Source organism: Oryx dammah, unplaced genomic scaffold (assembly GCF_014754425.2).
Source record: "Oryx dammah isolate SB20612 unplaced genomic scaffold, SCBI_Odam_1.1 HiC_scaffold_21, whole genome shotgun sequence".
Classification (NCBI taxonomy): Eukaryota; Metazoa; Chordata; class Mammalia; order Artiodactyla; family Bovidae; genus Oryx; species Oryx dammah.
The window spans coordinates 17,313,461-17,457,639 of NW_024070205.1; the positions used below are offsets into that span (position 1 = coordinate 17,313,461).

Here is a 144,179-nt window from a genome sequence, read left to right on the forward strand (position 1 = left end):
TGGAAGTCAGAGCTCTCTCAGGCTCCTTTGCTGTTTCTTTCTGTCAGCCTTCAGTCTGAATGGGTTATATGAGCTTCCTTTAAAAAACAAAGTTCTGAAAGCATCAAGTACTACTGGAATATGAGAATGTTTCATAAGGAAATTTGGATATTTCTTCTTTATTGTGCTGGTCACAATTGTATTGATTACTAATTCGATTTTCCAGTCAATAGCACCGTCTACTCTAATGGGCTGTGAGGTCAGGGCAGCCATGAACTGCATATTCTGTTTTCTCCACTCCATTCTCAGTGCCCAGCACAGTTCGCTTACAAATGCTTTCAATGTGTATTGATGGGGCAACTATTACGTGCATTACTGTGCTAGGTGTTGGAGGTATGAAGAACAATAGGACATGGTCTCTGCCCTATAAAAGTATATAGTCTAGTAAGTGAGGCACAGACATGCATGTTAAGTTGCTTCAGTCATGTCTGACTCTTTGAGACCCATGGACTGTAGCCTGCTTGGCTCCTCTGTCCATGGGATTCTCCAGGCAAGGATTCTGGAGTGGGTTACCATCTCCTCCTCCAGGGGATCTTCCTGGCCCAGGGATTGAACCCATGTCTTTTACGTCTCCTGCATTTGCAGGTGGGTTCTTCACCATTAGCGCCTCCTGGGAAGCCCATACACAAACAGGTATCTCTGAAAAGTGGGGGGAAACTGTTGCAGAAACAGAAGGGTAAAATGAGAAAGGAGATAACCAGAAGATGTTGGCACTGTGATGTCTCTTATCACCCAGTGGAGAAGAAAGGGAAGGTCATTTTAGATAATCGTGTTGCTGGAGGTTGGAGTTCATGAGCAGGAGAGGCAAGAGATGAATGTGGAAACCTAGCCTGTCAATGGTCTTGTGTCTGCCACTAAGGAGCTGAGGCTTTTTCAACTGTGCAAAGAAAGCCTGACAGTCAGCAAGGAAATAAGACCTTAGTCTCCAATCACAGGGACTGGATTCTCCCAACAACCTGAACTAGCAAGGACACAGATCCATCCATAGAGCTTCTATAAAGGAATGCAGTCCTGCACATCTTGATATTAGCCCCATGAGTCCTAGGTCAGACTTGTGACCTTCATAACTGTAAGGTAATAATTTGATGTTGTTTTAAGCCACTAAGTTTCCAATCATTCATTATGGTAGCAACAAATACAAGGGATTTCCCTGATGGTCCAGTGGCTAAGACTCCACACTCCCCATGCAGGGGGTCCAGGCTCGATGCCTGGTCAGGGAACTAGACCCACAAGCAACAACTAAAGCCTGCATGCCGCAACTAAAGATCCTGCCTGAGGCAACTAAGACTCAGCCCAGTAAATTAATTAATTAAAAAAAGAAAAAGAATACAAGGGACAAGAGTAGACCAGCTTCCTTACCTGTCTCTTCTGCCTCAGCCCTTTCCTTAGAGGTCCGTGGCCCCTGTAGGTCTATTGTGGGGACATCTCTTTCTCCATTCTGATGACCCAGGACCCAAACATAATTTCACAGGGAAAGAAACAGCTCAAAGCAAAAACTGCAGCTCAATGGGCTGTGGACCAAGCTTGCCCACAGCCAGGTTTTGCTTAACCTGCATATTTAAAAAATTCTAGACATCTCATTCTTTTTTATTTTTCTTTTTTCCTTCCTTTCCCCTTTTCTCCCCCTCTTCCTTCTCTCTCTTTCACTTCCTCCTTCCTTTTCTTTTTTTCATTTTTTCCCAAGTAAAGAACTCTGACAGCACTGGAATGGCAGCTCGAGCTGATTGTCAATGTCCCCTTTGAGCTGTGTGATCCAGCTCATCACAGCCTCTACCACCTTGTTATCTCTTGGGGGTTACCTTACCCTCTTACATGACCCACCTGCATCCCTCAGGTGATTGCCTTTGGGACATTTACCTACTTCTGGTGTTATCTCTAACACCAGATCACTTCAGGGGTCTCTGAAGTGAGAGAATAAGAAACCATGGGAAGCAATCAGTGAGACTCAGTAAAAGAGTACAGTTTTTTTCCTACTCAGAGTGGTCCTCCTAAGTGTCATGAGGCCTTTTAAATAACATGTTTTCATGTTATGCTTGCATACCTGTGCATGAATACACCTATGAGTGAGCGTGCAGAGAGAGAAACAGAATTGAAAAACAAGCAAAGATCACAGTTTTGAATGAGCCCACTGAACGTTTCTTTTCCTTCAGTGGGACCCACTCACTGCCAGCCTATGGGTCCAGCCTTGCCTCAGCCCATGGCAAGGGTAGGCAGGCAATGGCCCTGAATCGGTATTTTATTAGATCCTCATCCGTCACCTTGTTGCTGGCCTGACATCTTCTCCGGTTCCATGTTCTGATTCCTGTTCTTTTGGACCAAGCTCATTCCTGGCACCTCAGTTCCAGTAACAGGGCTCTTCTCCATCCTTTTCCTGGCATCTTGCCTTAGTTTCTTGCCTGAGTTTTGGGAAATGGAATTCTGTCTCATGCCCTCTGCTGCTTCTGTTAACTGAAGCCCTTTTCTGGAGCCCTGGCCCTGTTGGGGGAGGAGGAGGCCTTACTCCCTTCCTCTGGGTCCCTTATGTTGAATGCTTGCTCTGCTGGACTTTGTCCCAGTGCCCAAGAGGCTCCCCACTCCTTGTCTATATCCAGACCCGCCCCAGTCATATTTGCCTACAGTATTCCTGGACCTATCATAGTCACAGCCCCACCCAGATGATTCCACAGTCCTGGGTGTGCATGAACCCTGCTGTCCTCACATCTCAACACCTATCATCTTGAGAAAAGTCTAGGGAATAAAGGTCATCAGCATAGCAGGACACTTTGTTTGGAAATTAGACCAGATTCTCCAATAAGCTTTCTAGTTTTTCCTTGTCCTGCAACCCATGGAATCAATGAGCCATGTGGAGGGCTTATTTAGGATATTCTGACTCATTTTGCTCCCAATTGTCTTCAAAGGACAGAAAATGGGCCTGGCCACTCTGATGACAGTAATTTGGCTTATAGGCTAGACATTTTCCTGAGTCTCTTTATCGATTAATTTGGCAAATGGACAGAATTCCAGGGAAGAACTCTTTCTTTGGTGTGGAAAGCTGTGCAGATGGTCACCATGCAATGAGAACTGGCCAGAGAATCGGAAGTGGTGTGTTCTGGTCCAGACTCTGCCACTTACTACTTAGTGATCTTGAGAAATTCATTTACCTTCTCTGTGTGCCAGTTCTTCATCTATTTAAAAATAAATGACCTCAGACATGGTCACTCACAGGGTTGTGAGGATCTGCTGAGACAACAGGGGTGTGAGTCATTGTCCAAACGGGAGGATCCTTGCAACAAAAGATCCGATCTGCTAAAAGAGTACCTTGCTTCCTAGAGTGTTTAATGCCATCTGCACATAGGTCTCCTGGGATTCTTCAACCACCTTGTGTCAAGGATTTGCTCAAGGCCGTGTGGCTGCAGAGCAACAGGTGTCCAGACCCTGAGGGTAAGTGTTCTGTTGCACACCCACCATGGAAAGACTGTCTCTGACTCCAGGATGGAATGGGGTGGGGGGCAGAGGTGCTTCTCTCCACTCCCATCTTAGCCACCGCAGTCTGGTCCCACCATGTCTGGGCTGCTCCCCCACTGATCTTTCCGGGGGCAGATGGTGTCAGGGCATTTCATTTCTGACCAGAAAAGGTTCTGTCAGTGGGAGGAGGCTTCTGAGAGATGATGTGCCTCTGTTGGGGGTCTGACTTGATTACTTCTTCTCCTTTTTGGTGCTGGGTAATTTTGGTCTGAAGGAAGAGAGAAGAGTGGCCAGTTATCACAGTGGCATTGAGGAAACTAGCACTGTACTGTCTGCTGGTTGGTTGCTGTCCTCCCCTTTAAGTGTGGTGATGGCCAAAATATAAACCCTTTTAACCCCAGCATTCTTATCCTCATCTTCCTCTTCAAGAACTTGTAACTCTGAAGCAACACATTGCCTTTCTGTGCAAAGAGCCCCCAAGTTTCTGGCTTGTCTTCCAGGCACCAGCACCAGCAAATGATACTTGGGCAGCTCCAAGCCCCTTTTGGACTTGCAGCACGTTTGAGAAGGTGGGATGGCTGGTGAGAAGCCAGGCCTGCCATTCATAGAGACTACTCTCTATAAACTTGACCTTCCTGTAGCTCTTTGGAACTGTTTCCATGATGCCCCTAGGGACTCTCCTATAGCCTTAACTTACCATCAGTCCCGCTCTGATGCTTGTACAGAAGTGAATTAGGCTAAATCAGATTTTGACAGCCTCAAATCCTTTCTATCCTTACTGCAATATCTGGCCATGCAGAAGAATAGCTCTTCTTTCCTGTCTTATATTCTGGAGGACTGGAGTATTAGTGTGTTATGTTGCTTCAGTCAAGTCCCACTCTTTGTGACCCCATGGACTGTAGCCCGCCAGGCTCCTCTGTCCATGGGATTTCTCCAGGCAAGACTACTGGAGTGGGATCTCCTCCTCCATGGGATCTTCCCAACCCAGGGATCGAACTCATGTCTCTTACATCTCCTGCATGGCAGGCGAGTGCTTTACCCACTAGCACCACCTGGTCTTAGGGCAGCCAGCAACAAAAGATCATCTGGGACACTTCCCTCAACAATAGCATTCTACTGGGAGGTGGGTCAGGGGCTCCAATTTCTTAAAAGTGTCCATTTTGATGGAGGTGGACAACAACCCATAGAGAAACCCTTCCCTCACTAGCCTGACTATAAGCCTCTTGAGAAGCTCAGCTTCTTGGTTCTGTATGCCAAGGGGTGTCGAGATGTAGAGCTAGGTTTCTCCCCCTTCTCCCATCGTATACTTGGACAAAGCAACTTCTTCTGGACCGAAGAAGAGGACTTCCAGCTCATGCCTACCCTGGAACAGGACACAGCTGCATGGCAGAGATCGCATGTCTTGACTGAGTAAAGATGCTAGATGAAGCTAAAGACAAAAACAGAGAAAAACACATCAGCACGAATGGCACAGGCACTCATCGGAAGGTCATTCCAGGACAGCCTCCAGGGAGGGAGTCGGGAAAGGGAGGGGGAAGCGGTGGTGCTCCAGGGACATTTAGAAGCCTCATTTCTGGGCTGCAATATATATATATATTTGTCTTAGGAGACATTTCATTTGGATGCAGAGGTCATGATGCCAACCTCATAGATCCGAGGAAGTAAAATAAGGAGATTAAGCTGCCAGAGGAGCACTAGAATCACAAGACTTGAGGGCTGTTTGGATTTTACAGATCATGGGAATGTTCTGTAGCTGCCTCCCTCATTAGGCAACAAGGGGACATAAACGAACAGGCAGGTAGGGCAAGCTGGCACCTCATGCATTCAGGAAGCAGAGAAGCAGTGTCTCCTGACCTGGAAACAAATGCTGACAACTGGGATAGAAAGGAAAGGCTGGCTGGGAGAGACCGTTGTAGACCACAGAGGCAGGTTTAGGGCTTGGGGGTGGAACTGGCTCGAGGCTGAAGATGGGGAAGAAAAAAGGATATAACAAGGACCCCAAAATGTGAAGCTAGAGCCAGAGAGTTTATTACAGGGATAAGAAGATCAGTAGCAGGAGCCTCTGGAAAGTAGATGGTGTGGGGTGGAGGTCCTGTTTCAGTCAGCAGGTACTCTCAGTGGGAGGAAAATGTTCCCATTGGGATGTTACTATTGTCCCTTAATAAAGATCACACACCACGCCTGGGAATGGTCGAAAGCCAGGAGAGAGACAGAGAAGCTTAAGGCATTCCCCTTGAAGGGTCTATACCAGAAGCCATTATCAGGAAGATATAATTATTCAAATGTGAGCTGTGCATGGAGCCCTGGTTCTCACCCCCATCCCTTGTGAGTGGCAGTCACTTCACATTTTGGGGGTCTTGGTTTCTTCCTGGTCAGTAAGGAGACTTGGCCTTCCTGTCACCCTCTAAATGAGCAGTGGACTTTTGATATCAGTGGACTTCCACCCCCAACTCACAGTTTTGGATTGGACTTCCTGGCGCATCCCGAGGTAGAGGCTGCAACCACTCAATACCTCTGCACAAGGTGAATCTTAGGATGGCTTGGTCTCCTGGGGAAGGAAGAAGGGGCACAGTACAGTGATGCCCAACAGAGTAAGTCTGTGTAAGTCAGCAAGAAAGCCCCTGTTTACCATTCTTCAGATTATAGGATGTGAGTGATAGAACACTACCTAAAACTCCACCACCTCTGCAACGGAGATCAGGGGCATGAAGCTGAGACAGGGAAGCAAGATGGCCCAGGACTCTCCAGGCTGAGAATCCAAGTGGCCTGACCCTTAGCTCAAGGTGCCCTGCTGCCCTCTTCAGACATCAGAAAAGATTTGGGCATTTGCTTCCTGGGAGCTCAGCAGGAGGAAGGTTGGAGGCTCTGGGGCGACTCCTAAGGGACACTTTCTGGCTCTTCTGAGTGAGCAGCATTTGCCCTTCCTGCCTGCCCCCTTCCCTCTCCTTGTCCTCTTACTGCTCCTCTCCTCCCCTACCCCCACCGGCATCACCAATAAGCCCTTGCACCCCCAGGGACATTCTGCCCCACATCCTAAATAGATTGCTGATTTCTGTCTGCTGATGTGACACTTCTGTCTGCTGAGACAAGGATGACGAGCAATATTCATAGACCCTTGGGGTGACTGCAGCGGGAGAGGTAGGTGATGTGTTTCGGACTGAGGTGAGGACACTCTCAGAGGGGCAGGACGCTCTACACCAGCCAGCCTTGCTTCCCTTACCATTTGAGGGGTCAGCTAGAGATGGACTGAGGTCTCAAGGACTCTTGTTTGCACTCCAGGAAGCAGGTGGGGTGCTTGTTTGTGGGGGATGGGGTAGGGGGAGGGGTGGGTTTCTGGGGAAGTGGACATGAGAAAGGGGCGGCTTTGAACTGAACCGACAGAACACTCAGCCCCTGTTGTCTCAGGACAGTTCACGGCCATTTTTAAGTTTCTTGTCCTATTTCTGTGTCTTGTCCTGATGCTGGTACAGTTCACAGATCTGTTATCTTTGCTCCCCAAAATTTCTACTGCAGAGACATCCAGCCTTACCGCTCACCAGGCACTTCCCTGTGAACCCTCCTCCCTCTCTTTAAAATTCCCTTCTTTGCTCAAATACTGATCTCACAGCAGGTATCTGGGAAGGGGTTGAGTTTAACTGCTCTGCATTAAGAAAACATACATATGTATATATTTATTGATTAATATATGTTAATAATAACTGTATAAGCCTCTCATAATCACACTACCCAGAGATAATTCTATTGATACTATATTTCTAAGTTCTTTCCTGTGTTTCATAAAAATTACATAAATACATATTTATATATATTTACCATGCTAAAATCATACTCTCCCTCCACTTCCTAATTTTCTTAATTAACACTATACCCCATGCCCAAGGTCAGGGGCAGCGGCCGAGTGGAACAACCCCACATCCAAGGAGTGATGGCTGTGTGGGAGCAGGAGGGCCTAGAGGATCTACTCCATGTTCAAGGTCAGGAGGGGTGGTGGTGAGGAGATACCCCTCGTCCAAGGTAAGGAGCAATGGCTGCGCTTTGCTGGAGCAGCCATGAAGAGATACCCCACGTCCAAGGTAAGAGAAACACAAGTAAGACAGTAGGTGTTGCTAGAGGGCATCAGAGGGCAGACACATTGAAACCATAATCACAGAAAACTAGCCAATCTAATCACACTAGGACCACAGCCTTGTCTAACTCAATGAAACTAAGCCATGCTGTGTGGGGACACCCAAGACGGGTGGGTCATGGTGGAGAGGTCTGACAGAATGTGCTCCACTGGAGAAGGGGATGGCAAACCACTTCAGTATTCTTGCCTTGAGAACCCCATGAACAGTATGAAAAGGCAAATGATAGGATACCAAAAGAGGAACTCCCCAGGTCAGTAGGTGCCCAATATGCTACTGGAGATCAGTGGAGAAATAACTCCAGAAAGATTGAAGGGATGGAGCCAAAGCAAAAACAATACCGACCTGTGGATGTGACTGGTGATAGAAGCAAGATCCGATGCTGTAAAGAGCAATATTGCATAGGAACCTGGAATGTCAGGTCCATGAATCAAGGCAAATTGGAAGTGGTCAAACAGGAGATGGCAAGAGTGAACGTCGACATTCTAGGAATCAGCAAATTAAAATGGACTGGAATGGGTGAATTTAACTCAGATGACCATTATATCTACTACAGCGGGCAGGAATCCCTTAGAAGAAATGGAGTAGACATCATGGTCAACAAAAGAGTCTGAAATACAGTACTTGGATGCAATCTCAAAAACGACAGAATGATCTCTGTTCATCTCCAAGGCAAACCATTTAATAGCACAGTAATCCAAGTCTATGCTCCAACCAGTAACGCTGAAGAAGCTGAAGTTGAAGAGTTCTATGAAGACCTACAAGACCTTTTAGAATTAACACCCCAGAAAGATGTCCTTTTCATTATAGGGGACTGGAATGCAAAAGTAGGAAGTCAAGAAACACCTGGAGTAACAGGCAGATTTGGCCTTGGAATATGGAATGAAGCAGAGCAAAGGCTAATAGAATTTTGCCAAGAGAACACACTGGTCATAGCAAACACCCTCTTCCAACAACACAAGAGAAGACTCTACACATGGACATCACCAGATGGTCAACACCGAAATCAGATTGATTATATTCTTTGCAGCCAAAGAAGGAAAAGGTCTATACAGTCAGCAAAAACAAGACTGGGAGCTGACTGTGGCTCAGATCATAAGCTCCTTATTACCAAATTCAGACTTAAATTGAAGAAAATAGGGAAAACCACTAGACCATTCAGGAATGACCTAAATCAAATCCCTTATGATTATACAGTAGAAGTGAGAAATAGATTTAAGGGACTAGATGTGATAGATAGAGTGTCTGATGAACTATGGACGGAGGTTCGATACACTGTACAGGAGACAGGGATCAAGACCATCCCCATGGAAAAGAAATGCAAAAAAGCAAAATGGCTGTCTGGGGAGGCCTTACAAATAGCTGTGAAAAGAAGAGAGGCGAAAGGCAAAGGAGAAAAGGAAAAGATATAAGCATCTGAATGCAGAGTTCCAAAGAATAGCAAGAAGAGATAAGAAAGCCTTTCTCAGCTATCAGTGCAAAGAAATAGAGGAAAACAACAGAATGGGAAAGACTAGAGATCTCTTTAATAAAATTAGAGATACGAAGGGAACATTTCATGCAAAGATGGGCTCAATAAAGGACAGAAATGGTATGGACTTAAGAGAAGCAGAAGATATTAAGAGGTGGCAAGAACACACAGAAGAACTGTACAAAAAAGATCTTCACGACCAAGATAATCACCATGGTGTGATCACTCACCTAGAGCCAGACATCCTGGAATGTGAAGTCAAGTGGCCTTAGAAAGCATCACTACGAACAAAGCTAGTGGAGGTGATGGAATTCCAGTTGAGCTGTTTCAAATCCTGAAAGATGGTGCTGTGAAAGTGCTGCACTCAATATGCCAGCAAATTTGGAAAACTCAGCAGTGGCCACAGGACTGGAAAAGGTCAGTTTTCATTCCAATTCCAAAGAAAGGCAATGCAAAAAATGCTCAAACTACCACACAATTGCACTCATCTCACACGCTAGTAAAGTAATGCTCAAAATTCTCTTAGCCAGGCTTCAGCAATACATGAACCATGAACTCCCTGATGTTCAAGCTGGTTTTAGAAAAGGCAGAGGAACCAGAGATCAAATTGCCAACATCCGCTGGATCATGGAAAAAGCAAGAGTTCCAGAAAAGCATCCATTTCTGCTTTATTGACTATGCCAAAGCCTTTGACTGTGTGGATCACAATAAACTGTGGAAAATTCTGAAAGAGATGGGAATACCAGACCACTTGACCAGCCTCTTGAGAAACCTATATGCAGGTCAGGAAGCCACTGTTAGAACTGGACATGGAACAACAGACTGTTTCCAAATAGGAAAAGGAGTATGTCGAGGCTGTACATTGCATACTTAACTTCTATGCAGAGTACATCATGAGAAACCCTGGGCTGGAAGAAGCACAAGCTGGAATCAAGATTGCCAGGAGAAATATTAATAACCTCAGATATGCAGATGACACCACCCTTATGGCACAAAGTGAAGAGGAGCTTAAAAGCCTCTTGATGAGAGAGAAAGAAGAGAGTGAAAAAGTTGGCTTAAAGCTCAACATTCAGAAAACGAAGATCATGGCATCTGGTCCCATCACTTCATGGGAAATAGATGGGGAAACAGTGGAAACAGTGGCTGACTTTATTTTTGGGGGCTCCAGAATCACTGCAGATGGTGATTGCAGCCATCAAATTAAAAGACGCTTATTCCTTGGAAGAGAAAAGTTATGACCAACCTAGATAGCATATTGAAAAGCAGAGACATTACTTTGTCAACAAAGGTCCGTCTAGTCAAGGCTACGGTTTTTCCTGTGGTCATGTATGGAAGTGAGAGTTGGACTGTGAAGAAAGCTGAGCGTCGAAGAATTGATGCTTTTGAACTATGGTGTTGGAGAAGACTCTTGACAGTCCCTTGGACTGCAAGGAGATTCAATCAGTCCATTCTAAAGGAGATCAGCCCTGGGTGTTCTTTGGAAGGAATGATGCTAAAGCTGAAACTCCAGTACCTTGGCCACCTCATGCAAAGCGTTGACTCATTGGAAAAGACTCTGATGCTGGGAGGGATTGGGGGCAGGAGGAAAAGGGGACGACAGAGGCTGAGATGGCTGGATGGCATCACTGACTCAATGGAGGTGAATCTGAGTGAACCCTGGGAGTTAGTGATGGACAGGGAGGTGTGGCGTGCTGCGATTCATGGGGTCGCAAAAAGTCGGACACGACTGAGTGACGGAACTGCCTGAACACTATAAAGTAGATGTGCCTCCTTGGTGGCCCGGACAGTAAAAGATCTGCCAGCAATGTGGGAGACCTGGTTTGATCCCTGAGTCAGGAAGATCCCCTAGGAACGCACGGCAGTCCCCTGGAGTATGCTTGCATAGAGAATTCCACGGACAGAGGAGCCAGGTGGGCTACAGTGCACAGGGTCACAAAGCATCGGACACAACTGAGTGTAAGACTTTTGCTCTTTCAAATGGTAAGGTTGGATGGAGATAGTTGGAGCAGGAACCTTCATCCATAGTAGTGAAGTAGCTTGCCACCTCTGTTACTGACCACGGAGTCTGAGACCTATGTCCCCACAGGCACTCTGGGAGGTACTGCTGGGGAGCAGTGTTTGGGTGGGGTACCCTTTGGCTAGCACTGAAAGCCACTGATAAAATAAGGTGTTAATGCTTCTCTGAGGGCCAAGTTAATAAGATGGCCACCCCCCAGCAAACGCCCTCTGTGAAGTATTACAGCTGGTCCTTCTGGGCTTTGTTCTCCCTTCATGAGTCTCGTCTGCTAGAGAATGGGGCTGTGTGTCACAGTGAAGCTTACCTCCATTCCAAGGAGGGTACTTGTGCACAGATTTGGGAGAAATTATTACGTCCTTGAACTTCTTTCCCATGTACTGGAAGTAAGACCGGATTGCCTTCCAGGCACAAAACCTGTAAGAAAAATGGCTTCAGGTCACAGAGAGAAAACCACCCACTGAAGGGGCTAGACCACTGAGCACAAAGGAAGCGGGTGGGGACCAGTCCTCACAGAGAGGGGGTGGTGTCCTATAGAGAGGAGGAGAGCCCTGGGCCTCAGAGTGCTGCCTGTCAGAGGCCCTCTGAGGCCACCTCTTTGTCCAGGCTCATCTCCAGTGAATGCCTGGCCTGGGTGGGATGTTAGGACTTCCTTCTGGAATCACCAGTGAATGGAGTCTGTAAAGAATATGCAGCACTGAGGTCTTGGTGGGGCTAACTGCTGGGATGCTGACTTCAGCCTTAGACTGGGGTGGGGGGTGGGGGGGTCACTATCTATGACCCTACCTGGAACAGTCAGAGTGACTGGACTCCTCCAGGGGCCTGATTCTTAGTTTCCAACCTGTCCCTTAACTGGGGGCTGTGATCCCCTCAGCTCATTCCCCAGAGCCCTTTCCCTGGAGTAGACCCTGGTTCCTCATGCAGACTCACTGCAACCTGGGAACTCTCACTCCCTAGAAATCCTGGAACACTCCCCACCCCTTCCTCCATGGCCTCTAACCCTTTGCTCTCCATCAGCCTGCCCTTGGATGGCGACCTCTTGGAGGTCAGTCTTGGTGTCTTGACCTCCACCCTTCTTCCTCCTCCCTGAAGGGTACTCTATTCATTCACAATTGGTTTTTCCCATTCCACTTACTGAACTGGGTGTCCCTTTCATCATGAACCACCCACTATGCCACAAATGCATTCTTTATGGTGCTTAAGAGACCAAGAGACCTGGCTTCTAGTCCTGGTTTTACTACTTACCAAGTGATCCTGGGTGAGTCCCTTAATCACTCTGAACCTCAGTTTCCTCATCTATAAAATAGTGACAATAAGACTTTGCCCCACCCACCTCACAGTGTTGATGAGAGGCTGTCTGGGGTAATGTGCATGAACACAGTTTGCACAACATGAAACTCTTTGTAAGTGCACAGGAAAGGAAGTAAAGAACCGGCTCCATGAGGATTAGGGATTCAAAGCCTGCCTGAAGCACGTCTATACTTCCTCAATAGGTCTGAGGAAGAGCTGAGCACTGACTCCAACCAGGAACAGCATGTATTTCTCAGGGGCTTCTAAATGTCTGGAAAGTTTCAGGATGAGTTTCCATTGAGTCCTGGTTTGGAGAACTAGAATCAAGTCTAAATTTAAGTGCTAGATAAAAATTGGTGTTCAAAAGGCTAACCTGGGAGCTTCCTTCTTGGTCTAATGGTTAAGACTCTGTGCTTTCACTGCAAGGGGTACAGGTTATATCCCTGGTTGGGGAACTAAGATTCTGCATGTCATGTGGCGTGGACACACACAAAATAATAATGAAGAATAAAAAATAAAAGGCTAAACTGATTATCTTGATCTTAGATTTTTGTATTTTTTAAATTCTACATTAAATATTTTATTATCTTGATGATTTTAAAGTAAAGGCTGATGATGGGTAAACAACCTGTGGTTTAGTCACTTGCCCAGAGCCAGCTTGAGGAACTCCGCCCGTGGCAAAGGTCATGAGGAAGGAGGCTCGGCATACACAAAGGTGGGATGGAGCCTCAGGAGACCCCCTGTTCCCAGCATTTACCCCCCAAACCAGAGTCTGCCTGCTTTACTGTGTAATGCTTTCCACCTACTCTTCCGACATTAACAGGGGGCTGTCCCCCCAACCACCTTTTTCTGGAAAAAGTTAATTTAGAGCTTTTAGATAATAAATCTCCTGGGCGTGGTCCAAAAAACTCCTCTGATGGCTCTCTAGCCTGCCTGACAGGATTATCTGGCCACATGCGATTGTTTACAGCCTCCCAACCCACACTGGAGGCCAGGGCCTGCGCTGGGAAGAACAACCTGAGGAGTGATGGCTACACAGGCCCAGGAGGGCCTAGAGGAGCTATCCCACATTGAAGGTCAGGAACAGTGGCGGTAAGGAGATACCCCTCATCCAAGGTAAGGAGCAGCGGCTGTGCTTTGCTGGAGCAGCCGTGAAGAGATACCCCACGCACAAGGTCAGAGAAACCCAAGTAAGATGGTAGGTGTTGCAAGAGGGCATCAGAGGGCAGACACACTGAAACCATACTCACAGAAAACTAGTCAGTCTAATCAAACTAGGACCACAGCCTTGTCTAACTCAATGAAATCAAGCCATGCCTGCAGGGCAACCCAAGATGGGCGGGTCATGGTGGAGAGGTCTGACAGAATATGGTCCACTGGAGAAGGGGATGGCAAACCACTTCAGTATTCTTGCCTTGAGAACACCATGAACAGTATGAAAAGGCAAATGATAGGATACCAAAAGAGGAATTCCCCAGGTCAGCAGGTGCCCAATATGCTACTGGAGATCAGTGGAGAAGTAACTCCAGAAAGATTGAAGGGATGGGGCCAAGCAAAAACAATACCGAGCTGTGGATGTGACTGGTGATAGAAGCAAGATCCGATGCTGTAAAGAGCAATATTGCATAGGAACCTGGAATGTCAGGTCCATGAATCAAGGCAAATTGGAAGTGGTCAAACAGGAGATGGCAAGAGTGAACGTCAACATTCTAGGAATCAGTGAACTAAAATGGACTGGAATGGGTGAATTTAACTCAGATGACCATTATATCTACTACCGCGTGCAGGAATCCCTTAGAAGAAATGGAGTAGCCATCATGGTCAACAAAAGAGTCTGAAATGCAGTACTTGGATGCAATCTCAAAAACGACAGAATGATCTCTGTTCATCTCCAAGGCAAACCATTCAATATCACAGTAATCCAAGCCTATGCCCCAACCAGTAATGCTGAAGAAGCTGAAGTTGAAGAGTTCTATGAAGACCTACAAGACCTTTTAGAACTAACACCCCAGAAAGATGTCCTTTTCATTATAGGGGACTGGAATGCAAAAGTAGGAAGTCAAGAAACACCTGGAGTAACAGGCAGATTTGGCCTCAGAATACGGAATGAAGCAGGGCAAAGTAATAGAGTTTTGCCAAGAAAATGCACTGGTCATAGCAAACACCCTCTTCCAACAACACAAGAGAAGACTCTACACATGGACATCACCAGATGGTCAACACCGAAATCAGATTGATTATATTCTTTGCAGCCAAAGATGGAGAAGCTCTATATAGTCAACAAAAACAAGACCAGGAGCTGACTGTGGCTCAGATCATGAACTCCTTATTACCAAATTCAGACTCAAGTTGAAGAAAGTAGGGAAAACTGCTAGACCATTCAGGTATGACCTAAATCAAATCCCTTATGATTATACAGTGGAAGTGAGAAATAGATTTAAGGGCCTAGATCTGATAGATAAAGTGCATGATGAACTATGGACTGAGGTTCGTGACATTGTACAGGAGACAGGGATCAAGACCATCCCCATGGAAAAGAAATGCAAAAAAGCAAAATGGCTGTCTGGGGAGGCCTTACAAATAGCTGTGAAAAGAAGACAGGTGAAAAGCAAAGGAGAAAAGGAAAGATACAAGCATCTGAATGCAGAATTCCAAAGAATAGCAAGAAGGGATAAAAAAGCCTTTTTCAGTGATCAATGCAAAGAAATAGAGGAAAAGAACAGAATGGGAAAGACTAGAGATCTCTTCAAGAAAATTAGAGATACCAAGGGAATATTTCATGCAAAGATGGGCTCGATAAAGGACAGAAATGGTCTGGACCTAAGAGAAGCAGAAGATATGAAGAAGAGGTGGCAAGAACACACGGAAGAACTGTACAAAAAAGATCTTCAGGACCCAGATAATCATGATGATGTGATCACTAATCTAGAGTCAGACATCCTGGAATGTGAAGTCAAGTGGGCCTTAGAAAGCATCACTATGAACAAAGCTAGTGGAGGTGATGGAATTCCAATTGAGCTGTTTCAAATCCTAAAAGATGATGCTGTGAAAGTGCTGCACTCAATATGCCAGCAAATTTGGAAAACTCAGCAGTGGCCACAGGACTGGAAAAGGTCAGTTTTCATTCCAATCCCAAAGAAAGGCAATGCCAAAGAATGCTCAAACTACTGCACAATTGCACTCATCTCACATGCTAGTAAAGTAATGCTCAAAATTCTCCAAGCCAGGCTTCAGCAATATGTGAACCGTGAACTTCCTGATGTTCAAGCTGGTTTTAGAAAAGGCAGAGGAACCAGAGATCAAATTGCCAACATCCGCTGGATCATCGAAAAAGCAAGAGAGTTCCAGAAAAACATCTATTTCTGCTTTATTGACTATGCCAAAGCCTTTGACTGTGTGGATCACAATAAACTGTGAAAAATTCTGAAAGAGATGGGAATACCAGACCACCTGACCTGCCTCTTGAGAAATCTGTATGCAGGTCAGGAAACAACAGTTAGAACTGGACATGGAACAACAGACTGGTTCCAAATAGGAAAAGGAGTACGTCAAGGCTGTATATTGTCACCCTGCTTATTTAACTTCTATGCAGAGTACATCATGAGAAACACTGGACTGGAAGAAACACAAGCTGGAATCAAGATTTCCAGGAGAAATATCAATAACCTCAGATATGCAGATGACACCACCCGTATGGCAGAAAGTGAAGAGGAACTAAAAATGCCTCTTGATGAAAGTGAAAGAGGAGAGTGAAAAAGTTGGCTTAAAGCTCAACATTCAGAAAACGAAGATCATGGCATCTGGTCCCATCACTTCATGGGAAATAGATGGGGAAACAGTGGAAACAGTGTCAGACTTTATTTTTTGGGGCTCCAAAATCACTGCAGTTGGTGACTGCAGCCATGAAATTAAAAGACGCTTACTCCTTGGAAGAAAAATAATGACCAACCTAGATAGTATATTGGAAAGCAGAAACATTACTTTGCCAGCTAAGGTCCGTCCAGTCAAGGCTATGGTTTTTCCAGTGGTAATGTATGGATGTGAGAGTTGGACTGTGAAAAAAGCTGAACGCCTAAGAATTGATGCTTTTGAATTGTGGTGTTGGAAAAGACTCTTGAGCGTCCCTTGGACTGCAAGGAGATCCAACCAGTCCATTCTAAAGGAGATCAGCCCTGGGATTTCTTTGGAAGGAATGATGCTAAAGCTGAAGCTCCAGTACTTTGGCCACCTCATGTGAAGAGTTGACTCGTTGGAAAAGACTCTGATGCTGGGAGGGATTGGGGGTAGGAGGAGAAGGGGATGACAGAGGATGAGATGGCTGGATGGTATCACGGACTCGATGGACGTGACTGAACTCCATCCGAGTGAACTCCGGGAGATGGTGATGGACAGGGAGGCCTGGCGTGCTGCGATTCATGGGGTCGCAAAGAGTCAGACACGACTGAGCGACTGAACTGAACTGAACCGTGAGAGGCACAAGATGCTTTAAAGTTTCTAAAAACAGATTCTTTTGAGAAGTTAGAAACTTATTAGTATAGTACTAGTGAGTTAGTTGGAAATCATGTTGGTGCAGGGTTTCATTGCTGAGTTGATTGCTGCCAGGCCTCCATTTCCTTAGGCACCTGGGAGTATGTTAATCAATGTAATTGAAATGTAGAAAAGGAAATATAGTAGTTTTGATGTTAGCAATACTAGACTTTTTGAGTTAATGAATTTTCTCTTTATAGGTCACTGTACTCCTCTTTCTTTGTTATAAATCTCTGTGTCCTTGCTATGTAAAAATGTAACTTTATCACTATCTTAAGACTAAATAGATCTTAGGGGGAACAAGTTTTCTGATCGATTAACCTTTATCAATAGAAAGTAAGGTGGGGCCATAAAAATGTTAGTCGGTCTCCAGACCAGAAGATATTGTAAAACAAATGTAAGACCCTCTTGTAAGAACAAAGATATGCTGAGAATACATTTATCTCTATGTATAACTAAAAGTATAAAAGTGGATTTGGAAAATAAAGAAATGGATCAGTTCCTGGAAAGACTGGTCTCCTCATGTCATTGTTTCTCTCACCTTCTGGCTGAATTCCCATCTGGAGCATGGAGGCTCACCAAGCCTGCTAATTTTGCCCTGGTTTCTAAGACCCATGTGAGAGGGAGCCCAAGGTGGGGCACCCTCTGCTATTCAAGTGGGCGCTGGTGGCCTACGTAGGTGGTGCAAACTCCTTGTCTCATTATTTTATTGGTTCTCCACGTAACCCAGGTTATTCAGCCTCTTTTTTCTACTTATTTCCCTACTACACTATTTTTTTCTAATCTCCCCCCATATCTTTAATTAAGCAATTAATTCCTAGGACGCTGACTCCATCCCCACTTCGAATTACCCTGGATCCGCCAGGGCTGGACCCTGGCAGTCACTGAGTCATGTTCGACTATTATGACCCCACGGACTATAGGCTGCCAGGCTCCTCTGTCCATGGGTTTCTCCAGGCAAGAATATCGAAGTGGTGCCATTCCCTTCTCTAGGCAAGAATATCGAAGTGGTGCCATTCCCTTCTCTAGGGGAATCTTCCTGATCCAGGGACTGAACCCAGGTCTCCTGCATTGCAGGCAGATTCTTTACTGACTGAGCTACAAGGGAAGTGTAAACAACCTTTACACTTCTATTTTAATGAACAACATTTTTTTTGGTAGGAGAGAGGAACTCTTAAGAGTCAGAATCACATAATAGTCTAAATGTCCAAATCAACTTGGTCTGGGAACATTTCAGCCAGCTGTCCTCTGGTCACTATCCCCTAGGGTACTGCCAGTCACTATGTTGATGGCATGAGCTGGAGCTGGAGTAGACCACAGGAGTTAATAACTGGCTGGGAAGACTGTGAGGATCTGGGCTAGTCTCTCAGCCCAAACCATGACAAGTAGGTTCTGAAACCAGTGGGCTTCATGTTGTATCTGTCATGCGGCCATTTGGTTGGTTTAATGTTTGTATTTTGACCTTCACGGATTCCTCACCATGTTTTCACTTTGAGTTAATGGCCACATTTGCTACTTTAATCTTCAGAGATATGGCATGCAAATCTGATTGTCCATCTCCTTTGAAAATGGAAATATCTAATAGTCGTGCCCCTAGTGATAATTATGGGATTTCAGCCTAACAGAGCAAAGGTTTTCTGGTTACTGCCTCCATGAGACTCCTTAAGCACAAATACAATTGTGTTAGTCTTGACAGAATTTCCCTCCAAGTAGTTGCAGTCCACTCTCATCCTTGGGGCTTTCCCAGGTGGGGATAATGGTAAAGAACCTACTTGCCAGTGTAGGAGATGTAAGAGACACAGGTTCGATCCCTGGGTCGGGAAGATCCCCTGGAGGAGGGAATGGCAACCCACTCCAGTATTCTCGCCTGGAGAATCCCATGGACAGAGGAGCCTGGTGGGCTGCAGTCCATGGGGTGGCAAAGACTCAGACACGACTAAAGCAACTGAGCACACACATACCCTCATCTTTAGGTAAGGAACCTAAACCTAAGAAAACCTAACACCTCTTCCAAGCAAGCCCAGAAGAGAGGGGGGATCCAGTTACCCACGCCTTGCATGGGCTTCCACCCTCTGATTCAGTGTTCAGTGTGAGGGATAGAGTGGGTGAGTAGGATAAGGATATATCACTGTAGTTCCCACCAAAGTAGAAGCTAAAGCAGAGGGCTAGAGGAAGACAGAAAGGTCTCAAAAGTCAAATGTGTTTTTCTGACCTCATGGTCCTCAGATGAAGGGAGACAGTTACCTTTTCCAGAAGTACATAATGATGGGGAAGACAGACATGATAGCCCCATGGAAGATGCTCCGATCCAGGTGGCCGTCTGAAATGGCAGTAAGGATCGCGTCCTTCTGGGCATCAGAGATGTTCACCTACCCACAGAGTGGGAGCCTGTCACTGGCAGAGGTTCCAGGGAAGGCAGAAAACCTCTTTTGAAGGTTTTGAAACCTCAGGACTTTTAAGACCATCCCCTCCCCAAAGGCAGAAGTTTTTAATGGGACTGCTATGTAAAGGTCAGCGGGTTGACCCAGACTTAGGAGGTGCCTTATGAAAACTTTCAGGATTCTTGTAGGGGCAAATGCTTCTTGGCAAAAGGCCAGAGAGGAGTGGGAGTCCTCCTTACTCTCAGCCTTGGAGGGACATCTGCATGCAGGTACAGCTTTAGGATGATACCAATTTTGGACTTCATTAGGATCACATCATTTTCATTGTATGCCCGGTTGACTTGTAGCACACAAGCTGAACTCACCAAATCATTAAATCTAAAAAGAAGTAGTAAAGAGGAAATCAGCAAGGACAAAATGCAAGATTAAACAGTGTTTCTGGCCCAGATCTATTTCTGTCCTAAACATAAGAGGTAGTCCTGAGCCAGGTCATTCATTCAATCATAATTCATCCATTGGCAAATGCTGAGCACCTACCACATGTCACAGGTTAGGCCCAGTGCTTCTTCAAGTATATTTCTTCCCTGTAAGCTCCCTTATTTATCCCATCCTCCCTTCTTTACCCATCCTGGACCTTTCATCAGTTTTGCCTGCAACTATTTCATGAGCTAAGTGTTATCTTGCTTTTATTCCCCTCCTATGCTGACCCTCTCACAATTACCACCACTCTCTGAAGCAACATATTCCTTTCCTTAAAATTTTTTTATTATAGTAAAATATGCAGGACATAAGATTTCCAGTTTAATCATTTTTAAGTGTAGAGGTCAGTGACATTAAATACATCCATATAAACTCTGAAGTCATCACCATCAACTGACTCCAGAACTGTTTTCATCTTCCCAAACTAAAACTCCATACACAATAAACACTAACTCCCATTTCACCTTTCCTCCAGCCCCTGGCAGCAACTACTTTTTGTCTTCTAGCAGTATATTCTTTTACTAACCGAAATATCTGTCAGTTATACTTTAAGTATGCAGCATAGTTCTCTCAGGCCATTTTAAATCTTAATCGTTTAAAATCTTCCTAAGAGTAGAGTACCATGGGCCTCCCATTATCAGCCTATTCTGCATGTCCATTCATATACTTGATCAGTGGGTAGTTATTAAGATTTTACTCTGCTGGTGCAGTTCCAGGCGCAGGGAACACAGTAAACAATATCCTGCTTTCCAGGAGCTCATAATCAGTGAGAGGAAGAAGACACATTTAAGAAAGCAGATGGATAATTCAATAGGCAGTAGAATGCTAAGGAGACAACAAAAGGGGATGAGTGATAGGAAAGGGGGTGGCCACTGAGACTTGTACAATGAAAAAGAAAAAGACAGTCATCTGTAGATCCGAGGGCAGGGGCTTCTTCTCGCCAAGAGGGCAGGAGTGCAAAGGCTCTGAGGCAGGCACCATCTTGGGAGGGCACTGGTAGGACAGAGCAGAGACCCTCCTCGCTAGAGCGTGGGGCGAGTGGCGGGTAGCGTGAGGTAAGCTCCCAGATAGAGACAGGCTCTGTTCATCAAGGCTCTTTAGGCAATGAGAGGATATCTGGACTTCCTTTCAGCGGGAATGGGAAGCTGCTGGCACGCTTTAAACAGGAGAGTGATATAATCGGTCTACACTGAGAAAAGGCTGCTCTGGTTGCTGTGTGGACAAGTTTGTAGACAGCAAGTGAGAAAGCAGAGAGGATGGTGGCAGGACTTGGAGCACCAGGGAGGGCTGTTCATGCTGGTATTATTTTCCTGCCCCTCACTTGCCTCCCCCTTGAACACTTAAAAAAAAAAAAAAAAAAAAAAACCTCACTAACCGCTACTCATCCTTCAAAGTTCAGCTTAGGTGACCTGTCTCCCAAGAAACCACTCCTAAGCACTCAGTTGTCTAAAGGTACTTCCTGGGCTTGATGTGACAACTATCATCCTACTTCTTAACTTCTATTTGTGTTTTTTGTCTGCCATCCCATTAGTTGGTGGGGTCTTGGAGAACAGAGAACATGCCTTAGCAGGTTTTTTGATATTTGCAATGCTAAATTCAGTGCTTAAGAAATAATAAACAATCAATAAATATATGTGGAACTGAGCCAAACCCTTCCTTGGGCTACCAGTGGGAGATCTCTTAACCAAACACCCCTAACTGGTGTGCTGAGTTACCAGGTAGGTGCCCTGCACGTCTAAAGAACACACTGCCTGATACTGATGGCACACCCACCATACACACTGCTGGGACATTTTCATGAACTCTCTCACTTTTCTGTAACTAACTGAGGCAAATAGTTACAGAGAGCTATTCATCTCTTCCCAAATATTTTTGCCTGTTACTTTAATTTGTAATTTATGAAAATTGAGAAACTATGAACATGAAAAGAAAAGGAATTTGTTGTTTTTGTGAAAACAAATTTGAATGCTTTGGGATGTTCCAATAAAGGCAAGTTTCCATTTAAAAAATTGCTATTGGGACTTCCCTGAGGCCCAATGGCTAAGACTACCCACTTCCAATGCAGTGGATGAGGGTTCAGTCCCTGGTGGGGGAACTAAGATCCCACATGATAACATAAATTTAAAAAACTGTATTAAAAAATGGCTAATGAGATCAGCTAGACTCCAATTTTTAAAAATTAAAAAATTAAAAACTACTACTGAGTTAAATAGTTGTGGAAGGCAACTTTAAATGTTGAAAAAACAAGTATAAAAATCCAGAAGGATTAAATTGCTTTGCAGTAACTATAGTTTCTCCCTCCACTACAGAAGAGAAAAATTAGAAATAGTAGATCATATTTTGGGTATGGTTTACACAAGAAAAATATGTAGACCTCCAATTAGTGGAATGGTTTTGGCTTTACTTCAAGTTTTACAGGTAAATTTACATGAATATGTTTTAACTTAGAAATTTATCTGCTTAATGTCTTACATTCACACACACGCATTTTATTGTTATACTTCCTTGCTTTAACGAAAGAACTATTGGTCCAGTTATGCAACATAAGTGGACATCTATCATATTAACAAATAATAGGAAAAAAGTGCTCCACTTTCTGGGTATAAATAAGTGCATTTCAACACTGGGAACTGCAGCATATGGAGGAGCTTTTAAGATTGAGAGGAAACAATGGTGGGCATGGATTCAGGGATCTTACACAGTGAGATTTTCAGGTGGAGACTGCTGCCTGGCAGAGCTGAAGTCCTTGTGTCACTTCCAGGCCACTGCAGCCTTTGCTGGGAGGAACTAAGTGTGGAAAGTCATGAGGGGAAGGAGAAATAGGAAACTTACTTTTCCATTTCAGAAAAGAAATAGAAATCATTGATGGCGTAGTTGATGATGATGATCCTGTTACCAAACACCCGGCGCTTCATAAGGACTATGTCTCCATTTTCATGATCTGTGCTCCGGACACTGGGATTTGGCATTGGGCGTCCTGATACGTTTGGGGCTGTGGAGAAATCTGAGAGAGGGGGAGAGGGAGGCAGGGAGAGAGAGAGAGAGAGAAAGCAAAGAGAGAGAGAGAGAGGAATTAACATTTATCAATGGGATCATTCATCACAATTCTATAAAAAAAGCAAGAATACTGACTAAACCTTTTATGTGTGCATGCTGTGTGTTAGGAGTGGGTTGCCGGGCCCTCCTCCCGGGGGTCTTCCCCATCCAAGAATCAAACCCATGTCTCTTCCATCTCCTGCATTGGCAGGTGGGTTCTTCACCACTAATGCCACCTGGGAAGCCCCTACCCTTTTACAGCACTTACTATTGCCAAGAATAGTTCTAAGAGGCCTTACATGTATTAACTCATTTAATTCTCACAACAACACAATTATTATTTCCATGCTACACATGAGGCACAAAGTCACTTGCACAGGATCCTCCAGTTAGAAAGTGGCAGATTCAAATCTAGGCAATCTGGCTCCAATATCTGTGACTCTCATTTTCTGTCTTGCCCTAAAAATGGGATGCCATAAGGGCAGATCTTATGCTGCAAATTCATTACTGTATCTCCAGCACCTGGAAAAGTGCTGGCCACACTGTGGATTCTCAAAAAGGGCACTGAATGAACAAATCAACTAACGAGTGAGGAAGTTGAGTAAATCTATACAAATAACATGAGGAAGTAGTTTTGTAACATGTGAGAATTCAAAGTTCTCGAGACTGATCATCACCCCTGTCTTTTCTGGCTTCTGAAATAGAATGCACTGGGCTCACCTCCTCACTATGTGGAACTAGGCTTGCCTTCATACCCAGGACCTGGAGTTCTTGCTAGACCCCAGGCTAACGCAAGCATTGAAAGCAAACAGGACCCTGCAGGGGCCTTCCCAGGGACAGACACCTCCACCTCCACACACCCCCCCCCCCCATGTCCCCTGCCTCTTGTTTGTAGAAAAGCTTTAGCCTCCTGGGCCTTCTCTGAGTTCCAAAGAACAAATTGAATCAGAGAAGTGAGAAAATGCAGCAGCAACTAAGGAAAAGTGTCAAGCAAGACAATAGTAGTTATCGGTAGTTTATCCAACCAAGGACCTTTGGTTCCTCTTCAAAGGCTATAGATAATAATCTCTATGAGCCATATCCTTGAGTTGTTTTATGGACACTAAAACCCCAATCAGGTGAAAGAAGTTAATTGCATGCTGACCACCAGCATGTAGATCTCAGACCAATTTGAGCCAGAAGGTTGATGAGGTTGACCCCCAATTATCTCACTACCAACCAATCAGAGGAATGTCAATGAGATGATCAGGTACCCTGCAATCCTCTCGCTCATCTTGCCTTTAAAAATCCTTCCCTAAAAGTCAACAGGAGTTCGAGTCTTTTGAGCACGAGCTGCCCATGCTCCTTGTTTGGCTCTGTGTTGGATGCCTTGCAAAAAATGCTATACCTTTCTTCACCACAACTCAGTGTTAGAAGACTGGCTGTACTGCAGGTGAGTGAGTGAACCCAGGTGTGGTTCTGCAATAGTATGACGTAAAGCAGTAAGCTCTGTAGCTTCTTACCTGGGTTAACCCTTGTAGCTAAAATATCAACAAGGAAGAGGAATAAATAGAGAAGTGACTTACTTTCCTTGTTGTGTACTTCCAGGTGAAGATAGTCTTCAAGTTCCTGGCATTTATGGGGATGAGACATAAATCTGCGGTAATTACAAAAGCTCCTAATAAAGCTGATCATCTTCAGCCAACCTCTCTTCTGGGGAAAGAGAAAGGAGAGTCACATATTCATTAGCATAGCCTGCTGTTCACTGAGTCTACTATGTGCCAGAAACTTGACATTCATTACACTGAATCCTCACTCTCCTTTAAAAAGAGTAAGTTTTAGCTTCAATTTAAAAGTAAGGAAACTCAGGTCAAAGAACTTATATAACCTTCCCCAGAATAAGCCAAAATCACCCAGGCATGGTTGAGGCCACTGACAACGTTCTTTCTACCATAGTCTTGCTACAGTGAAGATTTGAGATGCCATGAATGGGAGAAGGCGTGTGAGAGCTAAAAACAGAGAGACAGAGGACGGGATAAGCATGACTCACAGGAAGAAGAATAACAGCTCAAGCAGATTTTGAAATGTTGAAGAAATAAGGAAATGAGTAAATCATTTCTAAGCATTATAAAAGAAAGATATAACTACACAGGCACACACTCATCCACTCCGCCCCCCACCCCCCGACCAACACACAGGGACACATTAAAAATGCATGTTACATTTCTTCACCTATTTCTTAACAGATTACCAGTGACAATGCTCTAGTTTATTTACCCCTTGATAAGCTGATATTCAGAGCCAGAAAGAATCTTGATTAACTAGTTCAGTTGTCTCATTTCATAGAGAGGAAACCTCAATGTAAGCTTGGCTTTAGAGAGCCAGTGAATGAATGAATTTTAGTCACTAATTTGAGTCCGACTCTTTTATGACCCCATGGACTGTAGCCTGCCAAGTTCCTCTGTCCATAGCATTTCCCAGGCAAGAATACTGGAGTGGGTTGCCATTTCCTTCTCCAGGGTACCTTCCTGGAGTTGCCTCCAGGGATCAAACCCGCAGTCTTCTGCAGGAGGATTCTTTAATGCTGAGCCACCTGGGAAGCCCATAGAGTCAGTGGCAAAGCATATAAACTACTGGATTTAGTGTCAGAAGTTTTGAGTCTGGAGGCTGTCTTTACCTTAATTGGGTAATTTGGGTCCACTTCCTTAATGTATGTCTCAATGTCTCCATGTGAAAGATAGAAACAATAGCCTTCAGGGTTACGGTGAAGGTTAGTCAGAATATATGTATATCACTATGTGCAGTGCTCAGCACAAAGCAGGAACTAAGTACATGCTGAATCCTTTTTACACCTTCTTAACTAACAGCAACTGAAAGACCTGAATTAAAACTCAGCATCCTGGTGTTGGATGCAGTATTCTTTTCACTCTCCCAAATGATCATTTATGGTACCCTGACATAGAGTTGAGTTGATCCACATATGGAGGAAATAAAAAGGAGAAAGAAGGGAGCAGCATGTTATCATACCTGGGGTTCTGCATCAGGTGGGCGTAGGCATTATTTTTTCACTATTCTAATATAATTGTCTTTATTTCACCCAGTGGGTACATAATTTGATATAGTTGTGATTATAATACATATATGATTTGGAGAGTTCTGTTGGGTTAAAAATTTCTTTGTCACATCTTTTTTTAAAAAATTGAATGAAAATTTCTTTAAACTGTACTCTACAATTTTCAAAAACTTCACACATATGATTTCATATAGTCCCATAATAACTCTTCCTTCCTGACCCTTATCTTGTCCCTCCCTACCTCTCTCTCCTCACTGGTAACCATAATTTCTTCCCTGTATCTGTGAGTGGCATAGGCATTCTTTCCAGAGATTCTCTGGCATGATCTTTAGTGTCACATAGAGTTGGGTGCAAATTGTTCTGATGACCAGTTCTACAACACACGGATCAAGTGATTATTTAAGAGGAGTATGTACTTTTTTTCTCAAACCCTATGAAGAGACTTTCCTGAATCATATTCCTGTCTCCTCTTTCTTTCCTTCTTCTGTCCTCCCATGGGAGAAAACATGAGTTTGATAATTGATGAGCTTGGAAGCAGGAAAGGGTAGGCTTTGTTCCTTAGCCTCCAGAGTTCTCTCTGGGAGCTGCTGGTCTGCAGACACCTGTGTTCAGGCCGGCCTTTTGTCATACAGTAGGGAGCTCACCCAGCTAAGTGGGGGTCTAACTGTTCCTCTTTGTTAGTGACTGGACATGTAAGTAAGTAAGGGTACAGAGAGGATTATGAAACCCACTTGACTTCACAGCCAATCCGTGTCCCCCAAATCAGCTTTCAGTAGTTAAAAATCAACAAACAGACTGACATTTTGATCTCCATATGATCAGCCTCTGTGTCTGTCATTCAACTGGTTCTAATCACAAATAGTGAAGACAGGGGTTTCTTGAAATTCCCTCTGTAACAATTGCTCCGAGCCTCAAATTCTTCAGTTGTAAATGGGGATTTGAAAACCTATCCCAAAGAGTAGCTGCTTTGGTGAATCAATAAGCTAACAGTGAAACTCTTCTGTGTGGTTGGCAACGCCTAGGCAGTGGTTTCCTGGTCCCCAGTCTTGTCTTTGCTATCTTCCCCACTGACCTGGGATTCCTGCAGGTAAACTGCTGTCTTTGAGGGCTTCTTGGGTGAAGCTATTGGTATTTCAGCTTCCTTCTCCAAGGTATGAGGTGGAAACAGTTCTTGGTAATCTTTAAACCTGCCAGCAGGAGACCAGGAATATTAAAGAATGCAAAAACATGGTAGATAAAAGATAACAGTCCAAGCAAACCTCTCTCAGCTTTTGGAGGAAGGGGAATTTGGTGAATGGTGAGATATTCAAAAACACTCCTCTAACCATTCCAATCCTTTGCTCACGTCAGTCTGTTCTTCCTGACCAATACTGTAGTGCTCCTTGCTCAGGGAGGTGAACAGAAATGTGTGTGTGTGTGTGTATGTGTGTGCAGGTAGGCAGGTTAAGAGGGTTCAGGGCAAGTTCAGCTTTTATTTTGTAGGGACTCTCTGGCAGTGAACCGTGAGAGTAGACTCTGAGACTAATGTGACTTTCAGAAGTCAACGAGCGAGCAGCTTCAAAGAATCACTGCCTTCACCCAGCAACACTCACCACTTTTCTTCCAGAGATCTCATGACGTAGCCCTGGAGCATTAACAACGTTGTTGTGTTGACATGATGCATGAGAGCGACTTCCTTGATAACAGGGGCATTACACTGCAGCATTTGTTCTAAAAAATGCCAATGAGAGAAGAAAAGTCAACATTTTCTTATGTACCATTTCTGAGGTGGCTACGATTTTTTTCATCCAAGAGCCTTATGGTTCCTTGTTCTCAATCTGGCCAGATTCAGCTCTCCACAATTTGTTTGAAAATCTCAAAAGTACATTTGGAATGCTATGTGTACGCGTATTTGTAGAGCAAATACTTCCTGGTTTAGTCCATTTCAAATTTCAAAGATAAGTGTTTAAGGGGAAAGCAATGTTTAAAGGAATCCATTTCTGCAGCTAGTTTGAAGTTTTCAGTTAAGGAAGAGAACAGAGGAATAAAAGATTAAAGTTAAGTGGCTGAGGCAGATGGGAAATCCAAGATTACCAATAAATATTCTAAGGGCAATATGATTCTCCAGGAGTTCAAATACTACTGTGTTCATTAAAAAAGATTTAAAAGCTTATTAAGGACAATATCTGCATATTCTTCTTTCTCTTCTAGTTCATTCAAAATGATACACAAAACTTAATATCCTGAGACTCAACAAATAAATATTACTTACAAGTAAAGACTTGCCCATTTTAGCTTCTCTGGTGGCTCAGATGGTAAAGTGTCTGCCTGCAATGTGGGAGACCTGGGTTCGATCCCTGGGTTGGGAAGATTCCCTGGAGAAGGAAATGGCAACCCACTCCAGTACTCTTGCCTGGAAAATTCCATGGACAGAGGAGCCTGGTAGGCTACAGTCCATGGGGTTGCAAAGAGTCAGACATGACTGAGCAACTTCACAAGTAAAGACCTTCCCATTTTACTGCTTTTTCTTCTTTCATAATTTATAACCTTATCTTGGTTTAACACAAGTTAAACACACACACAAGCCTATCTGTTCATCTGTGTCAAAACAGGAGGCTTCTTCATTGCTTTGCAAGATTTGTTTACCTCTAGGATGGGATCATGCTCACCTCCTTTTGTTTTCCTCTAGAATTATAGGTCAGTACTTTAACTGCAATTTCTGCTTCTGGACAAGATGAATTTACATGGATCAGATTTACCCTCCTGCCTTAGGCAAGAAAATAAGACAAAACTTATGCAACAAAGATTTTCAGGGAGACAGTTCTCCTTCTCAGCACCTTTCAGTACTCTTTACATCCCATAGGTGGTGGACAATCTAGCTTTGCATCCTGCTAACACGTGATTTTGGATCTAACTCCAGTCTACTTGATGTGAAGGATCAAATGACTGGAGTTTGAATTCAAGTTTCACTAATTGGACAAGTTAGTTAACTTCTCCATGTTTTACTTTCCTCATTAGAAAAATGGAGTTATTTATCCCTACCTTCTAAGTTATTTATACCTATCTCTTAAGGGTTAAGTTAAATCCTACTTTCAGGGTTGAGAGGATATATTTCACATACAAGTATCTTCTTTTACTTGTGGTATTATATTTTGGATTTATTATTGTATTACTATTTTAGTTTTTCTATAGCAATTTTCCTACTTATAAAAAACTAAATACTAACACATGTTAAGAATTTAAATAAAACTCCTGCGTCAAGCACATTCTGATTTTAACCCACTATCCATTCTGTCTTATCAATATTATACTTCAGAATGGTTACATATAAAAGAACAACAATGCATGTAGTTTTTTGGGCCTATGTGTCTTTCTTTCAGTTTTATCTTTAAGAAAAAGAATGATAGATTTGATTTATTTTTTCTTCTTTGAAACACTGCATGTTATCACTTATATGTGGAATCTAAAAAATAAAAGAAAAATGAATATAACAGAACATAAACAGACTCACAGATATAGAGAATAAGCTAGTGGTTATCAATGGGAAGAGGGGAGGGAGGTGGCACAAGATAGGAGGAGGGGATGAAGAGATATGAACTAGGTATAAGATAAATAAGATATAAGGATATGTTGTTGGATAAAGAAATGGCAACCCACTCTAGTAATCTTGCCTGGAAAAATTGCATGGACAGAGAAGCCTGGTGGGCTAGTGTTCATGGGGTTGCAAGAGTCGGAAATGACTTTGTGTCTTCACCACCACCACTAAGGATGTATTATATAGCACAGGGAATATAGTCTTTATATGATATATAACTTTATATAATATAGCATATAACTTTATATAATACAATAATATATATTATATAATAATAATAATATAATAATATATATTGTATTATATAAAGTTATATGCTATATTATATATAGCATATAGCATATATGCTATATTATATAAAGTTATATATTTGGACATGAATGAGCGACTGAACTGACTGAACTGAACTGATATATAAATATATAACTTTATATAATATATTATTATATAATATAGGAATTTATAATAACTTTAAGTGGATTATACTCTATAAAAATACTGAATCACTATGCCCTATATCTGAGACAAATCTAATGGAAATTAACTATACTTCAGCTTTTAAAAGTGGATTTATTATTATTCTCTGCTTTCACCGTCTTCGGCTTTGTCTCAATACTGCCCCCTGTGGCCGCTGCTCTGTTCTGCTTTCTCAGGGAGAGAGCAGTCTCTTCCCCAAACCTAAGATTCTCAAGGGTAAAGTAAACAAATTCAGAAGAGGAGAATGCATACCAGGAGAGTGTTTGCCGTGGAAGAAAGTCTTGACTACGTTTTCAAAGAGAGACTTATAAATCTTTTCATTTGTCTCAACGCTGATCTTCTGTATGGCTACCAGGAACTGCAATGGGGTTTCAGCCCTCCGTTCTCTGAGGAACTCCCTGAAGAACTCCAAGTGCTGTGTGTTTAGGAGGACTTCTGTCAAGTTTCTGGAAAACAAGAAAGCATCATTGGCAAAGAGAAAGAGACGGTGACCCTGGAATCTGCTCCAATTAGGGAATGGGGAAGGGCCTCTCCCAGACTTCAGGGCTTTGAACTGTGATTGAAGAGCAGAGTGGATAAATTGGTTACTCTTATTTCCTAGAGATTAACTTAATGTATAATATATAATTATACATATAATATACATATACATACATATACATATAATATATAATTATAATTATATAATATAATAAGTAATGATATAAATTACTTATTTCCTAGAGATTAACTTAATGTACCCATCCTAAGCTTGGTCTAATCATTTGATAACCCCAATGGAAGAAGAGAAGGTGTATTTTAAAGGGGGCTTTTTTTTTTTCCCAAGGAAAACTTCTTCTATTATGGATTCATTGGCAGTCATTTCAGCAAGACAGAGCATGAGTGACCAGCAGTTGTTATAGATCAATATTTCTAAATTTCCACTGCTGATTTCTTGTGTACAGGTGTTGCCCTAATGTTTCAACTCAATTCTCTTGACTCCTGCCTTATGATTTTTTTCTGCTAGGTAATCTCTACATCCTCTGTGGTTTCAGTTTTCATTGATATGAGGAAGTGATTCACTGTTATGGTGAAGCTATATCTCTAGTTCCTGTGAACTCCACTTCTCAATTTCAGCTGCCCATTGAGCCTTATCTTTATGTCATTTGTCATTGGTAGAACCTCTCCATACAAATTCACAAGTTGTCCAACTTGTTCTTCTCCTATTAAATACTTGTCGTTAAGAATGATGTTAGCTATAGGTTTTTTTCTTTTTATTTATTTAATTGAAGGATGATTGCTTTACAATATTTGTTTGATTTCTCTCATTCATCAACATGAATTAGGCTCCTCTGTGTATGGGATTCTCCCAGCAAGAACAATGGAGTAGTTGCCATTTCCTTCTCCAGGGGATCTTACGAAGCCAGGGATCAACCCCGGGATTTCCTGCAACTCCTGCCTTCGCAGACAGATTCTTTACCAGTGAGCCATGTGGGAAGCCCATGGATTCGCCACAGGTGTACATATGATCTCTCCCTCTTGAACCTCCCTCACATTGCCCCCCCTTTCCCACCCCTTCAGGTTGTTACAGAGCCCCAGTCTGAGTTCCCTGAATCAAACAGCAAATTTCCCTTGGCTATCTATTTAATATATGGTAATGTATATGCTTTCATGCTACTCTCTCCATTCATCTCACCCTCTCATAAATGTACTTTCAAAGGAAGAGATGATTCCCTTCTAAGTTTATTGAGAATTTTTATCATAAATGGATGCTAGATTTTATAAAATGCTTTTAATGCATCAATCAAGATACTTGTGTGAAGTTTTTCCCCTTATTTTATTAACATGATGCATTGTATTAATTTATTTTCAGATACATTATTTGCATTCCTGGAATAAATCTCACTTGGTTATGGTATATAATCTTTTTTAAATGTGGTTGAATTTGGTTTGCTAATATTTTATTGAGGATTTTCATACCTAGGTTTGAGAGCATTATTGGTCTGTAGTATTCTTATGATAATTTTGTTTGGCTTTGGGATCAGGGTAATACTTGCTGGCCTCGTAAGCATATTAGAGGCCTTTTTCCTCTATTTCCTCAAAGAGTTTGTAGACTATTGGTAGCATTTATTCTTTAAATATTTCATAGCTTTCTCCAGTGAAGCCATCTGTCTAGACTTTTATCTGTGAGATTTTAAATTATTAATCCAATTTCTTCTCTTGATATAGAGATTTACTCACATTTTCTATTTCTTGAGTCAGTTTCAGAAATTTGGGTATTTCTAGAAATTTCTCTATTTCCTCTAATTGTCATTGTTATACTCCTTGCATTTTCTTACAAATAAGTTAGTTTCTTTAGGGTCAGTCGTCCTCTCTTCTGGTCCAGGTTTTGGAAATCTGTGTCATCTCACTTTTTCCCTTTTGTCAGTATAGTTAATGGTTTATCAGTTTTGTGAATCTTTACAAAAAACTTATTTGTGCTTGAATTTTCTCATTTTTCTTCTCTTCATATTATTGATTTCCACTCGTTTATTATTTACTTCCTTCTACTTCACCCCAGTTTAGTCTGAATATATCATGCCACCACCTTTAGTCTCCAATTTTTTTATTGAAGTATGGCTGATTTATAATATTATATTAGTTTCAGATATATAATATAGTATTCACAGACTGGAAAATACTAAATTTTCAAGCAGACTTGAAAATCTGTTAAAACACAGAATACACAGGGTGAAGAGACATAAAACATAATAGTAGAAAGCTAGATTGGGGGAATTCCTGGGTGGTCTAGTGGTTCGGATTCCACACTTTCACTGCCAAGGGTGCAGGTTCAATCCCTAGTCAGGGAATTAAGTCCCCACAGCTGCATGGAGTGATCAAAAAAAAAAAGAAAAAGAAAAAAGAGAGAGAGAAAAAGAAAAGAAAAGACTTGTTTTATATTCAACTAAACTAGGAACTACATATTTCTGTAGACATAGTGGAGAGTGGTGAATAGTACAAACTGGAACAGCAAAAGGAATAAATGATTGAATTTCAGGGAATGATTCCAGTTCCTTAAAATAAATAAATGATTGAACTTCAGGGAATAACTTTAGTTCCTTAAAGAGGAGGAAGCTCCATCTAGAGAATTTAGAAGAGACAGAGGACTTATAACCCTCAATGAACTTATCAGTAACTGAAAACATACTTCTGGAAGATTTCTCTGTACAAAATATTCTACCAGTGACATTGACTAACAAATTTGTATGTGCTAATATATCTCTATCATCTATAAGAGAACTTTTCATATAGCCAGTCATTAATAGATAATACTAAATTAAAAATAAGTGCCTGAATGAATGACATGCATAAGAAAATTATCATCAAGTTGAGAAGGTGGAAAACATACTTAAAAAATTAAAAAGTAGTAAAAAATAGAACATGGTAAGTTCTTGTATTTTAAAGGTTTATTACTTCAGAGGAGGTGGAAGTCATAGCAGATATACAACTGGAGAACTTTATTTTGTAGAGATGGAACTTATGCTAAGGTGAGTGGAAAGAAAGAGTGGGCATTTCTGAAAGAAAAGATCACAGATCTTTGTCTAGCATTGGGAACTTATCAGAGGCTGAGACAAGAAGTAAGGAGCTAGTTAGGAGACTACTACCGCTGTATGCAATCCACAAAAACACTGGCAAGGACATCCATACAAAATTGTTTCTTGGAGTACTATTCATAGCAATGAAAAAAAGACAATATACATGTCCATTAAAAATATATAGTTAAATAAACCATGTAACATCCATAGTATGGAAGAAGGTAAATCTACTTATATTGACATGAAAGCTTATCCATGATAGCTTGTTAAGTTTTAAAAAGTTATTGTATAATATATATTGCATGGTGCAAATTTTAGAAAATAAATAGTGATTTAAAATAACAAAGTATCCCTGTGCATGTACAGTATGATTAAGGAAAGCATGTGCCTGGACATATTGCTGTGACCAGATCCTATGTCTTACCTGGGTCTTATCGAGGGCTTCCTCACATTAGCCCTTTTAAATAATGACATTCTCCTTTTTGAGGGTAAAATCATCTTTGGTTCTCTGAAAATTTCTACAGTACAATCTAAAAATAAAATTACAAAAGTGTGCAACATCATATTATACAGAACATTGCAGACAGTAAGAAAGAACAAAGTACGAAGGACATTATCATACATTGAATGCGTGTAGAAAAACCAAAGTCCCCAGTGGCCAGTGGCCTGAGATAGCAGCTGTTATGGGGACTTGCTCCCTAAAACTCCCCTTCATGGATCACAGTCTTGTCGTGGCAAAGGGACTTATGTAACCCTATGAAGCTATGAACAATGCTGTGCAGGGCCACTCAAGATGGATGGGCCATAGTGAAGAGTTCTGACAAAACCTGGTCCACTGGAGAAGGAAAATGGTAACCCACTCCAGTATTCTTGACTGGACTAACCCATGAACAGTATAAAAAGGCAAAAAGATATGACACCGGAATATGAGCCCCTCAGGTTGGAAGGGGTCCAGTACGCTACTGAAGAAGAGCAGAGGACAATTACTAATAGCTCCAGTAACAGTGAAGCAGCTGGGCCAATGTGGAAACGATGATCAGTTGTGGACATGTCTGGTGGTAAAAGGCTGATGCTGTAAGAGCAATATTGCATAGGAACCTGGAATGTTAGGTTCATGAATCAAGGTAAATAGGACATGGCCAAGAAGGAGATGGCAAGAGTGAACATTGACATCTTCAGTTCAGTTCAGTTCAGTTCAGTGGCTCAGTTGTGTCCGACTCTTTATGACCCCATGAATCACAGCACACCAGGTCTCCCTATCCATCACCAACACCCGGAGTTCACTCAAACTCATGTGCATCGAGTTGGTGATGCCATCCAGCCATCCATTCTCTGTTGTCCCCTTTTCCTCCTGCCCCCAATCCCTCCTAGCATCAAGGTCTTTTCCAGTGAGTCAACTCTTCACATGAGGTGGCCAAAGTATTGGGAGTTTCAGCTTCAGCATCAGTCCTTCCAGTGAACACCCAGGACTGGTCTCCTTTAGGATGGACTGGTTGGATCTCCTTGCAGTTCAAGGGACTCTAGAGACTTCTCCAACACCACAGTTCAAAAGCATCAATTCTTCGTTGCTCAGCTTTCTTCACAGTCCAACTCTCACATCCATACATGACCACTGGAAAAACCATAGCCTTGACTAGACGGATCTTTGTTGGCAAAGTAACGTCTCTGCTTTTGAATATGCTATCTAGGTTGGTCATAACTTTCCTTCCAAGGAGTAAGCGTCTTTTAATTTCATGGCTGCAATCACCATCTGCAGTGATTTTGGAGCCCCCCAAAATAACGTCTGACACTGTTTCCACTGTTTCCCCATCTATTTCCCATGAAGTGATGGGACCAGATGCCATGATCTTCGTTTTCTGAATGTTGAGGTTTAAGCCAACTTTTTCACTCTCCTCTTTCACTTTCATCAAGAGGCATTTTTAGTTCCTCTTCACTTTCTGCCATAAGGGTGGTGTCATCTGCATATCTGAGGTGATTGATATTTCTCCCAGCAATCTTGATTCCAATTGTGCTTCTTCCAAGCCAGGATTTCTCATGATGTACTCTGCATAGAAGTTAAATAAGCAGGGTGACAATATACAGCCTTGATGTACACTCTTTCCTATCTGGAACCAGTCTGTTGTTCCATGTCCAGTTCTAACTGTTGCTTCCTGACCTGCATATAGGTTTCTCAAGAGGCAGGTCAGGTGGTCTGGTATTCCCATCTCTTTCAGAATTTTCCACAGTGTATTGTGATCCACACAGTCAAAGGCTTTGGCATAGTCAATAAAGCAGAAATAGATGTTTTTCTGCAACTCTCTCGCTTTTTTGATGATCCATCAGATGTTGGCAATTTGATCTCTGGTTCCTCTGTCTTTTCTAAAACCAGCTTGAACATCTGGAAGTTCACAGTTCACGTATTGCTGAAGCCTGGCTTGGAGAATTTTGAGCATTACTTTACTAGTGTGTGAGATGAGTGCAATTGTGTGGTAGTTTGAGCATTCTTTGGCATTGCCTTTCTTAGGGATTGGAATGAAAACTGACCTTTTCCAGTCCTGTGGCCACTGCTGAGTTTTCCAAATTTGCTGGCATATTGAGTGCAGCACTTTCACAGCATCATCTTTCAGGATTTGAAACAGCTCAACTGTAATTCCATCACCTCCACTAGCTTTGTTTGTAGTGATGCTTTCTAAGGCCCACTTGACTTCACATTCTAGGATGTCTGGCTCTAGGTGAGTGATCACACCATCATGATTATCTTGGTCGTGAAGATCTTTTTTGTGCAGTTCTTCTGTGTATTCTTGCCACCTCTTCTTAATATCTTCTGCTTCTGTTAGGTCCATACCATTTCTGTCCTTTATCGAGCCCATTTTGCATGAAATGTTCCCTTAGTATCTCTAATTTTCTTAAAGGGATCTCTAGTCTTTCCCATTCTGTTGTTTTCCTCTATTTCTTTGCACTGATTGCTGTGGAAGGTCAGGTGGCATGGTATTCCCATCTCTTTCAGAATTTTCTACAGTTTATTGTGATCCACACAATCAAAGGCTTTGGCATCTTAGGTATCAGTGAACTAAAATGGATGGGAATGGGCAAATTTAATTCTGAAGATCATTATATCTACTACTGTGGGCAAGAATCCCTTAGAAGAAATGGAAGAGCCCTTATAGTCAACAAAAGAGTCTGAAATACAGTACTTGGGTGCAATCTCAAAAACAACAGAATGATTTTGGTTCATTTCCAAGGCAAACCATTCAACATCACAGTCATCCAAGTCTATGCTCTTACCACTGAAGCAAAAGCAGTTGAAGTTGACCAGTTCTATGAAGACCTACAAGACATTCCAGAACTAACACCAAAAATAAATGTAGTTTTCATCATAAGGGATTGGAATGCAAAAGTAGGAAATCAAGAAATATGCAGAGTAACAGGTAAGTTTGGCCCTGAAGTACAAAATGAAACAGGGCAAAGGCTAAGAGAATTTTGTCAAGAAAATAAGCTGGTCACAGCAAACATGCAAGAGATGACTTTACACATGGACATCACTCGATGGTCAATACAGTAATCAGATTATATTCTTTGCAGCCAAAGATGGAGACGGTCCATACAGTCAGCAAACACAAGATCTGGAGCTGATGGTGGCTCGTGAGTTTCTTAGTGTAAAATTCAGATTTAAATTGAAGAAAATAGGGAAAACCAGTAGGCCATTCAAGTATGACCTAAATCAAATCCTTTGGGATTATACAGTGGAGGTGATGAATAGATTCAAGGGATTAGATCTGATAGAGTGCTGAAGAACCATTGACAGAGGTTTGTAACACTGTATAGGAGGCAGTGACCAAAACCATCCCAAAGAAAAAGACATGCAAGAAGGCAAAATGATTGTCTGAGGAGGCCTTACAAATAGCTGAAACAAAGAAGAGAGATGAAAGGCAAAGGGGGAAGGGAAAGATACACCAAACTGAAGGCAGAGTTCCAAAGAAGAGCAAGGTGAGATAAGAAAGCTTTCTTAAGTGAACAGTGCAAAGAAATATAGGAAAACAATAGAATGGGAAAGACCAGAAATCCCTTCAAGAAAATTGGAGATACCAAGGGAACATTTCATGCAAAGATGGGCATAATAAAGGACAGAAATGGCAAGGACTAAACAGAAGCAGAAGATATTAAGAAGTGGTAAGAATGCACAGAAGAATTGTACAAAATAGGTCTTAATGATCTGGATAACCGTGATGGTGTGGTCACACCTAGAGCCAGACATCCTGGAGTGTGAAGTCAAGTGGGCCCTAGGAAACATACTACAAACAAAGCTAGTGGAGGTGATGAAATTCCAGCTGAGCTATTTCAAATCCTAAAAGATGATGCTGTTAAAGTGTTGCACTAAGTACTATATATTAGCTACTGAATATACTGACTTTACATATAAAAGCACATATAGATTATAAGTAAATGGATAGAGAAAAATATACTATGCTAACACTAGTCAAAAGAAAGAAAGAAGACTTCCCTGTAGTTCAATGGTTAAGAATCTGCTTGGCAATGCAGGGGACACAGGTTCTATCCCAGGTTGGGGAAGATTCCACATGCAGCTGAGCCCATGCACCACAACCACTGAGCCCTCACTCTAGAGCTCATGCTTTGCGATGATAAGCCACAGCAATGAGAAGCCCACAGGCCACAACTAGACAATAGCCCCCACTAGCCTCAACTAGAGAAAGCCAGTGCATAGCAATGAAGACCCAGCATAGGCAAAAATAAGTTTTTTTTTTTTTTAAAAGAAGAGTATTAATTTTATACAGAACAGTCTTCAGAGAAAGGAGTGATATCAGAGATTAAAAAAAGTATTACATAATGGGCAGGGGCCAGTGTGAGGAACTCCGCCCCATAATGATAAAGGGGTCAACTCTCTAAGAAGATATAACAATTTTTAACATACATGTGCCTACTGGAGTATCAAACTATGTGAACAAAACAAGAGTTCTATGTGTGACAGAATTACAAGGAGGAAAATGTAAATCCACTTTCAAAGTTGGACACTTCAACACTCCTCTGTCACAGATGGAAAGATCCAGCAGGCAGGATATCAATAAGGATCTAGTTGAAATCAACAACACCATCAATCAACTGGAGCAATCAACTAGATAGCTACAAACCATTTTATCAAACAGCAGTAGAATACACACTTTGCTGAAGCTCACATGAAACATTTACCAATGCTGAACACATTCTGGGCCATACACATACCTTAAAAAATTTACATGAATAGAAACCATACGTCTGCTGTCAGACCACAAAGCAATTAAACTAGAACTCAATGACAGAAAGATAGCTGGAAAATCTCAAAACACATGGAGATTTAAAAACATACTTCTAATAACACATGGGTCAAAGAAGAAATTTTAAAAGTATTTTAAATTAAATAAAAATGAAAGCACAACTTATCAAAATTTGGGAGATGAGAAAAAATAGCAATTAGAGGAACATGTATAGCATTTCAGGCATATATAAAAATAGAAGAAAGATCATCTAAATCAATCATCTAAGTTTCTACCTTAGGAAAGTGAAAAAAGAAGAGTAAATAAAATCCAAAGTAAGCAGAAGAGAAGAAATAATAGAACTTAGAGCAGAATTCAATGAAATTGGAAGGAAATCAATAGAGAAAATCAATGAAGACAAAACATGGTTCTTTGAAAAAAATCAATAATATCAATAAGTCTCTGGCTAGACTAAGAAAAACAGAGAGAGGACACAGATTACTTGTATCAGAAATGAAAGCAAGAATATCACTACAGATACCATAGACATAAAAAGGGTAAGAAAAGAATACTAAGAACAACTCCATGTCATATAGATGAAATGGATCAATTCCTTGAAAGGCACGATTTACCAAAAGTCATACAAAAAGAAATAGATGATCAGAATATATATATATATTTGAAATATGAAGATCTTTGTATTGTATCTCAAAGCCCATCAATAAACAACCACTAAGAAAGAGGCACTAAAGGACCAAGAAGACAGAGGGACTTAGCCAGTTGATATCAGCAAGTCTGATATCACAGTCCTTCTGAAATCACTGTCTGTCACAGTCCATCCTAGCATTGGCACAATGAGTTCATGAACAGAGTAGGTAGGTGAAAGGGATGGAGGCTGTGTATGGACCCAGTAGCATGGGCCCCATACTCATTAAGGCTGATTTAGCTACCAATGCTGCCAAATGTTCAACTTGCCAGTAGGAGACAAACACTAAAACTCACATATTTCAACATCCTTCATGGAAAACCAGCTACCCACTTGGTGGCAATTTGATGACATTGGACCTTTTTATTCTGGAAGGGGCAGCTGAATTGGACTGGAACTGACATGTATTTCTAACTGTGAGGTTTCAGTTAGCATTGATATTTGGGGCTTACAAATGTTTGATCCCCTGAATAGGATCCCCCATAATGTTGCCACTGATCAAGAGATATACTTACAGTAAAGCAGATTGGCAAAGGGCATACAATAAATAGTTGGATCCACTAGTTTTGTCACCTATGAGAGCTGCTGGCCTGGTAGAGTAACAAAGCCATTTTTTGAAGGTCTAGCTGTCTGTCACACAAGCTTGGAGATGATACTTCTTGAAAAATGAGGTATCATCCTCAAGGAAAAACCGAAGACCATAATATGGTGCTGTGGCACCCAGTGAGTCGAATATTGAATATCAGAATCAAGGGATGACAGTAGAAGAGATCAATTTACTATCAGTATTAGTGACTTGCTTAGGGAAAGTTTTAATCCTTACAATGTTAGGTTCTGTGGATCTGGACCAGTGCTATCCAATAGAAATAGAATGGGAACCACATGTATTATATAAATTTAAAATTTCTAGCAGTCAAATTTAAAAAAACTAAAAGGAAAAGAGTGAAATTAATTTCAGTAATGTGCTTCCAGACTCCTGGAAGAACTGTTCCAAGATGGGGTAAAATTTCCTTACAAAGTAAATGGACGTACCGAGTGCTCTGGTGCATGCCTTAGCTCATTTCTTTAGGAGCAAAGCACTCATTTTCCCAGCTGCCTGGAGTTATTGGCTGCTGCCACAGGTGAGGTCCCCTCTAGAAGTGTCTTTGGCCAAAGGACACTGCCTGACCCAAGGTTATGTCCTCCCAAAGTCAGTCACATCTCATGTGAGTCAGTGACGAGGTACAAGTTTCTTGGCTCAATGAGGGACAACTCTGCAGGAGGGCCGAGAGGAGCCACTCCACCTTCAAGGTCAGGAGGGGTGGCAGTGAGGAGATACCCCTCATCCAAGGTAAGGAGCAGCGGCTGCCTTTGGCTGGAGCAGCCGTGAAGAGATACCCCACATCCAAGGTAAGAGAAACCCAAGTAAGATGGTAAGTGTTGTGAGAGGGCATCAGAGGACAGACACACTGAAACCATAATCACAGAAAACTAGCCAATCTAATCACACTAGGACCACAGCCTGTCTAACTCAATGAAACTAAGCCATGCCCTGTGGGGCCACCCAAGAAGGGCGAGTCATGGTGGAGAGGTCTGACAGAATGTGGTCCACTGGAGAAGGGGATGGCAAACCACTTCAGTATTCTTGCCTTGAGAACCCCTTGAACAGTATGAAAAGGCAAAATGATAGGATACTGAAAGAGGAACTCCCCAGGTCGGTGGGTGCCCAATATGCTACTGGAGATCAGTAGAGAAATAACTCCAGAAAGATTGAAGGGATGGAGCCAAAGCAAAAACAATACCCAGTTGTGGATGTGACTAGTGATAGAAGCAAAGTCCAATGCTGTTAAAGAGCAATATTGCATAGGAACCTGGAATGTCAGGTCCATGAATCAAGGCAAATTGGAAGTGGTCAAACAGGAGATGGCAAGAGTGAACGTCGACATTCTAGGAATCAGCAAACTAAAATGGACTGGAATGGGTGAATTTAACTCAGATGACCATTGTATCTACTACTGTGGGCAGGAATCCCTTAGAAGAAATGGAGTAGCCATCATTGTCAACAAAGGAGTCCAAAGTGCAGTACTTGGATGCAATCTCAAAAATGACAGAATGATCTCTGTTCATCTCCAAGGCAAACCATTCAATATCACAGTAATCCAAGCCTATGCCCCAACCAGTAACGCTGAAGAAGCTGAAGTTGAAGAGTTCTATGAAGACCTACAAGACCTTTTAGAACTAACACCCAAAAAAGATGTCCTTTTCATTATAGGGGACTGGAATGCAAAAGTAGGAAGTTAAGAAACACCTGGAGTGACAGGCAGATTTGGCCTTGGAATACGGAATGAAGCAGGGCAAAGACTAATAGAGTTTTGTCAAGAGAATGCACTGGTCATAGAAAACACCCTCTTCCAACAACACAAGAGAAGACTCTACACATGGACATCACCAGATGGTCAACACTGAAATCAGATTGATTATATTCTTTGCAGCCAAAGATGGAGAAGCTCTATACAGTCAGCAAAAACAAGACTAGGAGCGGACTGTGGCTCAGATCATGAGCTCCTTATTGCCAAATTCAGACTCAAATTGAAGAAAGTAGGGAAAACCACTAGACCATTCGGGTATGACCTAAATCAAATCCCTGTGGATTTGATTGAGTGGAAGTGAGAAATAGATTTAAGGGACTAGATCTGATAGATAGCGTGCCTGGAACTATGGACGGAGGTTCATGACATTGTACAGGAGACAAGGATCAAGACCATCCCCATGGAAAAGAAATGCAAAAAAGCAAAATGGCTGTCTGGGGAGGCCTTACAAATAGCTGTGAAAAGAAAAGAAGTGAAAGGCAAAGGAGAAAAGGATCTATTTCTGCTTTATTGACTATGCCAAAGCCTTTGACTGTGTGGATCACAATAAACTGTGGAAAATTCTGAAAGAGATGGGAATACCAGACCACCTGACCTGCCTCTTGAGAAACCTATATGCAGGTCAGGAAGCAACAGTTAGAACTGGCCATGGAACAACAGACTGGTTCCAAATAGGAAAAGGAGTACGTCAAGGCTGTATATTGTCACCCTGCTTATTTAACTTCTATGCAGAGTACATCATGAGAAACCCTGGCTTGGAAGAAGCACAATTGGAATCAAGATTGCCAGGAGAAATATTAATAACCTCAGATATGCAGATGACACCACCCTTATGGCAGAAAGTGAAGAGGAGCTCAAAAGCCTCTTGATGAAAGTGAAAGAGGAGAGTGAAAAAGTTGGCTTAAAGCTCAACATTCAGAAAACAAAGATCATGGCATCTGGTCCCATCACTTCATGGGAAATAGATGGGGAAACAGTGGAAACAGTGTCAGACGTTATTTTTGGGGTCTCCAAAATCACTGCAGATGGTGACTGCAGCCATGAAATTAACAGACGCTTACTCCTTGGAAGGAAAGTTATGACCAACCTAGACAGCATATTCAAAAGCAGAGATATTACTTTGCCCACAACGGTCCATCCAGTCAAGGCTATGGTTTTTCCAGTGGTCATGCATGGATGTGAGAGTTGGACTGTGAAGAAAGCTGAGCACTGAAGAATTGATGCTTTTGAACTGTGGTGTTGGAGAAGACTCTTGAGAGTCCCTTGGACTGCAAGGAGATCCAACCAGTCCATTCTAAAGGAGATCAGTCCTGGATGTTCTTTGGAAGGAGTGATGCTAAAGCTGAAACTCCAGTACTTTGGCCACCTCATGCGAAGAGTTGACTCATTGGAAAAGACTCAGATGCTGGGAGGGATTGGGGGCAGGAGGAGAAGGGGACGACAGAGGATGAGATGGCTGGATGGCATCACCGACTTGATGCACATGAGTTTGAGTGAACTCCGGGAGTTGGTGATGGACAGGGAGGTCTGGCGTGCTATGATTCATGGGGTCACAAAGAGTTGGACATGACTGAGTGACTGAACTGAACTGATAGGATCTGCTGATGTTTATCATAAGTACCTCACAGTTCAGCATCTACCTCTGCCCAGTTCTGCTCTCCTCACCCCCATTTGGGTGTTATTTCTAAGAACATACCCTCCAACAAATCTCCTTTCACTAAACTATGACTCCAGAAATCTTGGTAGGAGACAAATCTACATTGTTGAAAACCCCAGAGTGATAACTAAGTAAGAAGGTAGGAATTAACAATTTCATCATCTTCTTCATTCATTTACAGTTGCATCTGACTTTCATGATGCCCTTCTTTGGCTTTGTAGGGGAAAAGACAGACGTGGTCATTCTCTGCTGACCATCCTTCTTTTGGTTTATGCCTCTTGAGATTTCGAGATTCTCTCTTACCTGGTTGTCTCACATCTTTCCTTGAGTTTAAACACTTACCTATATGAGGTACTTTTTCACAATACATTTTGTAGTCATCACTGATCTTCTCTATGGCCACCTTTGGATACTTATAACAGAGTTCCTCAAAGGCCATTTTCTCTATGTCTATCAAATAGGGAAAAACAAAAATGGAGTCATGTTGTCTACTCTGGTTTCAAAGATTCACACACTTTTTTTTTTTTTGCAAGTATTGTCTTTAAAATGCTATTTAAGTAGAACAATAGTGTTTTACTGGAATGTTTATATAGGAAATACAAGTTTCCTAGGCCAAATTAGAAGCAAGAAAATACTGCCTCCCCTGTCCTCTAGAATGGGGGCTTTTGCCTTTCTTGGGGAGACCTGACCCATGGAAATTTTCTGCCTAAGTGTAACTGATATGACTTTGAAAGAGGCACTAAGTGTTAACATATATACTAGAAGTAATTCATCCAAATGAATATGGACCCCTTCAAACCCCATCTGGTATAGGGAGGAACTGCAAATGCATTCAAACATTCTGCTATTGCGCCAAAAAAATTGATGCAATTACCTTCAGAATTGACAACTCATATCTCTGAATATCATCAATAGCTGTGAATAATTGTCCTTTGAGAGTGAGTTATTTTTTTCTAAAGGTAGCTATATATCATGTCTAGTCATGCATGGTGAATTGGGAGGGAATGGCTTTCTGTATTCAAAATGAGATGGGACTGTAAGGCTGAGGCAGCAAGAAAAGTTTTAATGAAGTATTAGGCAATCCTAAAGGAAATCAGTCCTGAATATTCATTGGAAGGATGAATATCAACTGATGCTGAAGTTGAAACTCCAATATTTTGGCCACCTGATGCGAAGAACTGACTCACTTGGAAAAGACACTGATACTGGGAAAGATTGAAGGTGGGAGGAAAAGGGGATGACAGAGGATGAGATGGTTGGATGGCATCACCGACTTGATGGACATGAGTTTGAGTAAACTCCAGGAGTTGGTGGTGGACAGGGAAGTCTGGCATGCTGCAGTCCATGGGGTCACAAAGAGTCGGACAAAACTGAGCAACTTAACTGGTACTGATAGGCAATGGCAGAATAGCAGCACTGTGCCTCCCAAGGTCAAAACATTCATTCGTGTTATGAGCTCTGAGATTTAAGTCCAGGACTTTTTCAGGTTATCCTGGTGGGATCTAGAAGGAATATGGGGTGTGGCCCTCGGAACGTCAGTGTCCTTATGTCAGCATTTTCACTGTCATCATTACCATCTCTCAGTCAGAAGGCTCTGCAGGGGTAAAAGCAGTGGATTATTGCTGCTATCGATTCCATTTTCTAGTCTTTCATCAATCCCTCCCTTGTTGAGAAACCTTGGGCAAGACTCTTACCTTGGCTCAGTTTCTCTACAAGAAATATGAGAGTATTCTAGCTCTGATGCTCAGAGAGTTTATGGCATAGTCTGAGTGGAGGCATTAGCCTACTTGGGGAGCCAGGGCCTGGACTTGGACAAATGCACGGGAGGCCCTTCATTGGGGTAGATTTGCATTTCAAGAAAGCAATGGCGGAGGGTATGCTGGAGGGAGGGAGGGGGCATCTCCATGGAGGTGATTACCACTCTTCCTGGTCCCTCCTGGCATTTCATGGCCATCAAGGGGAATGCCCCTTACCCAGCATGCGTAAGGTCAAATTTATCAGCCATCCTTTCTTTCACTTTTCTCTTGATTCCTGGGAGACGATTTGGAATGTTTGGGATTTAGAGAAGGGGAAATCCTAAGGTAAACCAGATGGCCTGTTCATGCTAGCTTTTAATAATTCATGCCCGAGTATGTTCCAAAGGGCAAGAACCCAAAGCAGCCTGCTTTGTACACAGAGTGCACATCAAAGTTTTAAAAGAGGTGAGGGTTACATTTTTAGTGGGATCTAACAAGTACTACTTGTTGAGGACCTTCTTGCTGTGCAAATGCATTACCGCCTATCCTTTCAGCAGTGTCATCATCCCCATTCTACAGATGAGGAAATGAGACTCAGGGAGATACAGTGGTTGGCCAAGTAAGCTAACAGAGCAAAGGAGTGGTAGAAATGAATTTTCAAAGATCTTGATTACAAATTTCATGGCTGCAATCACCATCTGCAGTGATTTTGGAGCCCCCCAAAATAAAGTCAGCCACTGTTTCCCTATCTATTTGCCATGAAGTGGGCTCCGAAATCACTGCAGATGGTGATTGCAGCCATAAAATTAAAAGATGCTTACTCCTTGGAAGGAAAGTTATGACCAACCTAGACAGCATATTCAAAAGCAGAGACATTACTTTGCCAACAAAGGTCCATCTAGTCAAGGCTATGGTTTTTCTAGTAGTCATGTATGGATGTGAAAGTTGGACTATAAAGAAAGCTGAGCACCAAAGAATTGATGCTTTTGAACTGTGGTGTTAGAGAAGTCTCTTGAGAGTCCCTTGGACTGCAAGGAGATCCAACCAGTCCATCCTAAAGGAGATCAGTGCTGGGTGTTCATTGGAAGAACTGATGTTGAAGCTGAAGCTCCAATCCTTTGGCCACCTGATGAGAAGAGCTGACTCATTTGAAAAGACCCTGATGCTGGGAAAGATTGAGGGCAGGAGGAGAAGAGGACAACAGAGGATGAGATGGTTGGATGGCATCACCAACTCAATGGACATGGGTTTGGGTGGACTCTGGGAGTTGGTGATGTACAAGGATGGCTGGCATGCTGTAATTCAAGGGGTCACAAAGAGTTGGACAGGAGTGAGTGACTGAACTGATGACTAATACGTTTGTCATGACTCAGTAGAATATAAAAAAACAGTTATTACCAGCTTTTACAAAATGGAATAATATAGAGAGTACATAATCTTATGTAATAAGGACAGGTGTTGCTTTGTGAAAAAATTTTAATATATATTTATACACACACACACATATACAGGTATATGTTTCCTGAAATGAAGTCAAAAGTATTTATCGTGCTTTGAAGTTTGAGAAATACTGCAGTACTCTGACTGCCTCAGCACAGATAATTAAAGCAGTTTGTTCAATTTGAACAATACTGGCTTCTTTCACTATTGCCAAATGTTGTGTTAATAGCTTTCATGGATGGTCTTGGGTCATCTTCACAACAAGCCTATTATTCCTATTTTACAGTTGAGAGGAACGGGGCTTGAAGATAGGTTAAATACATTGTCCAGGTTCACACAGTCACTAGCAGAGCTAGGATATAACCCAGATCTGTGGGACAGCGGAGCCTTGTGTTTCTAACCAAGGCTCTCCACTGCCTGGGTGGATGAAGTGAGTGCCTGTTAAAATATATATTCACAGAAATGTCTTAGACCTGATTCTGGGGAGGTATGGCACGTGTTTTTCAGATGCATGAAATGGAGTAATCAGTATAACTGTGGTGATGTCTTGGTGGGCATGAGCCTGGTCAAACTTGAGTTCTCTGGTTCCCTTTCAGAGCCAGTGGGGGCTCTGCAGTCAGTCAGTCTGGATTCAGATCTTGAGTCTGCCACTTACTGTGTGACCCTGGAAATGTAACTTGTGCTTTCTGTGCCTCAGTCACGCTGTACTTACCTCACATGTTATTTGGAAGATCAAATGAGGTCCTCTTTATCACCTTTGCACTGCATAGTGCTGACACATAGTAAGTACTTAATGTTAAAATACTAATATCTCACAGCTGCTTGTATGTCAAGTTAAAAAAAAGAATTATGGTGGGTGACCTTACCTGCCAGAAACACTGGAGACTTCCTTTCTACCCGGAGGGACCCACCTTGCTTCAAGTCCTCAGTAGCTATCTTTTGCCATTGCATAGATTCCATTTCTTCCATGTTAGCCAAACCCTGGCTTAACTCCAGTGATTCCTCAAATCTCTTGTAAAGAAGAATGATATCTTCTTTGCTTATAGATTCTTTTTTATGCCACTTGGTGCTGATGATCCTGCTCTGAGTCTAAGAGAAGGAGATGGTGGCAGACAGCATTTGCTATAGGAACTAGGCCAGAAGCAAGATTTTTACAGCTCGGTCCTTCTTTGCCTCCCTGTCACATGGACTCTGATTATTTTCAGTTTGTTAAGAACTATTGTTCCTTTACAGATACACACACACACACACACACACACACACACACACACACCATACATACCACACATCTTCGAATCAAACTCTTTCTCTATAAGTGAGAAATTCTATATGAATGTGACTTCTTCAAAGCCAGCTTATGCTCTTGAATCTTTTTCCTTGAGAGGTTTCTCTTTAGAACATCAGAGACCATCAACCCCAGTTGATAGAAAAATACTTATTTCACTGACTTTAACAAAGAGCACTTCTGAAAGAGCAGTAACTCCCTTTTCTTCCTTCAACCTCATGATTCCTCCCCAACTCAAAGTCCCTCCTACTGTAAAAACGAGAAACCAGTAGTCCTCTTCATCCAGGAATTCAGTATACCAGGGGCTGAGGATCTGAAATCCAAATACAACATAAGCATTATGAAGAGATGCTTGCTCCCTCTGTCCTGCTAGTATTCACATGGGAGAAGAGAAGGCTGCAGATTCTGGATTCTCTAATTTGGAGATATGGAATAGCAAACATTAGCCATGATCAACCAGGAAGTATTCCTTTGTCTCTCTGAATATGACAGCTCCCATCACAGCCTCTCTCTGAATCTTAGAGAACAGTGATTGATATGTACTTAAGAAGAGGCTTCCCTAGTAGCTCAGACGGTAAAAAGTTTGCCTATAGTGCAGGAGACCAGGGTTCAATCTTGGGTCAGAAAGATCCCCTGGAGAAGGGAATGACAATCCACTCCAGTATTCCTGCCTGGCAAATTCCATGGACAGAGGAGCCTGGCAGGCTACAGTCCATGGGGTCGCAAAGAGTCGGACACAACTGAGCAACTAACATGTTCACTTTCACTTTGAGAATAGAAACAACAAATCCTTTACTGAAGGGCAATTATTTGACATCTACATACTTATTTATTCCTTTGTAAAGTACTATCTCATTTACTTCTTAAAAGGGTCCTGGAAACCAAGCATCTGTTTTTGGTATGTCTATTCTTAACGTCTCCCACTTGAAGACCTTACCCACTTGAATACTTCATTGGATTAAAACAAACAAATAAACAACAACCAAAAAAATCCCACAAGTCAGTGCTTAGCTAGATTGATTTATCTGCACTTACTTTCATTCATTTATTTATTTGATAACTATTTTCTGAGCTCCTCCCATGTGCCAGACACCATGCACAAGACTGAGAATACAGAGACCAATAAGCTACAAGCCTGGTTCTCAAGGAGTTCACTTTCCAGTAAGACTCATGCTATGACAGAGGTGAGAACAAAGTTCTTTGGGAGCAGAGAAGAGGAAATAATTAGCTATGTTTTGAGTTCAGAAAATCCAAGAAAAGTTCATAAAGGCAAGAAGAATTAAATCACAGTTTATACCTTGCAGTATAAGTAGGAGCTCACCATTCTGACATGGAGTAAAGGGCATTCAGCTAATCGGAAGAGATGAAGCAAAGAGACAGGGAAGGGAAAGAAAATGTATGAGAATAATGAATATACCAGGATGGCTGAGCCATAGCATTCTTGTAAAGAGCTCAGGGCTGGGGCAATGGCAAGGAATGTGGTAGAGAAGGCTGATTGGGACTATATATAAGGAACTTGAATGGTTTGATAAGTAGTCTGGACATTATTTTACAGGCAATAAGTTGTTTATAATAATTTAAAAGAAATGTAAGATAGTCTCCAGAAATTGCCCAAGTCATGCTGTCAAAAGGTGAGTTTAAGAGCATGAGTTTTAATAACTTTATCAGATCTCGTAGGCTTCTGAGAAAACCAAAGTGAAGTATATTCCTGAAAGAATTCAACTCAGTGATTGAATAATAGGAATCTATAATGTAACATAGTATTACTAATGGATAAGCTCTAAATATATATGTATCAAATATTAAGACAACATGTGAAATGAGTATTCCATTGATGTCTATTGAGGTTTCAAAGATTTATGAGTGGCGACATCAGCATCATGGTATAAGATGCTCCCTTTGTCTCTCTCCTTCAATTTACAACTAGTGAACACCCACAATTCAACAAATGCTTCTCTGTCCAACACACCAGGATGCTCACGGGGTCCACCCATCTATACACTAAAGATGGGTGGACTGGCAGAAGCATCCACAATTCCAGCTCCTCCCCTCCCTCCCCTCCCAGCACCTGATCCAGGTGTTCTCGGACACAGTGGAGATGTCCATCATCCCCGTACCCCAGGAAGTGATGCCAGTGACAGCAACGGTACAACCAGCAGCAAGGTACCAGATACCCCAGAAGCGCAAGCAGCAATCATGAAGACACCAGGGAGAACTCTAGCAGAGGTGGTGGAGGATGGAAAGTGCCAATTCTCAAACACAGCCAGAGGCACTCAGGTAAGAGAAAGCAAAAACTTGTGCTATATCACCTCCTACTAAGAAACAAAAGAAAAGCCTCTAAGTACCAACTTTTTGAATTGTTGTTTAGTCGCTAAGTCATGTACAGCTCTTTTGTAACCCCATGGGCTGTAGCCCGCCAGACTGTAGCCTGGAATTCTCCAGGCAAGAGTACTGGAGAGGGTTGCCATTTCCTTCTCCAGGGGATCTTCCCAATTCAGGGATCGAATCTGCATCTCCTCCATTGACAGTGGATTCTTTATCTCTGAGCCACCAGGGAAGCCCTTTGAATTGTTACAATCAAGTTATAAACCTTTACTTAAATAAGAATGATGTTTGCTACTAATACTTCAAATGCACTGGCAGAGGAATAACTTATCAAGCACTATGAAGAACACAGTCACATGGTATCATTAAAAGAAAATGATGGTTCTCCAGAAACCAATTCTCCACTAGAGTCATGAAATATTACAATCTAACTGATAGAGAATTAAAAATCATTTCATGAAGAAAATCAGTGAGCTATAAGAAAAAATCAGAAAAGCAGTTCAATGAGTTCAGGAATAACATTAATGAACAGAGGAATACTTTACCAAAGAGACTGAAACTCTAAAAAACATTCTGAACCTGAAGAACTCAAGAAATGAGATGAAGAATGCATTAGAAAGCACTGGAGGGAATTCCTTGGCAGTCAAGTGGTTTAGGACTCCATGCTTTCACTGCTGTGGGCCAGTACAGTCCCTTGTTGGAGAACAGAAGTCCTATAAGCCACATGGCATGGCTCAGGAAAAAAGGGAAAAAAAAAGCACTGGAAATAGAGCAGACTATATTGAAGAGAAGATTAGCACACTCAAAGATAGAAATCTAGAAATGATACAGAGAGAAGAGGAGAGAGAACTAAGAGCCTAAAAAGAAGAAGAAAAAGGAGAAGAGGAGGAGGAGGAGGAAGAAAAAGGACAAGAGTTGCTACAAGAGCTATGTGATTTCATTAGGAAGGGCAACATAAAGCACATTCCAGAAGGAGAAAAGAAGGGAAAGGCAGCAGTGAGTTTATTTAAAGAAATAATACAAACCTGGAGAAGGAACTGGATATACAAGTTCATGAAGCTAAGAGAATACCTAATTATTATACCTCAACCCAAAAGGACATTCTCCAAAACACATTGTTTTAAAACCGTCCAAAGTTGATGACAAAGAATTTTAAATGAAGCCAGAGGAAAAAAATATGGTAACCTACACAGGAACCCCCATTAGGCAACCAGCAGATTTCTCCTATCAATTATCTAATAATAAATAAAATAATATCTAAAAACACCATGATTTTTTTAAAATTTAACCTACTATTTTTATTTTTCTATAGTTCTTTTTAGTTAGAATGTTAAGAGTTTCCTTCAGAATTGAGTTTGTCCGTCACTTGGTAAACGTTCTTGGCCTCTCCTCAGGACAGCGTGTAAGGAGTTAGATAGCAAATATTTCTGTCTGTGTGGGCCACAGACCACACTGTCTGCTGCAATGAGTTAACTGTGTAGTTGTAGCATATGACAGCACATAAGCAAATGGGCATGGCTATGTTGTAATAAAACTTTATTTATGGACACAGAAATTTGAATTTCGTATAACACCCATGTGATCTGACGCATTTTTCTTTGGATGTTTTTTTCCTACTGTTAAAAAATGTAAAACCAGGGAGTTCCCTGGCAGCCCAGTGGTTAAGGCTCCACATTTTTACTGCAGAGGGCATGGGTTCAATCCCTGATCAGAGAGCTAAGATTCCACAAGGCTACAATAGCCAAAAAAAACCAACCCCCAAAACCCACAACAGCAACACCCTGTCTAGTAAAGATATTGGTGTAAAACCAGTCTTAGCTCACTGGCTATGTAAATATATGAGGTAAGCTTTCCCTGGTGGCTCAGAGGTTAAAGCGTCTGCCCGCAATGCGGGAGACCTGGGTTTGATCCCTGGGTTGGGAAGATCGCCTGGAGAAGGAAATGGCAACCCACTCCAGTACTCTTGCCTGGAGAATTCCATGGACAGAGAAGCCTGGTAGGCTACAGCCCACAGGGTCGCAAAGAGTCGGACACAACTGAGCGACTTCACTTTCTTTACTTTCTTTCTTAAGCTTGATTTGGCTCCAGGACTGAAGTTTGCTGACTTTGCAGCAAGACTAGGGGAATCTGGATGCTGGCTCTGCACTTGCCAGGAGACAACAGTGAGACCTTTGACCTTGCTCTGTCATCTGTACAATGAGAGTGGAAGCTGAGGGAACCTCCAGGGCTTCCTCTGATGCTAAGGTTCTAAGGATCTGATTAAGGGGCGTTAAGAGGATGAACATTTGTGTGCCACCGCTTGTCAGACGCTGCACACACAGTGCCTTTCTCTGAGGGGGCTGTTGCGATCCCCATTGTAATGCTGAGGAGGCAAGGACAAAGGGGCCCCACAGCCCTCTAAGTCAGATAAAACAATCTGAAAGTGGAGAGGTTGGCCTTCAAATTCACAGCCGTCGGCTCTCTTCACTAAAACTCAATGTCCTTTGTGTCTCTAATCTTACTTCCTCTCTTTAAAAAAGAAATTTTTATTGTTGTAAAATATATATAACATGAAATTTGCCATTTCAACCATTTTTTATGTGTACAATTCAGAGGCATTAGTTACATGCATTATATTATACAACTCTTACCACTGTCTATTTCCAAAACTTTTTCATAACCCCAAATGGAAATTCTGTACTAATTAAGCAACAATTCCCCATTTTCTTTGCCCCCAGCCCCTGGTAACTGTGAATCTATTTTCCATTAGATTTTCTCTTAATTAAGGAACTTTCAGTTTAATTTCTTATCATCATTGTTGGTCTCCTTGTCTATGAAATTTCATATCCCTGACATCTTTAGCACTGTCTCTCAATCTTCCTCTCCCCATGGCTGATTCATGTCAATGTATGGCAAAACCAATACAGTATTGTAAAGCAAAATAAAGTAAAAATAAAAATTTATATAAAAAAAAAATGAAATGCACAGGAATATGGGAGAACGGAAAAAAAAAAAGAAAACAAGAGCCGACTTTAAGACTGATGCTCTGTCTTCCACGTCTTTCCCTTTTCATTTATTTGCCTTTTACAGTATAGTATCCTCAACATTTCTATAAATTTATTGAATTCACAGATATAATAACAAAATATGATTTTATCCCAATTCTCATTTTACATCTGAGGACAAAGAGACCTAGGAAAAATAAAGAATTTGGACTTCCTAGTTTGTTCAAGACCACCTAGCCAAATGGTCCTAAAACCAGGATTTAAAACTTTTTCCCTATATTCTACATGGATTCTGTTTTCACATAAGTGAATCAGAAGTTAGGAAACAGACATATATTAGCTGGCATGCTATCAATATTCAACAAAAGGTAACTGGATAATTGGAGGATGGTTGAACAGATGGATGAAAATGAGAGTTATTATAGAAACAAGTGTCTCAAACCAGAAAATATTGTCCTGAGCAAAGCCCGAAGTAAGGGTCATCTCCAGTTGGGATTAGTTGATTCAACAAATGACTGCTGAATGTACTATTGAGGACTCAACACTACCCTATCAGCACTATTGAGCATTCAACACTACACTGCCAGTAGCTTTCTAGATGCCTGGAGACTAGTGATGAAACATAAAAACCTCTGCCCTCGCGAGGAGAAGGAAAAGAAGCAAAATATGTTTAAAAAAATCTACCTATATAACACACATATATAACATGTATACACATTGTATATTTATTTAAAATATAATACAAGTATATGTGTATATAACAGATGTACACTGTACACACAAATGCATACATGTACATCATAAGGATTATACATGCATACACACAGAGTATATGTATGTATGTGTGGAAGGATACATACATGGATCCAGATCATGGTAAGTGCTAAGGAAAAAAGTAAAATGGGGATAGGGCTGAAGTTTTATGTAAAGCGGGCAAGTAAGGCCTCACAGAGATGACCTGAGCAAAAACCTCAGGGAGGCAGGGACTCAGTCGCACGGGGATCCACACATTACGCACAGCAGGAGCAGCAAGGCTGAGCTGGCCCTGTGTCTGGCACGACCAAAGTGATGAGCACGGGGGCAGAGGAAGGTGAGGCGAGAGAAGAGGCAGAGGACAGACACTGTAGGCCTTGCTGGTTTTAGCAAGGACTTTGGCTTTTACTGGAGACAGCCATCTGTCTTCAATGTCCTCACTTTTATTTTCCGTTAAATCACACAACTTATGTTGTGGCCAGTGTGGAAAGGGATCTGCTGAGGGTCAAGGGCAGATCTAGAGGCATCATCCAGGAAGCCATTGCAGTGATCCAGGTGAGTTTGGACAGAGCTTGGATAAGAGTAGTTATAACAGGTGAGGGGAGGAATATCAGATTCTGCATATTCTTAGGGCTGGACCAACTGAATTCACCCACAGACTAGACACGAGTGGGAGACAAAGAGGTGAGTCATAAATGATATCAAGATTTTTAATCTTAGAAACTGTGATAGCCCAGCATTGTCTAATAATATAAATACCTTTAATATCTTTGCAGCAGACCAAAGGCCAAGGGAGGGAGCTTTGCTGTGTGGATTTGCTGATGCAGGAAACACAGCCTATCTAAGCCTCCATCTAGTTCCAAATGCCTCCACAAAGGGTGGGGCAGGTAGGGAGGAGGGCTCTGGAACTCTACTCAGGAACTGTGCAGACAGCTTTGACTGTGCACCCCCTGGACAGATCTCAACCAACATTGCCCAGATGTGCAATCCTGGATAATTAAGGTGCACTGGAAATTGTGCTGGACTTACAGCCAAGAACTCCTGGGTTCTAACCCTGGTTTCTCTACTAGTCCAGCACAACTTCCAATGCACCTTACTGGCCCTGTGGTTTCCCTACCCTTCTTTGTAAGTAGTCCCTTTTTACTGAGCTCTCTCCTCAATTTGGCTCAGCCACTTGTTTTCTGCCAAGATTTTGACAATAGTCAACCTATTACTTCCTGTGGGTGTCTAGGATAGCCTCAGCTTTTATCTAATGTTTTGGAATAAGAATAAATCCTCCCACTTGGCCATTTCTATGATGGCTAGTCTAGGAAAGGGAGACCCTGTATTTTGATTCATGACATTTAGCTCAGAGTTCTTAAAACATCCTTCAGTAGAAGAGTCTGAGGTTGGGAGACTCCATATCAGGGGGAATTGAAGGAGAAATAAAAGATGGGTAGTGACTACTCTTCCATCTTCATCCTACTTCGGGGTTCTGGCTACTTCTTGGGAATTCATATAAGTTACTCATTAGAGATAATATGTATTGTGTGGGTAATTATATCATTAAGTTAGTCAGTATAGATGACCAGGTAGGATTTTTGGTCAGTCTTGACCTAATCTTCCAGATACCAACCCATGTAACGTATGGCCTACCTTGCAGATCTCCTTCTGGGTTCTGGGAATCCAGGGGTTCACATCCCCAGAGGGCAGCATCTCCTTCAGGCCTTCAATGGTTTGGGATTTGAGTGGCAGGCGTGGACCAATCTGCTCATTCAGGTATAGCTCACAGATCCTGTTGCCCAGCATGTGCCGAAAGATGGCTTTCCCAGTCTTCCTGTTTCTCCTCAGGACACTGAGGAAGTGATGCAGGTCCTGCCAGAGGTCCAAGAGTTGGATCTCCACTTTCAAATTTAGCTTCTTCAGGTGGTCCCGGAAGGGACTCCCTGCACAGGCATCCGCACACAGGGCCCAGTGGGTGTACCCCAAGGAGAGGTTCTGCTTCACAGCCTTCTTGATGGTCACGTGCGAGGAGTAATTGATGATGGGGGTGACAGTCCTCAGGCGGGTTGAGAACGCTGTCTCAAAGAGGCCCTCCATGTGGAGGTGGCTCTTGGCTTTCTTCTTCACATTGGACTTTCTGGCATAGAGAACATCCTTTTCCGGGGAACTAATGATTCTGTCCTTTGAAGAGGCCTCTTTCAGGAAAGGCTTTTGTATAACCACCTTGTCTTGAGAATCCAGCTCCTGGGGGGGCACTGTGTTGGTATCTGGATTGGTATCCATTTCCAGAGACCATGAGCCATGGTCTATCAAGTGCCACATCTTCCTCTTCATCTTCCTGCTTGAGTATTTCTTCTGGGGTTGGTGGGCCTTCTTGATGTTCATATTCAGAGGGAGCCCTCCTTCATGGGTATAGCAGATACTATACAGGCGAGTCTCGTGTTCCTGTATCACAGCCTGGCACGATTCCTCCTGGGCCATGGCTGTCTTGGCGTGGGTGTAAAAGTTGGGCAGCCAATAGCTCTGGAGTTTGAACAGGGCTACTTTCTGCATGTGGCTCAGGATCTCCCTCCTGGTGGTGGACTGGTTGGGATGCCAGATGGACAGGTTCAGGAGGGCCTCTGGGAAGAATAAAGAGAGACAGAGGATGAAAATGATGTGGGGATAGTTCGGTTTTTGAATTTTTCCAAACGTATTTGTGTTTCATTCATTCCTCATGCAACCCTAGACAGGTCAGAGATAAAGTGAACATGATTTTAGGGTTTGTTCAGCACACAATGACCCCTTATTACTCTCATCACCTTGCTTCTTCCCCAGAGAAATAACCATTTTGTGGGATTCCTCAAGTTACTTTTTAGACTACTGAACATTACTGTAAAGAAAAGCAATGGTACCAGAGAAACATGTACCTCTGAATGGAATTTCTCAAAGTTAGATCTGACTAAAGGAAGGAGTTTGGACTGGATAATTTGGTAAAGTCCTGACTAGCCCTGATTTTAATATCATCAATTCCCAATTATCTATATAAATAGAGAGGAGTGTGACTAACCCCAAATAGTGCAGCTTCTAGAGCACATCATTTGTTTTTGGGTTAGGAATGCCTTCTCATTTAATAAATAAATACATTTGAATGAATTTGATGTTCTAGAGAAGGAGCTGGCAAACTTTTTTTCTATAAAGAGTTAGATAGTAAATATTTTAGGCTTTGTGAGCCATTTATAGTCTCTGTTGTACAGTCTTATTTAAGTTTTTAAAAATACAAAAACAGTCTTAGCTCATAGGCGACATGTACTGCATAGGACTGTGGACTCCTGTGGACTGGAGTTTGTTCTAGAGATAACAATTGAAAACAAAACAAAACAACAAAAAACCACAAAACAAGCCATGCAGGCTTAGAAAGTACAGGAACTGTTCAATTACCTTGTCCCAATTCCCCTTCACTCTTTCCAGCTAAACTTCACTAACAAGCAACATCTCAGGAAGAGGCACATACCAGCTTAAGGCCAACTGTCTCTCTCAACTGTTCACTGTTAAGGGTTGGGGTTCCCACTGGCATCCCTAATGGAGAGAGGAGCAGTCTACAAGGCAAGGGACCGAGGACTATCAGACATTGGATTGATTTTTTTCTTGCATCTCCCAGGGATTTCACCTCAGATATGCTTTATGATTCTTACTGATGTTCATGTTGCAGAGAGTCACCACCCGTGAGCTTTCCTGCAGATGGGTGGCCTTCAGCACAAAGAGGAGGGAAAGGTAGTGGTCTCTCACTTCCAGGTCCATCTCATCTATGCTCAGGATCTTCTCAACAAGAATCCAGAAATCCACCAGGTCTTCACCTAGGGGTCAGACAGGATCACCTATGGATCAGACAGCAGACTGAACTGCACCCCAAGCTTGCCCCTTCAGTGGCTGCATCTGAGTGCGGCAGCTGACACCCCCACCCCACCTCCACCCCCAGCCTGCTCTACTGCCTCCAACATCACCTTGAGCCACTCCTTTGGCTTAAGGGGTCATTTCCAGAAATGTCCTAATGCAGGAGCTGATGGGAGACATACAGAAAAGGGACTTAATGGGTAGGACTCTTTCATGATTTTTTGGGGGAGAGGCATTGTAGAAAAACTGTCATTTAGGAAAAACCACATGAGAATAGATCATTAGACATTCAAGTTTTGTCCAAAAAATAAAGATCAGGGTAAAAAGAACACTTCCTAGATCACGGACCCAGAGCAGCCTGCAGAAGGACACTGGAGCCCAAAGGTGCCAAAGACTACATTCCCCGTTTTATAGCTTTGCCAGGGCTGAAGTCTGAATGACAAACTATAACACAATCTGTCTAGTTCTTCCCTGCCTGACCCCTGGAAATCCAGAATTTCACCTTTATACTAAGATTTGTCCCTGTGTCAAATTTAATGATGCTGAACTGGAATGTCAGCTAGTATTCACTGCCAGCCTCCTAGACTCATCACCTACTGGACCCAGTAGAATAGAAAGCACTTTTGCTACAGGGATTTGTGTATATACTTGTTCCTTGTCTGTCTCCCCACTGTCATGGCAGCTTCAGGAAGCAGGGACTTAGGGCTCTTGTTCACCTTTGTATCCCCATCTGCAAGCACAGTGGCTGCCATACAGTGGTGCTCAATAAACACTGTAAAATGAATGAATACATGAAAGGGACTCTGAGTGCTTTTGCCGTAACCTACATAATAGACCCCAGTTTCCAAAGACTTCTACCCAAACTGTATTATAAAACTTTTTGTATTCACCATAGATACACAGAACTGTTAGTAGCAGCAGTAGAACTGCTCCAGGGTATCCTGGAAGCTGTTAAGAACTTGCAAAGGCCCCAGGAACAACTCCAAGAACCCACCTGCACTGCCCTTGAGGTAGGTATAGAAGCGCCACATCCCTCTGACCCCGCCAATGCATTTCTGGAGTAGCCACTGGTCTGCCTTTTGCCATCTCATCATCTTGGCTGCCAGGAAAAGTCCATGGTAAGAGATTGAGAATGAGCTCTTCCCCCGACCCCTCTCTCATCCTGGCACGTGGCCAGACTCCCATTCGCTCAACAGGAGTGAGGAGAAATGGTGGCCAGTGAGATGAGTAGGGCTCTGACTATGTGGTGATTTTGAAGCCAGACCCAGGCCTTCTAGTGACATGCTTCAAGTGAATGGGGGGGGGGGTCCTACAAGCTACATACAATCCACAGATCAAAATCATCCTCCAAACACTGGCCTTCCATGATCCCCACCTGAGAGCAAGTTTTCCAATACATGTGTTGAAGGAGGGAGATGAGTATAATGGCAATTTGTTACAATATTTTACTCAATGGGATCTCCCAAATCGTCACTTTCCCTAGTTTCCTTTGGCTAGTTGAGCTGAGTCAAGTTATCAATTCAACCCTAGGTGAAAATTTTATTCATTCATTCTTTCAACAAGCATTTATTATAGGCCTACTAAATGCTGGGTACCATTCTAGGTGTTTGGGATACATCTGTAAATAGAACAAGACAGACAATAAATGATAAGCATAATAAATACATTTTCTAGTAAGGGTGAAGGTTATAAGCACTATAGGAAGAAATGAAGAAGCAAAGGAGGGTATAGGTAAAGCTGGGCAGGGGCTGGATGGGTGGGCAGTGGGCTTCCAGGGTAGCTTTCACTGAGGAGGTGAGAAGTACACAGAAATTTAAGGTGAAGGTGGGGCACCAATGTGAATATATTGGAGGAGCATCGCCCCAGGCAGAGTGAACAGCTGGTGCAAAGCATTGAAATACAAATGTGCCCAGCATGTGTGAGGAACTGCAGAGGACAAAGTGGTTGGAATGGAATGAACAACAGAGAAGTAGGAAAAGATGAGATCAGAAAGGAAATGGGGCTAGGTCTCTAGGATCTGGAAAGGCATTTCAGGGGCTGTGGATTTCAGATTGAAATGGGAGCCACTGGTGGTGGTGGTGGTGGTGGTGGGAAGGGACAGTGAGCAGAGGAGCGACATGATCTAAAGGAAGCTTTAAAAGGCTCCCCCTGGCTGCTGGGAGAAGAGAACGAGAGCGCGAGCAAGGAGACTGATTCAGAGATGACGTCAATAGCCAGGTGAGGCAGGCAGAAGACAAACTTATGGTTGCCAGCGGGGAAGGATGGAGGGAAGGGATAGTTAGGGAGCTTGGGGTGGACATGCACACACTGCTATATTTAAAATGGATTACCAACAAGGACCTATTATACAGCACAGGGAATTCTGTGTAATGTTATGTGGCAACCTAGATGGGAGGAGAGCTTGGAGGAGAATGGATACATGTATTTGTATGACTGAGGCCCTCTGCTGTCCACCTGAAACTATCACAACATTATTAATTGGCTATATCCCAAAATAAAATAAGAAGTAAAAAAAAAAAAAAACCAGCCAGGTAAGAAATGATGGTGGCATAGGCCAGGTGATAGCAATGAAGGTGGTGAGCTACCTTTGATTCTGAACGTATTATAGGCATTTTGGCCATCATTACCTCTCTCATTTCTAGCTGCAGTGAGACAAATAGCCCAGCCCAACTAACTTCTGTTTCTTGTTCTTGGTACCAATTTTTCAGCCTAAGATATCACCTATTGCCACAATACAGGCTAAGCCACCCACACATCTAAGGCTGTAAAGGCAGCCAGTATTTGCACCTATATATAGCACTGAGAGACACAGGATGGTTTGCAACCTGGCTCCCCATGTTTCTATACACACATGCCCCAACATGCTTACCTCCTTCTGGGGACTTAATGAAACTGATGAACTCCTGACAGAGGATGTAATGGAAACATAAGTTGGCTTTACAGAAGAAAGGTAATCGATATTTTTCCAACCAGGTCAATAATCCTTTGTACTTTGCAATCTAGAGTCCAAACAAAATAGGAACAGAAAGGAGAAATGGAACTGAATTGCTAAGAAATGCAGCTTAGCAAGGAGCAATTAGATAACCTTATGCTTGTAATATTTGGCCCAGAGGTGTGTTGATTAAAAATAGTATCTAAGAGGCTCTCAAAGGAGTGAATGGATTGGTAGGAAAGAAAAGACTTTTCCCTTCATCAAAAAAATCTTATTCCTGAGTGAGTTAAGCAAAGACCTAAGTAAAAAACAAAAACAGAGCAATGACATAGTTCTAAGCTTTGCTTGATAGAGGAGAAGCAGAAGAGATTTCGGTCTGTGGTGTCAAGTCATAACTTTACTCAACTTGCTTCTTTGTAAGAACACTTACAACTTTTCACTAGCTCCCAACCCATATCAACAGCACAACATGTACAAAAACACACAAAGAGTGACACATACCATATAAGTAAGGGAGGAATACCCAAAGGATCGAATCCCCAGAGATGGGATAAGAAGATAAAATTTTTGAGTGTTGGGATTCTCCTTGGGAAACCAAATATATGCATAAGAATCAGAGTGCAGTGTCTTCCTCAGAAATCCAGATCCCAGAGAAAAACAGAACTTTGCTGTGAGCATGGCTTCATGCTTAGTGTGATTGTTCTGATCCCACCTGTCACAAAAAGGGCATGAGGGAGGCGTTGCTGAGTCCAAGGTCTACAGAGTAGAAAAGGAGAACAGGAAGGGGAAGAGCGAAAGACAGTGGACAAGAACAAGGAAAAAAACATATAAAAAGAAACGACTGGGGGAAAAGATATGCCCTGTGGTCAAGTAGTCATTAGGAACCGTCAAGTGTCATCTTGACTTGAGCTACCGTCGTTGGGAAGATCCCCTGGAGGAGCGAATGGCTACACCCTCCAGTGTTCTTGCTTGGGAAATCCCAAGGACAGAGGAGCCTGGTGGGCTACAGTCCATGGGCTCACAGAGTCAGACACGATTGAGTGACTAACGCTTACTTTACAATGCAAATAATTGCTATGGGCCCATGGGCTGCACTTCCTTTCCCACACCCATGCAGGTATTGGCCATCAATTCCCAGCCTCTTTCTGGCTTAGGTGTGGCCTACAGAGTTCTTCTCAACACAGTGCTCCAAGCATCTACTACCCAACCATCACAGTGGACATGAGAGGTTAACTTCTTTTGCTAACCATGGGCTAAAATACAGAGGAAAGAACTCAGCAGCAACTGCCTAAGAGATAAAAATGCAAAAAGGAGAAATGTCTCCCTGGCTTGATTCTGTCTGTCCTACTCACCCGCTTTGTAGTTTCTTCCATAGTCACCCTGTCATGTGTTCCTGTCCTTTCCCCTCCCCCAATCCACACTTCAAATCCACCTGCCTCTTCCCCCATCCCAAACCATCCACCATTCAAGAATCATGCTCACCAAGTCGTGGGGTATTTCTGGCCACAAGCTCCATTGTGAATTTTCAACAGTGTAAAATGGTGTCTGGCCAAAGACCTGAAAAAGAAAGCTAAGAAACAGCCAAAGGGGGTCTAGAGCATCTCTTCGTGAGAGTGTCATGGTCCATCTGTAGTCACAGGGAAAGAGAGGTTCCACTGCTTTCCTATTTCAAGGGACATTAATTCGTAAATTTATTCCAGTGAATCAACTTGCTTTGCGCAAAACAACAAAGAAAGATTAAATTACAAGATTCATTTATCTTTTGGCTCCATCCTGCCCTGAACTGGGAGTTATCTTGTCTGTGTGCAAAGGCCAAAGCTCATGACTTTAAAAGGTGTTTACTTTGTGTATTGCATTATTCATTTCTCCAGGACCTAGAAAGTTAGATCAAAGGCATAAAGCCTTTTCATAAAGAGAAACATCTTTGGATTTGCCTAACCTGTTGAACTGGAGAAAGTAGAGAGGACTGAGGAGGTGAGGAATAAGGGTACAAATTATTGATACTCAGGGGAGCATTCAGCTCAGTTCAGTTCAGTTCAGTCGCTCAGTCATGTCCGACTCTTTGAGACCCCATGAACTGCACCATGCCAGGCCTCCCTGTCCATCACCAACTCCCGGAGTTCACTCAAACTCAGGTCCATCGAGTCAGTGATTCCATCCAGCCATCTCATCCTCTGTCATCCCCTCCTCCTGCCCCCAATCCCTCCCAGCATCAGAGTCTTTTTCAGTGAGTCAACTCTTCACATGAGGTGGCCAAAGTACTGGAGTTTCAGCTTTAGCATCACTCCTTCCAGTGAACACCCAGGACTAATCTCCTTTAGAATGGACTGGTTGGATCTTGAAGTCTAAGGGACTCTCATGAGTCTTCTCCAACACCACAGTTCAAAGGAATCAATTCTTCGGCGCTCAGCTTTCTTCACAGTCCAACTCTCACATCCATGCATGACCACTGGAAAAACCATAGCCTTGACTAGATGGACCTTTGTTGGCAAAGTAATGTCTCTGCTTTTTAATATGTTTTCTAGGTTGGTCATAACTTTCCTTCCAAGGAGTAAGTGTCTTTTAATTTCATGGCTGCAATCACCATCTGCAGTGATTTTGGAGCCCAAAAAATAAAGTCTGACACTGTTTCCACTGTTTCCCCATCTATTTCCCATGAAGTGATGGGACCAGATGCCATGATCTTCATTTTCTGAATGTTGAGCTTTAAGCCAACTTTTTCACTCTCCTCTTTCACTTTCATCAGGAGGCTTTTTAGTTCCTCTTCACTTTCTGCCATAAGGGTGGGGTCACCTGCATATCTGAGGTTATTGATATTTCTCCCAGCAATCTTGATTCCAATTTGTGCTTCCAGACCAGGGTTTCTCATGATGTACTCTGCATAGAAGTTAAATAAGCAGGGTGACAATGTACAGCCTCAACATACTCCTTTTCCTATTTGGAACCAGTCTGTTGTTCCATGGCCAGTTCTAACTGTTGCTTCCTGACCTGCATACAGATTTCTCAAGAGGCAGGTCAGGTGGTCTGGTATTCCCATCTCTTTCAGAATTTTCCACAGTTTATTGTGATCCACACAGTCAAAGGCTTTGGCATAGTCAATAAAGCAGAAATAGATGTTTTTCTGGAACTCTCTTGCTCTTTCCATGATCCAGGGGGGCATAAAGAATATTCAAAATCATATAGAAAATTTAGGCTACTGTCCTCTTTTGTCATGGAGAAGGCACTGAGACCTAGGCAACCAGCTTTGAGACTAACTGGAAATGGCTTCTATGTTTACAGGTATCTATGCTTCTATGTTTCTATGTTTACAGGTATCTATCTCACCACGATTATCAAAATGTCTCAGAATATTCCCACAGTATTTGTGATAAACTAATGGAGAAGGCAATGGCACCCCACTCCAGTACTCTTGCCTGGAAAATCCCAGGGACAGAGGAGCCTGGTAGGCTGCAGTCCATGGGGTCGCAAAGAGTCGGACACGACTGAGTGACTTCACTTTCACTTTTCACTTTCATGCATTGGAGAAGGAAATGGCAACCCACTCCAGTGTTCTTGCCTGGAGAATCCCAAGGACAATGGAGCCTGGTGGGCTGCCATCTATGGGGTCACACAGAGTCAGACACGACTGAAGTGACTTAGCAGCAGCAGCAGAGAGGCTAAAGCTCCAATTTCTGGCTGAACTCTTGGTGTATCACATTTCTAAGGCATCTTCTTCTCTTGCTACTCAGTCCTCCGGTCGTTTCTTCTTGCTTCTTTATCCACCCTCTCCCCCCTTATTCATCCTCAGCCAGTTGTCAAGTACCTAGTCTTTTTTCAAGCCTTGGTTTGTGTCACCTCTTCACTGGTCCCTTTCTGACTCTCCAAAGTAGGAATGGACTGTTCTTCCAATGTAACCACCTCCTAGAGATGTCAGTCATGTCATGCGCAACCCTTTTTTGCACTCACCTTAAATACTGGTCTCCACATTAGACTGGGAATTCCTTGAAGACACGATAGTATATAATTAATATCCATGTCCCCAATACTAAGCCTAGCATCTGGCACAAAATGACCACCCAATAGGTATTTGTGGAATAATAGTGTTTTTTCCTAGTTGTACGAAATTTCAGTGAGGTAGCATTCGATGAAAAAAGGCACACTGAATTGAACAACTATTTACAAGGCACCAGCTTTCAGATATAACCAAATATTCCAAACAAAAAAAAAAAATGCAGGATTGATGTAGGCCTGGGTTTAAAAATATTTTGATGTATGAGGTTTGTTTTGGTTGCATAGATTAAGAAGCTATATAGATTTGCTTCCAGTTAACAACTCAGCAATTGCTATGTGTTAAACATCCAATGAGGGGAGTAGAGCAGAGTGAATAATCCATGGTTCTTGTCCTGGAGGAATTCACAGTTTCACAGTCCAGTGGAGAAAACACACATATACAACACAAGAGAGTAGCAAAGTGTCAAGGAGCACAGAGGCAGGGGGAGATAAGTTCTGATTGGGAGGACCTTGGAACTCCTTAAGGAGAGCAGGGTTTAAGTAGCTGTCTGAAAAATGGTTAAGAGTTTGGTGGGTAAAAATATGGAAACTTAAGAACCCAGCCAGGGAGAGGCATGGAGGGAGAGAATGCCAAGTGAATACCCCCTGCAGGGTAGAGATGGATGGAGCACTAGGTACCAGCAAAGGGTGTGATGAGAGATAACCATGGACAGGTAAGGAGGCTGGGGATTTGGGATTTTATTATATCAGTAATGGGAACTCCTGGAGATTTTAGAGGATTTTCTGATTCATATTTATTTGCTCAAATTGAAATAGTTTTGATTTGATATGAAGTTTTTATTTATTTTTTAAAAAGGCACTCAGCTCAGTGATATTCACTATTTGGGTGTTGATGAAACATTTGGATTTAAGTCTGAGAATGCTTACCGGGAGAGAAAGAAATGTGTTGAAAAAATCGGCAAAGATTTCATCCTCCAGCAGAATTATAAGATTTGTCGAACCAATTATCTCTATAAGGGAAGAAAAAAAACTCTTATAAGCAGGATTGCATTTAGGATGAGAAAATGAAGCAACTGAATGGGTCATTTCACAAGGGCAAATTTCCACATGATGATGGCTTTAAAGTCATCCAACTCAATTTCCTTCCCTTTTCCAGAACCCTCCTCTGCAACCCTGCTTAAGCACTCCCAGCTGTGGGAAGCTTGCCACATTACAGGGCTGCCCATTACATTTATGAAGAAATAAAATAGTTTTTTTCATTCTATTCATGGGGTTCTCAAGGCAAGAATACTGAAGTGGTCTGCCATTCCCTTCTCCAGTGAAACTCTCCAATACTTTGGCCACCTGATGTGAAGAATTGACTGATTGGAAAAGACCCTGATGCTGGGAAAGATTGAAGGCAGGAGAAGGGGATGATAGAGGATGAGATGGTTGGTTGGCATCACCGACTTGATGGACATGAGTATAAGCAAGCTCCAGGAGTTGGTGATGGACAGGGAAACCTGGAGTGCTGCAGACCATGGGGTTGCAAAGAGTCAGACATGACTGAGTGACTGAACTGAACTGAACTGAACTGAAAAGCAAATAGTTTAGTAATATCTTCCTATTGTGAACTGCCTTCCTTTATTTTCTTTTCATTTGTTGAAATTCTGCCCTCTGAAGCTTGACCAAATTCACCTAAGTTCACTTTTAAAGGGCAATGCTCCCATATTTATAAAGACATGACAACATTTTGGTTACCTCTGCCCACTCTGGCTAATCACTAAGCATTTCTTCAGTACTTCCTTGCGTGGCCTTCTTTCCATTTTTGACTCCCCTCTCATTGGCCTGAGGGGCACCCATAATTCAAGCATTTCATATTCTTCCCAGGGAAGAGCATAAGACAACTATTGCCCATCTTCTAAGTTATACTAGTGTGGCCGGAAATGAGGTTAGCTTTGGGCACTCTCACATTACACTATTCACTCCACCATCTTTAATTTATGCAGTCACTTTACAGAAACCAAGTCAAATTTCAACTATTTGGTTTTGGCCCAGCATTAAAACCCCCAAAGAGCTTTTTTGGAAAAATATTGGTTATGTAACATATTTATTATTTCTTTCAAGCTTGATCATTGTGCTGCCCAAATTAATACAAGGAAAAAATGCTGACTGTCTCAAAGCCAAGCATAGAGACCACCGGTGGCTTCTCTAAGTTTACTCTAATTCACTGTCTATGCTTTTTAGTGTATAATGTTAACTAGCGAAGAGTAAGTTAATTGTCCTATTAATGGCCCAGCATTTTTCTATCATACCTAAAATTTATAATGAAAGACTTACAAAATGAGAAACCTAAATATTAGACTAGACCTATCTCTCAGTCTAGCCAAATGTGTGATGAGAAGAGTAAGTGTCACTCCACTAGGATGAAGTTACAATAATATAAGAAAACTAAGCAATTCCCTTTATTGCTTTTCCTAATGATACTTTGGTGGTTATTGTTTTCTTGTAATAGAAAGAGAAACCCAGACAATCAAACACTATTATAATAGAACAGATGCCAATTTTTGCCCTCTGTTCCACAGATGTCTTTTTTGCTATCTAGTGTAAATTTTTATGTTTTTCTGTCTCTCTCTTCAGCCCTCTGCACATCTTTTTATAATTCCCTGATTTATTTAATCTATTCCACATGGATAACTTAAAAATCTATGTTCTCAGTCCAGACTTCTTTCTTTGACTCTAGGTTTCAGTATCCAATGAGCTATGGGATGTTTCCACATGACACCCATCAGGCACTTTCATCTCAAAATTTTTAAAGCTGATCTGATAGTTTTTCTTCCCAACCTGCTCATTTTCCTATATTCCCAGTCTCAGTTGCTGGAACCACCCTCCAACTGTCTGAACCAGAAACCTGAAAATCGTCTTTGATTTCTCTTGCTCTCTGTTTTTCTCTCTCAGTACCCCCGCATGCCATGGAGCAGCATGTGCTTTCTCCTTTTGTGTATCTACGGCACCTATTCTTGCATCTCCATCCACAAAGTCACTTTCTTATTTCAGGCCTCTATCATTTCTCATCTAGACTCTTGTATCAGTTTCTTCAAATGTTCTTGCTGTTTCTAATCACTGCCACCATATTATTGCTAAAACTCTTCAGCAATTCTTCATTGTCCTACAAGATAAAGACTAAATTCCTTAGTGCAGTATCTAAGGCTTCACCCGATCTGGTTTTTGTGTTCCTTCCAAGCCTCACCTGGGAGGCTCCACTCCATGTCGCCTCCGGTTGACCAGCCAAGACATTGCACTTTCCTGCACAAGCGTGCACTCTCACATCCAACCTCTGTATCTTTGTTCCCACATGCCCATCCCCTGAAACATCCTCTCAACCCCAGGCTGCTTCACAAATTGCTATCTATCAAGAAATGGTTTACATGAAATCTCCCCGGTGAACCAAGAATGGCAGGATGTACCACAATAGTGAAATTGATCACTCCTCCCGTCACCTCACATGGTCATGTACAACTTCCATCAGCAATTATCAAGTCATTGTTTTCACTCACGGATGCATCTATCTTCCTCACGAGACTGAGCTCCATGAGAGGAGAGACTTTTGTCTGCTCATTGTTTTTCTTCTAGACACTAACGGTGTTTGCAAAGTGTTCTGTAAGTGTTGGGTGAATTGTTCTTTCAAGAGAAGATCGTCAATCTTCTGGACACTTGTTCACTTGTTTGTCATTCATAAAGCCTGGTATGGATTTGTTGAACAGATTATTGAGAGGATCTGACCGCAGGAAAGTGGTGTTTGGAAGAAATTTCTCAACCGATTGTTTTGTAGCCACACATACACTGATGGTGAAAGGGACGGGACTGTGGCAGCGCTCGGGATTAAAAGCAGTCGTCATGGGGTGTAGGAAAAAGGCTCTCCGCATACTCCCCTTCCCCATCCTGCACTCCTGTATCTCCATTCGTACCTGTTCTGCCTTCAAACTTCAGAATAATCTGAGGCTTTCAACAGTCATTCTTTTTTTTTTTTTTTTTTTTTTTTCAACAGTCATTCTATACAATAGTGATACTGACTTGGTAATAAAGAATTTGTTGGATAACCCCAGACCTCATGCCAGCCTTCTCCCTGGAAGAAGTATGACACGCAATGGTCGATATGCATGTTAATTCTTTCCTCTTAGGTATTCCTCCTAGTTGCCTTTGTTGTGTTATCAATGGGGCCTTATCTGATCCTCAAAGATCTGATGGCATGAGGTGGGGAAAGGGGAAAAGAGAGAAGAAAAACAACGGGCACGAATAACACAGAGTCTACATGTGGTGTCCCTGATTGACTCACTCCTGTTGACACTGCGAAGGTGAGTGGTTTGCCTTACTTGGGGTGCTCAAAGCTGCTGAGACATCCCTTTCAGAGACTCACCAGCATTGCTCATGTCGCCTTGCTCTTCCTGCTACTGATTGTTTAGGAGCAGAATCAGCACCCACTTCAACAGAACCCTGCCACTTATGAATGCACAGTGACACCTCCTGCTAGGGGTTCCAGATTCTATGCCTCTGGTATTGAACTCAATCTGAAGATAAATCTTATTTTAACTGGGCTCCTGAATTCCCTTAACTGTACAGATTATTCCTATACCTAGGGCTTTAGTCCATACTATTTGGTGTGCATTGACAGTTTCCTTTTAATTGTTGTCTAATTATAGATCCTGAGTTGAAGTTCTGTCTCTTGAACTTGACTTCATTCTTTGAGGGAGTAGGAATCTGTTAACTTCGGATGTGCCTTTTGGATCTAATATCCTTCTAGAAATTTAACTGGTATTCAATAAATATTTAATGACTTGACTCTCAGATAAGATGGAAAATTCAACCTAATATCCATGCTGTTTTCTACCCCTTCTCTTCTTTTCCAGAGAGTTTCCTCTGGTTGGTTGTGGGTTTGAAAAGAGATTGAACACACATTAGCTTTCATGTAGAAGAATTAGACTACGTGTTTATACTTGATTCTCATTCAGTTCTTAGTGATGCAAAATAGGGGTTATCATCACCTCCTTTTCAATGCAAAATAGTAAATGCAACATTGAGATTGGACTCTGCCTATCTGATTCAATAGCTTGTGTTGTTTCAAACATGCCAGTAAATCAAACCTTCCTTTCACATGAAAAACATACTTTAATGGGGTTAGAAATAACTCTCCTGGATTTTCTCATAATAATGTAATTTTCTGTATAATTTCTTCCACTACTTCTTATGTATATCCTTATATGTTTAATTAGACTTTCCCATAGATGTTATAAAGTAAGATGTAAACAATATCTGTATGGAAAGGATCTACTTAGAAAAAGGTATCCCACATATCTAAGAAATTAAGTGTAAGACTGAAACAAAGCTATTCAACATTTTCATCTAATCACAGCATACAGATGAACTGGAGATTTTCTGTGACCAGTTTTGACCAAGAATGTTCTATTCCTGATCAATTCCTCATTCATTTAGGCCAATTACTCCAAGAAAACAGAGGTAAGCAAGAGGCAATATGGGAAAGTTATAATTCTTTCATTTTAATTTTTCTCAGGATGGTATGTGTGTTTAGTCTCTGTTGTGTCCAACTCTTTGCGACCCCATGATTGTAGCCCGCCAGGTTCCTCTGTCCATGGGGATTCTCCAGGCAAGAATACTGGAGTGGGTTGCCATGCCCTCCTCCAGGGGATCTTCCCAACACAGGGATCAAACCCAGGTCTCCTGCACTGCAGGCAGATTCCTTACCAAGTGAGACACCAGAAGCCCACGCACTGTATAAATGGTATAACATTTTTTTCAATTGTAAACTGGGCCAGGCCTACTTCTGGGGTCATGAGCAACTCAAAGACAAGAGCAGAAAGTTTTTTTGTCTACATGGAAAGAGTCTTAGAGATGAAGAACAATAAGAAATGATGAGAAAATAGACATTTCTAACATATTCCCAAAGTACCAAGGTCTAAAACATTTGTCACAAGTTGGAAATTCGGAACTCAGCATAAGTTTACTCACAGAGAAAGACTTGTTGTAAGACAAGTGTTCAGAAGATTTTAATGTGGAAATTAACTTGTTGCTCATTTTTTCTTGCCTTCAAATGGATTTGAAGGCTAAGCTCCTGTTCACTTGAGGGAGAGGCGAGTCATTGTGGGTAGTCCCAGCTTCGGGTCTGATCCGCTACACTGAGATCCTTCCTCACACTGTCCTGGGATACACACAAATCAGCCCCAAGAGGATCTTGAACACCGAAGGGGTCAGGCATAAGCGCACTGACTGGGGCTTTGTGGAGTTTTCGTTACTCAGTCTCTGACCATTCTCCTTATTTGAGATGAAAAACCGTGTGAGTCTTAGAGGGACTGTCTCCCATTATAAATGCTTGAGGGTCCAGACAGCCTCTCTGCTCTCCTGGCAGCAAGACTTGGACACCTGTCCTAGATTCAGCAATCAGATCCTCCATCCAGAACTTTTTATTTTTAAGGGGTGACTCAAAAGCTCAGGGGCAAGGAGCGACAATGCATGGCCTATGACAGCAAATGCTCATTGGTGATGGTGCCAGCAGAAGTGGCAGGCTGGAGATGGCCACTAAGGTGGGAAGAAGATGTTGTGGCTGCAGATTAGCTTTGATTTTGTTGGAGCAAAAACATAAATGAGTGAATGGCCTTTGGCACACACCAACCAAACAGGCCTGCAAGAGTTAAATAATTTTGGTTATTCTTTAGCTGTTACTGCTAATAAACACTTGTAACTGGACATGTCCTTCACAAAGCTTCACAAAGCTAATTGCTCTCTGACTCCATATAGATTATACTCTGCACCTGGCATTCTTCTCCCCCTACACTCTCTTCCAGCATTCTGCATTTCAGAAAGAAGGTCTAGGACTGATAACTTCAGGGACACCAGGCCTAGTTGCTGAGTTGCCTGATGCTAGCTGTGGTCATTTTGAAACTTTGCAGGAGAAAAAAAAAACATGCAAGACCTTCATAAGGATATAAAACATTTCCCTATTCCTGAGAGATGGTGGCACAGTTATTGAGGTGCTAGCCTGTTATGTTTCACTTTTGCCTGGCAAAAATAATAAAGATACTCTTTCTCTTTTCTCCAAATTCTGTCTCTGTATTTCTATTTGGCATCAGTGGACTGGGAGCCAAGATTTTGGCAACAATTTTTAATGTGAGGTGCTGCTAACCACCAAAGATAAAGTATATGTTGATATCATAATAGTAACTACGGGGACTTCCCTGGTGGTCCAGTGGCTAAGACTCTGTGCTCCCAGGATAGGGGCTCTAGTTCCATCCCTGGGATCTAGTTCCCTGGGATCCACAACTAAGAGTTTGCATGCCAAAACTAAAGATCCTGGATGCTGCAACGAAGATTGAAGATCCTGTGTGCCACAACTAGAACGCAGCACAGCCAAATAAATAAATCAAATAGTAGTACCTATGGCATGTGGATATCAGAATGATCCAACACACAGGTTCTTGGTGGTGGTTATTGATTATAGAGTCCCTTGGAAAAAAATACGTGGCAGCTCGCTCAGATTCTAGTTGAGAACATAAACTCCATGGTGGCAGGATTTTTTTGTTTGTTTGTTTTATTTAATGATGCATCCCAAACATCTAGAGCAGTTTCTTTCACATGGAAGTGCTCAAATATTTGAGTGAAAGAATTAATATGAATACAAACCAAAAAATGAGCTGTCCTGTAGAATTCTAGACCCCTCATCCAATTTTCAATCCTGAGTCAGACCTAGCAGCTCTTAAATAAAAAGAAAGTATTTTGCCCTTTAGGAAGAACCTGGCATTATCTTTCCAAGTATTTACTGAATCTCTTCCAAACTTTCGTCAAAGAGATTACTGGAGCAAAGTAGATTCCCAGAGCTTTGGGAAATCATTGTTAAGCTGGATCTGATCCAACACACAACTGGGAAGTGTTAGAGCTGAGATGTGAGCTCAAGTATAATTTTTTAAAAAACTATCTATTTTATATTTGCCTGATAATAATAACCATCTGGGAACTTGTAAAATATACAAAACTCTTGAACCTCACCCAGGCTTTTCTACCAGAGCAGAGACCTGGTAATATATGTGTTTAATGAACATCTTGGGTGATTCTTATCATCACACAACGTGGGGAGACGTCTGGCACCATTTTACATTGGGAATTCTAAGGTCTTGGAAGGGTCAGGAATCTAACTGCACGTAATTCATTTTGGCTTTTAGTCCTTGCTATTACTGGGGTGACAGCACTCCATTTGCTTGCTAACAGCTCCAGCAGTCAGCATCCTTGAGCTGCGGGGGAGACAGTAGAACAGTGATTCAGAGTAGAGAGAGGCTTTACATAGCTTTACTGAGGGCAAGTCTAAAAGCATAGTGTCTTAAGGAATGTGGGTATAGATCAGTGCTGAATAGGCCACTCTTTTAGGAAGAGAACTAAAAGAATTTCTTTTTCCCAGGTTATGCTAGCTCTTTTCCAGAGAAGTGATAATCTAAGGAATAAATGTGATTATTAAACTATCAAGAGCTTCACCCTGAATTCTCTTAAGATGAGTGAGCATGTGTGTCTGTTACACTGATTAAAGAATGAGGTAACTGATGATTGAAGAAACACGGTAGGCTACAAACATCTTGGAATACATTAAACATCGAGAAACACATGTGAACATACTTTTTAAAAATGTGTACTATTTTGTGAATGCTGTTTTTTATATAATAAAATGCTTAATTTTTGTTTCATATTTATTTTAAAGTCTGACATTAAATTTACAGGAGACTTTTAAAGTTCTTAGGAGAATTTTCTTTGTTAGGTTTGTAAATCTGCCTGCTATTTAAAGTTTTTTTGAAATCATATTTCAACTCAAAATATGAAATGTCTAAGAAATGTTAGTTAACAAAATATGGAAGTGGTATCTGTTTAGGAAAATTTATCCAAATTATTGAAAAATGAGGAACAAGTGAAAGCAATTTAAAGTAAAATTATATTTATAAGCAATTTTTTATGCTAAGTTTAAAAGTTTAATAATTAGTTTATTAAATATGTACCATAATATATTGAATACTGATTATAACACAAGCAATACCAAACATTTTGTTGTTGTTGGCATCATGCTCCCTTGTAATAGCCTATTAACCTAAAAAGTAAATTATCAAGCTTTCCATAAGACAATTTGCAGGGTTCTTCCTTAACTACCTTTCTTAGGTGGGGCAGGAACTCAGTAGTTTTCTCTGGTACTATCGGGCCATGAAATTCCATGGAACCGTACCACCAGGCTTACAAGTACAGGATGTCCTAACTCAGCATGCCTGCCCTGAACTCCTCTAACAAACTCCTGCTTATCCCTCAAAACCCAGATCGGATTAAAACTGACATTTCATCCACATTATACCTACACTAGATACTTTATTTACACAGTCAACTATTCATTGTATGCCTAGTCTGTGATGAGCTAAACAAGCATTTTGATGATTTTTATAGAGTTGCTTAAAAAACAGTCATTTTAGCTCACACATTTTGACACTGCTATATTTTTGAGACACACACACATATTTACATATATATAGCTGCCTGTATCTATATATGTCTACATAGATATTTATATGTCTATATATCCATCTACCTGTGTATCTAGGTATATAGATCTATACATATACACCCTACGTCTATGTTGAATCTATGCTTGTTCATGTCCACACATCTAAGTTTAGTAGGAAACAAATAGACCTTCATGATGCTTACCAGATGCTTGGAAAACACTCGCTTATACATTTTTCTACCTTCTTCTTTACACCTCCCTCGTTTCTTTTAAATTGATGTGTGTGTTAGTTGCTCAGTCGTGTCCAACACTTTGCGACCCCATGGACTGTAGCCCGCCGGCTCCTCCGTCCATGGGATTCTCCAGGCAAGAATACTGGAGTGGGTTGCCACTACAGTACAGAGAGCAAGCGCCCCTTTCCCAGCTCATGGAAAGATGGTGCCCTCTGGTGGACAATGGTAAAGATCACACCTTTCTCTCCAAAATTCTATTTGAGTCTTTTACTTTTTTCCAGATTTCTCTTCAGTTGATTTTGCATTCCGCCGTGATTAGGGTTACTGTCAGAGTGCTCGTACCTACCATGATATGAGGAATACAGAAAGTTTCGTATAACCTGAACAGGCCTGCCTATTCCATTTTATCAGGCCTCAGTAATAATCCTTTGTGGTTTGAAGGCCCCTGCCTTCAAATTAATAAATATTAATTTATTATTTTACTTCAGAGATACATGTTGTGAGATATAATAATATTTGAGGTATTGATTTACTATAAGAAATGAGCTCATCAGTATCTGACCTCAAAAGTATTCAGAAGAGAAACATCTGAGAAACTCAGAAGAGAGACATCAAAACGTGGCTTTGGTATCTCTCCACCTTTTATATTTATATAGAGAAAAATTTTATATTTGTATAGAGAAAAAATACCTTAACATATTAATATTTGGGCTTTTCTTGTCTGCCCTTATATATAACTTTCCTCTTAATTAGTGAAAGACATTGCTGCAAGATGAGGTCATATTGTAGTGGCAAAAAAAAAAATTTAATTTTTAGGTTAAAAAATCCAAAATACACTTGCAATATGAAAAAAAGAGCAGGTGAAGTAGAAAACAGAGTTTTGCCAAATCACTAGGAAGGAGTGTAGATAAAAAGCAGACTCCCTACTGGCCCAACCCCAAGGCACTGAAGGAGTATTAGCTAGGCCACGGGAAGGAGGAGCTGCAGGGCTGGACAAGGCCTGAAAAGATACCCAAGGTTGTGGGTGAAAAACAAAGGGAAGGGACCCAGAGGTGACAACCAGGAAGAGGGTAGAACCTCCAGGGGAAAGTGCGGAGCTCCACGGTCACCGGGAGCAAGGAGAAGCACAAAACTGGACTAGTGCCTGGAGAATATTTTATTTCCACCTGGTGGGGTGGGGGCGGGAATCATGGCTCATCTCTCCTGTGGAGCAACATGGTTACCAGATCATCCCTCCAGGGCAAGGTGTGAGCTTCTGATGGAGAGCTAATCCCTGCTTGCACAGTGGATGTCCAGCACATGCATACCAGTCCTCCCCCTCATCCTGAGACAGCACTGAGCCCCCTGTAAATAACAATGAAAGTACCTGCTTCCTTTGCAATTCTCAGAATGATCACAAGCCCCTAAAAGCAGAGGGCAGAAGCTTGTAACAGCCAGACAATTTACCCCTGCTAAACCTTAACTTTTTTTTTTAAAGGCTTTATTGAATTTGTTACAATATTGTTTCTTTCTTTCTTTTTTTTTTTTTTTTTGGTGGCAAGGCATGTACGATTCCAGTTCCCTCACCAGGGATCGAACTGCCTCCCCTGCACTGGAAGGTGAAGTTCTAACCACTGGGCTGCCAGGGAAGTCCTTACACCTTCACTTTGGAACAAGAAAATTAACAAGGAAGAATAAGGCAGAACCAAAGGAAAAAGGCTCCATCTAGTTTTCCTAGGAATTGGAAGCAAGGGGGAGTCATTGGGAGGATAATGACTCTCTAGAATCCCTGCCCCAACCTCACTCCATCTAAGCATAGATATTTTAAGGGAAGCTTAGATTCTCCGTACTCTGGGGACGGGAGGGAGAGATCCGGATGGGTGGGCTAAAGACATTCTTTTACAAGTTCCCAATAATTTAACTCTACTCCTCAGAATTCCATTCCCTTTGACATGCAGCTATTAGCATTATGTGACATGGCTAAATGTCTAGCTACCTTAAGCCAGCTTGGTAAGACTTTTGAGTTTTAGGTTACCATCTATAAGCCTACCTCATACAATATTTGTGAGGATTAAAAAGAAAAGTGGGGGGGAAAAAGTGGGTAGAATAAACAAGCCATAGGATTTCATTTTATATGAGACCACCCAAAAAGGAGTGGGTCCTGGTGAGTCTTACTTGGAAATCGGTTGAGGTGTGTGCAGAGCAATGGGTTGATCTACCCAGGTAGAAGAATCTGGCAGACACTACACTGGGTGAGATGGGGGTGGAGAAATTCTGGAAGCAGGCAAACCCTTCTGAGCCCTCACTATGTGCAGGCTTCTGCTCTGTTCTACTAGACCCTGCAGAGGAAACTGTCTTGATGGACTTTCGTGATGGTGGTGGTGGTTTAATTGCTATGTCCAACTCTTGTGATCCCATGGACTACAGTCCTCCAGGCTCCTCTGTCCATGAGATTTCCCAGGCAAGGATACTGGAGTGGGTTGCCATTGGTTGGTATCACAATATATTTATGCCAAACTCATCAAAATGTATACATTATGTCCAATTTTTTTTTTTGGTATATTAAATACATCTCAACAAAGCTTTAAAAAAAAGCATCTGACTTTCTGTTTGATAAACCATAAAGTAATAAAAAGAAAGGCCTCAAAAACAGTTTTGTGAGTTCTAGATGGTCAAAATATCAGTTCAGATTTAGTATGAGTATTGAAGCAATCGAGAAAGAGAAAGGATGAGGGGGTAGCTGAGGGGGTAGTAGTTTGATGATAGTTAAATTATTATGCTGCACTAAAGACTTTAAATCATTTTAATTACTAAATGTCAGTGACCAGTGGTAGGTATTCTATGTGGTGGGTGAGGGATATTTATAAAAACCCAAAGACAGTATATAGTACATTTATTTTCACATTCTATTGGGTTGCGGGGGGTGAGGAATACAGAGAGGAGCACAGCAAGCAGATGCTTTGGCTGAAGCTGAGGTGAGATGGGGGAACTACTTGGGGAGTTGAAAGTGTAGGTCACAGGAACAGGCCTCTTGGGCTTCATTTGCTTTTTCTCTGCTCACTGCTTAGCAAACAAGACTGAGAGAAGCCTAAAGAGGAGAGAGTCAAATGCCCATGGCACTTCTGAAAGAAAGACACCCGGTCTTCCTCTCTGACAGCTTCTCTTCCCTCAACTTCTCCAGATTTTCCAGAATGTGCGTGACAGGAACCATTCCAGGCTCACCTGATTTGGGCATCAGCAAACTTATGGCAGAAAGTGAAGAACTAAAGAGCCTCTTGAAAGTGAAAGAGGAGAGTGAAAAAGTTGGCTTAAAGCTCAACATTCAGAAAACGAAGATCGTGGCATCTGGTCCCATCACTTCATGGGAAATAGATGGGGAAACAGTGGCTGACTTTATTTTTCTGGGCTCCAAAATCACTGCAAATGGTGATTTCAGCCTTGAAATTAAAAGACGCTTACTCCTTGGAAGAAAAGTTATGACCAACCTAGACAGCATGTTAAGAAGCAGAGACATTACTTTGCCAACAAAGGTTCGTCTAGTCAAGGCTATGGTTTTTCCAGTGGTCATGTACGGATGTGAGAGTTGGACTGTGAAGAAAGCTGAGCACCGAAGAATTGATGCTTTTGAACTGTGGTATTGGAGAAGACTTTTGACAGTCCCTTGGATTGCAAGGAGATCCAACCAGTCCATCCTAAAGGAGATCAGTCCTGGGTGTTCATTGGAAGGACTGATGTTGAAGCTGAAACTCCAATCCTTTGGCCACCTAATGTGACGAGCTGACTCATTTGAAAAGACCCTGATGCTGGGAAAGATTGAGGGCAGGAGGAGAAGGGGATGACAGAGGATGAGATGGCTGGATGGCATTGCCGACTTGATGGACACGGGTTTGGGTGGACTCCGGGAGTTGGTGATGGACAGGGAGCCCTGGCGTGCTACGGTTCACGGGGTCGCAAAGAGTCGGACACATCTGAGTGACTGAACTGAACTGAAACGTAATGATACCACCAAAAGGAAAAGCCGTACATCCAGATCATCAGCATGGCAAGGAAAATCACGTGCCAGCAGAAGAAGGTGGTAACAAACAGAATATCATTTTTGTCATCATCCATCCATTTGTGGCCAGAGATTGGTTTGAACAGCATAAAGCCTATCTGAATCAGCCAAGAGCCTGCAATCATATACAAAAGAGCCTTCATCACCCAGAACCGCAGTGAGTTGGGAGCCCACAGCTCTGCGATCCCCACCAACAGCAATAGGAACAAGACCTGGATGAACAGGATGTGACTATATAGCTCCACTCCTTCTGCGTCCTCCACGTGAGACACCATCAGGGTCAGAATCAGAAACATGCTCAGTGCTTGGGCGCCTTGCTCCAGGGCAGGAGCCCTTTGGGGCAGCACATTCTGGCTCACCACGTCTACACATCCGCTCAGGAAGAAGGTCGCATAGAAAGTAAGATGCTGCCACTGTTTGTCGTAAATAAAATTTCTCTGATGAAATATCTTGCTGATAAGTACAAACTGCCCTTGAATGCTATGCAGTTCTTGGGCCACTAAAATAAAGCTGCTCAATATCTTCACCAGCCCCACATAGTGTATTTGCCGCAGCCTTGCCCATCTTCCTTGGCTCCAGGGACGACGTGGTGGATACTGGACAAGGCGGTTGCGAATCAAGGCCTTGGAGATGAGCCGTGCATGATAAAGTCCATAGAAGAAGATAGACAGTCCTGGGAACAGATGACCCTCGAAGCCTCCCATGAGACTGAAGGTAGGTCTGACCACAGGCAGAGACAAGAGGCTCAGGTTGGTCACGTCAGGCTCTAGAGTCTTCAGGGAGCCTGTAGACTTTTTGAAGTCTACTTATATTCTCTATTCAGCTCACAGCATCCACATACAGAAGGAAAATGATCTTGGAAAAAACCCAGTCTCATGGTGGGGTGGGTGTCATGGTTTCCGTTCTTCTGCTCTGGTTCACTGACAGCTAATCAACCATTACCAGATGAAGAAATAAACACATTATCCAGCACAATGCTTGGGCAACTTCCCTTCTCAGAGACTATACTTCAGATTTCTAATTTCTACCTTCCTTACTTCCTTCCCCAATTCACAGAATGTCAGGAAGTACTCAGAGAAAGCAGGGAGAACACACAATATAGGTAAACATCCTCGTATATAACTTCATACAAATATTAGGAACAAATGTGCTCTTCCGGTTATAAATAGTTAAGACTCACAAGTAAACATACACAGTCCAATTACTCTGATATTATTTGAGGATGACCAGAAAAATGCTCACTCCTGAGACTCTTCTGCTCATCTCCAGATAGACCTAAAGTGCCACCACTTGAGGTTCTTTTGAGTTCCAGTGTTTTTTCAAATTATACAGGCAAATAGGTGCTATGTAGAGGTTTTGTTGTTGTTGCTCAGTCATGTCCAACTTTTTGTGACCCCTGCAGCACGCCAGGCTTCCCTGTCCTTCACCATCTCCCAGAACTTGGTCAAACTCATGTCCATTGAGTCAGTGATGCCATCCAACCATCTCACCCTCTGTCAACCCCTTCTCTTCCTGCTTTCAGTCATTCCCTCCATTGGGGTCTTTTCCAATGATTTGGCTCTTTGCATTAGATGGCCAAAGTATTGGAGCTTCAGCTTCAGTATCAGTCCTTCCAAAGAATATTCAGGGTTGATTTCCTTTAGGATTGACTAGTTTGATCTCCTTGCTGTCCAAGGGACTCTCAAGAGTCTTCCTCAGCACCACAGTTCAAAGGCATCAATTCTTCAGTGCTCAGTATTTTTTATTGTCCAGCTCTCACATCCATACATGACTACTGGAAAAACCATAGCTTTGACTATATGAACCTTTGCAGGCAAAATGATGTCTCTGCTTCTTAATACACCATCTGGGTTTGTCATTGGTTTTCTTTCAAGGGGCAAGTGTCTTTTAATTTCATGGTAGTCACCATCCACAGCAATTTTGGAGCCCAAGGAAATAAAGTCTCTCACTGTTTCCATTGTTTCCCCATCTATTTGCCATGAAGTGATGGGACTGGATGCCATGATCATAGTTTTTTGAAGGTCAAGTTTTAAGCCAGCTTTTTCACTCTCCTTTTTCACTTGCATCAAGAGGCTCTTCAGTTCCTGTTCACTTTCTGCCATAAGAGTGGTGTCATCTGTGTATCTGAGGTTAATATTTCTCCCTGCATGCTTGATTCCAGCCTGTGATTCATCCAACCTGGCGGTTCACATGATGTACTCTGCATACAACTAAATAAGCAGGGTGACAACACAGCTTTGACCTACTCCTTTTGACATACTCCTTTCCCAATTTTGAACCAGTCTGTTATTCCATGTCTGGTTCTGACTGTTGCTTCTAGACCTGCATACAGGTTTCGCAGGAGGCAGGTAAGGTGGTCTCATATTCCCATCTCTTTAAGAATTTTCCACAAATTTGTTGTGATCTACACAGTCAAAAGCTTTAGTGTAGTCAATGAAGCAGAAGTAGATGGTTTTTCTGGAATTCTCTAGCTTTTGCTATGATCCAACTGATGTTTACAATTTGATCTCTGGTTCCTCTGCCTCTTCTAAATCCAGCTTGTATTATCTGGAAATTCTCAGTTCACACACTGTTGAAGCATAGCTTGATGGATTTTGAGCATCATTTTGCTAGCATGTGAAATGAAGGAAATTGTGCAGTAGTTTGAGCATTCTTTGGCATTGCCTTTCTTTGGGATTGGAATGAAAACTGACCTTTTCCAGTCCTGTGGCCACTGCTGAGTTTTCCAAATTTGCTGGCATACTGAGTGCAGCACTTAGCTATGCAGAGGTACTGATCTGAAATCTCTTGCAAAAAGCATTTCAGTAAAAATTCCTAGGAAATTTTCTTTTTCAAAATAATTTTTATTCATTTATTTGTTTCTGGCCATGCTGGGTTTTCGCTGCCATGCAGGCTTGTTTTCCAGTTGAAGAGAGCAGGGGCTATTCTCTAGTGGCAGTGTGCATGCTTCTCACTGAAATGACTTGTGGAGCCAGGCTCTGGAGCATGCAGGCTTCGGTAGTCGCAGCACATGTGCTCAGCAGTTGAGGCTCCTGTCTCCTGTGGTGCACGGGCCTAGTTGCTCCATGGCATCTTCCCAGACCCACGTCTCCTGCACTGGCAGCTGGGTTCTTTCCACTGAGCCACCAGGGAAGCCCAGGTAATTTTCTTATGCATACTAAGTTTTGAGAATCACTGAGTAAAATATAAGTACTTATAACAAAGAAGATCCTATTAAGTTAGTAACCTTCATGCGAATTAATCATCAACTATTTTCTCTCATAGGGAATCCTCCTACACTGTTGGTGGGAATGTAAATTGGCGCAGCCACTATGGAGAGCTGTATGGAGGTTCCCTAGAAAACTAAAAATAGAGCTACCATAAGACCTTGCAATTTCTCTCGTGGGCATATATCCGGAGAAAAACATGATCCGAAAGGATACATGCACCCCAGTGTTCACTGGAACATTGTTTACAATGGCCAAGGCATGGAAGCAAGCTAAATGTCCATCGACAGAGGAATGGGTAAAGAAGATGTGGTACATATATACAATGGAATATTATTCAGCCATTAAAAGAATGAAGTAGTGACATCTGCAGCAACACGCATGGACCTATAAAGAGTGTCATACTGAATGAAGTAAGACAGACAGAGACGGAGAAATATCATGTGAGAGCCTTTAAATGTGGAATCGAAAAAGAAATAACACAAATGAATTTACTTACAAAACAGAAAGAGACTCAGACTTAGAAGATGACTTACGGTTGCCAAGGGGAAGGGATAGGGAGATTGGTATGGTCATGTAACACACTGCTATATTTAAAATGGATAACCAACAAGGACCTACTGTATAGCACATGCAACTCTGATCAATGTTGCGTGGCAGCCTGGATGTAAGAGATACTTTGGGGGAAATGGATACATGTGTATTTATGGCCAAGTCCCTTCACTGTTCACCTGAAACTATCAGAGCATTGATGATTGGCTACGTGTGCATGCTAAGTCGCTTCAGTCGTGTCCGACTCTTGTCAACCTGATGGATTGTAGCCCATCAGGCTCCTCTGCCCATGGGATTCTCCAGGCAAGAATACTGGAGTGGGTTGCCATGCCCTCCTCCAGGGGATCTTCCCAACCCAGAGATTGAACCCATGTCTCTTATGTCTCCTGCACTGGCAGGTGGGTTCTTTACCACTAGTGCCACCTGAGAAGCCCATGTTAATTGGCTAAACCCTGATACAAAATAAAAAGTTCAAAAAACATATTTTCTCTCATGAAATAGCATTCATTTAGAGTGGTGATGGTCATATTATCCTTCATAACAGTCAATCAAATACAAGGAATGTCTCAAATTAATGACTTTTATATTGATCCTGTAGATTTCCATATTGGTTTATTTATCTTTTGTTGCTACTATGAATAGATCTTCCATTTTACTTTTACTATATAAGAAACTATAATATTATATTGATCTTTATATTAATAATTCATTGCATTTACATACTGTTCTTACTAATTTCCAAATGCTCTTATGTTATTATATCTGTAAATAATGAAAAACTTATGTCCTTTTAGATATATTTTTGTCTTTTCTAAATGCCTTTCCTAATTGAGTTGGCATGGTATAAATCTATTGCTGTTTTGTTTACGAAAGCTTCCCTCTTCTGAGAAGTGTCCCCCTCACACCATCTCGGTTAAGTGGGAGCTGTCATCTATTAATAGATTCTGCTTTCCTAGTAACAGATCAGTCAAGGAATGGGCACTTGGTTCAGGGGACACGGGTTTGATCCTTGATCTAGGAAGATTCCGTATGCCATGGAGCCAACTAGGCCCATGGCCCACAACTACCAAGACCGCAAGCCACAACTGCTGAACGGCCCCTACTGAAGCCTGGGTGCCCTAGGGCCTGTGCTCCGCAACAAGGGAAGCCGCTGTAATGAGAAGCCTGCGCGCCTCAACTAGAGAGTAGCTCTTGCTTGCTGCAACTAGAGAAAGTCCATGCACACCTACAAAAACCCAGTACAGCCAAAAATTAACTAATTTATTTAAAAAAACCCCACATAATGCTGAGGAGCTATTTTTCTTTAGGGTAGACAACCATAAATGACTTACTGAGTCATAGAGGAGTATTCCCTTTCTTGGTTTTAATAGTGATAAATGTCCCTTCAAAGTGGTGGTATCAATTTTCATTCAACCCAAACTAATCAACAAGTTCTCTAGATTCTCCTTCCTAAGTAACTTTTCCAGTCTGTTCCTTCTAGTCCAAACCTACCCACTGCGTTTGTTCAGGGATCACCAACCCTGCATTGTTGCAGTATCTCTTGACCAGGTGCCAATCCTCATCAATTTCTATCTACATTGCAACCATAGTGAGGCTGGGGGAATAAAGACCAAATCATGCAGTGGTTACTTTGAATTCTCTAGTGGCCTCCCATGACTTGTGGATAAAATCCATGCCCTTAGAATGGGCTTCAAGGCCTTGGCCTCATTTCCAGTCTCTTCCCACATGTGCCATTGTCTCCAGGCATATCAGAAGATTTGCCTTGGCCTCATTTCCAGTCTCTTCCCACATGTACTGTCATCTCCAGGCATATCAGAAGATTCCAGCTCAGTTTAGAATGGACTTCCTATTACATATTTTTTCTCTACCTGAAAAACTCTGCCTTTCCTTCAAGGTTCAATTCAAACATTGCCTCCTCTCAGCTGGGAAGGATTCCACTCATGCAACATCTTCTCATCTCTATAGTTACGCTTGGCACCCTGTTTCACCAGTCCTTATTTCCTGGGACGTCTTTGAAGCCAGAAACCATGTCCTGTTTTGCCTCTTTATCTTTTTGAATTTTTATTATTTATTTACTCATCTTTGGTTGTGCTGGGTCTTCACTGTTGCACACATGCTTCTCTGGTTGTGGCAAGTGGGGGCTGCTCTCTAGTTGTGGTGCACGGGCTTCTCACCGCAGTGGCTTCTCTCGATGCAGAGCACGGGCTCTAGGTGTGCAGACTTCAGTAGTTTCAGCTCACAAGTTCAGAAGTTTCAGTGCACAGACTTATGTGTGTCTGAGTTGCCTCTCAGAAAGTGGGATCTTCCTAGGCCAGGAAGAGTCCCCTGTGTTGGAAGGTGGATTCTTTTTAACCACTGGACCACCTGGGAAGTCCTGTTTTGTCTCTTTAGAATCTAGCTCCATGCCTGAAGATACTCAATGGTTGTTTGATGGATAAATGAATACATGAATAAATTATCACATAAACACATGGTCTCTACCATAAAATGCTTATAATTTAGTTATAAAGACAGAATGAATACATACAAATGATACATACTGGGTCACTAATGCTAAGAGTGAAATACCAAATGAGTGAACAAATGACCAGAATATGCAATTAGGAGAGAGAGCTCACCCCAGCTATAGAAGTCAGGGCAAATGGGCTCATTCCCAATAAAGGACTAGAGAGACTGACTTTTGTGAGTTCCATTTGTCCTTAATTGAACACAGAAGAGGCAGAATGAAGGGACGTGGATGACATGGCATAATTATAACTTCTCAAAGACACAGACTCCTTTTGTATAAACCAATGTTTTTCAACCCTTTTCTTTTTTTTGTCCTCCCTAAGAAAGCTTTTCAACATATGTTCCCTTATAATCCCTTCATGAAAACTTAATACCTAGATATACTGTCTATATTTTTATGTCCTATGGCCCTTTGGAAAGCCACAAACCATTGTAACATCTGAAATCACACATTTTTAATTCCTCTGGGGTGACAGTGCACCCTTTGAGAGCACATGGTGTAAACCAAGGGCGGAGTATGATCCAGCAAAGAATCTGTACTCTATACTCTGATGCAGTATCAAAAAATGTTCACCTTCAAAGAATATTTTTCTTTCAACAGTAGGCAGTAAGGGCTCCTTAGTGAGAGGTAGACGAGATGGCTTCAAAGATTCTTCCCAATTCTGGCTGTCAGAACCTAGAGATCTCAGGGGGAATGTCCTGGTATTTAATTAGAAAACTTATTTAATCAGTAAACTAAACCCATTAGGAAATTCATGTTCTATTAGAGGGATGTGAGTGAAAATTGCTTTCCTCTTTTTCCTCTCTAGTCAATAACAGGGTGACAACTGTAAGAGAGAAGGAAGTGTCATCAGAAAGTATATCTCTGGTTTGGAGGTTTTTAGCCAAAAATAGATGAAATGCAAATCAGGAGACTCTGTTTGTCCAAGTGTGGTAGAAACCATGAGGTCCCCTCTATTAAGCCAGACATAGCACTGATGGGGTACCCACCAACGATGGGGAAAAGAGCAGGTGCAAGACTTGCTCGCTGATGCTCTGTGACCCACAAGCAAAGGCCTCCGCCTGAGGCAACACTCCTGGAGCTGCTGTGGATGCTTGGCTACTCAATGGTTTGCCCCCAGGGACAGAGTCTAATGAGCACAGGTCTCAACAGTAGAGCATGCCTCTCGCTACACATCAGAATCACTAAAGAAGAACCTTATTGAAATGTAGGGTACTACGCTTTTGAAAAATAGAGAGTATTCAGGGCTTCCCTAGTGGCTCAGAGCTAAAGAATCCACCTGCCAATGCAGGAGAAACATGAGTTTGATCCCTGGTCTGGGAAGATACCGTATGCTATGGAGCAACTAAGCCCGTGTGCCGCAGCTATTGAACCTGTTCTCTAAGAGCCCCGGAGCCACAATTACCGAAGCCCTCATGCTCTAGAGCGCATGCGCTGCAACAAGAGAAGCCACTGCAATGAGAAGCCTGTGTACCACAGCTAGAGAATAGCCTCTGCTCGCCGCAGCTAGATAAAAGCCCACACGGCCACAAAGACCCAGCACGATCAAAAACAAACAAATATTTTTTTTTTTTTAATGCAGGGTACTCCGAGTGACTCTCCTGAATAGTCTTGAAGCTGGGGTCCAGGGATCCGCACTTTGGGTCACATGCCCTCTTCCGATACCAGTGGTCCCGGTGCAGGCCATCTTTTACCTGATGCTGGGAAACCGTTGCCCTAGATTAGAAAGCACCACTCTGGACATCAGGCCACACCTGGAAGCTATCTTCCTGCCCTCACTGACCCACAGATTTCCACAGGAGTGTGGGTAACATCTTTATAAAAGCATAACCCAAAGTATCTTACCAAGAAAGGCTGGCATGCAGGAGGAAAAAGGAGGACAGGGGAGGAAGGCGGCTAAGGGGGGGATGAGTTGGGGAGGGAGGGGGAAGGGAGGGTGGAGGAGAGAAAGGGAGATGGAGAAGGTGAGGGGGAACAGAGAGCTCTGCCGAAAGAAGACAAAGAAGGTAAACACAGTCCAGCCCCTGGGAGCGAGAGGTTAGGAAAGGGGGAAACAAGGGAGCTAGAAGGCTGTGCTTTCTCTCTCCAGGTAGGAGAGAAGAAAGAAGTCCTCCTTGGCCAGGCTCAGAAGACAGTATCTGTCGGTGATTAAGAAAATGGATGTATAAGACCTAGTTTGGCTAATTGCTGGGCAGATGTTTTAAAACAAGGTATTTATCTTCTCTAAGACTTACTCTCCTCATGAGTAGATGTGGAATTGTAATTGTGAGGATTCCATGAATTAGTGCATTTGAAAGCAAGTTATAAACAAAAGCTACTTTAAACTGTTAATCTCAGAGCTGGATGAGACCACAGGGTCTATTTCCTCCACGTCCCTTTTTTCTTATAGGAAGAAACTGAAGCCCAGAGAGAAGTGACCCACAGGATGTCACATGGTGACTGGTGAGTGGGTAACAGTATATGCTGAGATACTCAGTCACAAGCTTTCAAGAAAAAGTTCAAGAGAACCCCCAGGCCAGCATCAGGCAAAAGGGGAAGGAAGCAGGGGAAGGCTGTTTCCCAGTCAGCCCCCTCAACTGACGGCCCCGAGGCCACAGGAAAGCCAAGTACTCTGGCTGGTCCACAAGTTGGGTCTTGGTCTGCCCCACCCTGCCCAACCCCTCAGCCATCTCATTAAGAGGAAGGGCCAAGTGAGGCATCCTCAGAATTGGGGGACAGTGAGAGTCAGCATCAAATGAGCAGAAGCATCCCACCCCCACACACGTCCACCATTAAAATGCTGACTTGAATGCACTCTCAAGATTGGAATGCAGCTGGAAAAGGTTCTAATGAGAGCAGGCTGGGCTTCCTGGAAGAAGGATGTGTTGGCTGAAGTTTGCTGGAGCGGCTAGTCAATATGGACTCCAGAACACAGATACTTAGAAGCAGGAATGTATCTGTCTTTATCCAGAGCTAACCAAGGAGAAAGACTGGATCGGGGAGGAAATCCATACTATATTAAAGAAGTGAAATCTTTTTGGAGAAGGGACAATTTATCAAGCCTTTTCTTTATCTGCTTTATTTTCTCCATGAGTACATTTAGTTATCTGTGTCCTGAGTCAACGTTCTGAACTAACTTATCCCTTGCTACTGTGATCTCAGGTGAGGGGCAGGGTGGGAGTGGAGCATGGATGGGTGGTGGGGGGCATGGGGTGTCTTATAGGCAGGCACAAGTTATTCAGTCCTTGGAAAGACATATCCTTTAATGTCAATGAACACACTTGGCCCTCTGGTTTGTAAATGTCCATTAGTCTTTCAGAACCTAAACAGACTGATAAAAGTGAACTTCTGGATCTGTAAAGCTGAGGTATTGATTCCACTCAGGATTTATCCTGCCCTCCTGTGAGCCCCAAGCCCTGTCTCAGCCTACTTTCCACCATCTCAGCTAAATAATACTCTAATACTGCCCAGATCACATACTTACACTTAAGGGAAACACCCCAGAAATACCAATGCCTTAATCCATTTCATTTCAACAAGTGTGTATTAACTAGCTATAATCAGCCAGACACTATACCAAAAGCCAGTATTACAAAGATAAGTAAGACACAGCACCTGCCTTCAAGGGACTCAGAGGCAGTACCTTGTCACTCCAAGTGTGATCCATAGATCACCAGTATCAGCATCACTGCGGAGCTTGTTAGGAATGCAGACTCCTGGCCCCAGGCCATACTTCCTGAATCTGAATCTGTATTTTTGCTAGGATCTCCAGGTAATTTGTATGCATATAAAGTTTGAGAAGTACTGATCCAGTAGAAAAGATCCAACTAAAACTATCTTGAATTAAACTTTGTGGAGGTGAAATAAACCAAGTATGGTGGGAGTAGCAAGAAGGGTCTCGTTGATTCTGAGGCAGGAGTAGCCGTTGGCACTGGAACTGAGCTGGCCGACTTGGGGCTGGGAACAACTGAGAGCAGGTAGCAGCACTCATGCACGGACCAGGACACGAATAAAACTGTGAATATGTGTGGTGTGTGGGATGCGGGTCGGGGTGGAGGTGAGGGTGAGGCTAGGCCACGTACAGAGTCAGACTGGGACAGACTGGAACAAAGGTCTTTCAGGAGCTCCTAAACCATGGATGGCTGTTCAGCCTATATGTGCTGTGTTCTTTGCACGGCCCTTGTTACCAGCCTTCCACACTAGGATCTGACCAGTGCGTGGACAGGAACAAGCTTCTTCCCAATTCCTGGCCCTCGGTGGCCTCTGGAGGATGAGGGGCTGATGTTTGCAGATGGACAGCAAAGGATGCCGAGTCTCAGATCTCATGCCAGGCCACCTGGCTGCTGGCAATGACTCTGCAGAATGACCTTGCTAGGAAGTGAATGCACAGATTCCCACGGATTCCCACAGATTCATGGCAGCCCAAACAGCCTTGGGGGAGAAGGCTTATTCAGCTTGTAAGAGAAGCTGACTCTGGAGAAAGTTGAGAAACTAATGACATACAATGGAAGGGGACTGAGGCAGAGTCTGGGCTGTCCTGACCTAGCCTCTAGCTGTATGACCATAAGGAAGTCTCTGGGTCTCAGGTGTAAAATGAAGAAGATGGGCCAGGTGATTCCTAGGTCCTTTCCAGCCCTGACAGCCTGTGATTCTGGAGACTTCTAGTTTTAGAAAGGTCTGCCATGTTCCCCTTTTTTTCAAATTACTTAGATTCTTTAGGAATTTACTGCCCAGCAGTAAAATAAAACATCCTGGAAAAAAATTAAAAAAAAAAAAAAGACATCTTGGGAACAGGATCTCCACCCAACTAACAAGAGCACCTGGATTATATTGTCCATCAGGGTTACATTTAGAGGACTAGATACATAGATAGATTGTGAAACAGACATTAGACATCTACTATGTGTTGTGTTTGGCAACTGAGCACCAAAAATGCAGTTTTTGATTCTGGCCAAAATGTTGTCATATATATTTGGAGAAATATAACACGTATTAGTAAAGAAGAATTGAAGTGAAGTGAAGTCTCTGAGTCATGTCCAACTCTTTGCGACTCCATGGACTGTAGCCTACCAGGCTCCTCCGTCCCTGGGATTCTCCAGGCAGGAATACTGGCGTGGGTCACCATTTCCTTCTCCAGGAGATCTTCCCAACCCAGGGATCGAACCCGAGTCTCCTGTATTATAGGCAGACGCTTTACCACCTGAGCCACCAGGGAAGCTCAGTAAAGAAGAAAGCAGTATATAATTCCATAATAAAGTGTTCTGTCAATGATCATTGTTAACATTTCACAATGCTAAACATTTTATAGGAAATACCACATTTATCCCACTCAAACCTATGAGGTAGTAAATCATTTAACACGTTTTTGCCTATAAATAATAGAAAACCCTGCTGCTGCTGACTTAAGCATTAAGAAATTTACTCTCTCACTGAACGAGAAACCCAGAGGTAGTGTAGCTTCAGAGCTGATTAATATGATGACTGAATGAAATCAACAAGGGTCCAGTTTATTTCTAGTTTTCTTCTCTGACATTCTCTTTGGCCTTGTGCTCAGATTAGCAACCATCATGGCTTCAAGATGCTGCCACACTTAGAGACACCATATCCTCATAGAATGTCCAGTGGCAGGAGAAGACAGCTCTACTGTGTATATAAAATATTCCTTTATGATGGAATTGTTTACCAGAAGAACAAGAACAGGCTTCCCCTCCCATCTCTCTGCCAGACTTGGATTTCATTCCACCCCTACACCCACCAGCAGCAAGGGAATCACCACTGGGCTCAGACTGCTCTACTCCACTTTACTCCTTGCCCATGGCTGGTAAGCAGGCCCACCTCTCTCTGAGAGGGAGGAGGGAGCTAGTGAAGAAGAAGGGATAAGGGAGTGTTTATAGGAAGAATAGAGAGGCAAGTGGTTGTTACCGCAAAAAAAATTTTTTTTTACAGTTTTAGAAATGGAAATTTCAAGAATTAAGTAACTTGTTCAAGGTCATACAACTTGTGAGTAGAAGAGCTGGGATTCAGAACAGAGCCTGTAACCTAACACATTCCAAATCAGGTCAAAATCACCTGTCTTCTGCAGCCTCCCCTGCCTTCCTGACCTCAGCCTCCAGGCAGTTACTCGCTCTGGGGTCAGAGGCTTCTTGCCCTCTCAAGGCTGCAATGCATAGATGCTATTACTCTCCACGCCTCCTCCAGGGCCAGGACTCATCCATCATTTTATTTCTCTTCCCCCCACCTTTTCCCCAGGCTTAGTTACTTTTAAAATAAACTTCCATCTACTCTCCTCCCTTTCCTTCTCAGTATAAAATATTCCTCTTTTCTTTTGCCTCTTCCTCAGTCTTACCACTGCCCAGAATTCAGTTCTAATACCAGGAAATGTTTAGAATAAGCCAAGGCTCAGACTTTGGACCCTGACAAGCCAAAGTTCCAGTTCTGGCTGTGCCATTTACTAGCCATGTGACTTCAGGGTAATGACTGAACCTCTCCATGCCTCCTTACCCACAAAATGAGGATATTTACCACACAAGGTTATCGTAAGACTTGAATGAGATGAAGTTTATCATTGCCCTCAATAAATGAGAGTTATTAGCAGCTCGTCAGGCTCCACTGTCCATGGAATTCTCCAGGCAAGAATACTGGAGTGGGTAGCCATTCCCTTCTCAAGAAGACCTGCTCAACCAAAGGACTGAACCTATGTCTCCCATATTGCAGGCAGATTCTTTACTGTTTGAGTCACCAGGAAACTCTGTTTTTCTTAATTAGTATGATAAAAATGAAAACTCATGTTACCACAGTTTGTGGAGCTTTCTCCACATTATCTGGCTTGATCCTCACAACAGCCATGCTAGAGGGAGGATGCGCCCTCCCTGTGCTGAGGAGACTGTGTCTGAGAGAGGTGAAGAGCTTTGTTTCATTCAGATTCTTCTAGTACATTCTATGGTCCATCCTTGGGGTGCTAGTCCCTCACTATGTGTGTCAGCTCACCCTCCTTGTTGTGGATTATCAGTTATGGACTGGAATGTGTCTATTTCCCACTCCTAAACTCATATGTTGGAGTCCTAACTGCCAATGCCTCAGAATGTGGCCTGATTTGGAAATAGGTATATTGTAGATGTAACTGTATGAGTGAAGATGAGATCAGAAGGAAGTAGGTTGACCTAATACTAATGGTACTGGTGTCCTTACAAAAAGAAGAAATTTGGAGCACGTCCCTGGTGGTCCAGTGGTTAAGAAGATGCCTTGCAATGCAGGGGGATGAGGGTTCGATCCCTGATTGGGGAACTAAGATCCCACATGCTGCAGAGCAACTAAGCCTGCAAGCTGACCAAGCCCACGTGCCACAACTAGACAGTCTGTGCGCTGCAACAGAGATCCCACATGCCACAACTAAGACCCAATGCAGCCAAATAAAGAAATACAATTAAAGAAAAGAAAGAGGAAATTTGGACACACAGACACACACATGGAGAACACCATGTAAAATGAGGGCAGAAATCGGGGTGATGTTTCTACACCACGAGGAACACCAAAGATTGTCAGTAAACCACGAGAAGCCTCAGAAGGAACCAACTCTGCTGACACCTTTATGCAGAAATCTGTGTTTCAGTCCCCCCTCATCCATACTTTTGGCATGAACATCCTAGCTGGTAGGGTTTCTCTGTGGGTTCAGCCCTATTGCCTGCCCCAGGGTTAACTCATGAGCCTGGCATCTAGATCTGCGTTACAGTTTATATTTTATCACCTGGGGATTTGGGGCTTCTTTAGAACTTGGATAACAATTGACAATCTTCTGTACCATTTTTCTAGATTCCTTATAGATGCATTAATATCCAATATTTGCTTCAGGAAACTCAACTCAATGCTCCGTAGTGACCTAAATGGGAAGGAAATACAAAAAAAGAAGTGATATATATATATATATATGTCTATATGTCTAATCTATCTATCTATATGATTTCCTTTGCTGTACAACAGAAAATAACACAACATTGTAAAGTAACTATACTCCAAGAAAAAGGAAAATATAATAATCTTGTTTGCTACTTATTTATTTTATCCAGCATTGTTGTTGTTTAGTCACTAAGTCATGTCTGACTCATTGTAAATCTACAGACTGTAGCCCGCCAGGCTCCTCTGTCCATGGGACTTTCCGGCAAGAATACTGGAGTGGGTTGCCATTTTCTTCTCCAGGGGATCTTCCCATTCCAGGAATAGAACCTGGGTCTCCTGAATTGCAGGTGGATTCTTTAGAGTCTGAGCCACTAGAAGCCTGGAATGGAGGTGGGATATGGGATTAAATCAATCTGTTATGTTGCAAAAAATGGAAGTCCTTGGAGTAGATATAAAGAGAAGCTTATTTTCTAATTCATTTATGCAAACAAATTACTTTTTAATGACAATGAAACCTAAGCTTATTTGTCATCAAACTGTCCAGGAAACAAATTAAATAGGGTGTTTATTTTCAGTTTTTAAAATAATTTTAGACATTAATATCACTAAAATGTGTTGAAACATCTCTGGTACCTTTAATAAGGTGTGGTGGATAGAGTTTAATTTGTTATTTTTAATGGCTCACTTAGTTATCTAGTTGTACCATCATATAGTCAGGGACATCATAAGGCAGGGAGTGGGATACACAGGGGGTGCTGTGATTATTCACACTTCAACTCAAACTGTTAATGTCATTTAAGTTTTGTTTTGCTTGTCAAGAGTTTCCCCCCGCCCCCTTAGGCTACCAGCTAGTTCTTATCTGCTGTCAATATGTCAATTTTCCCTTCAATTAATACGCTGTTTTTAATGTACGACCTAGTCAATGAGTTAGGGAGATACACTTATTAACATTATATATAAAAGATCGAATTGGTGCTGAGTGAGGTTTCTAGATACCTCTCAGCAAGGCTGAAGTCCACTACTTGAATTTTAGAAAGTTGATTCCGGTTAAACCGTGTGTGTGTGTGTGTTTACTATTTATTTATTTGGCTGCACCAGGTCTTAGTCGCGGCATGTGGGATCTTCAATCTTCATTGCAGTATGCAAACTCTTAGTTGCGGCATGTGGGATCTAGTTCCCTGACTAGAGGTTGAACCAGGTCCCCTGCACTGGGAGTGCAAAGGCTTAGTCACTGGACCACCAGGGAAGCCCCAGCTAAAGTTTTTAAGAGTGCTGTTTTCTCTTACACCTTCTCTATATTCTGGATACTTGAGGTTTTCTATTTATAATCTTCCAAAAGTAAGTGAAGTGTAACTATGGATATTATTCTCAGAGTTCCTCTCTTCAACACTTAACTCCATGCATAAAAATGTGGATTTGAATGCTCTTTCATTTTTCCTTCTGTGTGCCATGCCTCTCCCAGCTAATACTGCTTTGTCCTCCTCTCTAAGCATACATGCAAGCAGCATACTGTTATGAAATAAAATTGGCTTCATAAAATAATAAAATTGGATCTCCCAGTCAAATTCCTAATTTTTCTTATGACATAAACTTGGAAAGTCATATAGCTGCTCTGAACCTCAATCATCTAATTAAAAAGAGTGATAATTCTTCTTAGTTGTGAAAACTGAAAAGTGGTAATGCTTGTGAAAGCATTTTCTAAAAATATTGTCATTAACCAGTGTAACCTCACATATCCTTGCTAACAATTATTGAGAACTATTCTGTGACAGACACTGAGTTAGGCATGATAATTTTTTTCTCATTTTGTTGTTCTGTCCAACTCTTTGTGACCCCATGAACTGCAGCACGTCAGGCTTCCCTATCCTCCACCATCTCCTGGAGCTTGCTCAAACTCATGTCCATTGAGTCAGTGATGCCATCAAACCATCTCATCCTCTGTCCTCCCCTTCTCCTCCTGCCCTCAACCGTTCCCAGCATCAAGGTCTTTTCCAGTGTGTTGGCTCTTTGCATCAGGTGGCCAAAGTTTTGGAGCTTCAGCTTCAGCATCAGTCCCTCCGATGAATATTCAGGATTGAATTCCTTTCGGATTGACTGGTTTGATCTCCTTGCAGTCCAAGGGACTCTCAAGGGTTTTCTCTAACACCATAGCTCAAAAGCATCAATTCCTCAGCACTAAGCCTTCCTTATGGTCCAACTCTCACATCCATACATGACTACTGGAAAAACCATAGCTTTGACTATATGGACCTTTTTCTCATTTAATCATCACCAAAAAAATCCTAATCTATGCTAACAATAATGCTAATTTTATCCTCATTCTGAGAATGAGAAAACTGATGCTTAGAAGGGCTAAGTACTTAACCCAAGTTCATGCAGGTAAAAAGTGTTACGGTTAGAGGGTTTTAAGCTCAGGCAGGAGGATGCCAGGCCTGAGCTCTGAGTCTCCGTACAATGGCAGAATTCAGATATTTTGCTGGTGGCGTCAGGGAAGGAGGAAGGGGAGCAGGTTAGCGAAGGCCCCCTCAGATCACATCCCCGTGCATGGCTGTCTCTCCACCATTCTCTCTTCAGGCACAGAAGCAGTCCTGCCCCCACATTCCCACAGCCAGCTTTCAGAGTGACACTTCAAGAATAAGCCAAACTCCCTTCCAGGTAGAGAGGACAAACCCACCTCCCCATTGGCCATGTTGAATTTTTATAGACCCCTGTATGCAGCTGCCACTGCAACTTTCCTATGGTGCAGTGAGCCAAGCAAGGCCCTAATACCTATGGAGATACTTCTGTTGTTTCCATCACCCCAGCCAGCAGCTGATCATCTAATAGAAAGCTAGATTTCTACAGACTTGTAAATGGCTCCAAGCTGCTGTCAGAGCCCAATGTCACAGGTTTACAAACACTTTTTTTGCCTGCTCTTTCCTTCTAGCTATGCACCTGACTAATCTCTCTATGTGAAAAGCCCCAGGATCAAAAGAGGATATTGAGTTATAATCTAATAATCTAACAATCTAAAGAATTCAGCAATGACTGCAGTCTCCTGTGAGAGCTTTCCTTACAATTTGGGCCACGTGAAAAAATAAGATTATTGAAGATGGGACTATAATCTGAAGCTAAGTGGGGTTTAACTAGATGGAGCTGTCACCTTCTGGCCAAATAGTATTGCTGCTCTCTCTTGTGGTTCTCCATTACTCCATCATTTATCGACTCCTCAGAACTGTATGGCATTTAAACATTAACTAATGGCACTAATAAACCTTTATGCAACACACTCTGTGGATAGCAGATCCTTTCAATAAGCATCCTCCCTATTTGACAGACAAAGTAATTAAGGTTCACGGACTTGTCAGAGGTCACATAGGCAGGAGGTGAAAGACTGGGATTTAAACCCAGGTTGAGTCGGGACCATAGCCTGGTACTTGTTCCTGGGCCACACTGACTCTTGGACTGACCCTCATCACTCATTCTCTGGGTAACTGGACTGTGTCCATCTTGCCTGATCAGAATCTCAATACTGTACGTGACAAGATGAATAACTCTACTTCTGAAATACCAGCTGGGTTGCACTTTTCTCACCCTGATTCACGGAAATGAAGAGGCATTGTTAGGGCATCTAGGCTCCTGACTGAGAAACCAGCACCTGCTGCTAACTACCAGCTGACAGCACTGCCTGGCTTTCTGCAGAAACAGTCTGTTTTAGAGCCAGCATCAAATGTACTCATTCGGAAAAACTCCTCCCCACCACTCCTTAGATCCCTGGTGAGTTTCTATTTCCCATTAATCTTCCCAGAATTGTATTCCCAGAATGGACCTAACTCAGGGAAAAAGCCAAAGGTTGGATTTGCATTAAAATATGTGCTTTTCATTAGATTGTCGGCACCACAAGTTATAACCTGCCCAACTTCAACACTTGGAATAGAAGCATAACACATAGTCTGAGAAACACAATTAATGCTTTACTCCCACTATGTCCTGACTGCTCAAGATCTCTGGCTACCTACTGATTCATCAGACCCAAAATAAATGCTACAGTCTGGCATCCAAGGTCTTCTGTTATCTCCAGTTCTCTCTAGTCAAACCTAGCTATTCCTTCAAAGCTCCCTAGCTTGGCAGGCAGTCCCCTCCCCTGCCCAACTCTTCCTCTCTGGGTGCCTTGGCTCATGCCTGAAATGCCTTCTCACCTCTACCCTTCCCTCTAACTCCATCATTTCTTTTAAGACTCACAAGGCTCCAGGAAGCCTTTCCTGACCAGCCTCTATGTCTGCATTTCTTTTCATTAGCTCTTATTCAGTAAACTGAGTCCAAGCTCACTCTGCTCACTGCACAGCAGGCTAATAAGTCTACAGACAAGGTGTTGAGGCAAGGAATATGACTTTATTTGGAAAGCTGGCAGATGAGAAGGTGGTGGACTAATGTCTCAAAATAACCATCTTGTTGGAGTCTGAATGCCAGGTTCTTTTATAGAACAGGGAGGGGGAAGTGAGGAAGTAAAATTAAAAAAGCCATTAGCCTTACAAATATCTCCTAGAATGGCCAGTCTGGAGGAGGGAATGTGTTAATTTCTCCCTTCCTATAGCCCTTTCCACAGGTGTACAGGGTTCTGAACAAAGGCATTTTAGTTTAACAATTAAGTAGAGGGCCAGGGTTCCCCAAGCAGGATATTATGTATGATTATAATAACAAAAGCAATGAGAAGCAAAGATTAAAGTCAAAGAAACAGATCCAACATGTAGTCAAAATTGGCTCTTCCCTATAACAAACCAACAAATACTGAGCACTTCCATTAAGTCATCATGACCTTCTTTGCCCAACATTTTTAAAGCCTTTTCTGTGTGCCAGACACTGAGATATGTATGTTGCAAATCATCCTCTTGCTCTGCTCTCCTTTATAGGAAACCCCCTCAGAGAAGTTGTTTATACTCATGTCTCAATTCCTGTCCTCTCATGCTCTTTTGAACTAACTTCAAACAGATTCTTGCCCCCACCTCTCCACTGAAATTGTTCTTTTCAAGGTCACTAATGATTTCTATGCTGCAAAAATCCAATGGTCACTTTCCAGTCCTCTTCTTTGTTGACCTTTCAACAGGATTTGATACAAGCATCTGACTCTATCACGTCCTCTTATAAAGGGTAAGTTTTACTTAAGAGAAGTTAGATAATATTCCAAAAAATATCTATCTCATCCTCTTTGACTTTATAAAATAAAGGCGGAATACACACACACACACACACACTTACAATTACTATAATTGTTTTAGCTGCAACTGTAACCTGATATAAGGATGGCTACTCAAATAACGGGTCTTGCTTCTAACAATGTATTTTCCCCAAAAGTAACTTTTGATAAAATCTTGTGCAAAGCAAAAGTACACTGTTCCTTTGATTTAAATGATTAAATATTAAATGTATATTATCATACTAAAAAGAATATTTTGTAAAGCAGAAATAGAGTCTAGTTTCAAATAATTCAAATAATTATAATTTTTCACTTAAGTGAATGCCTGACAAGAGAATAACAGTTGTGTGGGACCTGAGATCATTCTCTTTGTGTGATATTGGTCCACATACATCAGGATATCGAATAGTCCTTGATTCTGCTCATGAAAAGCCAGTAGCACCCCCAATTATAAAAAAAAGTGCCCCATAAAGATTTCCACAATGCTCCTTTGGGAGTGACCATGTGGGAGAATTCTCTGTGGTCTTCTGCATGTCTGAACAGCTCAGGAACAGAGATGTGGACTGTCTTTTCAAGGACATCAGTGTAGCAAACAGCTTTGGAACAAACAGATAGGGTCTGTCTCAGAGCAGAGGCTAGGCACGCTTGTTGCTTATTACAAAAGCTTCAGGCTTCCTCAGCCTGGGGTTGTTTTCCTGTCATGCAACCCACTGTGTGTGTGCAGGTCCCTCTGGCCCTCTCCACATTGCCTTAGGGAACTGAGAGTCAGGGAACAGGGCAGGGAAAGACGGGTACTCTGTCTACTGATATTACTGAGAGTAACAAGGTCTTGTCTGTGACCCCAGGAACTCATGTCTTCTGTCAGCTACCATTAGGCTGTGGTAAGCTGACCTTAAAACTCACATCCTTCACAGTTCCTGAGAATCACTTCACTGAAAATCAGTAGAATTATATGCTAGCTCTCATTTCTGTATTCTAGTCCTGACTTCTCCCTGAGCTCCCGATACTTATAACCAATTGCCATCAATACTTGATTGGAGTAGGAAATGGCAACCCACTCCAGTATTCTTCCCTGGAGAATTCCAGAGGAGCCTGGAGGGCTGAAGTCCATGGGGTCGCAAAGAGTGGGACATGACTGAGCATGGTATCAATACATCAACATCCAACAAGCATCTCAAATTTAAAGTGTCCCCAAATAAACTCCTTGTCTTTCCCCCAAATCCTTTGTATCACAATAGAAGGAAATCCATCTTTCCAGTTCCTCAGGCTAAAAAATTTTGGTGCTGGCTTTTTTTTTTCTTTTAAATGCTTTTCTTTCTGTTATACAACACATCTAATCAATCTCTTAATCCTCTTGACACTACATTCAAATATCATACAAACTCTGACCACTTCTCACCATCTTCACCTCTCTCATCCTTGTCCACACCAGTATCAATTCCCACCTGGATAACTATTATCTTCTTAACTGGTCCCTTCCCCAGCAGAGACATTACTTTGCCAACAAAGGTCCATCTAGTCAAAGCTATGGTTATTCCAGTAATCATGTATAGATGTGAGAGTTGGGCTATAAAGAAAGCTGAGTGCCAAATAATTGATGCTTTTGAACTGTGGTGCTGGAGAAGACTCTTGAGAGTCCCTTGGACTGCAAGGAAATCCAACCAGTCCATCCTAAAGGAAATCAGTCCTGAATATTCATTGGAATATTCATTGAAAGGACTGATGTTGAAGCTGAAACTCCAATACTTTGGCCACCTGATGTGAAGAGCTGACTCATTTGAAAAGACCCTGATGCTGGGAAAGATTGAAGGTGGGAGGAGAAGGGGACAACAGCAGATGAGATGGTTGGATGATATCACTGACTCAATGAACATGAGTTTGAGTAAACTCTGGGAGTTGGTGATTGGCCGGGAGGCCTGGCATGCTGCAGTCCATGGGGTTGCAAAGAGTTGGACACTACTAAGCAATTGAACTGAACCAGGTTTCTGAAGGATTCACTAGCTCACATCACTTCTTTTACATCTCTACTCAAATGTCACCATTATCACATAGGTCTTCACTAATTATCCTAATTAAAACAACAACCTCTCACAGGCCTGGTGAACCCTATTCCCTTTCTCTACTTTATTTCTCTCTCTAGACTTTACTAGCATCCAATATATACATACATTGCTTGCTTATCTTTTATTATCTATCTCCTCCCATTAAAATGTAATTATGTGTTGAATGAGTGAATCAGTGTAATCTTCACAACACACCTCTATAATTGCAGAAGTAAAATTTGAAATAGTTGCTAGAACTGAACTGCTCATACCATGTGTGGAGGAGAAGATAAAATGCCATGAAGCAACTAACAAATAAAACCTTAAACCAGGAAGCCTCGGGTTAGATCCTAGTTATATTGTCAACTAGCCCTGTACTACTGGTTAAGAGAATAACATTGACCAACAGTTATTTCATTTGTTAAACAAGTACATTCCTTGCCTATCCCATGGGTTGTAGTAATTGTCAAACTTAGTAAGATATCCTCAAAAGCTCTGCAAACTGTAAAGAATTTGTTTTCTGGTTTTTATCTTTAAAATATACCATATTTTTCATTTATTCCCATTGACACAGTTACAGCCTTAATGATCTTGATCTCCAAGCATTCCTGTGCTTTCTTGTACACCTGTTTGTCTCAAGCAGTTCTGTCTGTATTAAATGCCTTTGCTCCACCTGTGCTACTTGCCCTGACTCAGGTCCCCTACTACAAAAGCTCCAGATCGTAAGAGAATCTCCTTTCCATTTCCCTACATGACACTGGAATATCACTGTCAGGCTTTTCAGGGTATGCATGTTATTAAAGGTGTTACTGTTCCCTAGCAGCTCCCAGGTTGCAGGTATTGGGCCAATTCTCCTTTGCGACTCCCACAGCTCCTAACACAGCATGGTGATAGCACAGCCTCTAGTTGGCTGAGTGAGCTCAACATGTCAGGGAGCAAGCTAGAAGGAATTTATGCTTTCTCACTGACATTCTCTGCAAAGAAATCCCCACTTTCCAATCTCTCACCAATCTTAACTTCTTACATGGGTTATAGCTGGGTGATGGACAAAAGGCAGCAGTGTGACTCCAAATCTTCCCTTTGAAAGTCTTGCACAGCGGTTCCCGCACCTCCCCTTGGAAGGACAATGGGATTTCCCAACATGGTTGTATTGCTGGCCTTTGAAGTCTCCGTTGAAGTTTACAGAGGCAAAAGTGTAAGCTACAGTTAAGATCTTATTTCAAGTGTTTGTTGAATTGAATATCAAAAATGGAAAAAGACACGACATAGCTCCAAATGAGGTCCATTACTCTTGAGACAAGTCCAGATGACCACCTCTGCTAGGAACACAACGGCTGATGGATTCTTAAGCTCCTTTCCGGGAAAGTCTTTAACGAGGAGACTGGGGAAACAGTGAAGAGAATGTCTTTGAAAGAAGTGATGATGTAGATGTGATGATACACTTGGAAAAGATACTCATGATATCCTGGAGTTTGTCACAAGATGGGAATAGTTCTAACCTGGACACGAGGGTCCTTTGATGAAAAGAGAGAACTGCCTCTGCTGGGGACTGCCTGTGGCAATCCTACACCTCCTTATTTAAAATCAGTATATACCTGCAGATCCCTCCCTTTTTTGCCCTCAAAATTCCATGTCCCAGTAGAAATTCCTGGGAATCTGCTTTTCACCAGCTTAGGGCCTGGAATGAAGGGGAGAAACAGAAACAGGCACGAGGGACACAAATTACCACTATTCAAGCATATACAATGATTTACACACTTGCCTATTACAAGCCATTTAATCTATTAAAAAATATTTATTGACTTATTTAGCTACACTGGGACTTAGTTGTAGCATGTGGGACCTAACTCACTGCCCAGGAATTGAACCTGGGCCCCCTGCATTGGAAGCACAGAGTCTTAGCCACTGGACCACCAGGGGATTCCCACAAGCCCTCTAATCTTTACAATTCTTTTGAGAAATATACAGAACTCGCCCCATGGGGAAGCTGAGCTCAAATTATTCAGATTTCCCCATGAAAACATAGCTAGAAGAAACAGGGTAGGTACAACTTGGTATTCACAGAACACTCCCTGAACTGCCCTGTCAGTGCTCATTCTGTGCACTCCACCGGAAACACCACTGCTCATTTCTACTGGTCCAGACCCCACTAGTCTTAAAAGGATAGCTCCCATCTAACAACCTGCTCACAGCAGTTCTTGGTTCCTTCCAAGGTGGAAACAGTTGCTTCTTCCTCAACCAGATGGAACTTTGTACCTCTTTTCTGGCATGTCACAATCCCCCCATAACATGGCCATTTGTGTACATCTTATTTCCTCTGCTAGAACAAAAGAGTCCGTGTGGCTGAGACAATGTCTTATTCATCTTGGTTACTACTTATGACATGTAATAAAAGCATTAGAGCAAATTTCTTGCTCGTAGTAGGTATTCAACATATGTTTGTTGAATGAGGAACACAGAGGCATTGCAAAAGGTGAAATCTCAGGTATGCTGGTACCAGAACTCCTTGTATTCAGCTCAAATGAACAAGATCTGAGGGTTCGCTGTCATCAAAAGCAAACGCTGGCCCATTTCCAAAGGGCATCTACCCCTTCCTGGCTTCTGCTTCAAAGTTTCCCCTAAGTCCCAGTCGCAGCCCTCTTGATCTTTCCCTGTTTGCTCATTAATGTTAATTTGGGACATGAAAAGATCCAGGATTGAATATTTCATTCAGGCTAGGCCTTCTTCATCCAGCAATTGCAGACAAAACGTACAGAGAGGGCAGAGGTTATCAGGATGAGGCCAGTGCGTGTAGCACTTGTTTAAACCCTGGCCCCTCTGTTCATGGATATACATCTTCAGTCAGCTTTGGGATGCTAAGAAGATCAGGAGAGGTAGATTATATCTCTTCATAGAGATGTTATGAGTCTTCAAGAAGTTCCACAGCTCTCCTTCAGGGAGGGATTCATAAAATGCCAATTTGTGTGAAAATAGCTTTGTTTTGAGTCCTGGCTATGGACTAAGATCACTCTTAAGAATATCCATTATTGGGACTTACCTGGTGGTCCAGCAGTTAAGACTCCCAGTTTCCACTGCAGGGATTACAGGTTTGATCCCTGTCCAGGGAACTAAGATCCCACATGCTGCATAGTGAGGCCAAATATATATATATATATATATAATTTATCATTTTCTGAGTTCTTACTATATGCTAAGTATTGTGCTGAATGTTTTCACATGGATTACCTCTTTTAATCCTCACAGTAATCCTCAGGGAGATACTATAATTGACGTTATTTCATATGAGGAAAGCATGGCCTAGAGAAGTTAACTATTGGACAACAGAGAAGGTAACAAAGCTGAGATTCCAACCATGGCAGAGCAGGCCCAGGGTCTGGACTACTAACCACCTCATCTTATCATTTCTTAGGATGTCTCAAAATGTTTTCTTAGCAGACAAAAAAGATACTAACCAATAATGGCTATCTTAGATGCCACTGCTCTGAATGAAATACTGGTGGGGTAAGGCCCTGGTTTTTATTAAATTCCATATATGAAAATTCATTTATTTAAGGAATGAAAGAACAGAAGTTGTCACATAAACAATTGGTGCCATGACAACGCAAGGACATCTCTGCCTGTCTGACCTGCCTGTATGTCAGTCATGTCCAGGTTCCAAGATTCAGCAGGACGGTCTGCAAAGTTTTACAAAGCTGGAGCCAGAGAGGCGAGTAAGGGTAGAGAACAAAGAAGCACAGTAAAGTGTTGCCAATAATAACACTTATTGTTAATAAATGTTGTTTAATAACAACAAATAGTGTTGTTCTAATAAATGTAAGTTACTCAGTCCTATGGAAATCTTCTTAAAGAAGGAATAGAAGTTAGGACGAAAATAAGAAATAACACAAACATAAGATAAAATTCTAAAAATAACTATATCAATGATCACAATAAATGTATCTTAAATTCCTCTGTCAAAGTAACAGATTTTCAGAACATGTTAAAATACAAAGTCAAGCAATATGGTGATTACAAACATATGCTTAAAAAACTGGGCACAAATGTTGAAATCATAGGCATTAAAGTAGATTAGAAAAATAATAAAAGAAAGTAGATGTTACAATACTAACATCAGACAAAACAAAACTAAAGATGAAAATCACTAACAATTAAAAGGGACAAATATATTTTCTCTTTTCTATTCAATTCACAAAGAAGATAAAACAATTATCAGTTTTAATGTATTAATATTAACACTGTGGCATCTGTATGGATAAAGTAAGAACTGATAGAAATAAAAAGAAAAATGAACAACTCTGGAGTCATAGTCAAAGAATAGTCAAAGAACACAACATGCTCATCTCAGAAATCATCATATATATATCATATAAAAATTAACAGGAATGTAGAATATTTCAATACTTCCCATGGAACATTTATGAAGGAAAAATAACATTTTTAAGAAGCAGAAATAACATCAACATAAAAAAGATAACAAAAGAAAAAAGAAACGATTTCTTTGGAAATTAAAATATGGTCTTCTAGGTAACTTTTAGGTTCAAGAAAAAATATAATTAAATTAAAATGAAAAATTATCCAGAAGTAAATGACAATGAAAGCACTCCATGATTCAAAGCCCATGGTATGCAACCAGAATGGATTCAGATAAAGAAGGAAGTCTTGAGAATTCCCTGGCAGTCCAGTGATTAGGGCTAAGTGCTTTCATTGTTGAGGACCTGGGTTCAATCCCTGGCTGGGGAACTAAGGTCCCACAAGTGGTGCAGTGTGGCCAAAAAGGAAAAAAGTCTCTTTGACATTTCCTGAGCTTTCAGTCTCTTTACACTAGAGCTGCACCATTCAATACAATGTCCACTATCCATATCTGACTAGTTAGATTTAGACTCATTACAATTAAAAATTCAGTTTCCAAGGTTCCTTGGTGGCTCAGTTGTAAAGAATCTGCCTGCCAATGCAGGAGATCAATCCCTGATCCAAGAAGACCTTACATGCCATAGAGCAACTCAGCCCACGTGCCACAGCTATTGAGCCTGTACTCTAGAGCCTGGGAACCGCATCTACTGAGCCCATGTGCCCCAACTATGGAAGCGCATGTGCCCTAGAGCCTGTGCTCCAAAACAAGGGAAACCGCCACAGTGAGAAGCCCATGCACGCCAGCTAGAGAGTAGCCCCTGCTGCTAAGTCGCTTCAGTCGTGTCCGACTCTGTGAGACCCCATAGACCGCAGCCCACCAGCCTCCCCCATCCCTGGGATTCTCCAGGCAAGAACACTGGAGTGGGTTGCCATTTCCTTCTCCAATGCAGCAAAGTGAAAAGTGAAAGTGAAGTCGCTCAGTTGTATCCGACTCTTAGAGACCCCATGGACTGCAGCCTACCAGGCTCCTCCATCCATGGGATTTTCTAGGCAAGAGTACTGGAGTGGGGTGCCATTGCCTTCTCCCCAGATCACCACAACTAGACAAAAGCCCATACAGCAATGAAGACCCAGAACAGCCAAAAAGAAATAAACAATTAATTCAAAATTTTAAAAATTCAGTTCCCTAGTTGTACTGGCCACATTTCAAGTACTCAATAGCCATAAGTGGCTAGAAGTTATCATACAGGACAGCACAGATTATGGAAAATTCCCATCTTAACAGAATGTTCTAGTGGGCACTGCTTCTTTAGAGTTTGCCAGGGCAGTTCCAATATGTCAACTTAGCTTGACTGTAGGCCACCATTGAGCCCAGGTTTCAACTGGCCAACCCGGCCAACTATTTATACCATTCCCAGATGCTCAAGGCACATATTGAGCCTAGAATCCCAGGAAAGTAAACTCACATGTGGCCCTATCAACTCTTCAGTTTCACTTTACACGTCAAACACCTTCAGAATCCATCCACGTTCACATTTCCCACAATCTGGCCAGGGCTGATTGGTGAGCTTTTATGATTCTTTTGGTGTCTTGATTTCCTCTCTCACCCCAGACCAGGTCTTATACATTCTTGCCTGTATTAGGATCTACTCTTGTTATGGACACAAAGGCAATAAGAGTGGTGGGAGTAGGTCCTACAAAGACTGGCATCCATTGATGACGGATCCCTCCTGGATATAGCCATTGAAAGTTCTCTGTGCATGGGAAGACCTTTTCTCTCAGGTGGGAATAGGTCTTTCCTCCATCAGAAAGAGAGGTCCTATGGAATTTGGGAGTTCAAATTTCTCAGCTTCACTTATTTCCCCCATCCCAAATCTCAGGGTCCCATTCCTTCCCCCACAGGTGAGCAATCTTGCCATTAGAGACTGGTGGTGCTCAGTCACTCAGTCGTGTCTGACTCTTTGTGGCCCCATGGACTGTAGCCCACCGGGCTCCTCTGTCCATGGATACTCCTCTGTCCATGGATTCTTGTCCAGGCAAGAATACTAGAGTGGGTTGCCATTTCCTACGCCAGGGGATCTTCCTGATCTGGGGGGGGGGGTCAAACCTGGGTCTCCTGTATTGGCAGGTAGATTCTTTACAATGAGCCACCTGGGGAAACCCCCAGAGACTGGTAGGGCAGGCATTTAATTGGCCCTGCTCTTCTACAACCCAGCCAGTACAGCACTGGGTTCTTAGCCATATTGGCCCTGCAACGATAAGAAATGAAGAATTCTTCTAAAGTTGGTATAAAGACTTTTGAAAGAGCTTGACACTAAAAGCTTCCCTGAGCTTCTGATAGTTTTCTAAGACATACTGACCAGTGACTCTGACTAACCTTGACCCTCCCCCAGGAGCACTCCTCTCATGCCAACGAACTATTCTAACCTGCACTCTATGCATCACTCAGCATGACATTCTCTAATTAATGTATATGTTGTGTATTTCCTGTGCATGTCTGAGTCTACTATACTTTTAACTATATCAGAAGCTTTCTGAGGTCAAGATTTAGTAAATTCATATTTACTGAACTCCTGAAGGCATTCTGGCTCATTTGGGTATTTCATGGCAGACAAATGGCAGTGGCTGTGCCTGGGGCCCCTTGAGAACAAGGGGTGGGGACTGGGGCAGGCAGGTCTGAGGCTGAATCTCGTCGTGGAACAGCCAGACCATGAAGGACTTCCGTGGGCTCCTGTGGTCAACCTGAATTTTCCTCATGAAACTTTTTCCAGGTACTCAGTGTCCACAGACCCTGGAGCTGTCTGCCAGCACTGCTAATCATTCACTACCTCTGACTTCCTTCTTGGCTACTCGTGGGCCCTGTCTGGTTTGGGGTGGGCGATTCCTATCTTCAAAGTCTTGATCAGGATGTTCATGTTTTAATGAACATCAGGCAGCTTTGGTGCCTGGCCAAGGTGGGGGCCTGAGCAACCTGGATGGGACCTGAAGTGGGGCTCCTTGTCCTCATACGTGCCACTTCCAACCTCACATTGCTGCTGGGCCAGTGCTACTGTTCTCTCTCATCCTCTGGCCGCTGACTCACAGTTTCCAGAAATAGCCAAGAGGTGGAGATAAATATGGTGGTCGGGAGATGAGTGGTGTCTGCTTATCCCTCAGTGTCCACTATGTCACTTAGACCTACAGCTCTGATGTGCTGGAGATCTCATTATGAGTGATTTTTTGACATCTGCAGTCCCAACTAGGTGGAATGGGACTACTCAGAAAAGGGCACTGGCTCTTTGCTAATGGCAAATAGTTGGTGGAGCAATGGCCTTTGCTGCACAGAAGGCCACTTCTGCTCCGAGCAGCTCAACAACGCCCAGAGCAAAGGCAAGAACCAAAGAGGGCACCAGCAATCTCCGCCCCCTTGTTCGCTCATCACAGTGTCATGTGCGTGTCACTGTACCTCCTCTGCCTGAGAGTTCAGCTCTGCGAAGTGGTCTGAGTGTTTGATCACGAGCTAAGAAGGAAAAATTGTGGGGTGACAAAATCACTCCCTTCTAGGCTACAACTGCATGTTCCCCTCCCTCTTTCCCTCCCTTTTCTCTTCCGTTTCCTTCCCTACCCTTCCCTTCCCTGCATCCTTCCTCCCCTCCTTAAATAACACAGATGACAAAGCTCTTTCCTTTTTCTAAAGAGAAACTAAAGCTCTGGGATTTAGGGGGAAAATAAGACTGGATTCCTGATTTACTTCCAGTCATTCCCCAACACCGCCCCCCGCAACATTTCACCATAGTGCCTTCTTAAAAGCTAGGATTCTATAGTAAAATATTAACAGTGGTTATCATTAGGTTTGGAATTGCTTATTTTTTCTCTCATTTTTGCTTATTGATTTTTTACAATTTTCCTATAAAGACTATAAGTTTTGCATTAGTTCAGGTAAACTAGCTGCTATAACAAACAATGTGAAAAATTTCCATTTCTTAATCAAAAAAAGGTTTATTCCTTGACCACATGTAGTCTAAAATGAGTATTCCTGAACAATGTACAGGCCTGCTAAAAAGAAGTATCCCAGGAAACCTGTTCGTTTCATCGTGTGGCTCCTCCAACCTCAACACCATAAGACTTTCAAATAAGCTGTGATGTTCGGTATAAATCCAGAGGAAAGGAAAATAGCATGGAAGAGTATGTGAGATAGGATTTTATGGATGTGACCAGAAAGTAATATATGTTATTTCCATTCAAACTCCATTGGCCCAACTGCAAGGCTGCATCCACCTTTAAAACAGGTGGAAAATGTAGTTTATCAGCAAAGGAAAAGGAAATGAATGTGATGAATTGTTAGCCAATCTATGCCACATTTGCAGAAGAAAAAGAAAATAGTCTGAAGTTAAAATGGAATAAGGAAGGCAAGCATTTCGTAAAGCAATCTTAAACTCTCCCGCAGCATTTTCACACTCACTATCCCCCTTACAAGAAGACTCTTACCTTGAACACAATTCTATGTGATTTCACACTCAAAGTGAGATTTGTGTGAAAATTTCTTAACTCTCCCTCAGTTAAGCAATGACCTTCACCCTCAAGAGCATGGATAGATTGGATTTTCTGATATTAAAGAGATGCAGGAAAGGGAGAAGCTGAAAGATAAGACTGAAGGCTCTCAGGCAGTGCTGTGACCCGGGTGTAAAATCGCCTCCTGGATCTCCACTAGGTGTGCTATCAGATATGAGTGCTGCCTCTCTGTGCACAGCATTGCTTATACAGTAAAGAGAGATAATTGATTATGCAGAAGACTGTTTGATGTCACCATCATTCACACTGAATGATGGACTTCTCTTAGAGCACCTATCCCTCCCAGAGAAACTATTATTCCCTGCACCTCTTACAACAAACCTAGAACTTTTGGTGTGCCCAGGGCGTGCCTCACATTCCCTGTACCTTGATCTTCACTATCCCCCTTACAAGAAGACTCTTACCTTGAACACAGTTGTACAAATGCAGAAGAATATCACCTAGTGCTTAGAACTCTTTCTACCTATACAATGTATTAGACATACAGCAGATGAGAATAAGGTTGATGAGCTAATTCATATTAAATATAAGTTGTTCACTGAATCTACTTGTCTCAACATATTTGCATGTTAATAAGAAATAATACTCTGATATCCAAAATTAATCTCAAAAGGTAGTTTTTCAGGTTCATCTATTGTTCAGTGGAGATTTAGGGGCAAGTGAAGGGCTTTCTTGGTGGTCCCGTAAATCTATCTTTTACAGAAAAATGAAGAGGCTGGATAGATACTCAATATGTATAATGTGAGCACACTCTCATATGTTTATAAAGTTTTATGCTTTCAATATGATCAGAGAATAAGTAAGCGATCTTATATGATGTGAAAATGCTTTAGTATAACCCAGGGCTTTTCCGGATAATCTCTGTGTTCATGCACCTGTCCACTGCTCCTCTAAGTACTGGACAGTAGCAGAAGAAAGCAAGCCATGAGAGAGAAAGACAAGTGTAACCAGAAACATCTCAAAGACCCAAACAGACCTCATGAGCGCATATAATCTTACAGGTGCACACTGGGAAATATTTATCTTCCTCCTTTGGCGGAAGTCAATTAGTTCTCAGTGTGCTAGAGTGGAATGGAGCAGTGAGAACCCGCTCACTAAAGGTATAGACTCCTGTTGAGAACTTTCCATTCTGTCTGGGAGCAGTGACCATAAGGAGATGATAAAAGTAGGTAGAAGTTAGTTAGCTATATATATATCCCAAAACTTGAAGAGCCCTCAAGCAAGAGGGCAGAAGGAGGAGAGGGCATCAGAGGATGAGATGGCTGGATGGCATCATTGATGCAATGGACATGACCTTGGGCAAACTTCAGGGGATGGAGAGGGACAGGGAGGCCTGGCATGGTGCAGTCCATGAGGTTGCAAAGAGTTGGACACAACTGGGTGACTGAACAACAAGAGCAAGAGAGAGGAGAGTAGACAGCCTGAGTTTTTCTCTTCTCTCCTTTGTTACAGATACATTGTACTTTGTCCTGTGTCTCTGGTGAGGAGGTTTTGCCTCAACAACTAAAAGGAATTATCATATAATGTAGGTAGAAATATGAATTGGTCCACATTTTCTTAAAGTCACTTTGACAGACATTTGGTGTGCCAGAGTTTAAAATGCAGACAATTCCACTTCCTGCTCCCTGCAGTGGACACTTGTCATGTGAACCTAACAACATCTTTGAAATAGCCTCCCAATATTTTGATTATTTCCATTTTGACAGGCCTGCCTTCCTGATTGATAGGTATCTGCTTTTAACCCCTCACCTCCTTTGTAGTCAGCTAGGGTCCAGGTTTTAGAAAAGCCAGTGGAACCAGAGATCAAATTGCCAACATCCATTGGATCATCAAAAAAGCAAGAGAGTTCCAGAAAAACATCTATTTCTGCTTTACTGACTATGCCAAAGCCTTTGACTGTGTGGATCAGAATAAGCTGTGGAAAATTCTGAAAGAGATGGGAATACCAGACCACCTGACCTGCCTCTTGAGAAATCTATATGCAGGTTAAGAAGCAACAGTTAGAACTGGACATGGAACAACAGACTGGTTCTAAATAGGAAAAAGAGTACATCATGAGAAATGCTGGGCTGGATGAAGCACAAGCTGGAATCAAGATTGCCAGGAGAAATATCAATAACTTCAGATATGCAGATGACACCACCGTTATGGCAGAAAATGAAGAACTAAAGAGCCTCTTGATGAAAGTGAAAGAGGAGAGTGAAAAACATGACTTAAAACTCAAAATTCAGAAAACTAAGATCACGGCATCTGGTCTCATTGCTTCATGGCAAATAGATGGGGAAACAGTGGCAGACTTTACTTTTTTGAGCTCCAAAATCACTGCAGATGATGACTGCACCCGTGGAATTAAAAGACACTTACTCCTTGGAAGGAAAGTTATGACCAACCTAGACAGCATATTAAAAAGCAGAGACATTACTTTGCCAACAAAGGTCCGTCTAGTCAAGGCTATGGTTTTCCAATAGCCATGTATGGATGTGAGAGTTGGACTGTGAAGAAAGCTGAGTGCCAAAGAATTGATGCTTTTGAACTGTGGTGTTGGAGAAGACTCTTGACAGTCCCTTGAACTGCAAGGAGATCCAACCAGTCAATCCTAAAGGAGATCAGTCCTGAGTGTTCATTGGAAGGACTGATGTTGAAGTTGAAACTCCAGTACTTTGGCCACCTGATGCAAAGAGTTGACTCATTTGAAAAGACCCTGATGCTGGGAAAGATTGAAGGTGGGAGGAGAAGGGGACGACAGAGGATGAGATGGTTGGATGGGCATCACTGACTCAATGGACATGAGTTTGAGTAAACTCCGGGAGTTGGTGATGGATAGGGAGGCCTGGCGTGCTGCAGTCCATGGGGTTGCAAAGAGTCAGACACGATTGACTGAGGCAAACTGAACTGAGGGTCCAGGTATGTGACCAATTAGACACACCCACTTAATACTTCAACTCAGAATTGAGCAGTGTGAGGAAACTGAATCCATATGAGGTCTCTGTTCTGTAACAAGAGTACTGTCAAAGATGGAAACCTCTGTCCATCACCAAACTGATTTGCCCTGTAGTTCTGAGGTCAGTGCCAGAAGCAACAACCTAAGCCCGTCTGACAGTGAAATTCTGGGCTCTAGTCCTTCAAACTTAACCTGGAGTCTTTTCCCAGCCTTCCTAATGATTCTATAATGAATTCCTTTCCTTTAAACTAGCCAGAATGGATTCTTGTTGTCTGTAGCTAAGAACTCTGATACAGTGTATATTCTAGAAATACTCATACATCTACAGAAAAAGCATGTACAAGAACAGGTACTGAAGCACTGTGTCCATAGGTAACTTTAAATAATAAATGTTGACCAATAGCAGGATGGGTAAATAAATTATGGGGTACAATGTAGAAGTTAAAAGGAATAGAGGAGACCTGTGCCCTGACATGAAAAGATCTCCAAGATGAAGTGAAAAAAGTTAAATGCAGGAAATACAGGGCATATGATGCAGGTTTTGGAGACAGGTGTATTCTTGTTAACTTCAGAAAGTCTTAAAAGTTCTCCTTACAGCTGTCAAGAATGGTTAGGACCATAGGGTAGTCAAGAGAAAAAACATCTTGATAGGTGTGACTTGCTTAACATACACTACAGCTGATTTTATCTCCATTTGAATAATGAACCAATTGGATTTTAACCTATAATTAGTGTGATTATATAATTTATCACTCAACCTTGGACACTTGAGAGATAAAAAATACAAAATTAATTTTTCCACTGAAACAACAGGTAAAAACCAAACTACTCCAGACAAATCAGGATCCATGGTTAGTCTACCATAACCTAAAATGAGGTGTGCCATATACTTTTAATTTACCCTTTCAAATTCATTTTTCTCCTCTCTCCTGTTTCCTCTCCCAGGAGACTGGCTTTGTATATTACACATCACTGAGCTCACTTATCCTCTGGCTTTTGGCCAATGACTAGCCCCAGTAGAAGGATGGAAATAAGAGTGAGATTGGGGTATTATTCTCTTAGCTTCTATCTCTGGGGTCACTTCAGTCTGGCTGTACCCCTCCCCCACAACACAATCAGTATTAGTTTCCTAAGCTGCCATAACAAATGACCAGACACTTGGTGGCTTAAAACAACAGGAATTTATGCTCTCACAGTTATGGTTGCCAGAAGTCCAACATCAAGGTGCAGTCAGTGCTGCTCCTGTCTGGAGGCTCTCAGAGAATGTCTGTCCCGCGCTTCTGTCCTAACTTTGGATGGCTGCTGGAAATCCTCAGTGTTCCTTAGCTTGCAGATACATCACTCCACTGCCTGCCTCCATCTTCACCTTGCTCCTCTGTGTGCCTCTGTGTTTCAAACCTCCCTCTGTCTTTCTCTTAGAAGCTCATCTGTCACTGGTTTAGAACTCGCTCTAAATCTAGGATAATCTTACCTCAAGATCTTTAATTATGTCTGCAAACAGCCCTTTGCCAAATAAGGTCATGTTCACAGGTTCTGGGGTTAGCACTTGAAAATATCTTCTTGGGGGCTATCATTCAACCCACGACGCTATCCTTGCACATACCGAGGAACTTTTCTCATTTCATGTCCCTTGGGCCTGAGAGGTTGTAATAGCTCCAGTGGTTACTCATCTCTCCTTTTTGGGCTTCCCTGGAGGCTCAGATGGTAAAGAATCTGCCTGCAATGCAGGAGACAGGGATTCGATCCCTGGGTTGGGAAGATCCCCTGGAGAAGGGAATGGCTACCCACTCCAGTATTCTTGCCTGGGGAACTCCATGGACAGAGCAGACTGGTGAGCTACAGTCCATGGGGTCGCAAAGAGCCAGACACGACTGATCCGACTTTCACTTCACATCACATACCCTATCCACGTCTATAAGAGAAGTACCTTTATTAAATCTTTCTTTGGGATTTTCTTGGTGATCCACTAGTTAAGAGTCTGTGCTTCCACTGCAGTGGGTGCAGGTTCCATCCCTACTCAGGGAGCTAAGATGCCTCAGGCCACATAACTCAGAAAAAAATAAAATAAAATAAAAATTAAAGCCTTCCTTGAACTATCCCTGTTTGGGTTGCCATCTATTTCCTGCTGGCACTCTATTTGAAACACCAGTGAAGTAATTGCACTGGAGGCCAGAAGCCTTAAACAGAATTTACTCCCAGATATTTGAAACAATGAAAAGAGAAAAATTTTTACAAATGAATATCACAAAAGTAAACATATAATGAAGGAGATTAATTTTGTAATCTTGCAGGTAACACATTAAGCGGGTCATCCAAATTCAATCAAGAAGACCAAAGGATTAATTAATTCAATGAAAAAATCCTAAAAGAGTTGCTATTTTCCAGGTACTAAAAGGCTCGGATGGTAAAGTACCTGCCTTCAATGCAGGAGACTCAAGTTCAGTCGTTGCGTCAGGAAAATTCCCTGGTTGGACACGATTGAGTGACTAACACTACTACTACTCTGAAGGTATTAGCAATATAATAATATAATAATAAGAAAGACACAAAGATGTGCAAATTATATTGCAACTTATAATAATGAACAAAAAGGAGGCTTGGCTGCTGTGGTAAGCAGAATCCTAGATGGCTCCCAAGATTCCTGCCCCTGGTATACATGTTCTGTGTAATCTCCTCCCCTTGAGTATGAGTCGGACTACAGAATATAATGGAATATCACTTCCATGATACTAATCAGTTGAATTGTAAGTCAGGGAAAAGGAAGAGTGTCCTAAATAGGTCTGACTTAGTCAGGTGAGGTCATTACAAGGTGAATCATCAAGGAGATACACTCCTGTTGGCCTGGACAAGAGCAAGCTGTAAACGTCCAATGAGGGTCACATGACAAGGAAGTGTAGGCAAACCTTTCGTTACTAACAGCCAGCAAGATAGAACAGCAAGGAGCTGAATTCTGCCAACAGCCAGTGAGCTTGCAAGAGGATCCTGAGCCAGCTAACACCTTAATTTCAGCTTGGTGAGATTTTGAGCAAAGGACTCAACTAACCCATATTAGATTCCTGACCCATGGAAAATGTGAGATCATAAATTCATGTTGGTTAAGCTCCTATATGTTAATTTGTGGCACAGCAATAAAAAACTAATTACTGGTAGCATTAGTTTCAGGTAAAGTGAGTTTTTGCTTGCTTGTTTTAAAAGTATTTATTTATTTGACTGTGCTGGATTGGCACTGGGGATCTTCAATCTTCATTGTAGAGTGCAACAAACTCACTCTTAATTGTGGGACCTAGTTCCCTGCATACATGCATGTTAAGTCACTTCAATCATGTCTGACTCTTGGTGACTCTAAGCCCACCAGGCTCCTTTGTCCGTGGGATTCTCCAGGTATGACTATGGAGTGGATTGCTATGCCCTCCTCCAGGGGATCTTCCTGACTCAGGGATTTAACCGAGGTCTCTTACATCCTCTGCATTGGCAGGGGGGTCTTTTACCACTAGCACCCCCTGGGAAGCCCCTAGTTCCCTGACCATGAATCCAGGCCCCCTGTATTGGCAGCACAGAGTCTCAGTCATTGCACCACCAGGGAAGTCCTTGGGGTGAAGGTTTATCCAACACTGGTCAATGATGAGAAACACTGTACCTCATTAAAATGTGTGGTCCTATTATTGGAAGACTGTGTCCAAAATGAAGCAAAGGTCATAATGAGAATGAGAAGCTTTGGGACCATCAAGTTCTTGTGCTCTCTAGCCATAGTTACAGGGAAACTGAGAATTCACTTTCCTGGCCTCAGAAACTGTGGCATGGACAGGGTACATGAGAATTCTAGACTTCGGGATACTGAAGGCGAGGAGGGAGTTGGGTGGGAGCAACCAACTTCACCCTTCAGGTAGTTTGCACATCAAAGTTGATGGCCAAGAGATACATTTATATCAGCTCCCAGTGGGCCTGTTGGAGGCTTGGTAGACAATGTAGATTAATTGATTTAAAGCAGATAAACCCTTAAATCACATCACCTTACCACCACAGAAGGTTATTTCTCCCACACTCATAAAATTAAATGCCAGCATTTCTAGTTAGTAGATCAACTTCCCAGATGATGCTAGAGGTAAAGAACCCATCTGCCAATGCAGGAGATAAGAGACCTGGGTTTGAGTCCTGGGTTGGAAAGATCCCCTGGAAGGAAATAGCAACCCACTTCAGTATTCCTGCCTGGAGAACCCCATGGACAGAGGACCCTGGTGGGCTACAGTGTCAGACACGACTGAGTGACTAAGCACACAGTAGCACAGGCAGCCTTTCACCTAGTCTCTCAGAAGTCAGACTCTTCCTGTCTTGTGACTCTGGCCTTCTCTAGTGCCTCACAATCTTCTGTATTCAGCCAGCAGATATGGAAAAAGAAAGGGTGAAAAACAGGAGAGAGGTTTCTATGTGCCATGTCTTGAAGCAGTGTATATCAATTCCATACAAATCCCACTGGCCCAGACTCAGTCACAGAATTTTCGGGTAGCATGGTCCCTGGCTGGGTGGCAACTCCCCAGCAACACCCTATAGTGTGGGAGGAGAACAAGAATACTCAATGGTGAGACAGACGCATCTCTTGCAGGGAATTTTGAAATTTACAGTGGGGGTCCCAAATTGCAGAATTAAGAATCCTTCACGGGACAGCACAAAGGTTAACTCCTAATTTGGGGATGCATATTCTGGGGTGGAAAAGGATTGATCTATGGAGGAACAGACTCAGGGTCCTTGAATTCTGTCCTCAGCCATGGGTGAGAGTTAATACCATAGTCATAAAGGAAGAAATAGGTATAACAGAGATAATGTGAGTACGTGTTCCCACCTTGCTAAAAGTTTTCAGAAAAAAAAGCAGCTGTTGAAATGTGATTACCCTGAAATCTATTATACCAACTGTGAAACTTAAGCCATGGTTATGCAATGAGGTATAAAGCTCCTATTATAGGAAATTTCAAAGAGGAGAATTATGAATTGGTGTGCCAGGATAAATAAAGCAAATATGTCCCTTCAAACTAAGAAATAAGAATGTTGTTTCCATCTCTCATGGCTTTGTTTTGGTAAGTTAGTGGCAAACCCCAAGGCTTAGTAATGCTTATCTGAAATTAAGATGAAAATCTGGCACATAAACAGATGGGCTCTGACCTTATTCTGATTTCCACAGACCCACTCCCTGTGTGGTTTTGCTCAAGGCCCCACCTCTGGCTTGCTCTCTTCCTGCGGTGGGTTTCTGCCTAGCAGCAAGGTGAGTTGTAGTCATTTTTTGATGGTGATGACCATGATAGTGCCCCTTGCAAAGAGAAAGTAAATTAAAAGATGTTCAGCACCATACTAAAATCCTACAACCATTGAGTTTATAGTGTAGCTGTCTAGATACCATTTCTGAACAAACTTCTACCTCCACCAGGAACTGTTCTTTTCACTAAAACTTTAAAATTCACTCAACTTATCATTCTATACTGTCTGAATCTACATAATACAATATGGCGGCCACTAACCACATGTAGCTATTGAGCATGTAACATGGCTTGTCTGAAATGAAATGTGCCATTATGTGTAAAACATAACACGAGTTTGTACACTTAGTATGAAATATGGAATCAAATACTTCATTTATTAAACATAATTCATTTATAACTTTTATATTACATGTTGAAATGATATTGTGGACATATTGAGAAATATATCTTATTAAAACTAATTTCATCTTTTTAATGTTGCTGTTAGAAAATATTTTTTTACTTTTAAATTTTTTATAGAAGTATAGTTGATTTACACTGTTGTGTCTGTTTCTGGTGTATAGTAAAGTGCTTCAGTTATATATATATCATATAATGTATATGTATTATATGTTATATAACATATATGTCCTTTTTCATATTTTCCCATTATGGTGTATTACAGGACATTGAATATAGTTCCGTGAGTTATAAGTGGGACTTTGTTGTTTATCTGTTTTATATGTAGCAGTGTGTATCTGCTAATCCCAAACTCCTAATTTATCCCTCTTCCACCCCTTCCCGCCTTTGGTAACCATAAATTTGTTTTCCATGTCTCTGAGTCTGTTTCTGCTTTGTAAGCAAGTTCATTTGTATCATATTTCAGATTCCATTTATGAAGGGTATCATATGGTATTTGTCTTTGTTTTTTCAACCTACTTCACTTAGTATGATAGTCTTGAGTTAAATCCGTGTTGCTGCAAATGGCAATAATTCTTCTTTATGCCTGAGCAGTATTCCACTGTATGTATATATCACATCTTCTTTATCCATTCATCTGTCAATGGACATTTAAGTGGCTTCCATGTCTTGACTATTGTAAATAGTGCTGCTATGAACATTGGGTTACAAGTATGCTTTCAAATTATAGCTCTCTCCAAATATATGCCCAGGAGTGGGGTTGCTGGATCATATGGCAACTCTATTTTTAGCTTTTGAAAGAGCCTCCGTACTGTTTTCCATAGTAGCTGCACAAATTTACATTCCCACCGACAGTGTAGGAGGGTTCCCTTTTCTCCACACCCTCTCCAGCATAATTGTAGACTTTTTAATAATTGTCATTCTGATTGGTGTGAGGTGAAATAGTGTAATTCTGATTGCATTCCTCTAATAATTAGTGATGTTGAGCATCTTTTCATATGCCTGCTGGTTATTTGTATGTCTTCTTTAGGAGAAATTGCCTTTTTTAAAATTGGACTGTTTAATTCTTTGTTACTGACTTGTACGAGCTGTTTGTATATTCTGAAAAATTAAGCCCTTGTTGGTCAATTATTTGCAAATATTTTCTCCCAGTCCATAGGTTGTTTTTTTGCTTTATGGTTTCCTTTGCTGTGCAAAAGCTTTTAAGTTTAATTAGGTCCCATTTGTTTATTTTTGGTTTTATTTCTATTGCCGTGGGAGACTGACCTAAGAAAACAATACTAATAATATTTGGCCTATGTTCTCTTCTAGTTTTATTATGTCATATGTCTTATATTTGAGTCTTTAAGCCATTTTAATTTTATAAGTTTATTTTTGTGTATGGTGTGAGGGAGTGTTCTAACTTCATAGATTTACATGCAGTTGTCCAGATTTTCCCAACTTGCTAAGAGACTGTCTTCTCTCCATTGTATATTATTGCCTCCTTTGTGGAAGATTAATTGATCATGGGTGTTTTGGGCCCTCTATCTTGTCCATTAACCCATATGTCTGTTTTTCTGCCAATACCACAGTGTTTTGATTATTGTAGCTTTGTAGTCTTGTCTGAAGTCTGGGAGGTTTACGCCTCCAGCTTTGTTCTTTTTCCTCTGGATTTCTTTGGTGATTCTGGGTCTTTTGTGGTTTGATATAAATTTTAGGATTATTTGTTCTAGTTCTGTGAAAAATGTCATGGGTAATTTGATAAAGATCACATTAAATACGTAGATTACTTTAGGTAATATGGCCATTTTAACAATATGAATTCTTCCAAGAGCATGGGACATTTTTCCATTTTTTTGTATCATCTTCAGTTTCCTTTATCAATGTTTTATATTTCTCAGCATATAGGCCTTTCACCTCCTTGGTCAGGTTTACTCCTAAGTTTTTGTTTTTTTTAAATTTGATTTTAAAAGGGATTTTTTTTTTCCTCTCCCTTTCTGATATTTCATTGTTAGTGCAAAGAATGCAACAGATTTCTGCATGTTAATCTTTATCCTATCCTGTTACCTTACTGAATTCATTTAACAGTTCTAGTAATTTTGGAATCTTTATGGTTTTCTATTTATAGTATCATGTCATCTGCATATAGTGACAATTTTACCTATTCCCTTCTACTTTGGGTAACTTTTCTTTTTCTTACCTGATTACTGTGACTAGGACCTCCAACACTATGTTAAATAGAAGTGGTGAGAGTGGGCATCTTTATTTTGTTCTAGATTTTAGCAGAAAAGCTTTCAGCTTTTCACTGTTGAGTAATAAGTAAGCTGTGGGTTTGTCATAAATACCTTTTATTATGTTGAGATATGTTCCCTTCTGTACCCATTTTGGTAAGAGTTTATCATCAATAAGTGTTGAACTTTATCAAATGCTTTAGAACATTTAAAATTACCTATGTGACATTTGATTACTATAGAACTAAGGTAGTCTAAATACTTCCCTAATGTTTGGTTTGAGAGTATGTGTGTGTGTGTAGAGATGTGTGCCTTCAAATGGTAAGCCCTTTGAGGATAACTAACATCATATACTTTTTTATATGCCTGCTGTACTCAGTAGAATCCACAGCAGTTAGTAAATTCATCTTTACTGAATTTCTGAAGGCATTCTGGCTCATTCTGGTATTTCATGCCAGACAAATGGCAGTGGCTGTGTCTAGGGGCCTTCACTTTCATGGGGTGGTGGCTGGGGGAGGCGGTGCAGATCTGAGGGAAGTCTCACTGCAGAGCAACCAGGCTGAGAAGGACTTCTATGGGTTCCTGTGGTCAACCTGAGTTTTCCTCATGAAACTCTCTTCAGGCACTCAGTGTCCACAAACCCTGGAGCTGTCTGCCAGCTCTGCTAATCATTCACTACCTTTGGCTTCCTTCTCGGCTACTCATGGGCAGTATCTGGTTTGGGGTGGGCGATTCTTATCTTCAAAGTCTTGATCAGGATGTTCATGTTGTAATGAAAAACATGCAGATTTGGTGCCTGAGCAACCAGACGGGACCTAAAGTGGGGCTTCTTGTCCTCATATGTGCCACTTTCAACCTCACATTGCTATTGGGTCAGTGCTGCTGTTTTCCGTCCTTCTCTGGCCTCTGGCTCACAGTTGCCAGGAACAAGTGTCAAGGAAAGTGTGGGAGCTGGAGGAAGCTCTGCTGCTCCCAACTCACTAGGAACACAGCCTCAAAGTAGTAGAAGCAACAGTAAGAATGAGCAAATGTGGCTCCCCTTGAGGCCTGCAGACCATGTACTTCCTGTCCCAGCCCTGCGGATATGCAGAAGAGCAATACATCTTGTGCTTCTCCCAGATCAAATCCCAAAACCCAAGACAATCCCTGGGATTCTTGCCTCCTGACTTGCTTCAGAAGTGTCACTCAGATTTTCCCTTGAATTCCCTTCCTCTGATCATTGAGCCCTATGGTGCTCTCACAGGGTTTTGATAATTCACCAGAAGGGAGATGGAGACAGGAGATAAATATTCTCCTGTGCAAAAATATTCATGCCATTATTTTCACTTTAATAGAAGGTTAAGTTCAACACAATTTTTCTTTTCAGGTGAAAGGTATGACATGCAGCAAGTCAAAGGAGAACTCAGATTTCTGACTTCCAGTTGATGCATTTTTCACTTCTTCATGCTGCCTTCTTAGAACGGTGTTTCTATATCTCAAAGAAAACAGTTGTCACCTCCAGATTATGGAATTACAGATGACTTGTAGTGCTCTTTTTTTGTGAATGTATTTTACTTCATTTTTCTACAATGACTATAGATTGAATAAAAAATACCTAATGTTAAAAATTTTAAAAGACCAAACTCACTCAGAAAGCTGAATTAAGCTCTTCCTAATTTACTTTTACACTCAAATCCCTAGCCCCACCAAATCTCTCAATAGAAGAAGAAATCTGAATTGCTGTCATCCTCAAGGGCAGAAAGGTTTAACTTTTTTTCTGGTATTGATTAGATTTGAGAATGTACAGGTAGTTGGGTAGGAGTGAGGTCTCAGAGGCAGTGCTGTGAGCTGCATGTAAATTCTCCTCCTGTTCACTAGGGGCACTGTCAGCATACAGGTGCTGCCTCTCTGCCCCACAGCAGTGCTTGTACCTTAAAGAAGGATGGTTATGCAGACTGTGAGGTCAATATTGTTCATGTTGAGGGGAGAACTTCCTCTTCCTTCAGCATAATTATCACCCCCAGAGAAACTCCTACTGCTTGTACCTCCTACAATAAACCCAAAACCATCGTAGGCGTCACATTCTCTGTACTTTGTTCTTCATCATTCTCTCTTCCTTATACTCAGCTGGCTGTTACCCAATACCTAGGACTCTGTCTTCTGAGATGCATTAGACACTAGAGGAGTCATAGGTAAATGAAACTGATGGGCTAATCCATGTTAAAATCCAAATGGCCAACACCAGCTCACTGGAGTCACTCCTCTTGATAGAACCAGCATTTTAGGGATTACACCTTAATTCCTTGTATCAGTTAGAGATGGATCATGGGAATATGAATTTCTCAAGGACATTAGACCTTACACATTTGGAGTGAAGAAGTCTATGGAAGGCTTTTGGCTCTCTTCTGTGTGGTGGGCTGGTGGTCCTTTCATCTCTGTGTGGCAGCAGTCAGAAAAAAACTGGGAAAGAGCAAGGACAAACTGCAACCTGTGAAGACAGGCTATAGCTTGTCTTCCTCTTGTCACCTCACAGTTCAGTGGCAGGTGGCTTGCAGAAGCTTGTGTCCTTTACACAAAGAGAAGCTGAGGGAGCGATAGGCCTGGCTGCCCATACCAAGGTGAGCAGATCAGTAACTGAATGTGTGAGCTGTAGGGGCACCTGGTACCCTACACCTTTAGAGTGTATTAGGTTGCTGCTTTACTTTCATCTTCAGATTCTTATGTAAACTTCTCTTGCAGTTAACTCAATCTCAAACCATATAGGGAAGGTAACTCTGGGAAACATGGCTCAAGCTTAGTCAGGTTGACACAGTACAAAATATCCAGTCCCTAAAATCAGTATAAAAAGGTAGCATTTCAGAACCATTTACTGGCTATTAAATGCTGATGTGGGGAGACAACTATGGGAATGTAAAGAGATAAGAGGTAGAGAGGAAGCGAGCTATCTTGGTGATCCTCAAAGCAAGTCTGTAAAAGAACAATAGAAAAGCCAGATAGGTACGGAATATGATCATGTTTCCAAATGTTTTTAAATATATGTGTCCAGAAAGAAAACCCTGTGATTGGGCCAGAGTTATGTCTGAGAGGTGCCGAAGGACACCTGAGGATTTGTGAGTGCTCAGGCTTCCTCTTGAGACCATGGCAACCCCTAGTCCCATTCCATCCTCCTCTCTCCTCTGAATGCTGGGTAGGCAGTCCCAGGGGAGGAAGCCATGGGAAAAAGGGACAAGTATGACCAGAAGCACCCCAAGGGCCCTAGAGGGGGCCCCCTAAAGGCACATTCACAAGCTTTCTTCTTTGGCAGAAGGCAGTTAGTTCCCAGTGTTCCAGAATGGAATGGAACAATGAGACTTTATGCCACTAAAGCCGTAGGCTTGTTTCAAGAAGCATTTCCTCTCTGTTGGGGAGCGGTGGGTGGGGCGAAACGATAAAAGTTGGTGGAAGGCAACTCTATCCAAAGTCCAGACCTTGAGGTGGCCCTAGAAGGACGTGCCTGGGCTTTACTCTTCTCGCTTTCATTAGATCGAATTGTGATTCAATGGGAACCTTTATCGGTCACGTGTATCCAGGGTTGTTCCTACTCGCATATGGACTGTATCGAGCAGTAGTGGTCTCCAAAGCTGTGATATTCAGCGACTCTTTCCCGGATCCTTCTTTGCCTGCCAAGAATAAGGGGAGATGGGCCAGGCTGTGGAAAATGTCCCACAGAGGTTTGCTGAAGATGCTGGCTGGCTTTGGCTTGATGGCGTATGAGATCAGCTGCGTTGAGAGAGGGTTGACACTGATGAACAGGGACCTGCCACCAAGATTCATGTACGCCAAACAGTGGCAGCACCTCACCATGTTCATCCTCCTCACCCTCAATGGCTGCATAGACATCATGAGCAAAAACTTGCTGCCTCAGCGCTGTGTGCCCCTAGAGAAAGGGATCTTGGTGCTGACCTTTTATGTGCTCCTGCTGCTGTTGGTGTCGCATGTCCAGGACTCCGTGGGGGTGGAAATGCACGTTCACTCTCTGCTCATCTTGGTGGTGTTGCTGCTGATGCTGGTGTTCACCGCCAAGCTGTGGGCTCCTGACACATTTCAACTCGCTGTGATCGAAACCTTTCTGTTTCAGATGATGGGTTCCTGGCTGGTACAGGCAGGCTTCATTCTGTACAAACCAGTCTCTGGCTACCCGTGGGAGGACGATAACATTAGTGACATCATGTTTGTTACCACCTTCTTCTGCTGGCATGTGATGATCAATGCTTTGTGCCTGCTGGGAATCTATGGAGTGTCTTCCTTTTGGCATCGTTGCTACTATCCTAGCTGGAAGCTGACGGGGTCCAGAGAAACTCCATGTTACATATACCCCAGGAGACCTCTCTACCAATTGCTACAGGAAGCGGAGCAGTCAGAGAAAGATGACCAGGCTCTGCTTTCGAAGAGTTCACCTTGAGACAGGGCCTGGAATGCCTGGCTCACTGTCAAGCCCGTCTACCCACTTGTGGGCTCTCCCAGACATGCACTGTACGCTCTTCGGTCCCTGGTGAAGACATAGCGGCCATGAAGGAAAGCCACTGGTCTCCATCCGCCAGCGCACCTCCTGTCCCTGAGCATCATCTAATCCTTGAGGAGACAAGGGGAAACTGATAGGATTGATGGGGTTGGGCGATGGGAGTAAGAGGAAGTGTGCAAGGAGAGCCATAGGGGGAGAGAATGCAATAGAAGGGGGGGCTATGAAGGGGTGAGAGGAGAGTCCGTTATTCACCACCAGATGTTTCTCCAGGCACAAGTGACTGCCTGCCTTTTACCTGATGGAATATTGATTTCTCACAGCTCAAAACTAGAATCATTCAAGTCTCATTCTGACAAAAAATAGTGGGTACTTCTGCATGCTTAGCAAAGTGGCACCACCATGTGAAAGTCAGATACATAGAATTTATAATTTATATTGGTTGAAATGACACTTTTGCCAACTCTACTCTCCCCCACCCTCCACCCCAACACTTTCTAATGCCTGGCTTCATTTCAAATTCAAACTAATAAAGTAAAACTTTATTAATGCTTTGCTATGGTGACATTTCAAATTTGCAGGCTTAACATTTTTATAGAATTCAAATGTTCAATCTCTCTCCAACTTCCTCCTTTAGTACTCATATTCCAGTCACCATCACTACCACGGTGCATGTAATTTACTAGATCCTGTCCCCCTTGGGTCGTAGCAAATTTCACTGTCTTGCATCTCACAGAAAGCCATTCCACAATCACATCTTTGTCATGTTCTTTGACACCCAGCAAAAAAGCCACTTTCATCCCAATCCCACTGAGCACCTCCAAGGAGGCCTTCTCCAAGAATTCCTACTGATTCCCTTGTTCTGGAACTCCTAAGCACTTATGTTACACTTGCCTTGTTAATTTGCTCACACGGCTGACACTTTGCTTTGTTCTGTTTCTGCAATCATTTTCCCTGGGTAGGTTTTTCCTCACCACCTTGAGTGTAGTCTCCTAAGAGGTAAGGACTTTGTCATAGCCAAGTTACATAACTTCCTATGTACGCACCAAATAGGTACCATAGGTGATGCTTAATAAAGGCTTATTTGCTTCCAGAATTTCCACATTCTTGTTCCTTCAAAACGTGTTGCTGGACAGACCCAAGGTTCTGGGAACCTCTGGAAGACACCAACAATACTAAAGCCTGAGTCACCTCCTTAGCAATGGGCCCACTTTCTTCCTCATTCTTGGGATAAGGAAATCCACTAAGCTGTTTCTGAAATGTTTACTCTGTTATTATTTTTTTAATCCTCACCTGTGTTTCTATAAGGAACCTCTAGAAAGCTGAGACTCAGCAGGTTGAGTTGTCCAAGTCTTGTAATTGGGATAAGGCAAAACAGGAATTCAAGTGCAGGTGCGTCTGACTGAAGCCAGTGTGTCCTCTGGGCCACGGGGACTTTGCCGATGGCAAAAAAGGGAGTGACCCTCAAAATAAAATTGTTGAGGGACGTGCCTGGTGGCCCAGTGGTAAACAATACACCTTGCAATGCAGGGGACGCAGGTTTGATCCCTGTTTGAGGAACTAAGATCCCACATGCCTTGGCGCAACTAAGCCTGCATGCTGCAGCTACTGAAGCCTGTGAGCTCTGCAGCTTATGTGCCACAACTAGAGCCCGCACGCCGCAACTAAAGAGTCTGTGGTGCCAGCAAGGAAAGATCAGCATGAGGCAATGAAGATCCCGCATGCTGCAACTAAGACCCTTCACAGTCAGACAAATAAACTGTTGAAAGAAAGGAAAGAAAGGAAGAAAGTCAGCCAGAAAGCCCAGCTGGAGCAAGAGGCACGGTACAAAGACTCTGTAGAGCCCCCAGAGTGCGTCTGTCACTTTCTGTCCATGACCACCCCCAAGTCTCCCCTGGGAGTGAAAGTCTGGCAAGCTCTCAACCTCTAGCTAGGCCTTAAATGTCTGGGCTCAGATCCGAGTGAGGGCTGAGAGTAAGAATTGTTGTGACCAAGTTTTCTGATCCTTGCTATTTCTGCTTAACTCTTGGTTCTTAGACTCTTTTCAGTTAGCTTTTGTGTGGGAACTCCTTTTCTCTTTACCTCTCATACACACTGATGGGAGATGATGAAAAAGCAGATGCTGCCGGCGGCCCGTTTCTAGTCACTTGAGATCAAATTTTATAATGTTAAACAAACCAAGTAATCAGTTGATATCCCCAACATATTATCTCTTAAATATCCAGTGTAGATAATAAACTTGAATGTTATTAATTTACTATATAGTATTTGAGATATAACAGAGAAGCCTTGAAGGCCAGCTAAGACTTCCCAAACACTTCTAAGGGTATGTGGAGAAATTTGCAATTCTCACAAAATTCCACCAGAGGGCACTACATCCGCATCACCCCCAGCCAAGCCTCTCACTCTCCAGCCCAGTAAACAAGTCTCCCAAGTACCGGTTCAAACGAAGTGGGGGGAGGGGAAAGGAGGTCAGGAAAAATACAGAACCAAGTATCCAGAAAACATACCCAAGGGCTGTTTGTTTCCTGTTAAAATTTGGCATGCGAATGTGAAATAAACAGGGATTCAAATCAACTAATGGGATGGGGGTGAGGGAGGAAAGGCTGTGGACCCAGAGGAGGACATCTTTGAGAGGAGCACCAACTAAAGGACATACTCTGATCCAAGTTGTTTTTGACCATAATGCTAAATTTCCTAAAGCTTCAATAATGTTCCAATTAATCTAGAGAATAAAGATAAATCCATACAAATCTCAATACACTGAGAACAGGAACAACACTTATCTATAAAAATCCCAGATTCACAAAACCATGAAACAGGTTATTAAACACACAAAATTATCTCCAAAGATTCCTTTTAAAAAGAACCTGTCATACAGCAATCCCCTAACCCCACCCCCCGCCCCGGAATATACTGAATGTCTACTATGTGAAGCAGCATGAGGGAAGCCACAGTGAAGGACTCAGAGGTAAACGGGTTGGTTCCTGCACTGTGGGTACAGTAGGGATTTCAGAGTTTAGAGGTGGTGCCCAGGAATGCATCATCCCCAGCCTTAGAAAGTTGAAGGAAGGGAAACAGAAAAAGGCTCTCAAGGGAGCTGTACTTGGAAGCATGTAAGGCTGTGAAATACTGCACTAAGGTGATTCAAGCAGCTGTAAATGAGCCAAGGCCTCAGCTTTCTCACCGTTAAGCTAAAATGATGTAAAGATTAATTCTAGGATGGCATGGCTGTAATTTTCTCGGTAGGACTTATTTTATCATGTCATTAGCTAAGATGAACTTACTTCCTCCCAATTCTCCAGTTTCCTTTTAGAGGTAAGATTTGGGGTAAGGCTCAAGACCTAAACCTTCAACCGTAAGGTGTAGGCTGGGAAACTAAGTGTTCTCTACCTTTGAATGGTTTCAAGGGGCCTTCAACAAAACTCAATTCAGACTAAAGAAAAATAGCTAAGACTTCAACTTATTGTTTCCTAACCTGAGCTTAAGAGTATACAACAATCAGAAAGGATATAAAGAACAGTTCCTCTGGGTTCAGTATTAGATAATACCGAATGGAGGTGAAAACTGGTCTTTCCTTCTTTACTTATGTAGCTTCAAGTCCGAAAGCTTGGTTAATTGCAGCTTCTCCCCCAAATTTGCTTTAAGAGTAATGACATCAGCTTCCAAGGCTGTTTCTTTTCCTTTTATTTTTGTTTTGCTTTTAGATTTTACAATGGTCTACTCTTTTGGAAAGAACTGGTGTTGGTTTATTAAAAAGAGAAAAAGTTTATAATGGTGGGTTGGGTTTCCAGGGTGTTCCTCAAGCCTTAGTCTCAGCTGTCTCTTCAGCATGAGTTAAGGGTTTTGTTCACTGCCTACTGGAATCATCCAAATGTTGGAAAAACTCTATTTCCCAAACTATATGTTCTGCTTAAAGATTTGAGTATGTTTGAGCCTCACTCCAAATCTTGTCTCTAATGAGTGCATGGCAACCAACCACATAGGTCCCAGGAAGGCACACTCAGGTCACAAGATTAAGGGTTTACGATCTGCAAAGTGAGACTGGGTCCTTTAAAAGAGAAAGAAATTAAGAGAAGAACTCACAGGTAAAGTCCACCCCAAACAAGGCCTTTATTTCAAGCAGCAGAACACTGAAGAAGTCCTTTTTTTCAGTCCCCAGCCATTTCCGCAGATTTGGAACCAAATTTTGACCTGTGATATTTCTCTCCCACTCCACCCATCCCTTGGACACAGCTACTCTAAAAGAAAAAAGCCTGACTTCAAAGCCTATGAAACAGAATCCCCTGTCTGCTTTGATATTGAGTGTACCAGGAGACAGAAGAGTTCATGGTTCAAATGCTCTAATGCTTTTTAGGGAGTGGGAGGAGACTGGGGGTGGCTGTCAATTTAGGGAAGAAGGAGAAAGAGAACAAAGGGCAGCAGACTCAAACTGGATGAAACAGGCCATTCTCCTTACAACTTCTCTAAAAGTCCAGTTTGGGTTTCTGGGGGCAAACCAGTTAGTTTAAGCTCTTTCTTCTGCTTTTTCTTCCTTCATAGTCTTTTAAGCTTCCCTGAATAGTTCTTGAACTCATTTGGGTCCTAATTCAGTTTGGTTAAGTAAGTAGGGGGCTGACTAAGGAGGACAAGGCCTCTTGTTCTGCCTGAAAAACTCAGTGGTCATGTATTACCTTGCTAACCCTCACAAAGTATGCCCCCGGTCACATGAATGGATCAAAGCAAATCCATTTCCACTCTTGGAAAAGCAGCTCCAAGCACGTGTTCTCTTGATGGTGCCGCCGTCAGTTCTGTGTAGTCAACAAACATCAGTTATTGACCAGTTATTGACCCCCCCTTGACACTCCTGGGGGACACATAGATAAATAAGGGAGGTTAAGACACCAGCCAGGGCAGCAGGCTGACTCACATACTAGAAGCTTTAAGAACTGTGCTTGCCTCTTACTTTTCTATTTTCTATTCCGTGTGCCATCCCTACCTCGGATGCTGGCAGTGACCAGTACAGGAGAAGGCTCTGGCTCACTTCTGGCAGTCTGGCAACTGAAAAGTAACATTTTTTAAAACAAGAACATGGCCTTTCCCCTCCCAACACCTCCTCCTCAACCATTTAAACTCAAGACTTCACAGAAATAAATGGAATGAAGACAGCTCACTTTGTTATCAGATCTAAACCCACTCTCATAAAACTAATGGTGGCGCATTACCCAGAGGTAGAAAGTTGTACTTCATGGGTTACAGCAGGAAAAGAAATAATCTAATCCCTTCAGATTATCTTGGCCTATAATAATTACAATTATTGCTTTCTAGCATTGCTGTATGTGTGTGCCATCACAGTTAATCCTTACAATATACAAGGTAGCTGTTACGCCTAATTTGTAGCCAAGGAAACTGAGGCTTCAGGGCTAAGCATCCACCTGAATATAAAGCTGGTAAGAAGTCAAACCCAGATTTGAACCTACATTGCCTGACCTGAAGTCCAGCCTTTCACCATCATTTGAAGGATCACAAGTTTAAGTGCAAGTGTAAGGACAGAATACCTCACACTTGCAAGGCGACTTACCTGGTCCAGAATGTCACCTGTCTGAAACATACCAAAAGCCTCTGTTTGAGATGAACCTTGAGTCTGTCATCTTAAAGCACTGCAGTGTTAGCCACACTCCCACAGGAGAGGGATGTTGACCAAAGAGGCCAAGTTATGTGTGTGGTCACAGACAACATTTCTTTTCCATATTTGTGGTACAAAAAATAACCAGAAGAGCAAACTTCTTTCCTTCCTCTTCCAAAGAAACATGATTTCTTAGTTTTCAAACAGAAAATCTCATCTAGTGGGGCTCTTGAAAGGTGCGATAAAGGCTAGACACCATCAGGAGGATTCAGGCAATAAAAACAGTATGATTAAATCTTATTACTGGTAGCAATGAAGACATTATGTTTATGTGTGTTGTATACATATATATAAAATTGTGTATCTGTTGACAAACATCCCTTTCAAGACTGTTCACACATACATTCTCTCAACTATCCTAATAAAGCTCTGAGGAGAGAAGAGGAAGGGGTACTGATTCTCATTTTCCAGATTTCAAAGACGTTCAATAAATTACATGAAAAGCAACACCAGACAGAACTTAAATTTTTGACGTACCCTAGGTTTCAATGGGGGAGATGCCAAGACCTCAATTCCCTGTCAGCTGCCCTTGGGAAACAGTTCGCACAGAGGATTTCAAATCTGTTGCGCGGCTCTAAAGGTCCTCTCTTGAACCGCTTTATTTGATTTGCAGAAGAGGGAACTTGGGTCCAGAGAGGCTGCAGAGTTGCCTCAGGTGTGGCAGAGGCCGGCTCTGTGTCTCCGCCCGCCGGGATCCTCTCTACGCAACGAGACAAAACACAGCGCGTTCACTACAAACGGGAGATGGGAGACTCCAGGTCACATCCCCCAACCCGCCGAGGGGGCCGGCCAGGGGGCTCTTTCCGGCCTACCTCCGGCAGCCCCCTGTCTGCGCCGCCCCCTCCGAGGCCGGCCCAGGCACCGGGGAGCCCGGGGCTACTGCGGCCCCCCACCCCCACCCCGAACCTCAAGCAGGACCTGAGGGCCGGGCAAGGGAGTGGAGGCAAAAGCTGGTGCCTGTGGGTTGGAATTTCCTCTGGGGCGTGCAGTGGGACCTGGGAAAATCTCCCTCAGAGTATCTGACCTGGGGGCGCCGCGGGAGAGAGCACGCGGGGACCGCCCGGGGCCAGGCGGGCGGGGGCGCGGCGGCGCGCGGCAGCCCGGGCCGGCGGGGTCCTCCCCGGGCCGGCGGGGTCCTTCCCGGCAGGCCCCGGGCCCTCCGCCCGCCGCCGGCCCGCCCTGCCTCGCCCCCCTCCCCCCCCCTCCCCTCCCCCACCGCCCTTTCCCTTTCTTTCTTTCCCGGGTCCGCTCGCCCCCACCCGGCGGCGCCCGCTCGGCGGCTCGCCCAATGGCCGTGGTGCCGGGACGGTGCATCAGCTGATCCGCCCGGGCTCCGGGCCTCTGGGAACCAATCAGGGCGCCGGGGGCGGCCCCGGCCGCCGATAAAGCGTGCGGGGCGGCGGGCCGCCCTGCAGAGCCGAGAATGGGAGAAGAGCCGGCTGTCTAAGCAGCACCTCCCGGTCCTCCTCGCCTCTCTTCTCCTCACCTCGCTCTCGCCGCCCGCTCGCCCTGCCGCTTTGCTCGGCGCCTAGGTAAGCACCTGGCCGGCCCGGGGAAGAGGGCGGGGCGGGGGGTGGGGGGGCTCGGAAGTGTGCGGCGCCGGCCCGGCCGCCTCCCGAGCCGCCGCTCTCTGACCGATCGTCTCGGCCTCTTCCCACCTCCTGGCCCTACTCTGCGCCCCGGCCTGGAGGGAGGTGTGTGTGGGGGGCGGGGGGGGGCTCCTGCTTGCTTTCGCTGCCCGCGGGTCTGGGTCGGCGATGGTGGGGCGCCAGGCTTCGCGGAGGGCGGGGAGTTGTTTTGATCTTCCTTCAGCTGCTGGCGGCCTGAAGCGCCGCCCCTGGAGGTCGCTGGGCAGGACGAGCCGAGGAGCCTGCTCGCTGCCCGGGCCCGGCGCCCCCCGCTCGGCCGTGGGGCGTGCGTGGTGGATGGAGCGGTCCCCCTGCGGGCGCCTCGCCCTCTTTCTCCGCGGCTGCGGGCCCCGGGGCGCGGTTAGCTGCCTGCGCCGAGGCCGGGTGCCGGGAGAGTCGGTGGTGCGGGCCGCCCCCGCCGCGGGGTCTACCCCTGTGACTGAACAATGGGGAGCGCGGCGTGGCCGGCGGGCGCGGCGGGTGGAGAGGCCTGGCTGGCCGGACAGGGGCAGCAGCGGCGCGCTGTCCCTCCGGCGGACTCCCCAGCTGCCGCCCCCCCGCCCCACCCCGCCCCGGCCTTGGAGGGGTATGGCCCCCTCGGCGACGCCCTGAGATCCAGACGGGGGCCCAAGGGGCGGGGCGCCGACTTTTGGGACGTTTCAGTGGGAAAGGGCTGCTCTCAAAGTGGATTTTCCCAACTACCCTGGGGGTGGGAAGCGGGGATGCTCCCCCGGCCGCAAATCCGCGAAGAAGAACACGAATGAAGATGAAGACGACCTGGAATCTCGGTCCTCGGGGTCCCCCTCCAACTGCTTCGGCTTCGTCGCCTACTCGGTGAATGCCGGAGAAAAACCGCGAGTCAAGATCAAGTCGACTCAGGAGGCTTCGTATTCCTGCTCCACCCGGTGCGATTCCGACCGCACTCCGACTCCCTCTCCCTCTCCGTCTCCCTCGCCCAGAAAGCTCCGGTGCGTGGACCAGCGAGAGCCGGAGACCCACGAGAGGCGCGAACGCCACTCCAAAAGGAGAAGGGCCAAGGAGGGCATCATCGAAACCTTTGATCTTACGTGGCTGGGGTGAGTGAGGAGCAGGGATCCAGGACCCTACTCCCACCGCAGTTGCAAGAAACCGCTAAGGACCGCAGAATCCCAGCCCTCCATCCCCCCCACCACGTAAAATCTCGGCATCTCGGCGGCACTAGTTGATAGAGCAAGGCGGCTGTTGGCATCCAACCTGTCACGGAACCGAGTTGGCATCACCGAAAAGAGCAGGCCCTGAGGCTTAAGGGAGAAAGTGTGACTTGAAATTGGAGGTGGTAACCGGTGGGAGAGGAAAGCCAGAGACGGTTATAGCTGGGAGCTGAAAGGGTCTGGGATTGCTTCTACTGGCTTTTAAAGGCAGGATGGGCGATGGGCATAAGAGGTGGGATTTGACCAAGTCTAGAGGGAGTCGGCAAAGATTGTCTGCTAACACAACTTGACAGACAGCTTTTCTTCCCGGAGGGGAAGGGTGAGGCTGTTGCAGGGAGAAGCAGTTGTTTTCAGCTGGGCAAACATGGATGGTTGCCCATAGAAACTTTGCCACTGTACTTCAGAAAGTTGCCCAAGTCATCGGAGGAGAACAATATGTTCCCTCTCCAGCCACCCTGGGCGATCAATGGGGGAGGGAGGAGGTAGAACGTTTCCTCTTTGTGTTGGGGTTTGGTTTTGTGGCTTCAGTGTCTCTTCTTTGAGAGGTTTTGCAGTGGTGGCTCGCAGATTTTAGCATGCCTGAGCTTTTGAAATCCCAGATCTTTTGATTTAGAAGTGGGAATTTCTTACTTAAAGTTCTCTGGTGGAATCTGGTCACTCTCAAACTTAAGTCTACACTCTGAAATGAGAACTTTGCCTCAAAGTGATGGAAGTCATGCCAGTGTGTGACTTAAAATCCAGGTTGGATCAAATGTACCAAAGTACATATTAGTCGGTGTTAGGAAGCCACCAGCTCTTAAATCTTCTAGCTAGCCCCGGTTTCCTCCTTCCAGCTAAATGGGAATGGGGTGGGTTGTTTATTTGGAAGGGTGGAGGAATCTTCAAAAGAACTTTTTATTGAGGCATACTTTGGGGTGTAAGGAAAAGGGAGAACTTAACCAAGAGATCATAGCAGCCCAGCCCTTCTGTGGCTGGATTTTACTTGGAGATAGATGTCTGTTCTGCAGACTGTTTCTGAACTTTCCTATTTTGTTTTGGGTTCACCACCCCCCTGCCCCCCAGTATCTTAGTATGAAAAATGAAACAATTCCTCTACCTCTGACAAACCACAAAAATAGAACTTAGTGCTCAAAAGTTTAGATTCTGGCTTGAGGAAGGGAATAAGGAGACTTTTGTTCAGTATAAAACTTTAATCTCCCTGAAAGCAAGTTAAATAAATATACTGTACTTTTGAGTGTGTGACTTCCAAAGGGAGGGGCCACCACTCCCACTGTGACTTCTTGATTTAATTGTCCTTATTGTGTTATTTCTGCAGAGGATCTGTTTGGAGTTGGTGTTCTTATTTTATTTTTTTCTCTCTCTCTTCAGAACACCTTCCACCATGGCCACCTCGGCGAGCTCCCACTTGAACAAAGGCATCAAGCAGGTGTACATGGCCCTACCTCAGGGCGAGAAAGTCCAAGCTATGTACATCTGGATCGACGGTACTGGAGAAGGACTGCGCTGCAAGACCCGAACCTTGGATTCTGAACCCAAGTGTATAGAAGGTGAGAGGCTGGGTGGAATTGGGGGGGTGGGGTGGCAGCCTGAGACCACGCCACTAGATCTGGCCTCTTTACTCTGATATAAAGCTTTTCTAAGGCAGGACTTTACAAACTTTATTCAGTCAACATTAAGCTCCTACACTGCCTCCAAGCATTAACAATGGACCCCTTTATTTAAATTGAGTCTTGCATATCTAAAGAAAAAAGATGAAGTCTGGGGGGAGTGGCATTGGGAACTTTGTTGACTTGGGCATCCCATCTCAATCTGACCTAAGGTACCCCTAGGAACCCAGTTTGAAAACCACAGCTCTAACCTGACTATTCCATCTGCTTTAAGAATTCTTAATCTGGCTCATTGCTTATCTTACAGAAGCTATTATATGAATTGGGACGACTTTGTTTTTCTTTATTCTTTGGTCTAGAACAAACCATAGCTGCCTTCCTTCTGGAAAGAGACTGAGGTCCATCATCTTTTACCTGATTTAGGATAGCTTACTCTTCTGATAATGCTCACATTTGAGTGAATGAATGAATGGCTATAATACAAAACATATAGTGTATACCTGCTATGTGGCAGGTATTGCACAGGCCCTAAAAGTATAAGATGAGAGTCTGTTCTCTGCCTTCAGAGAACTCATAGTCAGCTGGAGAGAGATGAAGGAACTCACCTTTAAAACATAGTGTGGATAAGTTACGTGGGAGCACCCTTGAATAAGTCATTCTGCTAGTGTCTGTTTATCTGTTAAAATAAGGACACCACATGAACTGGGACTGTCCATTACACAGTTTGGGGTTGGGGTGGGAAGTGAAAGAAATAAGCAACACAGATGGCCTATCAGAGAGTCTTTATTTCTCCTGGATTTTAATTCTTTAAATGATGACTGACTGACTAGAAATGTCCACTCTGTCTCCTGGGTGTCCAATAGACTTATTTACAGAGGAAACATTATTCTTAGGTTGTTTCTATGATTGGTACTTCTTTTAAAAAAGTGATGCAATGGTCTTACTTGGAACTCAAAGAGAAAGGACTGTGGGGCAACCTGTAAACATCAGGGTTTGCCTGTTATTAGTAGCAGTCATGGATCACTGGCTTTCTGTACAAGACAGTGTAGATCCTTAGAGATAAAAAGGTAAGTGAGAGGCTGTACTCCTCCCTGAAAAGTTCTTGTGGTTGAAACTTTAATTTCCCCCTCTCTTTTTATCACAGAGTTGCCCGAGTGGAATTTTGATGGCTCTAGTACTTTTCAGTCTGAAGGCTCCAACAGTGACATGTATCTTGTCCCTGCTGCCATGTTCCGGGACCCTTTCCGCAAGGACCCCAACAAGCTGGTGTTCTGTGAAGTCTTCAAGTACAACCGAAAGCCTGCAGGTGTGTATAGGATAGACTTAATCCTAATCCATGAATTGTAAAGTCAGGTGGGGGAGGATATTCCAAAATCGGTATTGGGAAGACGAGCTTATCCCAGAACTAACTGTTAGAAGTTAGAACTAACTTCTAACTAACTCTTAGAAGTCTGAAGGACTGGACATGCATCTCTCCATCCTGAACTTCCTTGTTGAGAGAGGTTGTGTGGTCCATCCTCCCATTGTTGGCTGCAGAAAACCACACTGGATTCTTCTAAATCTTTGCTTGAGGAGTGCCCCATGCAACAGTCCTGCCTGTAGATTTTAATGCTGGGTTTGATTTCTAGATCTGCCACTTACTTTCTATGAACTTGGGCAAGTTATTTTGTCCCCTAACTTGTCACTTCCCCCATTTTAAAATGGGGGAGGGGATTGAGGGAGGGTGCTATATGTATACTTATAGCTATAGTAAGTATAGCTGTATGATTCTGGGTTCAATCCTTGGGTCGGGAAGATCCCCTGGAGAAGGAAATGGCAACCCACTCCAGTATTCTTGCTTGGAAAATCCCCATGGACAGAGGACCCTGGCAGGCTATTAGTCCATGGGGTTGCAAAGACTCGGACATGACTGAGAGATTAAGCACAGCACATAGCTGATGCACGTTGTTGAAACCAACACAACACTGTAAAGCAATTATCCACCAATTAAAGAATAAATTTTTAAAATGGAACAACTAATAAAGTCCATCTCATAAAATTGTTTATAGAGGATTGAGTTATGTGCAAATGATTGAGAAGAACTGTATGTCAAATACTGGTTGCCTTTTTGTTCCAGAGAGCTTTTGAAGTGAAAAGTGAAAGTCGCTCAGTTGTGTCCAGCTCTTTGCGACTCCATGCACTATACAGTCCAAGGAATTCTCTAGGCCAGAATACTGGAGTGGGTAGCCTTTCCCTTCTCCAGGTGATCTTCCCAACTCAGGGATGGAACCCAGGTCTTCGGTACTGCAGGTGGATTCTTTACTATTTGAGCTACAAGGGAAGCCCCCCAAAAAGTCTGTTTTAGGAGGCATTAAATTATGGTGAAAGACCTGAGTTCTGAAGTCAAGACAGGCAGGGTTTCCTGATTCTGCTGCCTACCCCGGGCAGGTTCCCTGCCATCTCTGAGCCTCATTTTCTTCTTGGTAAAAAGGGAGACTTATAATACCCATCTCAGGGTTATTAGGAAGATGCAGCTGACTCTGTGACCCTGTGGACTGCAGCACACCAGGCTTCCCTGTCCTTCACTGTCTCCTGGAGTTCGGTCAGACTCATGTCCATTGAGTCAGTGATGCCATCCAACCATTTCATCCTCTGTCATCCCCTTCTCCTCCTGCCCTCAATCTTTTCCAGCATCAAGGTCTTTTCCAATGAGTCAACTCCTTAAATCAGGTGGCTAAAGTATTGGAACTTCAGCTTCAGCATCAGTCCTTCCAGTGAACATTCAGGGCTGATTTCCTTTAGGATTGACTATCAGGGTTGATTTCCTTTAGGATTGACTAGCTTGATCTGTTGCAGTTCAAGGGACTTTCAAGAGTTTTCCAGCACCACAATTTGAAAGCATCGATTCTTTGGCGTCCAGACTTCTTAATGGTCCAACTCCCACATACATGACTACTGGAAAAACCATAGCTTTGACCAGATAGACTTTTGTCAGAAAAGTGGTATCTCTGCTTTCTAATACACAGTCTAGGTTTATCACAGCTTTCCTTCCAAGGAGCAAGCATCTTTTAATTTCATGGCTGCAGTCACTATCCACAGTGATTTTGGAGCCCGAGAAAATAAAGTCTGTCACTGTTTGTACTTTTTCCCCTTCTATTTGCCGTGAAGCGATGGGACCAAATGCCATGATCTGAATTTTTTTAATGTTGAGTTTTAAGCCTACTTTTCCCACTCTCCTCTTTTACCCTCCTCAAGAGGCTCTTTAGTTCCTCTTTGCTTTCTGCCATTAGAGTGGTATCATTTGCATATCATAGAGGTCTGAAAATGGTTCCTGGACATAGTGAAACAGCCAATAATACTCTATAAAGGTCTATTCTAGCATAGAAGTTTTCCTTGAGCTTGTCGCCTTTTTTTTTTTTGGTTGGTTGGGTTTTTTTGGCATGAGCCAGTACTATAGCAATTAGCACTTTGTATCTTCTCACCGGGAATGTAAGGCTGTTGATAGACTAGACAAATGATTCTCTCAATAAAAATTGTAGATTTGGCTGTAAATGCTTGAGAAACCATGAATAGGTCTAACAGCTAGTAGAAGCAGTTCTTCTGTGAATAGAGGGTTCAAGTGCCTGACATTTGGTACTTGGGAGGGGGCCAGCTTGCAGATAAGGTGAACCTTTGCTGTGTCCTCTGGGTCCTCTCCCATGTGACTTTGTGGTGACCCAGTTTAGTTATAAATAACGCCTTTTGAGAGTCTCGCTACAGATACATAACCGTAGCTTCTGTTATCATTCCCTCTCACACTGACTGGGGCACCTAAAGGTTGACCCTGGGTCAGTTCAGTAAATAACATCTCAGGTACCTGGAATCTGAGGACCACTTCCCATCAACACGGGGATTCAGTGCATTTGTCCATATATCTCTAATAGTGTGTCCACTCTTTCTCCTAGAGACCAATTTAAGGCACACCTGTAAACGGATAATGGACATGGTGAGCAACCAGCGCCCCTGGTTTGGAATGGAGCAGGAATATACCCTAATGGGCACTGATGGGCACCCCTTTGGTTGGCCTTCCAACGGCTTTCCTGGGCCCCAAGGTAAGTCTCCTTGGTGAGAGGTGAATCTTGCTTCTCCCCAAGTGCTTAATTGCCAAGGGAAGTCTCTCTGGGGATGGGTGTGAATCCTTGTAGACCAAAAAGCTAGGGAGATATTCCCGAGACTGGCTGAAATAATACTGTAGAGAGTTAGCCCTTGTGTTACCTAAATCCAAATAATGGATGTTGAGATGTGAACATTGCACGGAAACCGTGGGCTCTAGTCGGTGTTAACCCAGAGGAGCCCACTGCACACCACTCATCTGCCTCCCGGTAAAGGCAGGGATGATGATTCCAGGAGAAGGTGTGAGAACTTTGTGACTTCTGACTTTGGGCCATGCATCTCACTTAGATAGGAATTTTCTTGACATCCTGCCTCCTGATCTTCCATCTTGATGCCTCTCCAGGTCCCTACTACTGTGGTGTGGGAGCGGACAAGGCCTACGGCAGGGATATTGTGGAGGCTCACTACCGGGCCTGCTTGTACGCCGGCATCAAGATCGGGGGCACGAACGCCGAGGTCATGCCTGCACAGGTAAAGGTCTCTAGCCCACCACCTGCCCCACCTAGAGGCATGTGGGGGATTTTGCTAGGAAGGGCTACTGTGGTGCCCACTCCTTAACCCAAAGCCCTCAAGGTGGCTTGGAGTAGAGATGAGCAGGGGGCAAATGTCAGCTTCTGAGTTGGGGTGAGCAGCTGGTTTTGCTTTCAAGGCCCATCTTCTCGTTCTCTCTAGTGGGAATTCCAGATAGGACCCTGTGAAGGAATCGACATGGGTGATCATCTCTGGGTGGCCCGTTTCATCTTGCATCGTGTGTGTGAAGACTTCGGAGTGATCGCCACCTTTGATCCTAAGCCCATTCCTGGAAACTGGAATGGTGCTGGCTGCCACACCAACTTTAGCACCAAGGCCATGCGAGAGGAGAATGGTCTGAAGTGAGTGCCACCTCCAGTGGGGGCCATTTCACTCTCTCTGCAAGAATACCTGCCAGGGGTTTGATATACTGGGGATGAGTAAGCTGCCTTCCCAATTAGAGCCTTTAGCCCTTGGTACTCAGCTTCAAAAACTGTCTTCTGATCCTATCATTTTGTTCCTGTTTGGAAAGTACCCCCAAAATACTCTTCAAGAGTAGGATTCAAGGATGGTGATGGGGAAAGTTGACACAGATGAATGCTTTTGAAAATCTTTAGTAAGAACTAAATTAGTAACAATACAAGCTTCTGAATGAGCTTAATGGCTGTGGGTGGGAGAGAGTTTCATGGGGCATCTACTGCCTGCCCAGCACTAAGAGACATAGGTTGTAAGGCAGGGTGCTGCCTTTGTGGAGAATCTTTTCCTGGGGCCATGTTTTGGGCATTTGGAGCCTGGAAAACAGTCTTTGGTAGATGAGTCACTCCATTCTTGGATCCACACCTGCTCCTTGAAGGGCAGGTTTCCTGATGGCAGGTTGGACCCTCATCTTGACTGTTTCTTCCAGGTACATTGAGGAGGCCATTGAGAAACTAAGCAAGCGGCACCAGTACCACATCCGAGCCTACGATCCCAAGGGGGGCCTGGACAACGCCCGGCGCCTAACTGGATTCCACGAAACCTCCAACATCAACGACTTCTCTGCCGGCGTGGCCAACCGTGGTGCTAGCATCCGCATCCCCCGGACTGTCGGCCAGGAGAAGAAGGGCTACTTCGAAGACCGTCGCCCGTCTGCCAACTGTGACCCCTTCGCTGTGACGGAAGCCCTCATCCGCACATGTCTTCTGAACGAAACCGGCGACGAGCCCTTCCAGTACAAGAACTAAGTGGACTAGACTTGCAGCCCTCGAAACCCCTCTTAATTCTACATCTTACTCCCACTCTCGCCCCTCTCAATGTTATAATAGCTATAACGCAAAGGGTGGAATATCAAGGTCTTTTTTTTTTTAATTCCTCACACCCAGTTAATATCTCTTGCTTTCTTTGGTCAGGATCGAAGGGGTCAAGTTCTTAATCACTTCACAACCACCTACCTACCCCTGCCCTTTCCTTTTTCCTATCACCGAAGCTTTCTAGTGCATTAGTTGGGAGGGGGGGTGGGGAAACATAACCACTGCTTCCATTTAATCAGGTGTGTTTGTCCAATAGGCATAGCTCTCTGGACAGAGAGCCCAGTCATTGTGAAGGGATGGGGAGGACTCTTTCTGAGTTGTTACTGAGTGGGGGACAGGGGTGCTGGATTCTGTGGTTAGGTTAGGATTTCCCTTCTTGGTGGGAAGTTCCATTACTTACAAGGTTGTAACCAACTTTCTATCAAAAGTGAGAATTCGAGGGGAAGGAAGGGTGGGAAGTCGGGTAGGAAAATGCCCTAGATCTCCTGGTGTGGTGCTTCCCTTGCCTGGGGCTCGACGCCCTGACAGGCTCCACATAAACGGATGGATAGCCCTACCTTAAAAGAAAAAGTTCTCATTGTGTGGTCCTCCATTTATAACACAAAGCAGAGTAGTATTTTTATATTTAAATGTAAAAACAAAAAAACTATATATATGGGTGTGCAGATAAATGTGTGTTTTCTCTTTAGGGAGAAAAAGCCATCCTGGTTATGGGGAACCCAAATTTGAGACAAATAGTCTGGTTAGAAATAAGGATCTCCTTTTGAGTGGGCGTGGGGATGGGAGAGGCTGTGCTGGAAAAGTTGGCTGTTTGGGGCTGATACTCCCTCACTACCACTTCAGGGCTTCTCTCTGCCCTGCTTGCCCTTCTGGGGAGGCTGACATTGGTTGGTTAACAGGTGGAAGCCCATGATAGCAGTAGCCATCACCTGAGCCCCAGGTTTAAAAGACACACATGTACTTGTACACACAGGGGTTTGGAAATATGAGTTGGCTGGTCAACTTGAGCATGTTACTGACAAGGGGGTATTGGGGTTATTTTCCGGTGGGACTAGCATGTCACTAAAGCAGGCCTTTTGATAATATTAAAAAAAAAATTTTTTTTTAAGCAAAACAGAATTTTAGATTTTAATCATATTTGTTAGGGTTTCTAAGTCTTTGTTTTACAGAATTGCTTGTTTGCTTCAGCTGTCTCCTCCCCATCTCTGCTCTGGAGGAGATGGGACAAGTCTGGAGTCCAAACAGTTGTAATTTTGTATCTTGGTGTCTGTTCTCTGAGTGTGAAATTAAGATTCCTGAGGCGTTACTATTTTTTTTTTCTTTTATAATAAAAACAAACCCCACCTTTGTCCTTAGATTTTCTTTACTGTTTCTGGCTATTTTGTGTTGGGTGCGGAAAGTGGGCAGTGGTTTTTTTCTTACCATGACAATTTGTAATTGCCATGTACAGTATGTTCAGAGTTAGATAACTCTTCATTGTAAACAAACTGTGCTAACTGCCCAGAGCAGCTCTTATAAATGTTAGGTTGATTTATAAGATCTCTCCTGACTTGTGATTCTTTTAAGTCCCTATGTGCCACTTCATGGTATACCTGTTTTTGGAATTAATCTTTCCTGAGGCTTATTGCCAACGAGCCCCATCCTGTGCTTTGGGCATCTGGGGTGTTTGTGTTAAGGCTTATCCAGGCCCTAAAAGTTTACAGTAGTGTACAAACCCCAACCCTCCTCTCCCTGTGCTCCAGAGCTTGCCTTTGGCTTATCACACTATCACCTTTTGAGCACTGGCTTGATTTTATTGCAGCCTAGTCTGTTTGCAACTAGTCTCACTGTCCCTACTCCATTTCATCTTCTGCCCAGCTGCCAGTGGTTCATCTAAATAGCAAATATTGACCACGTTGCTACGCTGGTTAAAACCTTCCGAGGCTGACTTAGCTCTGAGGGTGAGCCAGCTCCAGATATCCCTTGATACGCTTTTCCCTCCACTAGTGAGCTGTTCACGATGCCCCCAAAGGCTCTGGAGACACCTGTATGCCTCTGCTCTTTGTCCCCTTCCCTGGAAATTCTTCAACATCTTCCTACCTGAGTTTATATCCATATCAAGCTGGGTAGGAGCTCCATCCTCTGTGGTACACATACCTCCAGCAAAAACACTCATCCAACAGTTTCACTTTGTAAGGTGCCAGGTACTGTAGGCAGTAGTAATTACCTTTTAAAAAGATGGTGTCCTCTATCAGTTTGGAGGTAGTTGCAGCCTGTTAACAACAGATTTAGACATGAGTTTTCTTTGTGCAAGTGTGTATTACTCTAGTCTTACATAATCCTAGACATTTTTTTTTTCTTGTTTTGGAAGGTTTGCTCAGTTGTGTCTGACTCTGCAACCCCACGGACTATACAGTCCATGGAATTCTCCAGGCCAGAATACTGGAGTGGGTAGCCTTTCCCTTCTGCTGGGGATCTTCTCAACCCAGGGATAGAACCCAGGTCTCCTGCACTGCAGGTGGATTCTTTACCAGCTGAGTCACAAGGGAAGCCTAAGAATACTGGAGTGGGTAGCCTATCCCTTCAGTGGATCTTCTCAATCCAGGAATCGAGCCAGGGTCTCCTGCATTGCAGGTGGATTCTTAACTGAGCTATGAAGGAAGCCTTTGGAAGGTTAGGTCCTGACCTAATTTTCAAAGTAGGATGATCTTTACCTATTTGTTTGCTGGGTGTGGTCCCAGTCGGCACCATGTTGCAGCATGATTATTAAGAGTGCCCTCTTGCTCGGCATTTTCCAGGTTTTGCTGATAAATTATTTCAACTGAAACTCTGCTTCCCTATCCCCAGCCAAAGTCAGTTTCCCTTCCCTGGGTCACCCCCCAACACACACAACCCACGGTTCTTGGGAGCAGTGGGAGGGTTGGCATACTCTGTACAGCGCAAGCACTACATTGAGTAAATAAGCCAAGCATGCTGTTTTTGTGCTCACTGTAACCAATTCTCAAAAGGACAGAAAAGGAATTCTAAATTAATGCCATCAGGATCTAGGTGGAAACAATCAGTATATTTCCTTCTCCACCCTCTTAGGTAGAGTTAGCTTTGGCCTACACGTCACAGTGCAATCCCTTTGTATTTCTAAGGTGTTTTCTTATAGCTCATTTAGCAGACACTAGGTTACTTGATAACTTTATCAGTGATAGATTAAATGGAGACTGATGGTCAAGGCTTCAGCCTTAAAGAGACAGGCCAGTATTCACAAAAGGATGAGTTCCCTTAAATTCTTCCTGTCGGTGATTGGATAGGAGCTGAATGACAATACAAGCTAACAGAAGAATTATTATCGTTTAGTCACTAAGTTGTGTCTGACTCTTATGAACCCATGGACTGCAGCCCACCGGGCTCCTCTGTCCAAGGGACTTCCCAGGCTAGAATACTGGAGTGGTTGCCATTTCCTTCCGCAGGGCATCTCCCCGACACAGGGATCAAATCCGCATCTCCTGCATTGACAGAATTCTTTACCACGGAACCACCTGGGAAGCCTGTAAGGAGCTAATAGAGGATTCCAAGGAGTTCCTTGGATGGTTACTACTGGGATCATTTAACGAGCCATTTCTGTGCTACTGGGTAGGATGGTAGTGCTGTGCTAAATCGCTTCAGTCATGTCCAACTCTGTGACCCTATGGACTGTAAACTGCCAGGCTACTCGGTCCATGGAATTCTTCAGGAAAGAAAACTGGAGTGGATTGCCATTCCCTTTTCCAGGGGATCTTCCCGACCCAGGGAATCGAACTGGCGTCTCTTATGTCTAACCTGCATTGGCAGGCGGGTTCTTTACCACTAGTGCCACCGGGGAACACCCAGTGGATAAAAGAACTTCCTAAACAAACACTTGGTGCCAGGGTTTCAAAAATCTCACCAAAGTCTTCGCTGAGGTTAATTTCATCTACTTCTTGGCCCTTATACCAACAGAAGTACAAAGTCTGAAAAGTAACTTGCTATCCCAAAGAAAGCCTGTCACTCACACGGCTTTTGTGCCTGTAAACTTGAAAAAACAGGCAAGGATCCTGTTTCTTTCTCAGGACTGTATCCTTACCTGTCATCTTGTCTGCAGGACTTGTCTAATGAATTATTTTTCAAGTATCAGTTTTGGGAGCTCTAAGCCCA

The 144,179-nt window shown here is 43.0% G+C and overlaps 3 protein-coding genes and 1 long non-coding RNA gene across 6 annotated transcripts; 2 read left to right on the forward strand and 2 right to left on the reverse strand.

Moving 5' to 3' along the window:
• Window positions 1-2,955: 2,955 nt before the first annotated feature.
• Window positions 2,956-69,111, reverse strand: RGSL1 (regulator of G protein signaling like 1). The gene is made up of 21 exons (XM_040263849.1): window positions 69,099-69,111; window positions 65,630-65,712; window positions 62,195-62,269; window positions 60,650-60,779; window positions 57,582-57,743; window positions 55,561-56,528; window positions 48,114-48,176; window positions 47,445-47,667; window positions 43,745-43,852; window positions 33,888-33,993; window positions 30,162-30,355; window positions 27,451-27,568; window positions 26,931-27,045; window positions 24,372-24,498; window positions 22,603-22,774; window positions 19,530-19,668; window positions 19,154-19,278; window positions 11,400-11,509; window positions 5,939-6,031; window positions 4,846-4,912; window positions 2,956-3,751 (listed from the first exon to the last, which is right to left on the reverse strand). The coding sequence occupies exons 1-21, from the start codon at window positions 69,109-69,111 to the stop codon at window positions 3,715-3,717; spliced, it is 3,228 nt and encodes a 1,075-aa protein (XP_040119783.1). The 3' UTR covers window positions 2,956-3,714.
• A 53,913-nt stretch (window positions 69,112-123,024) lies between these two features.
• TEDDM1 (transmembrane epididymal protein 1) lies at window positions 123,025-123,959 on the forward strand. The gene has a single exon (XM_040263850.1). The coding sequence runs from the start codon at window positions 123,057-123,059 to the stop codon at window positions 123,957-123,959; it is 903 nt and encodes a 300-aa protein (XP_040119784.1). The 5' UTR covers window positions 123,025-123,056.
• A 4,067-nt stretch (window positions 123,960-128,026) lies between these two features.
• Window positions 128,027-130,415, reverse strand: LOC120880487. Its single transcript, XR_005725037.1, has 3 exons — window positions 130,159-130,415; window positions 128,995-129,056; window positions 128,027-128,806 (listed from the first exon to the last, which is right to left on the reverse strand). It is a non-coding gene; the product is annotated as an uncharacterized LOC120880487 (long non-coding RNA).
• A 633-nt stretch (window positions 130,416-131,048) lies between these two features.
• On the forward strand, window positions 131,049-141,655 carry GLUL (glutamate-ammonia ligase). Of its 3 annotated transcripts, none has more exons than XM_040263853.1 (8): window positions 131,049-131,213; window positions 132,027-132,385; window positions 133,868-134,046; window positions 135,251-135,412; window positions 138,030-138,176; window positions 138,581-138,708; window positions 138,910-139,109; window positions 139,652-141,655. In XM_040263853.1, exons 3-8 carry the CDS (start codon window positions 133,881-133,883, stop codon window positions 139,968-139,970), a joined length of 1,122 nt encoding a protein of 373 aa, XP_040119787.1. In that variant the 5' UTR covers window positions 131,049-131,213; window positions 132,027-132,385; window positions 133,868-133,880; the 3' UTR covers window positions 139,971-141,655. The 3 variants fall into 3 exon arrangements, with proteins under 3 accessions (XP_040119787.1, XP_040119786.1, XP_040119785.1); XM_040263852.1 differs by having other exon boundaries at window positions 132,269-132,385; XM_040263851.1 differs by lacking the exon at window positions 132,027-132,385.
• The last annotated feature ends 2,524 nt before the right edge of the window (window positions 141,656-144,179 follow it).

Excerpts from the sequence above, each read along its gene's own strand:
- RGSL1 (XM_040263849.1), bottom strand. Across the intron at positions 19,279-19,529 it reads ATGTCCCTCCAAGGCTGAGA|GTGAACATCTCTGATGCCCA; the intron begins GTAAGGAGGACT and ends CTCTGTGGGTAG. Across the intron at positions 3,752-4,845 it reads CAGCTGTGTCCTGTTCCAGG|ACCAAAATTACCCAGCACCA; the intron begins GTAGGCATGAGC and ends CTCTTCCTTCAG.
- TEDDM1 (XM_040263850.1), top strand. The coding sequence starts at position 123,057 with ATGGGAACCTTTATCGGTCACGTGTATCCAGGGTTGTTCCTACTCGCA.
- GLUL (XM_040263853.1), top strand. The coding sequence starts at position 133,881 with ATGGCCACCTCGGCGAGCTCCCACTTGAACAAAGGCATCAAGCAGGTG. Across the intron at positions 134,047-135,250 it reads TGAACCCAAGTGTATAGAAG|AGTTGCCCGAGTGGAATTTT; the intron begins GTGAGAGGCTGG and ends TTTTTATCACAG. Across the intron at positions 139,110-139,651 it reads CGAGAGGAGAATGGTCTGAA|GTACATTGAGGAGGCCATTG; the intron begins GTGAGTGCCACC and ends TGTTTCTTCCAG.